Here is a 109,355-nt window from a genome sequence, read left to right as displayed (position 1 = left end):
TATTTAAAAAGGTTTAAAATTATTTGCGATTGTTGGTTGCGGCTTCCGGTGGGGGGAGCTGGCTAGGAGCAGAGCACGCCGAGTTCAGGCGCGCAGCATAGTCAGCCAGAGAACCATCTCGTCTCCCCTACTATCTTTCTCCCGTTGCTGGTGCGGGTCTGCATCCTAGGGAGGTGGGCAAGTTACATCAAGCGCCCAAGTGTGGAAGCCTGTAAGAGCTAAGTACAGGCTCAGTTGCTAGAGCCGCAAGCGGCGCTGCCGCAAGAGACTGCCCACTATCAAACCAAGTCCCCGTATTCACTGACTACGATAGAGACCGGCACTTTCCCATCTTTTGCCGACTGGTCTTTAAGCAACGGCTTATATTGCATCTTTGGAGTCCCGCATGTGTGGGAAAAGAAATAACCGCTAACCGGCTGTAAAGAAAAAAGAAAGGTCTTCTTGTATTGGACCCGTTGTGGGATGAGTACTGTCCCCTAGGGTCTGACATTTTCTCAAACTACAGAATAACATGAAGCTGCAGGTTGCCTGAACTTGATGGATTACCCAGGCGTAGTACGATGCCAGCAGCTCCAATATCCAGCTCAGCTGATGTAGAGGCGTTCCCTGGTCTGAGCTACGAGGCTGCTTTTGTTTCCTGCTATCGCATGTCTGCAAGTGATGGCTGTTCCAGCTCCTGACAAGGACTAGAGATAATCTTTTTTCAACTGATACTCTGTATGGAGCAGGTCAAGTCTATTCCAGCTGAGGTCCCCACAACCCAGGAAGCATGAGAGCGCAAGTATTGTGCCCTTGCAAAAGGGACTGGTATATGACTGTCTACAAATTCTATCTTTCCACTTAAGAGAACTCTGCTTAAGCTATCATTATTACCTGTCTGGTAACCTGAACTTAATTCATTATAGGTCAATTGCCATAATCTGTGGGACATAAAATAATTGCTTCTGCACTGCTATTTCATGTAGCCTAGCATACTGTTTATAAACATCTTTTATATCTGCTTAAAGTGTTCAGTAGAATAAGTTGTATAAACAGGGGCAAAGAGGGTAACATAAGACCAAGACAGTCTGAGTTAAAGATATTGGGTCAAATGTATTTGTGCAGTATACAGTGAGTCTAAACCTGCATAAAAAGTGCTGACTACGCAGTAAAAGATTCTCACATTAAATCTGGAACCCTTCTCCTTTCTACTGGTGCTTAGGAAGTGAAAAAGAGGGGAAAAGAGGAGGAAGGGGGAAGGAGGAGGAAAAGATAGTAAAAAATAGTCTTATTATCTCCCAGTTTATAAGCAGATTTTAACCAGCAACTTTATTTCTTCCATCAAAATAGTCTCTCTTGTAGGTATTATCTGTATCACTGTGTATATATTCTTTGCTGTTAACTAGAAAACTAGACACTATTTATAAACCTAGGAGCTGCTACTCTAGGGATCGTTACTCACATTGGCTACACAGTTTTGCTGCTTATGTGCTTGTTGCTAGTAATTAGCTAAGTTTGTGTCTATATCTCAAACTAATACGTACTTGTTACATCCAGTTTTGTGGGAAATGTATACTAGGTTATAAACCGGTTTAAGGGATTTTGGAAACCATGGCCTAGATTTGGAGTTTGGCGGTAGTCGTGAAAACCAGCATTAGAGGCTCTTAACGCTGGTTTTGGGCTACCGCGGTATTTGGAGTCAGTCAAAAAAGGGTCTAACGCTCACTTTTCAGCCGCGACTTTTCCATACCGCAGATCCCCTTACGTCAATTGCGTATCCTATCTTTTCAATGGGATCTTTCTAACTCCGGTATTTAGAGTCGTGACTGAAGTGAGCGTTAGAAATCTAACGACAAAACTCCAGCCCCAGAAAAAAGTCAGTAGTTAAGAGCTTTCTGGGCTAACGCTGGTTCATAAAGCTCTTAACTACTGTGCCCTAAAGTACACTAACACCCATAAACTACCTATGTACCCCATAACCGAGGTCCCCCCACACCGCCGCCACTCGATTAAATTTTTTTAACCCCTAATCTGCCGACCGCCACCTACGTTATCCTTATATACCCCTAATCTGCTGCCCCTAACACCGCCGACCCCTATATTATATTTATTAACCCCTAACCTGCCCCCCACAACATCGCCGCCAGCTACCTACACTTATTAACCCCTAATCTGCCATCCGCACGCCGCCGCCAGCTACATTATAGCTATGTACCCCTAATCTGCTGCCCCTAACACCGCCGACCCCTATATTATATTTATTAACCCCTAACCTGCCCCCACAACGTCTCCGCCACCTACCTACAATAATTAACCCCTAATCTGCCAACCGCAAAGAGCCGCCACCTACATTATAGCTATGTACCCCTAATCTGCTGCCCCTAACACCGCCGACCCCTATATTATATTTATTAACCCCTAATATGCCCTCCCTAACATTGCCGACACCTAACTTCAATTATTAACCCCTAATCTGCCGACCGAATCTCGCCGCTATTCTAATAAATGTATTAACCCCTAAAGCTAAGTCTAACCCTAACACTAACACCCCCCTAAGTTAAATATAATTTAAATCTAACGAAATAAATTAACTCTTATTAAATAAATTATTCCTATTTAAAGCTAAATACTTACCTGTAAAATAAACCCTAATATAGCTACAATATAAATTATATTATAGCTATTTTAGGATTTATATTTATTTTACAGGTAACTTTGTATTAATTTTAACCAGGTACAATAGCTATTAAATAGTTAAGAACTATTTAATAGCTAAAATAGTTAAAATAATTACAAAATTACCTGTAAAATAAATCCTAACCTAAGTTACAATTAAACCTAACACTACACTATCAATAAATACATTAAATAAAATACCTACAATTACCTACAATTAAACCTAACACTACACTATCAATAAATTAATTAAATACAATACCTACAAATAACTACAATGAAATAAACTAACTAAAGTACAAAAAATAAAAAAGAACTAAGTTACAAAAAATAAAAAAATATTTACAAACATAAGAAAAATATTACAACAATTTTAAACTAATTACACCTACTCTAAGCCCCCTAATAAAATAACAAAGCCCCCCAAAATAAAAAATGCCCTACCCTATTCTAAATTACAAAAGTTCAAAGCTCTTTTACCTTACCAGCCCTGAACAGGGCCCTTTGCGGGGCATGCCCCAAGAAATTCAGCTCTTTTTCCTGTAAAAAAAACACTTACAATACCCCCCCCCCCAATATTACAACCCACCACCCACATACCCCTAATCTAACCCAAACCCCCCTTAAATAAACCTAACACTAAGCCCCTGAAGATCTTCCTACCTTATCTTCACCATACCAGGTATCACCGATCCGTCCTGGCTCCGATATCTTCATCTAAGCCCAAGCGGGGGCTAGACATCCATCATCCGACGGCTGAAGAAGTCCAGAAGAGGCTCCAAAGTCTTCATCCTATCCGGGAAGAAGAGTAGATCCGGACCGGCAACCATCTTCTTCCAAGCGGCATCTTCTATCTTCATCCGATGAGGACCGGCTCCATCTTGAAGACCTCCACCGCGGACCCATCTTCCGACGACGACTTCCCGACGAATGACGGTTCCTTTAAGGGACGTCATCCAAGATGGCGTCCCTTGAATTCCGATTGGCTGATAGGATTCTATCAGCCAATCGGAATTAAGGTAGGAAAATTCTGATTGGCTGATGGAATCAGCCAATCAGAATCAAGTTCAATCCGATTGGCTGATCCGATCAGCCAATCAGATTTAGCTCGCATTCTATAGGCTGATCGGAACAGCCAATAGAATGCAAGCTCAATCTGATTGGCTGATTGATGGAGCCGGTCCTCATCGGATGAAGATAGAAGATGCCGCTTGGAAGAAGATGTTTGCTGGTCCGGATCTACTCTTCTTCCCAGATAGGATGAAGACTTTGGAGCCTCTTCTGGACTTCTTCAGCCGTCGGATGATGGATGTCTAGCCCCCGCTTGGGCTTAGATGAAGATATCGGAGCCAGGACGGATCGGTGATACCCGGTGAGGTGAAGACAAGGTAGGAAGATCTTCAGGGGCTTAGTGTTAGGTTTCTTTAAGGGGGGTTTGGGTTAGATTAGGGGTATGTGGGTGGTGGGTTGTAATGTTGGGGGGGTATTGTATGTGTTTTTTTACAGGAAAAAGAGCTGAATTTCTTGGCGCATGCCCCGCAAAGGGCCCTGTTCAGGGCTGGTAAGGTAAAAGAGCTTTGAACTTTAGTAATTTAGAATAGGGTAGGGCATTTTTTTATTTTGGGGGGCTTTGTTATTTTATTAAGGGGCTTAGAGTAGGTGTAATTAGTTTAAAATTGTTGTAATATTTTTCTTATGTTTGTAAATATTTTTTTATTTTTTGTAACTTAGTTCTTTTTTATTTTTTGTACTTTAGTTAGTTTATTTCATTGTAGTTATTTGTAGGAATTGTATTTAATTAATTTATTGATAGTGTAGTGTTAGGTTTAATTGTAACTTAGGTTATGATTTATTTTACAGGTAATTTTGTAATTATTTTAACTATTTTAGCTATTAAATAGTTATTAACTATTTAATAGCTATTGTACCTGGTTAAAATAAATACAAAGTTACCTGTAAAATAAATATAAATCCTAAAATAGCTATAATATAATTATAATTTATATTGTAGCTATATTAGGGTTTATTTTACAGGTAAGTATTTAGCTTTAAATAGGAATAATTTATTTAATAAGAGTTAATTAATTTCGTTAGATTTAAATTATATTTAAGTTAGGGGGTGTTAGTGTTAGGGTTAGACTTAGCTTTAGGGGTTAATACATTTATTAGAATAGCGGTGAGCTCCAGTCGGCAGATTAGGGGTTAATGTTTGAAGTTAGGTGTCGGCGATGTTAGGGAGGGCAGATTAGGGGTTAATACTATTTATTATAGGGTTAGTGAGGCGGATTAGGGGTTAATAAGTGTAGGCAGGTGGAGGCGGCGTTGTGGGCGGTAGATTAGGGGTTAATAAATATAATATAGCGGTCGGCAGTGTTAGGGACAGCAGATTAGGGGTACATAGGGATAATGTAAGTAGCGGCGGTTTACGGAGCGGCAGATTAGGGGTTAATAATAATATGCAGGGGTCAGCGATAGCGGGGGCGGCAGAATAGGGGTTAATAAGTGTAAGGTTAGGGGTGTTTAGACTCGGGGTACATGTTCGAGTGTTAGGTGCAGACGTAGGAAGTGTTTCCCCATAGGAAACAATGGGGCTGCGTTAGGAGCTGAACGCGGCTTTTTTGCAGGTGTTAGGTTTTTTTTCAGCTCAAACAGCCCCATTGTTTTCTATGGGGGAATCGTGCACGAGCACGTTTTTGAAGCTGGCCGCTTCCGTAAGCAACTCTGGTATCGAGAGTTGCAGTGGCGTTAAATATGCTCTACGCTCCTTATTTGGAGCCTAACGCAGCCATTCTGTGGACTCTCAATACCAGAGATATTTAAAAGGTGCGGCCAGAAAAAAGCCAGCGTTAGCTACGCGGGTCGTTACCGACAAAACTCTAAATCTAGCCGTTTGATAGTAATTTTATAGTAATTTCACTCTTACCGCAGAAATTACAAGCTATAAGTCATTCTATATCTGTATTACATAGTGGTTCTTGTTTTAGAATATAAATACCTGAAATACTACTACCCTAGGCGTGGTGGTGCTGCAATATAGTTTTCATAGCGCCACAACCAATCCATGCTCTAAGGAAAGAAAAAAAAAGAAAAAAAAAAGTGTATCTATAAAGACTGTTTTTTTTCCCCTCCATATCATAATCACGATATTTTTCACTGAATTAAGTTATTCACTTTTTTTATCAAGTGTTTTTTTTTCTCACCTATATGTGTGTATATATATATATATATATATATATATATATATATGTTTGTGTGGGTAGGCATATTCCTATTCACTCTTGTAGCCACTTGGCTCGCTAGCCATTTTTTGATTCACACTCTCTGTTTTTTGACTATCCTAATTTAGGAATTCAGCGGCACTAGCTGATCTTTCACATATACACTTCACCATTCTATCATAAAAAAAGTTTTCCTTTTTTTTTTTTTTTTTCACTTGGTGGAACACTCTCCACTCAGTAGAGTGCACACTTAGGGGAAAAGACAGTACGATTTATGGACAGATATATTACGGCTTCCAAGTTTACTTCTCCAACCATGCCAGTTAAACAAAAAGATAGGAGGAACCGTATTTCAGATATCTTACCTGAACCAGTAAAAGAGACGTTAGCATCTAAAGCTGACATTCAGCCATTAGTAAATCAATTGTCAGAAATTTTTCTACCTCAATTTGAGCTGTTACAGTCTCAGATGGCTAATCTCATGGCTGAGATTAGACAATTCTCAAACAGACTTAATGAGGTTGAAAACAGGGTGTCCGAAACAGAAGATGCTATAAACGGACAAGCAAGTCAATTGTCTACCCACACCAAAGATATCAAAAATATACAAGATCGTTTAACAGATCTTGAAGATCGGTCCCGCCGCAATAATTTAAAGATAGTGGGGCTTCCAGAATCCAGTGAGTTTGCTGATCTCTTACATTTTGCTTCTACATCTCTCCCTCAAATATTAGGTATGCAACAACAAAATACACCTTTATTGATTGAAAGAACACACAGGATAGGCCCTCAGAGGAGATCAATTAAGGGAACAAGTCAACACAGGCCGGTTATGATTAAACTCCAAAATTACCAAGATAAAATGACACTTTTACGACTCTATAGGAAAATTGGCTCAGTGCAGGTGGGGGATGCCAAAATCCTGATTTTTCAGGACTACTCCAGTGAAACCTCCCAGAGAAGGAAAGTTATGGCCCCCTACTGCACTAAGCTAATTGAGGCAGGACATAAGGCTAGGTTAATCTACTCAGCCAAAATAATAGTAGAAGACAAAGACATTATGCACACCCTGATAAATGAAGAAGAAGCAAGACAATTCTGTAGTGATTTAAAAGTTAGGCTATAAATAGGAAACTGGTTAAAACCTGTAATAGAATATTGGGTCTTTTGCGATGTCGTCACTTGATAGGTTACTCTTTTTAATTTTTAAATTTTTCTCTTTTCTTTCTTTTTTTCTTTTATTCTCTCTCCTTTTCCTCATTCCTTTCTTTCCCCTGTGCTCCTTCAAGGTGTCTTCCTCCATCTGATTTTTATTTTAAAAAGCAGGAGACATTCTTAGGTGTGTTTCATGGAACATTGGGGGTATAACTTCCCCTATTAAAAGAAAGTTGATTATTAAACAATTAGGCAAGCATAAACCTGATCTTGCCTTTTTGCAAGAAACCCATCTTAAAGTTGCAGAAGTAAACTAGTTAAAAGCAAAATGGGTTGGTCATGTAATTGCTACTCCATGCAATAAGAGGAAAAGAGGGGTAGCCATTCTGTTTAACAAGAATTTGACATATAAAGTGTTAAAGCAAACTTTAGACAATGAAGACAGATGGCTTGTGGCTGAGATTGAGATAGGGAATATTAAATATATCTTTTGTAACATATACGGACCAAATCAGGTTGATACGGATTTTTGGAACAAGCTCATAATGCAATTATCTCAGTATATTGGGCAAAATCTGATTCTGGTAGGAGACTTTAATTTAATCCCAACGCCATTATTAGACAGATGTACTACAAATACGGCTCATTTTTCTAATACAAAGGCTAAAATATTCTACCAGATCTGTAGGAATTTAAAAGTCCGTGATATTTGGCGTATTAAATATCCAGATGCGCAAAGATTCTCTTGTGAATCTAAATCTTATAGAGCATTCTCTAGAATAGATTTTTTTTTTTATCTCAAGCCCAATGTTAGCAATGAATACTGATGTTCAAATAGCTGATATAGTTATCACGGATCATGCTATTATTTCTCTAAATATATATACGAATAACCTAACTATTAACTCAGTAAATAATTTTTATTTTCCTAATTATTTATCTCAAGATAAGAAGTTTGCGGATTGGCTTGCTCAAAAATGGCATGAGTATCAAGGTTTCAATAAGGAATATCTTTAAAAAACTGAGATTTATTGGGAAGCCGCGAAAGCATATCTGAAAGGCGTAATGAAGGCATATATGGTAAAAAAGAAAAAACAAGCCAGTGCATGGGAAGTACAATTGGCTAATCAACTTAGTAACGCCTATAAGAAATATATTAATAACCCTGTCAGAATGCTCTGGAATAAATATCAGGCGGCAAAACAGGATCTTTTTTTTTAAAGAGAAGATAATACGAGAAGATATTAGAATTAGCGCAAAATACAAGGGACAATTTGGTAGATCAGCCAAATTTCTGGCTAGACTGAACAAAACAAGGAAAAAAAATAATACAATTGAAACCATTAGGGACAGCCAAGTAAACTACACAGATCCATTAGATATCAAAGAATTTTTTTTTAAGTACTATCAAAATATCTATGCAGCGAGCGAGATAAACATCGAAAATAAAAATAGTTTTTGGAGTAGAGTAAGAGTCCCCAAAATCACAACATCCTTTTTGGAGACTTTAAATAGCCCCATTACTACTAGAGAAGTGGCAGAGGCTATTGATCAGGCTAAGAACAATAAAGCACCTGGCCCAGATCAATTACCAGCAGAATTTTATAAGGTTATTTGAAATGATGTGCTCCCTACTCTAGTTAAACTGTTTAATACATACTTTGTATTGGGGAATCCCATGTCTGAGTATTTCTCGGCGTCGGCTGTTACGCTAATACTTAAGAAAGATAAAGACCCTCTTAACCCTGCCTCGTATAGACCTATATCACTTCTAAACGTAGATTATAAATTACTTACGTCCATAATGGCTAATAGACTCAAGACAGGAATAGGTCAAATAATACATGAGGATCAATCTGGTTTTATACCGGGGAGATCTTCCATTAGAAACCTACGACGTGTTATTACCATCATAGAATATTTCTGGGCTAACAATCAAAAAATGGCCACCAAACAAGATCAGGCAATAGTAGCGGCCGACACCGAGAAGGCTTTTGACTCAGTAACCTGGGACCATTTATATACTGCTCTGGACAGGTTTGGCTTCAGGGGGGAATTTTTATCTTTGATTAAATCTATCTATAACCTACCCACTTCGTACATTTTGGTTAATGGTACGCCAACCACCAGATTCCAGATTCATAAAGGGACAAGACAGGGGTGTCCCCTGTCGTCCCTTTTATTCAATATTGCCATAGAACCTCTTGCAATCCTATTAAGACATACCCTACAGGGCATTGAAATCGGTGACCAAAGAATTATTCTATCGCTTTATGCGGATGATTTGTTATTATTTTTGCAAAACACTAAACTTAGTATCCCCCTGGTCCTTGAAATCGTTGGACAATTTAGCTCCTTCTCTGGGTATAAGCTAAATCTTAGCAAATCTGAAATTCTATGGATAAATCAAAATACAGACAGCTGTAAAGACCATCTGTTTAAGGTTACAGAAACTATAAAATATTTGGGTATCAATTTAAATAGAAACCCTAACTATTGGTATAACAATAATTTCTCTATGTTTTTTGCCACTGCTGAGGAGAAACTGAGTAGATGGACTTTGTTCCCTATCTCGCTCTCAGCCATGATGATAAAATCGGTCCTTCTTCCGCAACTAATATACCTTTTCCAAAATCTTCCTCTCTTTGTATCAAATAAAGACCTAAGACGCTTTAATAGAAACTGCGCTTCTTTTCTATGGAATAGGAAAAGGCACTGTCTCTCCCGAGCTAAATTATACTGTCTACCAGAATTTGGAGGATTTGCTCTCCCTGACATAAAATTGTATAATAATTGTATTCTGGCACGTTTTGCTTTAGACTGGATTACAGAAACCAGTTATTTCTCAAACCTTTTAATAGAAAAACAATTGGTCGCCCCTCTTTCTCTTAAAGCTATAATTCATTGTCCAGTCACACAATTATCAATGGATATTAAAAAGTTGTTAGTAATCCGTAATGTGATTTTAGCATGGCAAAAGCTCTGTGCTGCCCTTGATGTAGATTATCGAATATCCGCATATCTCCCTATCACAGGAAATAATTTATTTCCCCCTGGTTTGTCATCGGATATATTTACAAAATGGGAAGGGAAAGGATTAATATATGTTTCACAACTATTAGACAATGACTACAAAGTAAGAACATTTGAATCTATTTTTCAAGAATATAATATACCGAACAAAAATTTTTATGCGTACTTACAACTAAGGCATTTTATAGATGGATTCCATAATATTAGACAAGGCTATAAAGATTTTGGTGTACATAAAGACTATATTACTCTACATAAAAATAGTATTCATACCATTTCATTAACCTACAACATCTTAATGTCCAAACAAGGGCAGTTAGGTTTAGAAACTTTAACAGATGTCTGGAGGCCTCATTTTCAAGAAATAACGCTAGAAAAGATTAAACTAAGCATTAAGCGAGTAAAAGAGGCCAAAATCCCTACATTCTGGAAGGAATCCCATATAAAACTAATTAATAGGGTATATATTACACCAAAAATGTTAGCTAAATGGACAAGTAGTAATGCAGGAGACTGTTTTAAGTGTAGGAAGGCGGATGCTGACCTCCTACACTGTCTATGGTTTTGCCCTAAGATTAGGCAATTTTGGCTTAAAGTATTTTACTGGTGGTCTAAAATCTCTCAGGAAAATTTTATAATAGATGCATTTCAAGTTTTCTTTCTAGCTAAGGAACCCACTACAAAATTTTCTAAGACGATCGATACATTAATTTTACTGGGTCGTAATCTAATTTTTCGATTCTGGAAAAATAAGAATGTCCCTTCATTTAATTTATTTAAGCAAGAGGTTTATTCACAGATTATGCTTGAACAATTAAACAGTGATACCTTATCTTCAAGTCAGACTCAATGCTTTTTTGATAAATGGCTTACTGCAATTCTGGATCTACCATATAATTTACAATATTCATTAACAAAGTGCTTTCATAAGTCAGACTTTTTTGGTATGCTGATTCTTAAGAATATATTTCCAGTATCTTGGTATTAATAAAATATCTATGTTCGGATATTGAACATGATGTGGAGGTGGAGATCCGGCGCACCCTTTCTTTCTTTTCCCTCCCCCTCCCCCCTCCCCCCATTTTTTTTTTTTTTTTTTTTTTTTTTTTCTTCTTTCTTTCTTTTTCTTAGGTACACAAAAAACATTAGCACAACTGCATGACATCGGAAGGTTAGGATTCTAGAACCTAATATTAAGCTAAGAATGTCAGGATATTTCTAGTAGTCACTGTACAGTAATTATGACTAGCGCAGGATTTAATTATTGTCTCTGTTTCTCCTAGTTAGGAGAAGTTCTTTTATAATTTTACAAATAAGATACAAATGAGTAATATGCTTTTTTGTGTTACCTGTGCTATGTATAAGAAACTTTGTGTATTTGTGACAAATATTTGTTCAACTGAAATGTATTTTGTGCTTGAAGATAAATAAAAAATATAAAAAAAAAAGAAAAAAAATTATTTGCGACACTCATTTCTGTGTGGATATATGTTCTAAGCCTGAACCAACACTTTATATGGCAAACAAACTTGTGCCAAACTGGAGCTCCACTCAAGATAGGAAACATTTGACCTCCACTCAATATTTTTTTTTTAAATGGACTTTAACGTAACAATCAATAGACACAATAATTCAGAGAACTAAATATTTTGCTTTCCTGTTCTTAATGTTCATTCACAGTGGTTTATGCTGAGTGTTATTAATAAGTTATTAATAAGCAAATGGCGCAAGGTTGTCACCAATTTGTTTGCAATAAAGGGCGCTGGGCCAGGCTGATAACATGCCTATCCTATGATGGGTTCATGCCTTGTATGTTCCACACATAAATGAGTGGCCCAAAGGATTTTAACCCTTTTAAAATACCCGTTATTTATTCAGAAAAGGTAAAATGTATGACGTGGCAAGGATGGCATAAGATTGTTTGCCTTAAAAAGCATTGGGTCAGGCTTATAAATGGGGTTAAAGCCATTTATATATCTACACAGAAATGAGTGACCCAAATAATTTTAACCCTTTTAAAATACCAATTACTTATTCAGAAATGGTAAAATATATGAAGTGGCAAGGTTGGCACCAATTTGTTTGCAATAAAGGGCGCTGGGCCAGGCTGATAACATGTGTATCATATGATGGGTTTATGCCTTGTATGTTCAACACATAAATGAGTGGCCCAAAGGATTTTAACCTTTTTTAAATGCCAATTACTTATTTAGCAAAGGTAAAATATATAAAGTGGCAAGGTTGGCACCAATTAGTTTGCCATAAAGAACGTTGGACAAGGCTAATAACATGTCTGTCCCATGAAGAGGCTCAAGCCTTGTATCTTCCACACATAAATGGCGCAAATTATTTTAACCCTTTTATATCAGTTACTAGTTATTAGAAACAATCAAAATTATGCCATGTTTGCAATCTGATTATTGCAATATAAGTTTTTTTTTTTTTATAAAATGTAAGTTTGTTTAGTTTTTGGAAACTGTATTATTTTATTTAAACTAAAAATAATGCTAGATATCTTTATTTTGCACATTGCAATCAGTTGTAGAATAAGAAGCTGACTGAATATGAATCCAACTTCAGCCTTGTACATTTTGCAGCTTTCTTGTTCTTAAGGTTTAAACCATCTATTCCTTCCTTCTTACTGTCTAATACCTTATCTAGTAAATAAGACACCACACCACTTGTTTGGGAGAAAGAACCGGTCACGGTTCACGTTTATTAAATAAACGCTTTAACTTGTGCCTAAGCGTCATTCAAATTACCCTTAGGCACTTGATCAACCTATCAACGAAACTTGGCAACAAGTTCGTGATCCTAAACGTTGGCGGCATCTCACCCTAACCTAGCCCCTACTAGCAGATGGTCAAGGCGCCTTTCGATACCTGCAGCGTGACACCCGGCTGTCACGCCCCATGGCACTCAGAGAGAGCTGTGATGTTCAGAGGTCTTCTGTCCCATTGCGAGGGAGAGGACCCCAGGCCGGCACCTGGCAGGCATAACCCCTCCCTTTTCCAGGACCGTCACTCTTCTCTCCTTGTGCCCGCTCCCCAGGGCATTGACCACCCGCCAGCTGAGGCATGTCCAACCAGCCTGGTAAGGCACCCCCTGCCAGCCGAATCGTGCAACTCAACCGCAGGGGTGGATGGCTACATTAAAGGCTCGGTCTTACTGCGGGCTAGCTCAATTAAACCCACCCCTGCCGAGCCAACTCACCCTACACAGCCGCATCGTAGCCGCCAATCTCATCCAGGGACGGGTGGGCGGGGAAACCTTCTCCTTGAAGTCTGGAAACCGAAAGAGGCTGATCTCACTGTTGCAGGACCCTATAAAGGTAAGAAACAGACACCTCCTCTCCACTTTGCAACATTGTAACAACACCATTTAGCATTACTCCAGACTTCAAGTTGGTAAACCCTTAATTTTGTTCCAGGCCCACTAGAGGGCCCTCCACTACCATAAGGTTTAAACCATCTATTCCGTCCTTCTTACTGTCTAATACCTTATCTAGTAAATAAGACACCACACCACTTGTTTGGGAGAAAGAACCGTTCACGGTTCACGTTTATTAAATAAACGCTTTAACTTGTGCCTAAGCGTCATTCAAATTACCCTTAAGCACTTGATCAACCTATCAACGAAACTTGGCAACAAGTTCGTGATCCTAAACGTTGGCGTCATCTCACCCTAACCTAGCCCCTACTAGCAGATGGTCAAGGCCCCTTTCGATACCTGCAGCGTGACACCCGGCTGTCACGCCCCATGGCACTCAGAGAGAGCTGTGATGTTCAGAGGTCTTCGGTCCCATTGCGAGGGAGAGGACCCCCAGGCCGGCGCCTGGCAGGCATAACCCCTCCCTTTTCCAGGACCGTCACTCTTCTCTCCTTGTGCCCGCTCCCCAGGGCATTGACCACCCGCCACAAGAGCCAGGCGAACTCTTGCCGCCAAACAAAACCAACAGGAACCCAGTAATTAACCATAATTTAACTAACATAACAATAACAATATAACGATTTAACAGATTGCAACACCAACCATTTCAGCACTTATATTAATGAATAACCCCTAACAATGCTCCCCTGACGTCCCTTAGGAACATATCCAACCCTACGTCCGTAAGGTGTACTCCATCTGGCCTAAATAGGTCCCTTTTGTCGGCCGTTATCATTTCGTGCCTAACCACGAAACCCTTAATGCCCGTGACCGCTCTTCCCATCTCCCTGTTCACCTTCTTGCGCACATTATATGCAGCCCTCTGTGTGACAATGTGCCGCCAGTGCAGTCGAGCAACTACATTTGACCACCCCAAAGTCACACCCTGCAGCCAAGTGTGCATCCATTGCACATCCGCTGTCATTCTCTTGATCAAATCCAGCGCAGGCAATGCCCCCAAGTCATTTCCCCCGAGGTGCAGCACTAAAATGTTAGGCCGCCCCCACCTTTTGTGCGCCTCCTGTAAGAGTGCCGGCAAATCGTCCCACGACAATCCCCTGCGCCCTAACCACCGAAAGCTTGCCTTGGACGTTGGGAATCCAAGTTGCTGTCCCTCCGGCGATCGCAACGCCCTGAGATGAGCCCAGTGGATGTATGAATGGCCTACTATCCATACACGAACCGGAGGCACTTTCACATTCTCAACACCTGATGAAACAGAGTACACCACCATGAACAAACTGCCCCTGCACAGCCTGGGTCCCCCAAGAAAAAACCCCCTCCTTGGAATATTGACCCTCAACATGCCTGCGCTCTAGCAGTGCCCTTTTGCCGGTCTAATATACGTTTTGTACTGGGAGGATTTCCATCTACCCAAGCGCTTAATCTCCGCCACCGCAACTCCTTTTTGAGCTGCGTTGGTCGCTGCGCCTATTCTAAAAGATTGCGGGGCGATCCTGCTCAGATCCAGCCCTGCATGTTTAGCCGTCTTTGCCAGTACCTGGCGGAATTGAAAGACCGACAGGGCCAAACCGTCCTCATGTATCAGGAGCAGTTGCCCTCCCTCTGGCTTCACCTTAAGGTATTGCTCCACACAAAACACCGGGCAGCAATCCTCAAACTCCTGTCGTTCTAGGGGTAACCATGCCCCCACCCCCCTCCTGGTCCGTCTTGGACCTGGGTACAAACAGCAGGAGCCCCCCGTCCGTCAAACGGACGTGCTCTAACTGTATTCCACCGCGGCCCTTATCTTTGGCCGACGCCACAAGTTCCCCCACCCTGAGCGCTCCTGCAAACGCCAATGCAAATGCCGTTCTAAAAAGAAGCTGCTCGTAATCTGAGGTGCAAACCTTTGTCACGCCCTTTGCCAATGCCCTCAGCCTCTCCTGGGTAATGGGTTCCCTCCAATCTTTTTGACGGGGGCCAACCTGCCCCACCCTTTCAACACCTTCCTTACTAGGAATGTTCCAGAGTGGTCCTCAAAGCCAAGCGCCTTGTTAAAGAAAGCCAACGCCGATAGCCTACCGCTCGCGCCAGCCTTACTGACCCCTTCTGACCATAATAAAGCCAACCAATCTAACACCAGTACTCTAGAAGCCCTTTGTACCTGCACACCTCTGCATTGACAGAACGCCTCCCAGCAGTCCCAGTGAGTCTTATAAGCTGACCATGTCCTTGGCGCCAAGGATGCCTTAACCAAAGCCAGTATGCTCATCCAACCTTCACCAGCTGCCAAAGAGAAGAAGGGCATGTTAACCCCTCCTCTGCCGCCATGGGTGCCGCTGCTCTAAACTGCTCCCATTTAAATCGAGAGAGTGCATCCGCAATAATGTTCTGCACTCCCGGGACGTGTTTGGCGGTAAATTGTATATTGCACTGCAAGCATCGTAACACCAGATGCCGCAGGCAGCACACAACCGCTGGCGATGACGCAGACAGCCTGTTAATGGCGTACACCACACTCCGTCCAGAACACCACCTCTCTATTAGCCAATCTATCCCCCCAAATTTCCACAGCCACCACTATCGGGAATAATTCCAAAAGCGTCAGGTTTTTGGTGTATCCCGCCGCTATCCATTCCCTCGGCCATGGAGCAGCGCTCCATTCACCATCCAGGTATGCTCCATACCCGAAACCCCCCGCTGCATCCGTGTACAAGTTTATTGCCTTGTTAGGTACTTTCCTACCCCTCCATAGGCACACCCCGTTAAAATTCACCAAGAATTTTTCCCATATCTCCAGGTCCTCCCTGACGTTTGCCGAAACGCTTGCCCATTTCGCCAGACCGGTAGGGCCTTTCAGAAGGCCCTCCAATCTGCGGTTAAATGCTCTACCCATCGGGATCACCCTACCCGCAAAATTCAGGAGGCCCAGCAGTGACTGCACCTCTTTTATTGCCACCCTGCTTGCCCCTTTCAGCCTTCGGACCGCATCCAACATCCGGATAACCTTGTCCATGGGCAGCCTGCATTCCGACTGCACTGTGTCTATTTCTATCCCCAGAAATGTGAGACAGGTGCAAGGCCCCTGCATTTTGTCGTCTGCGAGCGGCACTCCAAAGCGTGACATCATGTCCTGCATGACTTCCATAAGCCGTTCACACTCCGTGGAACCGGCCCTCCCAACCAACAAGAAATCGTCCAAGTAGTGTGCCACTGCTCCCCCACTGGACGCCTTGTACACTACCCAATGCAGGAACGAGCTAAAACACTTGAAGAGGGAACAGGACAATGAGCAGCCCATCGGCAAACACCTGTCCACATAATATTCCCCCTCAAACTTCATGCCCATGAGTCTGAATGCCGAGGGGTGCAGCGGCAGTAGGCAGAAGGCCGACTCAATGTCTAGCTTCGCCAACAGCGCCCCCGGCCCGCACGCCCTGACCACGTTCAGCGCACAATCAAATAATTGATAGTGCACAGAACTCAATACTGGGTCAATTGCGTCGTTAACTGACTTCCCTTTCGGGAAAGAAAGGTGATGTATTAACCTGAATTTCCCTTCCTCTTTCTTGGGCACCACTCCCAATGGGGAGATCACCAGATCTTCCATCGGGCAGGTGGAGAATGGCCCTGACACCCTGCCCAGCGCCACCTCCTTTGCCACTTTTTCCCGAACTACGTGTGGGAATTCGTAGGTCGTTTTCAAATTTCTGTGCACTGGAGAACCCACCACCCGTCCCATGACCGGTATCCGAAAACCCCATTCCAACCCCGACCTCAGCAGCTCAGCTGCCTCTATGTCGGGGTAGTTCGCCAGCCATATCAACATGGCCTTCAACCTAAGCGGGGTTGGTGCCCTTGACTGTAACTCCCGACTTAGGCGTGAGTTTGGGCTGTCCCTGGTCCTTTCGTTTTCCGCAATCAGCTCCTGGGTGGGGCCCTGCACAGAACTTGCAGATGAGACGAAAGGAGCAACTGCTCCCCCTATCACACTGCCTATCCTGGAATTTCCAGCATTCCCTCCCCTTCCTGCCCAGCCGCGGCCCTTGGCGCGGCGGAGCTTGACGTGACGCCACGGGGGAGGGGGAACCGCCCTCCACTCCCAGTTTGGACCACAAGTGCATATCCTGCGTCCCAAAATGCAGTAAGGGGTTCCCTACCATCTTTCTCCTGAAGGCCATGTCGTATTCACGCCATGCATCTTCCTTAAATCTCGTACGGATATCCTCTATGGTATCCTGGTACTTAAACAGGTTGTGCCCCTGCAATGGCCATCTGTCAACATAGCACGCAGCCAGCACACGGAAGCATTTAAGCCATTCCTCGTACGTCTCCGGCCTACGCACTTTCTTTGGGCCTGAGCCGTCCGCCGCTCTTTCTTTGGCCCTAAACGCGTCTAGAGAGAGCTCAAATACATTAACGTATCTTCCCTCCTGTATCTTTTTAACGACCTTCGCTTTCATATGGCCGTAAAGCGAGTGGACCAAACAGGGGTACGTATCCCCTTGTGCCGCCACTTTACGTGGCACTGGTCCCACTTGCGTTATAGCGCCCCCTAAAGATTGCGACCCCTGCAGCTCAAGTGCCTGATCTCTAGCGCCTGCCTTGTCTTTAGCTTGCGCCGACGCCATCTTCTTTATCCACCTAAACATCCTGCGCTGACCCTTTCTCACTAATCCGAGATCCTCCCCGCTATCTGATCCTGACTCGCTAGAGGATGACCCCGTGTCAGTGTGCATGATGTCTGGTGCATTGCACTCACCCTCGCCTTGAGTCCCTGCTCCAGAATGGGTTGCTTGACTTGCAGCACTCTGGATTCCGCTGGGCCCTGCCACTGCCAGGGCGCTGCTTGGGCTTGATGCCATCTCTGCTGTGCTTGCCTGGACCTGTTGAGACAAAACAACTTGGGGGGTACTCTGGTCTGCGAGAGGGACAACAGGTGATACTCCCTCTCTCCCCTCCCCCGGCCTCCCCCCAACTGACATACCCAGCACATTAGCCACAGCATTCCTAATAATTGCCTCCTGCGCAGCCCCCCTCCCGGGCGAAACCACTAAACCCAGGCTGGGGCCTCGCAGTATCCCTTGCATGTAGCGCTGCCTCAACAGCTCTCCTGATCATATCCTCATCCACCCCACTATGTGTCTGACCACCTCTAGGGATCTGCCCCCTGTCATACTGTGTCTCATTCGGCACATCACTCGGTCTCACAACTCCCCCAGACCTAAACTGAGAAGTTCCCTCATATACATGCGTTATACCCGCATGTCCCCAACCCCTATGTGGTTCATAACTCATTCCAGTCTCCAATCGACCATATGCCCCATAGGCCCACCGGCCTCTGATACTGCATCTGCGCCTGCATACCTCAGGTTCATACCCCCCCTCATGCAAGCTTGTCCCGATGCGACCCCTCTACCAGCGCTCCGTAATGTGCCTCCACTCTCTCTCACAGCAATCGCGGGCCTTTGCCCTTCATTGCCTCTATCTGTAACCACCACCTGTGCACTCGTGCTAGGCCGCTCTGAAGGCCTTTCCCCTGAACACACTGATCTGCCTGACACACCTGATGGGCCCGCATGAGGACCGCGATCTACTGCAATGTGCGCATGCGCACTATCAACTGGCATACCCACGTGGGGACCAACTGCGCCACTCGTTCTCCTCCCGGCACCCGGACCATCAGCCATACTCCTGCCTGGTAAATGACCCCCACTGCTACCTGCCTGCCCCCCTGGTGACCCGCTCGCGACCCGGAGTCCCCCCAAGTTACCTTCGGGGCTCCGGTCACGCGAGCCGGTCCATTCTCCTCCATGTCCTCCCTCAAAATGGCGGCCGCGATCTCCCTCCTCAGAACTCTCGGAGGAGGAGATCTCACGGGAACCGCCATCCGAAGGGCCAGACTCCGCTGCGCACTCTGCAATGTGGCTGTGCTCTGGGCCTGGTCCCATACCACCGCCGGCCCCCGCGCCAGCCACGCCAAGGCCCTGATCCCCCTGAGGAGAGCCCCCAGTGAAAGACTGGGCCAAGGCCAAGACTGCCACCAAGGCCGCCGGCGGCAAGGCCGCAATCTGCCCTGCTAGGCTGGCCCCTGCATCCGCTGGGGCCACCAGATTTGACCCCCTCTTAGTTCCCACCATAGAACCTCTCACCGTAGAGATAACCCTGCCGGGCTGCGGCCCAGGGCTGGATGCTACCTCCTTAACCCCACTAGTCTGGGCCTTCCCCTTAGGGCCTGTACCCCCTACGGTTCCCCCAGCTTTCCCCTTCCCTTATTAAAACTCCTGGCTGGTGGGGATTTTTGGGGAGTGGGGGGTACCACATCTTCTGACTCAGGCTCCTGTCTTTGCTTTGCAGGTCCTTTTTTCCTCGCAGCCATCTCCACCACCTCCCTGTAACGCTTGGGAGGTACAGATCTTCTCTTGGATCTCTCCATGCTTCACTTCAAGAACCTTCAGCCAACTTCAGAAACCTTCTCCTTGAAGTCTGGAAACCGAAAGAGGCTGATCTCACTGTTGCAGGACCCTATAAAGGTAAGAAACAGACACCTCCTCTCCACTTTGCAACATTGTAACAACGCCATTTAGCATTACTCCAGACTTCAAGTTGGTAAACCCTTAATTTTGTTCCAGGCCCACTAGAGGGCCCTCCACTACCATAATGTTCATTCAAAGTGGTTACCTTATAAATGACAGTCACAGTGATTACCTTATAAATGACAGTCACAGTGGTTACCTTATAAATAACAGTCACAGTGGTTACCTTATAAATAACAGTCACAGTGGTTACCTTATAAATGACAGTCACAGTTGTTATCTTATAAATGACAGTCACAGTGATTACCTTATAAATGACAATCACAGTGGTTACCTTATAAATGACAATCAGCATAATCCACTGTGAATGAACATTAAGAACAAGAAAGCTGCAAAATGATTAGTTTTCAGAATGATTGTCTATAGGTTGTTTGTTACATTAAAGTTGATTTAAAGGGGGGCGGAGCTAACCCCCAGAGTGATCGATGTATACTACAAGAGCTCCGGAGCATAATCTCAATTTTAGGGGTAAAATTGTTAGGTTACGCTACTGACTAGAAGCCCCGATAAAGACCATAATAAGCTATATCCCTCAGCGATGCTACTGACTTAAAATAATGGCTTTAGCAGAACCTATACTTTTGATTCCGGTCTTGTGTATCCTAGAGCAGTGATTTGCAACCTTTGCCGTGGCACACTTTTTTACATTAAAAAATCCTGTGGCACACCACCATCCCAAAATTTTACAAAATCACACATTGTAGCCTAATACAATATATATATAAAGTGTATATATATATATATATATATATATATATATATATATATATATACACACACTGTACTGTGGTGTCATGCCATGCCTCCTACAAACTATACATGACATATTGACATTCATTTACAAACAATCATAATCATTGTCTGTGAATGAATGTCAATGTCATGGTTGTAAATGATGCCTGATGAGCCTGTCACATACCTCCCAATATTTCAAAATTTGAAAGAGGGACACCCCCGCACTGTTGTCAGTCTGCTGAGGCACACCTGAGGATCTCTCACGGCACACTGGTTGAAAAACACTGTCCTAGAGACTTCCCTTCAGCATATGGAGCAACAACTGCTAAGTGTTATAGCAGAGATGTCTCAAAGCTGACAACCAACTGCGAGCTCTATGCAGGGACACGGAATAGCAAGCACCAGAAATGATCTGCTAGTTCCGACCATGAACGTCCATAACCCTACAATCAAGAATCCGTCATACCTCACAGAGGGATGCCTGCAGAAACAGGAGCAAAGATCGCTAGGGATAAGTTCTCAGAATCCTGATCTGCTCTACCCAATGCTTGATCTGCTAGGAGACCTACCGCAGGATGCTTTGTGCACACTAGAAAGGGATCCATATATGCTTGGAGACGCTCTCAAAGGAAAGATAGGCCGACACCCAGCTACAGGTTGTGATGCGACCATATCATTATTAATACTGGAGCAGCCCTTAACTGGCCTTGACCGGGAGACAGAGATGAAGTTTGAAAATCCTTGTACTTCAGATCGGATGAACTCTGAACAAGCCTTGCTACTAGAGACGAATTCTAGAACTGGTATTGGATGACGTTTATAATGACCTGCTCTATCTTTAAGTAATGCTCTGAAGATGTGGGGACATATGTACTTTTTACTTTCCATTTTGAGACTTTTACTGTCACTCTTGACACCTTACCTGCAAGACATATGGATCTAAAAATCCAGGTCTATTTATGGGTTGCTAGTTGCAAGCTAAATGTTTATATTGCCGTATTTCCAGTCTCCATGCTGGGTTGAATTGTGCTGTTCTTTGTGTCCCTGCTATTGTGCTATAATGTGTTTAATATGTTAGGTCCTCCTACCTCTCTAATGTTTCAGCATAACGTAAAAAACAATTGAATGATACTTATGGAGACCCTCTCCAGAGTCTGCTACTCTTTGCATAAACTTAAGGTAAAGCTATTTTCCCTAACTTCTGCATAAAAGTATATACACTGCGGTCAATTAATTGACTCTGAACAGGGTAATAGAGGTGCTGAGGAGAAGTTGCTGCTTATTTTTGTGCTTTTATTTTGGTTTGTTTTTTAATTAGACAGAGGTTGATTATCCCCCCTCCCTCCAAGCCGGTCTAACTAGAATATGACATCTGCTAGATATTATCCGAAATCGATACCCATATTTAACAGCAAGCTAGCTTATAAATAAAGTATCTAGTTATAAGATGTAGATACCAACTGTGACCACTAGAGGGGAGTAAAGGATTAGTTATAATGTGCTATATGTTGTGGAGGTCCGTAATTTGTAGCTTGATTTACTCCATTGCCCCCGTCTGTCTAAAGATTCCCAGCCCTCTGATTTTAGCTCTGCTATGCACAAATACATTGTATGTCTATACATTTAGGTCTAAGGGAAGTATATGATCAGCATTTCTTAAGTACCCTGAACCAGCAAATCACATATAATATATTGTTTATCATATTTAGTCGGGAACATTACCCCCCACTATAATAATCTAAATAAGTTAACTTCTACCCTACAAAACTGGTTCACCTGATTAATGTTCTGATCCTTAAAGCTACTAGCTGTATTTTCTATGTGGACAAATGGACGCTAATCAAGGATCAGGATAGTACTATATAAGACTGTAATTCATAAAAGAGACACTTTGGTTAATATCTTGGATATCCACTGTTTCAGTGTTATGTTTATAACTGTTATTCTATGCATAATTGAAAACCTGCAACGCAGCACAGTTAGTGTTTATAGTTCAGAGGGCTAGATATAAATTTAGGGTGAAATAACCTATATAACTACTGCCTACACTAATATTTGGTTTGTAATAGATATCTTATGTATTACCTAGAGTAATTGGCTCACCTGATATGCTCTGCTGACTCCTACCAATGTATTGCTGTTCCTTCAACAAATGATCCCAAAAATATGAAGCAAATTTTCCTCTTACTCATTTACTGTACCCACATATTATGTACCATTTTTCTCGCCATTAAATGGACTTTCTAAAGATACCATTATTTTCATCATCCTATTATATAAAAGACCAAGTGTGTTTGTCCGAAGCTGTCATGCGCAGTAGAGACAGCACAAGGACAAACACACCTGGCCTTTGCGATCCCTACCTCATCTGCGGCAGTGGTGGGCGTGGCCGGGCGTGATTGGGGGCGTGGTCGGACGTGAAGGGCCACGAAGGGGGCGTGGTCGGACATAAAGGGGGCATGGCTGGGCGTAAATGGGGCGTGGCCGGGCAGGTCGCTCGCAAAATAAAGGGGAGAGAGATAGAGAGGGGGGAGAGATAAAAAACAGAATTTATGTTTACCTGATAAATTTCTTTCTCCTACGGTGTGTCCGGTCCACGGCTTCATCCTTACTTGTGGGATATTCTCATTCCCTACAGGAAATGGCAAAGAGAGCACACAGCAAAGCTGTCCATATAGCCCCCCTCTGGCTCCGCAACCCAGTCATTCGACCAACGGTTAGGAGAAAAAGGAGAAACCATAAGGTGCCATGGTGACTGTAGTGTACATAAAAATAAAAATTTTAAACCTGACTAAAAGCCAGGGCGGGCCGTGGACCGGACACACCGTAGGAGAAAGAAATTTATCAGGTAAGCATAAATTCTGTTTTCTCCTACATTGGTGTGTCCGGTCCATGGCTTCATCCTTACTTGTGGGAACCAATACCAAAGCTTTAGGACACGGATGAAGGGAGGGAACAAGTCAGGTAACCTAAACGGAAGGCACCACTGCTTGCAAAACCTTTCTCCCAAAAATAGCCTCCGAAGAAGCATAAGTATCGAATTTGTAAAATTTGGCAAAAGTATGCAGAGAAGACCAAGTCGCTGCCTTACAGATCTGTTCAACAGAAGCCTCATTCTTGAAGGCCCATGTGGAAGCCACAGCTCTAGTAGAGTGAGCTGTAATTCGTTCAGGAGGCTGCCGGCCGACAGTCTCATAAGCCAAACGGATGATGCTTTTTAGCCAAAAGGAAAGAGAGGTAGCAGTAGCTTTCTGACCTCTCCTCTTACCAGAATAGACGACAAACAAAGAAGATGTCTGTCTGAAATCCTTTGTTGCTTCTAAATAGAATTTTAAAGCACGAACTACATCTAAGTTATGTAACAAACGTTCCTTCTTCGAAACTGGATTCGGACACAGAGAAGGAACAACTATTTCCTGGTTAATATTCCTATTGGAAACCACCTTTGGAAGAAAACCAGGCTTAGTACGTAAAACTACCTTATCTGTATGGAAGACCAGATAGGGTGAAGAACACTGCAAAGCAGACAATTCGGAAACTCTTCTAGCAGAAGAAATAGCAACCAAAAACAGAACTTTCCAAGATAGTAATTTAATATCTATGGAATGCAAAGGTTCAAACGGAACCCTTTGAAGAACTGAAAGAACTACATTTAGACTCCATGGAGGAGTCATAGGTCTGTAGACAGGCTTGATTCTAACTAATGCCTGTACAAACGCCTGTACATCTGGCACGGCTGCCAGACGTTTGTGCAACAAGACAGACAGAGCAGATATCTGTCCTTTTAGAGAACTAGCTGACAAACCTTTATCCAAACCCTCTTGGAGAAAGGAAAGTATCCTAGGAATTCTAATTTTACTCCAAGAGTAACCCTTGGATTCGCACCAACAGATATATTTTTGCCATATCTTATTGTAAATTTTCCTAGTCACAGGTTTTCTGGCCTGAACCAGAGTATCTATAACCGAATCCAAAAACCCACGCTTAGATAGAATCAAGCGTTCAATTTCCAAGCAGTCAGTTGCAGAGAAACTAGATTTGGATGTTCGAATGGACCTTGTACTAGAAGGTCCTGCCTCAAAGGTAGCTTCCATGGTGGAGCCGATGACATATTCACCAGGTCTGCATACCAAGTCCTGCGTGGCCATGCAGGAGCTATTAGAATCACAGAGGCCTTCTCCTGTTTGATCCTGGCTACAAGCCTGGGAAGGAGAGGGAACGGTGGAAACACATAAGCTAGATTGAACGACCAAGGCGCCACTAATGCATCTACAAGTGTCGCCTTGGGATCCCTAGATCTGGACCCGTAGCGAAGAACCTTGGAGTTCTAACGAGACGCCATCAGATCCATATCTGGAATGCCCCATAGTTGAGTTAACTGGGCAAAGACCTCCGGGTGAAGTTCCCACTCCCCCGGATGGAAAGTCTGACGACTCAAATAATCGGCCTCCCAGTTGTCCACTCCTGGGATGTGAATTGCAGATAGATGGCAGGAGTGATCCTCCACCCATTTGATGATCTTGGATACCTCTCTCATCGCCAGGGAACTCTTTGTTCCTCCCTGATGATTGATGTACGCTACAGTCGTCATGTTGTCCGACTGAAATCTTATGAACCTGGCCTTCGCTAGTTGAGGCCAAGCCAGGAGCGCATTGAATATCGCTCTCAGTTCCAAAATGTTTATCGGGAGAAGAGACTCTTCCCGAGACCATAGACCCTGAGCTTTCAGGGAGCCCCAGACTGCGCCCCAGCCTAAGAGACTGGCGTCGGTCATGACAATGATCCACTCTGGTCTGCGGAAACTCATTCCCTGAGACAGGTGATCCTGAGCCAACCACCAGAGGAGTGAGTCTCTGGTTATCTGGTCCACTTGAATCTGGGGAGACAAGTCTGCATAATCCCCATTCCACTGTTTGAGCATGCACAGTTGCAATGGTCTTAAATGAATTCGAGCAAAAGGAACCACGTCCATTGCCGCAACCATTAGTCCTATTACCTCCATGCACTGAGCTATGGAGGGCTGAGGAATAGATTGAAGAACTCAACAAGCGTTTAGAAGCTTTAACTTTCTGACCTCTGTCAGAAAAATCTTCATTTCCACAGAGTCTATTATTGTTCCCAGAAAGGGAACCCTTGTGGACGGGGACAGGGAACTCTTTTCTATGTTCACCTTCCACCCGTGACATCTGAGAAAGGTTAAAACAATGTCTGTATGAGCCCTTGCTATGGGAAGGGACGACGCTTGAATTAGAATGTCGTCTAGGTAAGGTGCTACTGCAATGCCCCTCGGCCTTAGGACTGCTAGAAGGGACCCTAGCACCTTTGTGAAAATTCTGGGAGCAGTGGCTAAACCGAACGGAAGAGCCACGAACTGGTAATGTTTGTCCAGAAAGGCGAACCTCAGGAACTGATGATGATCTTTGTGGATAGGAATATGAAGGTACGCATCCTTTAGGTCCACGGTAGTCATATATTGACCCTCCTGGATCGTTGGTAAAATCGTCCGAATGGTTTCCATTTTGAATGATGGAACTCTGAGGAATTTGTTTAGAATTTTTAAGTCCAGAATTGGCCTGAAAGTTCCTTCTTTTTTGGGAACTACAAACAGGTTTGAGTAAAAACCCAGACCTTGTTCCGCTGTTGGAACTGGGTGTATCACTCCCATCTTTAATAGGTCTCCTACGCAACGTAAGAATGCCTGTCTCTTTATCTGGTCTAAAGATAAGCGAGACATGTGGAACCTTCCCCTTGGAGGAAGTTCCTTGAACTCTAGAAGATACCCCTGAGAGACAATTTCTAGTGCCCAGGGGTCCGGAACATCTCTTGCCCAAGCCTGAGCAAAGAGAGAAAGTCTGCCCCCTTATAGATCCGGTCCCGGATCGGGGGCTACCCCTTCATGCTGTCTTGGTAGCAGCAGCAGGCTTTTTAGCCTGTTTTCCCTTGTTCCAGCCTTGCAATGGTTTCCATGCTGGTTTAGGCTGGGAAGTGTTACCCTCTTGTCTAGAGGCTGCAGAGTTAGAAGCCGGTCCGTTCCTGAAATTGCGAAAGGAACGAAAATTAGACTTATTCTTAGCCTTGAAAGGCCTATCCTGTGGGAGGGCATGGCCCTTTCCCCCAGTGATGTCTGAAATAATCTCCTTCAATTCTGGCCCGAAAAGGGTCTTACCTTTGAAAGGAATATTAAGCAATTTTGTTTTGGACGACACATCCGCCGACCAAGATTTTAGCCAAAGCGCCCTGCGCGCCACTATTGCAAAACCTGAATTTTTCGCCGCTAATTTAGCTAATTGAAAAGCGGCATCCAAAATAAAGGAATTAGCCAACTTTAGTGCGTGAATTCTGTCCATGACCTCATCATATGGAGTCTCCTTTTGGAGCAAATTTTCTAGTTCATCGAACCAAAAAGACACCGCCGTGGTGACAGGAATAATGCACGAAATTGGTTGAAGAAGGAAACCTTGCTGAACAAAAATCTTCTTAAGCAATCCTTCCAATTTTTTATCCATAGGATCTTTGAAAGCGCAACTGTCCTCTATAGGAATAGTTGTGCGCTTAGCTAACATTGAAACTGCCCCCTCTACCTTAGGGACCGTTTGCCATGCATCCCTTCTGGGGTCGACAATGGGGAACATTTTCTTAAATATAGGAGGGGGAACAAAAGGTACACCTGGCTTCTCCCACTCCTTAGTCACTATGTCCGCCACCCTCTTGGGTATCGGAAAAGCATCAGCGTGCACTGGGACCTCTAAGAATTTGTCCATTTTGCACAACTTCTCTGTAATCACCAAAGTATCACAATCATCAAGGGTAGCTAGCACCTCTTTAAGCAGAGCACGGAGATGTTCTAACTTAAATTTAAATGCCACGATGTCAGGTTCTGCCTGCTGAGAAATTTTTCCTGAGTCAGAAATTTCTCCCTCAGACAGACCCTCCCTCACTGCCAACTCAGATTGATGTGAGGGCATAACAGATAAATTATCGTCAGCGCCTACTTGCTCATCCTCTGTATTTAAAACTGAGCAATCACGCTTTCTAGGAAATGCTGGCAGTTTGGATAAAAGAGCTGCTAGAGAATTATCCATTACTGCTGTTAATTGCTGCATAGTAACAAGCATTGGCGCGCTAGATGTACTAGGTATCGCCTGCGCGGGCAAAACTGGTATTGACACAGAAGGAGAGGATGATGAACTATCCCCACTACCTTCATTTAAAGAATCATCTTGGGCAACATTATTAAATGTGACAGAACTGTCCTTACTCTGTTTGGACGCCATGGCACAATTCGCACATACATTTAATGGGGGAACCACCTTGGCCTCCATACACACAGAACATAAGCTATCTGAAGGTACAGACATGTTAAACAGACTTAGGCATTCTTTTAATGCAATAAAAACAATTTTAAACAAAACCGTTACTGTCTCTTTAAATAATAAAAGGGGCACACTTTATTTCTGAATGATCGAAAAAACATCAAAGAAATATCCGATCTTTATGAAATTTATACCCCAGTGTCTTAATGCTTTAAAAGTATTGGACACCAAATTTCAAGTCCCTTAACCCCTAAATGACCAAACCGGAGCTAATAATCACAATTGACCGGTTTAAACACACTACAGTCCCTGCCACAGACTTTGCTGCGGCTTTTACCTTCCTTAGGGGTTATTCACAATAGTAATAAGCCTCTCTGAGTCCTTTTCTAAGCCACTGGACCTTCTCACGTGAAGCTGCATGCACTGCCTAGAGAAAGTAACTGCGCAACTGAGGCGCGAAAATGAGGCCTCCTCCCTCTGCATTCCAGAGTGAAGGGGCCTTTCTGACAAGATTAGGTGTCTAAACGACTGCCAGGCGCAAATAAACGTCCCCAAAAGTGTTTCAAAGTTTGCAAAACACTCCAAATGACATATAAATATGATAAAAGTCAATCGATTTAGCCCACAATAGTGTCAACCAGCATAGAGCCCAAGCTATAAGCCTTAATTCTGTAACTGAGTCTAAGAAAATGGCTTACCTATCCCATAAGGGAAAACTGACAGTCTTCTAGCATTACTAGGTCTTGTTAGAAAAGTAACTGATCATACCTGAAGCAGATAAGCCTGCAAACTGTTACCCCCAACTGAAATTCTCTGGTTTCAACAGTCCTGCGTGGGAACAGCAATGGATTTTAGTTACTGGTGCTAAAATCATACTCCTCTTTTAACAGAAATCTTCATCACTTTCTGTTGTAGAGTAAATAGTACAAACCGGCACTATTTTAAAATAACAAACTCTTGATAGAAGAAATAAAACTACAACTAACACCACATACTCTTTACCATCCCCGTGAAGATGCTACTTGTTCAGGGCGGCAAAGAGAATGACTTGGGGGCGGAGCCAGAGGGGGGGCTATATGGACAGCTTTGCTGTGTGCTCTCTTTGCCATTTCCTGTAGGGAATGAGAATATCCCACAAGTAAGGATGAAGCCGTGGACCGGACACACCAATGTAGGAGAAAAAGAGGGGGGAGAGGGGGAGGGAGAGAGAGAGAGGGGGGAGAGGGGGAGGGAGAGAGAGAGACGGGCGAGAGGAGGAGGGAGAGAGAGAGAGGGGGGAGAGGGGGAGGAAGAGAGAGAGAAGGGGGGAGAGAGAGAGAAGGGGGGAGAGAGAGAGAAGGGGGGGAGAGAGAGAGGGGGGGGAGAGAGAGAGGAGGGAGAGAGCAAAAGAGAGGGGGGGAGAGAGAGAGTGCAAAAGAGGGTGGGAGAGAGCGCAAAACAGAGGGGAGAGAGAGAGCGCAAAAGAGGGGGGAGAGAGAGCGCAAAAGAGGGGGGAGAGAGCGCAAAAGAGGGGGGAGAGAGAGAGCGCAAAAGAGGGGGGGAGAGAGAGCGCAAAAAAGAGGGGAGAGAGAGAGCGCAAAAAAGAGGGGAGAGAGCGCAAAAAAGAGGGGGGAGAGAGAGCGCAAAAGAAAGGGGGGAGAGAGTGCAAAAGAAAGGAAGAAAGGGGGGAGAGAGCGCAAAACAAAGGGGGGAGAGAGCGCCAAAGAGAGGGGGAGAGAGAGCGCAAAAGAGGGAGAGCGCAAAAGAGAGGGGGAGAGCGCAAAAGAGATGGGGGAGAGATCGCAAAAGAGAGGGGGGAGAGAGAGAGCGCAAAAGAGGGGGGGAGAAAGAGAGCGCAAAAGAGAGGGGAGAGAGCGCAAAAGGAGGGGGGAGAGAGCGCAAAAGAGAGGGGGAGAGCACAAAAGAGAGGGGAGAGAGAGAGAACACAAAAGAGAGGGGGAGAGAGTGCAAAAGAGAGGGGGAGAGAGAGCGCAAAAGAAAGGGGAGAGAGCGTAAAATAGAGGGGGAGAGAGCGCAAAAAGAGATGGGGAGAGAGAGAGCACAAAAGAGAGGGGGGAGAGAGAGAGCGCAAAAGAGAGGGGGAGAGAGAGAGCACAAAAGAGAGGGGGGAGAGAGAGAGCGCAAAAGAGAGGGGGAGAGAGAGAGAGCGCAAAAGAGAGGGGGGAGAGAGAGCTCAAAAGAGAGGGAAGAGAGAGAGCAAAAGAGAGGGGGGAGAGAGCGCGTGAGAGGGGGGAGAGAGCGTAAAATAGAGGGGGAGAGAGAGAGCGCAAAAGATAGGGAGAGAGAGAGAGTGCAAAAGAGAGGGGGAGAGAGAGAGTGCAAAAGAGAGGGGGAGAGAGAGAGCGCAAAAGAGAGGGGGAGAGAGAGAGCACAAAAGAGAGGGGAAGAGAGAGAGAGTGCAAAAGAGAGGGGGGAGAGAGCGCGCGAAAGAGAGGGGGGAGAGAGCATAAAATAGAGGGGGAGAGAGCGCAAAACAGAGGGGGAGAGAGAGAGTGCAAAAGAGAGGGGGGAGAGAGAGTGCAAAAGAGAGGGGGAGAGAGAGAGCGCAAAAGAGAGGGGGGAAAGAGCCCAAAAGAGAGGGGGAGAGAGCGCAAAAGAGAGGGGGGGGATAGAGAGCAAAAGAGAAGGGGAGAGCGCAAGGGGTGGGACCGCACTTTGCTATTTCCAAGCCACTTTTTTTCAAAATTAGCAATAGTTACATTGGAAATCTGATATCTTTCAGGAATCCCTAAATATACCTTGACATGTATATATATTTTTTGAAGACATCCCAAAGTATTGATCTAGGCCCATTTTGGTATATTTCATGCCACCATTTCACCGCCAAATGCGATCAAATAAAAAAAATCGTTCACTTTTTCACAAATTTAGGTTTCTCAGTTCTCACTAAAATTATTTAGGCTTTGGCGTTGCTTTTTGGTAATTAGAAGGCCGCTAAATGCCACTGCGCACCACACGTGTATTATGCCCAGCCGTGAAGGGGTTAATTAGGGAGCTTCTAGGGTTAATTTTAGCTGTAGTGTAGTGTAGTATATAACCTCAAGTATTGATCTAGGCCCATTTTGGTATATTTCATGCCACCATTTCACCTCCAAATGCGATCAAATAAAAAAACTAAATTTATGTTAAATAAATATTTGTGATGTGTCAGGTGGGAGGCTGATCTCTACATTAAAGCTAAAATTAACCCTGCAAGCTCCTTACAAGCTACCTAATTAACCCCTTCACTGCTAGACATAATACACGTGTTTAGCACAGCAGCATTTAGTGGCCTTATAATTACCAAAAAAGCAACGCCAAAGCCATATATTTCTGCTATTTCTGAACAAAGGAGATCCCAGAGAAGCATTTACAACCATTTGTGTCATAATTGCACAAGCTGTTTGTAAATAATTTCAGTGAAAAACCTAAAGTTTGTGAAAAAGTGAACAATTTTCTCTTGTAAGGTGTATCCAGTCCACGGATTCATCCATTACTTGTGGGATATTCTCCTTCCCAACAGGAAGCTGCAAGAGGACACCCACAGCAGAGCTGTCAATATAGCTCCTCCCCTAACTGCCACTCCCAGTCATTCGACCGAAGACAAGCAAGAGAAAGGAGAAACTATAGTTTAAAAATAAAAAACACCTGCCTTAAAATGACAGGGCGGGCCGTGGACTGGATACTCCACAAGAGAAATAAATTTATCAGGTAAGCATAAATTTTGTTTTCTCTTGTAAGGTGTATCCAGTCCACGGATTCATCCATTACTTGTGGGATACCAATACCAAAGCTATAGGACACGGATGAAGGGAGGGACAAGGCAGGCGCTTAAACGGAAGGCACCACTGCCTGTAAGACCTTTCTCCCAAAAATAGCCTCCGAAGAAGTATCAAATTTGTAGAATTTAGAAAAAGTATGAAGCAAAGACCAAGTCGCCGCCTTACAAATCTGTTCAACAGAAGCCTCATTCTTAAAAGCCCATGTGGAAGCTACCGCTCTAGTGGAATGAGCTGTAATTCTTTCAGGAGGCTGCTGGCCAGCAGTCTCATAAGCTAAACGGATTATACTTCTTACCCAAAAGGAAAGAGAAGTTGCCGAAGCCTTTTGGCCTCTCCACTGTCCAGAGTAGACCACAAACAAAGCAGATGTTTGACGAAAATCCTTCGTAGCTTGTAAATAAAATTTTAAAGCACGAACCACATCAAGATTGTGTAAAAGACGTTCCTTTTTTGAAGAAGGATTAGGACATAGTGAAGGAACAACAATCTCCTGATTGATATTTTTATTAGATACCACCTTAGGAAGAAAACCCAGTTTTGTACGTAACACTACCTTATCTGCATGGAAAATTAGATAAGGGGAATCACATTGTAAAGCAGATAACTCCGAAACTCTTCGAGCCGAGGAGATAGCTACTAAAAACAGAACTTTCCAAGATAAAAGTTTAATATCTATGGAATGCAAAGGTTCAAACGGAACCCCTTGCAGAACCTTAAGAACCAAATTTAAACTCCATGGCGGAGCAACAGGTTTAAACACAGGCTTGATTCTAACTAAAGCCTGACAAAAACGCCTGAACATCTGGAGAATCAGCCAGACGCTTGTGCAAAAGAATAGACAGAGCAGAAATCTGTCCCTGTAAGGAACTAGCTGACAATCCATTCTCCAATCCTTCTTGGAGAAAAGATAATATCCTAGGAATCCTGACCTTACTCCATGAGTAACCTTTGGATTCACACCAATGAAGATATCTACACCATATCTTATGATAGATTTTCCTGGTGACCGGCTTTCAAGCCTGAATTAAGGTATCAATGACCGACTCAGAGAAACCACGCTTTGATAAAATCAAGCGTTCAATCTCCAAGCAGTCAGACGCAGAGAAATTAGATTTGGATGGTTGAAAGGACCCTGAAGTAGAAGGTCCTGCCTCAGCGGCAGAGTCCACGGTGGAAGGGATGACATGTCCACCAGATCTGCATACCAAGTCCTGCGTGGCCACGCAGGTGCTATCAAAATCACCGAAGCTCTCTCCTGCTTGATCTTGGCAATCAGACGAGGGAGCAGAGGAAACGGTGGAAACACATAAGCCAGGTTGAAGGACCAAGGCGCTGCTAGAGCATCTATCAGTGCTGCCTTGGGATTGCTGGACCTTCATCCGTAACAAGGAAGCTTGGTGTTCTGACGAGACGCCATGAGATCCAGTTCTGGTTTGCCCCAAAGTTGAATCAACTGTGCAAATACCTCCAGATGGAGTTCCCACTCCCCCGGATGAAAAGTCTGCTGACTTAGAAAATTCGCCTTCCAGCTTTCTACTCCTGGGATATGGATAGCTGTTAGATGGCAAGAGTAAACCTCTGCCCATATAATTATTTTTGAAACCTCCAACATTGCTAGGGAACTCCTTGTTCCCCCTTGATGGTTGATGTAGGTTACAGTCGTGATATTGTCCGACTGAATCTGATGAACCTGACCGCAGCAAGCTGAGGCCAAGCCTGAAGAGCATTGAATATCGCTCTTAGTTCCAGAATGTTTATCGGAAGGAGTGCCTCCTCCTGAGTCCACGAGCCCTGAGCCTTCAGGGAGTTCCAGACTGCACCCCAGCCCAGAAGGCTGGCATCTGTCGTTACTATTGTCCAATCTGGCCTGCGGAAGGTCATACCCTTGGACAGATGGACCCGAGATAGCCACCAGAGAAGAGAATCCCTGGTCTCTTGATCCAGATTTAGTAGAGGGGACAAATCTGTGTAATCCCCATTCCACTGACTGAGCATGCAGAGTTGCAGCGGTCTGAGATGTAGGCGGGCAAACGGCACTATGTCCATTGCCACTACCATTAAGCCGATTACTTCCATACACTGAGCCACTGAAGGGCGAGAAGTAGAATAAAAAACACGGCAGGAATTTAGAAGTTTTGACAACCTGGTCTCTGTCAGGTAAATCTTCATTTCTACAGAATCTATCAGAGTTCCTAGGAAGGAAACTCTTGTGAGAGGGGATAGAGGACTCTTTTCTTCGTTCACCTTCCACCCATGAGACCTCAGGCATGCCAGAACAATGTCCGTATGGGACCTGGCGATTTGAAAATTCGATGCCTGTATCAGAATGTCGTCTAGGTAAGGCGAACCTGAGAAACCGATGATGATCTCTGTTATCGGAATGTGAAGATAAGCATCCTTTAAGTCCACGGTAGTCATATATTGACCCTCCTGGATCATAGGTAGGATGGTTCGAATAGTCTCCATCTTGAAGGATGGGACCTTGAGAATTTTGTTTAAGATCTTGAGATTTAAGATTAGTCTGAATGTTCCCTCTTTCTTGGGAACTACAAACAGATTTGAATAGAAGCCTTGCTCCTGTTACTCATTTAGAACTGGGTGGATCACTCCCATAACTAGGAGGACTTGAACACATTGTAAGAATGCCTCTCTCTTTATCTGGTTTGCAGATAATTGTGAGAGATGAAATCTCCCTTTTGGTGAAGAAGCTTTGAAATCCAGAAGATATCCCTGGGACACAATTTCCAATGCCCAGGGATCCTGGACATCTCTTGCCCAAGTCTGGGCGAAGAGAGAAAGTCTGCCCCCTACTAGATCAGTTTCCGGATCGGGGGCTGATCCTTCATGCTGTCTTAGAGGCAGCAGCAGGTTTTTTGGCCTGCTTTCCCTTGTTCCAAGCCTGGTTATGTCTCCAGACCAGTTTGGACTGGGCCACATTTTCCTCTTGTTTTGTATTAGAGGAAGTTGAAGCTGTGCCACTCTTGAAGTTTCGAAAGGAACGAAAATTAGTCTGTTTGGTCCTTAATTTGTTGGACCTATCCTGAGGAAGGGCGTGACCTTTTCCTCCAGTAATATCAGAAATTATCTCCTTCAGTCCAGGCCCGAATAGGGTCTGCCCCTTGAAGGGAATGTTAAGAAGCTTAGACTTTGAAGTAACGTCAGCTGACCAGGATTTAAGCCATAGCGCCCTACGTGCCTGAATAGCAAAACCTGAATTCTTAGCCGTTAGCTTAGTTAAATGAACAACGGCATCAGAAAAAAATTAATTGGCTAGCTTAAGGGCTTTAAGCTTGTCAAGGATATCATCCAACGGGGTTTCTACCTGTAGAGCCTTTTCTAGAGACTCAAACCAGAAGGCCACAGCAGCAGTGACTGGGGCAATGCATGCAAGGGGCTGGAGAATAAAACCTTGTTGAATAAAAGTTTTCTTAAGGTAACCCTCTAATTTTTTGTCCATTGGATCTAGAAAAGCACAACTGTCCTCGACAGGGATAGTTGTACGCTTCGCTAGGGTAGAGACTGTTCCCTCCACCTTAGGGACCGTTTGCCACAAGTCCCGTGTAGCGGCTTCTATAGGAAACATATTTTTAAAAACAGGAGGGGGAGAGAATGGTACACCTGGTCTATCCCATTCCTTAGTAATAATTTCTGAAAACCTCTTAGGGATTGGAAAAACATCAGTGTAAACAGGCACTGCATAGTATTTATCCAATTTACACAATTTCTCTGGGACTACAATGGCGTCACAGTCATCCAGAGTTGCTAAAACCTCCCTGAGCAACACTCGGAGGTGCTCAAGCTTAAATTTAAATGTAGACATATCAGAATCAAGTTGAAGTGCCTTCCCTGAATCATAAAAATCACCCACAGATAGAAGCTCTCCTGCTTCGGCTTCTGCACATTGTGAGGGTATATCAGACATAGCTACTAAAGCGTCAGAGAGCTCTGTATTTGTTATAGCCCCAGAGCTGTCTCGCTTTCCTTGTAACCCTGCCAGTTTGGACAATACCTCTGTAAGGGTATGATTCATAACTGCCGCCATGTCTTGTAAGGTATACGCAATGGGTGCGCTAGATGTACTTGGCGTCCCTTGAGCGGGAGTTATAGGTTCTGACACGTGGGGAGAGTTAGTCGGCATAACTTCCCCCTTGTCAATTTCCTCTAGTGATAAATCTTTTAAAGCCAGAATATGGTCCTTATAATTTATAGTAAGATCAGTGCATTTGGTACACATTCTAAGAGGGGGTTCCACAATGGCTTCTAAACATAATGAACAAGGAGTTTCCTCTATGTCAGACATGTTTAACAGACTAGTAATGAGACCAGCAAGCTTGAAAAACACTTTAATAAATGTGAAAAAGCAGAATATAAAAAACTGTACTGTGCTTTTAAGGGAAAAAAACAATCACATAAACTGCAAAACAGTGAAAAAAAGCTGTAAACTCTACAATTTTTTTACAGTGTGTATAATAGACTAAAATAGCATTGCACTCACTTGCAAATGGATGATTAACCCCTCAGGCTCAAAAACGAATCAGAAAAACGGTAAAACCGTTATAAACAGTCACAAGCAAACTGTTCCTCCTACCTGCCCATAAAACGACTTTTGTAGGCACAAAAACCCTTTACAGAAGTCCTATATGTCAGGGGACTCCTTCAGGGAAGCTGGATGTCTCAGACTGTAAAAACGACTGCGCAATTAGAGCGTGAAAATAGGCCCCTCCCACCATGCACTCAAAGTGAAAGGGCCTAAATAACTACTCCTAGGAGAAATCTAGTCAGCCATGTGGAAAACTAGGCCCCAAATAAAGATTTATCACCCTCAGTAAAAAACGTTTTTTTATATATCATGCAAACGTTTTACATACTAAGTAATAAGAGCAAGTAACATGAATATTACCCTTTACTGCAAGCATGATCCCAGTCGTTTGTTAAATCACTGTAATCAGGCTTACCTTAAATATATCAGGCACTGTCAGCATTTTCTAGACCCTATCATCTCTCTAGAAAAAAATATACTGAACATACCTCAGAGCAGTTAATTCTGCAGGCCATTCCCCCAGCTGAAGTTTTCCCATACTCTTCAGTTATGTGTGAGAACAGCAATGGACCTTAGTTACAACCTGCTAAGATAATCAAAAACCTCAGGCAGAACTCTTCTTCTAATTTCTGCCTGAGGTAAAAACAGTACAACGCTGGTACCGTTTAAAAATAACAAACCTTTGATTGAAGATAAACTACACTAATTCACCACATATCTCTTGATACTTCCTTTCTTGTCAAGAGCTGCAAGAGAATGACTGGGAGTGGCAGTTAGGGGAGGAGCTATATAGACAGTTCTGCTGTGGGTGTCCTCTTGCAGCTTCCTGTTGGGAAGGAGAATATCCCACAAGTAATGGATGAATCCGTGGACTGGATACACCTTACAAGAGAAAATTGTTCACTTTTTCACAAACTTTAGGTTTTTCACTGAAATTATTTACAAACAGCTTGTGCAATTATGGCACAAATGGTTGTAAATGCTTCTCTGGGATCTCCTTTGTTCAGAAATAGCAGACATATATGGCTTTGGCGTTGCTTTTTGGTAATTATAAGGCCACTAAATGCCACTGTGCTTCACACGTGTATTATGTCTAGCAGTGAAGGGGTTAATTAGGTAGCTTGTAAGGAGCTTGCAGGGTTAATTTTAGCTTTAATGTAGAGATCAGCCTCCCACCTGACACATCACACCCCCTTATCCCTCCAAAACAGCTCTCTTCCCTCCCCCACCCCACAATTGTCCCTGCCATCTTAAGTACTGGCAGAAAGTCTGCCAGTACTAAAATAAGTTTTTTTATTTTTTTATTATTCTGCTGTTAAGGATCCCCTCTTAGCCGCCAACCTCCCTGATCCCACCCCAAGCAGCTCTCTAACCCTCCCCCTCTACCTTATTGGGAGCCATCTTGGGTACTGGCAGCTGTCTGCCAGTACCCAGTTTACAATAAAATTGTTTTCTCTTGTAAGGTGTATCCAGTCCACGGATTCATCCATTACTTGTGGGATATTCTCCTTCCCAACAGGAAGCTGCAAGAGGATCACCCACAGCAGAGCTGTCTATATAGCTCCTCCCCTAACTGCCACTACCAGTCATTCTCTTGCAGCTCTCGACAAGAAAGGAAGTATCAAGAGAGATGTGGTGAATTAGTGTAGTTTATCTTCAATCAAAGGTTTGTTATTTTTAAACGGTACCGGCGTTGTACTGTTTTTACCTCAGGCAGAAATTAGAAGAAGAGTTTTGCCTGAGGTTTTTGAGGATCTTAGCAGGCTGTAACTAAGGTCAACTGCTGTTCTCACACATAACTGAAGACTATGGGAAAACTTCAGCTGGGGGAACGGCCTGCAGAATTAACTGCTCCGAGGTATGTTCAGTATATTTTTTTCTAGAGAGATGATAAGGTCTAGAAAATGCTGACAGTGCCTGATATATTTAAAGGGACACTGTACCCAAAATTTTTCTTTCGTGATTCAGATTGAGCATGAAATTTTAAGCAACTTTCTAATTTACTCCTATTATCAAATTTTTTTCATTCTCTTAGTATCTTTATTTGAAATGCAAGATTGTAAGTTTAGATGCCGGCCCATTTTTGGTGAACAACCTGGGTTGTCCTTGCTGATTGGTGGAATTCATCCACCAATAAAAAAGTGCTGTCCAGAGTACTGAAACCAAAAAAAAGCTTAGATGCCTTCTTTTTCAAATAATGATAGCAAGAGAACAAAGAAAAATTGATAATAGGAGTAAATTAGAATGTTGCTTAAAATTGCATGCTCTTTCTGAATTACAAAAGAAAAAATTTGGGTTCAGTGTCCCTTTAAGGTAAGCCTGATTACAGTGATTTAACAAACGACTGGCATCATGCTTGCAGTAAAGGGTAATATTCATGTTACTTGCTCTTTTTACTTAGTATGTAAAACATTTGCATGATATATAAAAAACGTTTTTTACTGAGGGTGATAAATCTTTATTTGGGGCCTAGTTTTCCTCATGGCTGACTAGATTTCTCCTAGGAGTAGTTATTTAGGCCCTTTCACTTTGAGTGCATGGTGGGAGGGGCCTATTTTCACACTCTAATTGTTAAGTAGTTTTTACATTCTGAGACATCCAGCTTCCATAAAGGAGTCCCCTGACATATTGGACCTCTGTAAAGGGTTTTTGTGCCTACAAAAGTTGTTTTATGGGCAGGTAGGAGCCACAGTAGAGCTGTGGCAGTTTGCTTGTGATTGTTATAACGGTTTTACCGTTTTCTCTACTTCGTTTTTGAGCCTGAGGGGTTAATCATCCATTTGCAAGTGGGTGCAATGCTATTTTAGTCTATTATACACACTGTAAAAATTTCATAGAGTTAACTGCTTTTTTTCCCTTAAAGGCACAGTACCGTTTTTTATATTCTGCTTTCTCACATTAATTAAAGTGTTTTCCAAGCTTGCTGGTCTCATTACTAGTCTGTTAAACATGTCTGACATAGAGGAAACTCCTTGTTCATTATGTTTAGAAGCCATTGTGGAACCCCCTCTTAGAATGTGTACCAAATGCACTGATCTTATTATAAATTTTAATGACCATATTCTGGCTTTAAAAGATTTATCACCAGAGGAAATTGACAAGGGGGAAGATATGCCGACTAACTCTCCCCACGTGTCAGAGCCTATAACTCCCGCTCAAGGGACGCCAAGTACATCTAGCGCGCCCATTACGTATACTTTACAAGACATGTCGGCAGTTATGAATCATACCCTTACAGAGGTATTGTCCAAACTGCCAGGGTTACAAGGAAAGCGAGACAGCTCTGGGGCTAGAACAAATACAGAGCTCTCTGACGCTTTAGTAGCTATGTCTGATATACCCTCACAATGTGCAGGAGAGCTTCTATCTGTGGGTGATTTTTCTGACTCAGGGAAGACACTTCAACCTGATTCTGATATGTCTACATTTAAATTTAAGCTTGAACACCTCCGCGTGTTGCTCAGGGAGGTTTTAGCAACGCTGGATGACTGTGACGCCATTGTAGTCCCAGAGAAATTGTGTAAATTGGATAAATACTATGCAGTGCCTGTTTACACTGATGTTTTTCCAATACCTAAGAGGTTTTCAGAAATTATTACTAAGGAATGGGATAGACCAGGTGTACCGTTCTCTCCCCTTCCTGTTTTTAAAAAGATGTTTCCTATAGATGCCGCTACACGGGACTTGTGGCAAACGGTCCCTAAGGTGGAGGGAGCAGTCTCTACCCTAGCTCAGGTTTTGCTATTCAGGCGCGTAGGGCGCTATGGTTCAAATCCTGGTCAGCTGACGTTTCTTCAAAGTCTAAGCTTCTCAACATTCCCTTCAAGGGGCAGACCCTATTAGGGCCTGGACTGAAGGAGATCATTTCTGATATTAACGGAGGAAAAGGTCACGCCCTTCCTCAGGATAGGTCCAACAAATTAAGGACCAAACAGACTAATTTTCGTTCCTTTCGAAACTTCAAGAGTGGCGCAGCTTCAACTTCCTCTAATACAAAACAAGAGGGAAATTTTGCCAATCCAAGCCGGTCTGGAGACCTAACCAGGCTTGGAACAAAGGAAAGCAGGCCAAAAAACCTGCTGCTGCCTCTAAAACAGCATGAAGGGTCAGCCCCCGATCCGGAAACTGATCTAGTAGGGGCAGATTTTCTCTCTTCGCCCAGGCTTGGGCAAGAGATGTCCAGGATCCTTGGGCGTTGGAAATTGTGTCCCAGGCATATCTTCTGGAGTTCAAAGCTTCTTCCCCAAAAGGGAGATTTCATCTCTCACAATTATCTGCAAACCAGATAAAGAGAGAGGCATTCTTACATTGTGTTCAAGACCTCCTAGTTATGGGAGTGATCCACCCAGTTCCAAAGGAGGAACAGGGGCAAGGCTTCTATTCAAATCTGTTTGTAGTTCCCAAGAAAGAGGGAACTTTCAGACCAATCTTAGATCTCAAGATCCTAAACAAATTTCTCAGAGTCCCATCTTTCAAGATGGAGACTATTCGAACCATCCTACCTATGATCCAGGAGGGTCAATATATGACTACTGTGGAACTAAAGGATGCTTATCTTCACATTCCGATACACAGAGATCATCATCGGTTTCTCAGGTTCGCCTTCCTAGACAGGCATTACCAGTTTGTGGCTCTTCCCTTTAGCTACGGCACCAAGAATCTTTACAAAGGTTCTAGGGTCACTCCTAGCGGCCCTAAGGCCGCGGGGTATAGCAGTAGCCCCTTACCTAGACGACATTCTGATACAGGCGTCGAATTTTCAAATCGCCAGATTCCATTCGAACATTGTTCTGGCATTCCTGAGGTCTCATGGGTGGAAAGTGAACGAAGAAAAGAGTTCTCTATCCCCTCTCACAAGAGTTTCCTTCCTAGGAACTCTGATAGATTCTGTAGAAATGAAGATTTACCTGACAGAGACCAGGTTGTCAAAACTTCTAAATTCCTGCCGTGTTCTTTATTCTACTTCTCGCCCTTCAGTGGCTCAGTGTATGGAAGTAATCGGCTTAATGGTAGCGGCAATGGACATAGTGCCGTTTGCCCGCCTACATCTCAGACCGCTGCAACTCTGCATGCTCAGTCAGTGGAATGGGGATTACACAGATTTGTCCCCTCTACTAAATCTGGATCAAGAGACCAGGGATTCTCTTCTCTGGTGGCTATCTCGGTTCCATCTGTCCAAGGGTATGACCTTCCGCAGGCCAGATTGGACAATAGTAACGACAGATGCCAGCCTTCTGGGCTGGGGTGCAGTCTGGAACTCCCTGAAGGCTCAGGGCTCGTGGACTCAGGAGGAGGCACTCCTTCCGATAAACATTCTGGAACTAAGAGCGATATTCAATGCTCTTCAGGCTTGGCCTCAGCTTGCGGCGGTCAGGTTCATCAGATTTCAGTCGGACAATATTACGACTGTAGCCTACATCAACCATCAAGGGGGAACAAGGAGTTCCCTAGCAATGTTGGAGGTTTCAATGATAATTCTATGGGCAGAGGTTCACTCTTGCCATCTATCAGCTATCCATATCCCAGGAGTAGAGAACTGGGAGGCGGATTTTCTAAGTCGGCAGACTTTTCATCTGGGGGAGTGGGAACTCCATCCGGAGGTGTTTGCACAGTTGATTCAACTTTGGGGCAAACCAGAACTGGATCTCATGGCGTCTCGTCAGAACGCCAAGCTTCCTTGTTACGGATCCAGGTCCAGGGATCCCAAGGCAACGCTGATAGATGCTCTAGCAGCGCCTTGGTCCTTCAACCTGGCTTATGTGTTTCCATTGTTTCCTCTGCTCCCTCGTCTGATTGCCAAGATCAAGCAGGAGAGAGCTTCAGTGATTTTGATAGCAACTGTGTGGCCACGCAGGACTTGGTATGCAGATCTGGTGGACATGTCATCCCTTCCACCATGGACTCTGCAGCTGAGGCAGGACCTTTTACTTCAGGGTTCTTTCAACCATCTAAATCGATCATAAGATATGGTGTAAATATCTTCATTGGTGTGAATCCAAGGGTTACTCATGGAGTAAAGTCAGGATTCCTAGGATATTATCTTTTCTCCAAAAAGGATTGGAGAAGGGATTGTCAGCTAGTTCCTTAAAGGGACAGATTTCTGCTCTGTCTATTCTTTTGCACAAGCATCTGGCGGATGTTCCAGACGTTCAGGCGTTTTGTCAGGCTTTAGTTAGAATCAAGCCTGTGTTTAAACCTGTTGCTCCGCCATGGAGTTTAAATTTAGTTCTTAAAGTTTTTCAAGGGGTTCCGTTTGAACCTCTGCATTCCATAGATATCAAGCTTTTATCTTGGAAAGTTCTGTTTTGGTAGCTATCTCTTCGGCTCGAAGTTTCAGAGTTATCTGCCTTACAGTGTGATTCCCCTTATCTGATCTTCCATGCAGATAAGGTAGTTTTGCGTACCAAACCTGGGTTTCTTCCTAAGGTGGTATCTAATAAGAATATCAATCAGGAGATCGTTGTTCCGTCACTGTGTCCTAATCCTTCTTCAAAGAAGGAACGTCTATTACACAATCTTGACGTGGTTCGTGCTTTAAAGTTTTATTTACAAGCTACTAAAGATTTTTGTCAAACATCTGCATTGTTTGTTGTCTACTCTGGACAGAGGAGATGCCAAAAGGCTTCAGCAACTTCTCTTTCTTTTTGGCTAAGAAGTATAATCCACTTAGCTTGTGAGACTGCTGGCCAGCAGCCTCCTGAAAGAATTACAGCTCATTCCACTAGAGCGGTGGCTTCCACATGGGCTTTTAAAAATGAGGCTTCTGTTGAACAGATTTGTAAGGCGGCGACTTGGTCTTCGCTTCATACTTTTTCTAAATTCTACAAATTTGATACTTTTGCTTCTTCGGAGGCTATTTTTGGGAGAAAGGTCTTACAGGCAGTGGTGCCTTCCGTTTAAGCGCCTGCCTTGTCCCTCCCTTCATCCGTGTCCTATAGCTTTGGTATTGGTATCCCACAAGTAATTGATGAATCTGTGGACTGGATACACCTTACAAGAGAAAACAAAATTTATGCTTACCTGATAAATTTATTTCTCTTGTGGTGTATCCAGTCCACGGCCCGCCCTGTCATTTTAAGGCAGGTGTTTTTTATTTTTAAACTACAGTCACCACTGCACCCTATAGTTTCTCCTTTCTCTTGCTTGTCTTCGGTCGAATGACTGGTAGTGGCAGTTAGGGAAGGAGCTATATAGACAGCTCTGCTGTGGGTGATCCTCTTGCAGCTTCCTGTTGGGAAGAATATCTCACAAGTAATGGATGAATCCGTGGACTGGATACACCACAAGAGAAATAAATTTATCAGGTAAGCATAAATTTTGTTTTTTTTATATTTTTTTACCTTTTTTCTGTAGTGTAGATTCCCCCCCCAAAGACCCACCCCCACCACCTCCCAGATCCCTTATATCTTTTAGATTCCCAATTCCCATCCCCTTTCTCCCACTTAATATAACATTTTCCATAGTGTAGTGGTTCCCACCGCTCCCGCCTGTGCACGCACCCACCCGTTGCCCCCGGTGCGGGCCCCTGGCGATCCCGCCCCCTTCTTCATGCTAGATCCCATAGATGTCCGATGCAGAGGGGGCCACAGAGTGTCTCTCTCTGCATCGGATGGCTAAGTATTGTTATTGCAGGATGCCTCAATATCGAGGCATCACTGCAATAACAGGAAATATCGCTTCCACCGCTTTCAAAGACCGACGACGTACGGTCGTTAACTGTATGTTTTTGGAGGACGTACCCCATACGTCATCGGTTGTTAAGGGGTTAAATATCAATATTTTAATGTGATAGTTAAAGGGACGTGAAACCCCCCAAAAAAATCAGGATTCCGATAGAGAATACAATTTTAAATAACTTTCTAATTTACTTCTTTTATCTAATCTGTTTTATTCTCTTGATATCATTTATTGAAGGAGCAGCAATGCACTAATGGTTTCTAACTGAACACATGGGTGAGACAATCACAATCGGTATATATATATGCAGCGACCAATCAACAGCTAGAACCTAGGTTCTTTGCTGCTCCTAAACTTGCCTAGATAAACCATTCAGCAAAGGATAACAAGAGAAGGAAGCAAATTAAATAATAGAAGTAAATTGGAAAGTTGTTTGAAATTGTATTCTCTATCTGAATCATAAAATAAATATTTTGGGTTTTATGTCCCTTTAAGGATGATCCTTTTAAATATGGCTTCATTTTACATTGCCCTTACCAAATCCTGTGCAACATTTTTAGAATTTATTTGTTCTTTTGGTATCTTTATTTGAAAAGCAAGAATGTAAGCTTAATATTCGTACCATTTGTGATAGAGCACCTGGGTAGCGCTTGCTGATTAAAAATGTTTAAAATTGCATGCTCTATCTTAATCATGAAAATTTAATTTTGACTAGACTGTAACTTTAAATAGGCATAATAAAAAATAAAAAAAACCTTTGCAATGATATTTTATTATTTGTTTTGCCTCCTTTATCAGTAATTTAAAAACAGAGAAAGGCCAGAGTGTATTCCATGGAATGCAGAACCCGGACATGCTGCACATTTATTGGTTTATCACTGGCTTCAGCCAAGAAAGTAAAATAAATATTAAAGTGTTTTTTTCAAAGGATGCCTGGAAATCAATGCATATTATAAATGCTTTTAAAACATTTATAATGTAGTGAATCCTTTGGAATTCATAACTAAAAAAAATTTTTTTTTATTCTGAACACATAAAATAGTGCAATACATTCTTATCTTCTATACACAATTTGCCAGTTTAGTATATAATTCTTAGGTAACTATACAAGATAAATAGTTGTATCATCCTTGCTGCTCAGATTTATGGGGGGGGTTACTGAAATAAGTGTATATCTATAGGAAACAAGATGAACTTATTCACTAAAGGCAAATTAAACACGGGTTGGCACAATTCTTGCCATTTCCATTAAACAAATCTCTAGCTTGCGCTGCTGTTGTGACACATTTTTCTGCACGTGGCATCACATGCTCATGAAACTGGTAATGCTGGGATGTTCATTATGAATTATTTAGACACCATAGTTGTCTACAAGCTGAAGCACAGCAGAGTTTATTAAACACGAGACCGTGTGCCTAGGTGTTGGTAACATAGCGGTCTCAGACTTGCACTGCACCAATCTGTCTCAGTTGAGGGAGTTCATCATTTCTAGAGCCTGCTTTAACTCTGTAATGAGAAGAAAAAATGTTACTTAGCTTATTAGAAACAGTACCTAAGTTCTCTTTAATGTACAAGCAAAACACAGTTTAGTTTAACCCCTACACAGTGATTGTCCTCCTTAAAGTGATAGTAAACACAGTATTGGTAAAATAGTGCAATACAATCTGTGTAATGTGCAAATTCCAATAAGTATTTTAAAACCCAGCATTATAAAGTTATTTAATTGCAAAACTCACATCAATAATGGTGAAGCAGGTGGTACAGCCAATTCCAAGCGGCACCACACATTACATACTGTAGCTCCCTAATGAAGCGCACTCCAAAGCCTTTGCAGGAAGGAGCTAAATGAGGCTTTTACACAGGCTTAGGAGAGCTGCAACAGAGCTAAGGAGAGGGTGGTACAGCTCCCGATTTGCTGTACTGCCACAGAGAGAAAAGCTGGCAGCTGCAATTTTTATTTGAGTTTTCCAATTATATTAAAGGACCAGTCAACACTGTAGATTTGCATAATCAACAAATGCAAGATAACAAGACAATGCAATAGCACTTAGTCTGAACTTCAAATGAGTAGTAGATTTTTTCCTGACAATTTTAAAAGTTATGTCTTTTTCCACTCCCCCTGTACCATGTGACAGCCATCAGCCAATCACAAATGCATACATGTACCATGTGACAGCAATCAGCCATTCACAAATGCATACACACTTATTCTTGCACATGCTCAGTATTTGCTGGTTACTCAAAAAGTTTAAATATAAAAAGACAATGCATGTTTTGTTAATGGAAGTAAATTAGAAAGTTGTTTAAAATTGCATGCTCTATCTGAATAATGAAATTTTAATTTTGATTGAGTGTCCCTTTAACTTCTTTTATAATGTGACCTTTTAAAACACACTAAGCTTATTGTGCACATTACATACATTTAATTGCACTATTTATCTAGTACTGTGTTTACTATCACTTTACTCTATAATACACACCTATATGCCCTTGTATAAAACACTGACTTCCCTCACCTGTCAGCAATACTCTTAGTTTGGTGGCAGACAAAGTAACAGCGAGAGGCCTTGAACTGTTGGGATCAGTCATGTTCAGATTGAGATGCACGAGAGGCTCGTTCACATGTTGAATAATACTGGAACTCAGTGTTTGGTCTATACGCCAGCTCAGCGAGGATACACGGTTTACTGTATGGATAGAAAAATACACAAATGGACATCAGTTCAAAAAACAAACTCTAAAGAAAAGAGGAAGCCCTGTTTAAATAATATTTTGTACATATGACATTATGTATAAATGATCATAAATAAACCATTAATAATTATTTTCAGAAGAAATGTCAATATACAGTTAAAAGATAACAACTGTACAAAATACAGAGCTGTGTTTATCCTCTTGGTTACATTTCCTTGCAATAAATCAATATGAATATGTATATTTTTTATGTGAATAACAAGTTAAACCATGGGAGGAGAAGAAATATATAGGGGGCGCCCTTGGCAAACTACAAAATGTTAACAATGCTAAACACAGCGATGTATATATTAAAACTTAAATAGAAAATATGGTTGGTGTGAACAGATCAAATCAAAACATACATATAAAAAAAGAGTTAGACATAAAATAATAATATAATAAAAAATGTATAATAATGTAAAGTCCCAAGTGACCAGACACGATGATGTCACACAGGTATGGATGATAATGAGGGTCAAGGCAGCTTTCTGTAAAAGGATCAATCTCCAGATCCTGGATCATATATCTGTAGACAAAATAAGAGGACAGAAGTGCCACATGGCCCAATATTGTATGATAAGGTATGTAAGATAATAGCAGTGTAATAACACACTCACATTTGGTGAGACACCCCTAATGGTGTAGAAGATACGGCCTGGGATCAATACAGTCACCCAGCAGTCTAATCTCCAATGACTGGTCAGCAATCTGTAGATGGTAAAACAGATACAGCGCCAATATGGCCTAGTATTGTCAGAACAATGTTGCAGTATATGGTGATAAATATACTCACATTTGGTGAAGCACCTCCCTTGGTGCACTAGAGGCAAGCTGGGATCAAACAGTATAATTGGTTTGGCTAGAAAAGCAAGTGTTTTTTACTCATTGTTTTAAGCCTGATGAAACATCCACTAGTTGGATGAGAAACGCGTAGCTAGCATTTTATATTTTAATAGAGTAAGTTGTTATACTTACCACTTGCTGCCAGACCTCTTTATTAGCCACTGAATTATTTTTGGATTGCTGGCAGTTCCTGCCTAACCCGGTATCAGTCTATTGAGTGTTTGATCTCAGCTTGCCTCTAGTGCACCAAGGGAGGTGCTTCACCAAATGTGAGTATATTTATCACTATATACTGCAACATTGTTCTGACAATACTAGGCCATATTGGCGCTGTATCTGTTTTACCATCTACAGATTGCTGACCAGTCATTGGAGATTAGTCTGCTGGGTGACTGTATTGATCCCAGGCCGTATCTTCTACACCATTAGGGGTGTCTCACCAAATGTGAGTGTGTTATTACACTGCTATTATCTTACATACCTTATCATACAATATTGGGCCATGTGGCGCTTCTGTCCTCTTATTTTGTCTACAGATATATGATCCAGGATCTGGACCTTGATCCTTTTACAGAAAGCTGCCTTGCTTCATTAAGCTTAACATATAAGTGACTCAAATAATCTTCTCTCCACTCCTCTCTACTTGCTGGTGGGGTCAGGCCATCCAAGTGTTCTCTGTCAGGAAGCTGTAGAGGTTTAGAATACATTTTGCCCAACTCATTTTTTATACAAGAGAAATGCCTCCTTATCACAGTGCTATTTACAAACCTGAATTCTATCCAATTACTGCTGCTCCATAAATAACTCCACAGAATTGAGCACAATGTTATCTATATGGCACTGCCAGGCTGTGAAAATCTGACAGACTGCACTGAGATAAGAGGAGGCCAGCAGAGGGTTAGAAACAGTCAGAAATTTAGAGGTTTATAGGTTATAAAGTATATTGATATAACAATGTTGGTTGAAAGCTGTGGAATGGGTAGTAAAGGCGTTATCTATCTTTTTAAACAATAAAAAAAAAATCAAGTAGACTGTGCCTTTAAATAGTAATAATAGTAATTCTATTATCTAATTTGTTTATTCTCTTGGTATCCTTTGTTGAATATGATACCTAAGTAGGGTCAGGAGCTGATGTTTGTTGGCTGCACATAAATGCTGCATGTCACTGGCTCATCCAAAGCGTTCAGCCAGCTCCCAGTAGTGCATTGCTGCTTCTTCAACAAAGTATACCAGAAGAATGAAACAAATTTGATAATAGAAATAAATTAAAAAGTTGTTTAACCCCTTAGTGACCAGACCATTTTTCAATTTTCTTACCGTTAAAGACCAGGGCTGTTTTTACATTTCTGCTGTGTTTGTGTTTAGCTGTAATTTTCAGCTTACTCATTTACTATTATTTTCCCACCATTAAATGGACTTTCTAAAGATACCATTATTTTCATCATATCATATAATTTACTATATTTTTTTTAATAAAATATGATGAAAAAAACAACACACATTTTTTCTAAATTTGACCCCAAAATCCACATCTACAACCACCAAAAGACACCCATGCTAAATAGTTTCTAAATTTTGTACTGAGTTTAGAAATACCCAATGTTTACTTGTTCTTTGCAAGTTATAGGGCAATAAATACAAGTAGCACTTTTCTATTTCCAAAACTTTTTTTTTCTCAAAATTATAGAGTTACATTGGGACACTGATATCTGTCAGGAATCCCTGAATACCCTTCATATGTGTGTATATATATATATATATATATATATATATATATATATATATATATATATATATATATATATATATATATATATAGAGAGAGAGAGAGAGAGAGAGAGAGAGAGAGAGAGACTTCGATTTAGTGCACTCTCACTGGCCAACCCAGACACAGACCAGGGTGCTTAACGGAATGAACAATCTGAATAGGAATAAGCACTCACTGGATTTCAAAACAACAAATATTTATTCGGCAGTGACGTTTCGGGGAAGGGGTGAATGCCCCGAAACGTCACTGCCGAATAAATATTTGTTGTTTTGAAATCCAGTGAGTGCTTATTCCTATTCAGATTATATATATATATATATATATTTTAAACAGCTTTATTGTATATAAGTCAATTTTTACATAAGCAATGAGACGCAGCTCCCAAGATACAGATTACAACAATAGCTGTTAAGTTTTGTGGATAACAGTGGTTGTGCGCGAAGCACTTCAAAATTAAACAACAGTGTTCGTCCCCTGGGCAATGTCTAGGTTAATCTGAAATGGGTCCGATTGAAAGTTGTGTTGCCTAAAGGGGAAGCCCACTGAAACACTTTCATTAAATATCCAATAGTTTATATGAAATAACAAAGAGTAGATAACGGATATCAAAGAAACTATATGTCCCGGTCCGCCGGCGCCCCGATCATCAACATCCAGCCTGATTATAAAAATATTAATTCCCTTAATCAGTCATAAGTGGTTCCTGAACTGCGAATACACCTATTATTTATTTATGTTGAATGTAGTTGGACCAAAGTTGCGAGAACTCTGCATAATAATCTATTTTATCTTGTTTAAGGTAATAGTATTCTTCTAGCTCAATAGTGTCTGTTACTTTTTGCTTCCACATACCTATAGTTGGTGTTTCCCTATTCCTCCAATTAGAATTTTTGCACTATTAGTCAGAATGCTGAATAGGTGTAAGTATGGTTTGTATTTTATGGACGAGGGGGGTTTGTGTAAGAGCCATATCAAGGGGTCGAGTGGTAGCAATATATCTAAAATGGATTCCACCTCCGAAATCACGTATCTCCAGAAAGTCTGGACGCTGTTGCACCACCACCACATATGCGCTGTATCGCTATTTACATGGCCGCAACGCCAACATTTATTACTTTGAGTGCAAAATAAACGGTGCAGTTTTTTCGGGGTGAGGTACCATCTATGAAGTAACTTAAAGTTAACCTCTAGAATAGAGGATGAAATTGAGGATCTCATTGTGGCTTGAAATATTGTTTTACTCGTATGAGGCAGTATTATGACATCCAAGAAAGCTGCCGCTCCAGTTCGACGCTGGCTGAAGACGCCACCGGCAGTTACAGGGGGAAGGCAATAGGTGTGAAGCCACAGAGGGTGCGAGCCGAAAATGCGGCCGGTTCCGCCGCAGGGAAAACAACTGAAAAAAGGCAATCAGCTGCACTAGCGGTGCGATAAGTATATAAAAAAAACCTAAATTTATTGATATGCTTTAAAAACAAGGTACAGGCAGGCTAAGCAGACTGGACATCCTAACATGTTTCGTGCCAATCACGGCACTTAATCATAGGACTAATGTTCATGGTATGGCCACTTCCTTTTAAAGGAGCCATACCCAATAGCAGGCTAAGTACAAATTTAAAAAGACAGTACACCAAAACCAATACACTAAAGGTAAGAGAAGGAAAGAGTGAGGGAAAGAAAACATTGGATATGAGACCACACCAGCACAGCATCCAAAAAAACATTTTTATATTTGTAGCAGGACAATCCATTTAGAATTATTAATCCTGCATTATCAATGAATAATTAAATTTATCCAAGTGCATTTAAAACAATTGGTTCTCTTTTAGATTGCTAAAAGAGCTCTCCGCTATATATATATATTTACCCCAGGTAATACTTGCATTAGCATGCATCTAATTAATTGCATGAATACACTCCTATTTGTATCCTGACTAATGTGTTACTGATCTAAAACCGTAGGGAAGCGAAGGACAACACGGTCAGGGCCTTAAACTTAATACACTACGCCAAGCTTGAAAATATTCCATCAGACCTTTTATCTACGGACGCAGAAAAGGCCTTTGACCGTGTTGCCTGGGACTATACACAAGCCACACTAGTCATATCGGCCTAGGGACAAAGATCCTCACTAGGATCTTCGCACTGTATTCCTATCCTGCAGCAAGAATTTTAGTAAATGGTACACTCTCCTCCCCTTTCGCCATCTCCAACGGAACACGTCAGGGATGCCCACTGTCCCCACTCCTCTTCGCATGTGTTATCGAAACACTAGCAGTAAAAATTAGGTAGAACCCCAAATAACTGGACTCAATATAGGAAACCAGAAATATGTCCTGTCATTGTTCGCAGATGACATCCTTTTCTCACTCACTAATCCCGAGAACTCAATCCCCTCACTTATTGGACGAATTTAACACTTTTCAAATCCTATCCAACTTTGTCGTTAATATGTCCAAATCTGAAATACTAAATATAAACATGACCGGCCCATCATTACTTTCCACACAAAATGTAACTCCATTCACTTGGTGCTCCTCCTCTTTAAAATATTTAGGACTGTACCTCACCCCTTCATTAGATGACATATTCCGACTAAACTATATTCCCATCAAGCACACAATCATACGAGATTTGTCATCATGGGGATCTAAAAAACTATCATGGTTGGGACGTATCGACACCATCAAAATGAATGTTTTCCCACGTATACTATATCTCCTACAAACTTTGCCAATTCCCCTACCTAAGGCGTTTATCCCTTCAATGCAAAAAGCATTTAGCGATTTTATCTGGCGCAGGAAACCACCCAGAATAAGTAAACAAATAATGCAAACATCCAAAATACAAGGTGGACTGGGGGTACCGAACCTTGCAGCCTATCGCCAAGCCATCTTACTACAGAGGCTAGTAGACTGGAACATTCACCATGGTCATAAAAGATGGGTCACATTAGAACATTCTATAATGGGAAAACCACATCTGGAAAGGTTGAGCTGGGGTAACCCGACATTAATCAAAACCTCTAGAACGAATAACCCAATGATTCAAGAGAACTATCAGAACTGGGAGTACACCATTAACACGACACACAACATCTCATCAATCCCCTCACCCCTGACTGAAAACGGAGACTTCACAGTGAGACCCTTCTTCACCCATATGACAGTAGATACCCCTAATAGGGATTTCACGGTACATACGCTAACAGACAACGAGTCTCTGCTCTCTCAAGTGGACTTGGTTTCTAAGGGACACGACTGTTTCACTAACTGGTTCACCTACAAACGATACATTTCATCACTAAACACTCAGGCTATGAAAATATGGTCAGGCCCCTGACCAATTTTGAATTTCTCTGCACCCAGAGCCCCCGTCTAAGACCCACTTTATCCACAATATACAAGATTCTAACCCATACCCCCCGAAAGCTACATTCCCCCATATATAGAGAGCTGGGAAAGGGATCTGGGTGTCATAATACTGCTGAAAAAGGCAATCAGCTGCACTAGCGGTGCGATAAGTGTTAAATTCGTCCAATAAGTGGGGGGATTGAGTTCTCGGGATTAGTGAGTGAGAAAAGGATGTCATCTGCGAACAATGACAGGACATATTTCTGGTTTCCTATATTGAGTCCAGTTATTTGGGGGTTCTACCTAATTTTTACTGCTAGTGTTTCGATAACACATGCGAAGAGGAGTGGGGACAGTGGGCATCCCTGACGTGTTCCGTTGGAGATGGCGAAAGGGGAGGAGAGTGTACCATTTACTAAAATTCTTGCTGTAGGATAGGAATACAGTGAGAAGATCCTAGTGAGGATCTTTGTCCCTAGGCCCATATGGACTAGTGTGGCTCGCATATAGTTCCAGGCAACACGGTCAAAGGCCTTTTCTGCGTCCGTAGATAAAAGGACTGATGGAATATTTTCAAGCTTGGCGTAGTGTATTAAGTTTAAGGCCCTGACCGTGTTGTCCTTCGCTTCCCTACCCGGTACAAAACCAACTTGGTCAAGGTGAATTATGTCCGGGAGAATTGCATTTAGTCTGTGGGCTAAGATTCTTGCGTATAGTTTAATGTCGGGATTTAGTAACGAAATGGGTCGGTAATTATTGGGGAGGTCTTGCGATTTATTGGGTTTAGGGATTAATATTATATGGGCTTCTAATGCTCTGGCAGGAAAAGATTCATATTCATCTATAGATTGAAAGTAGCATAACGTGTGGGCTTAAAATGTCTTGGAATGTGGTATAATACTTATGGGTGTAGCCGTCGGGTCCCGGTGCTTTCCCGGTGGGTAGGTTTTTTAGAGCCAGTTTTAGTTCAGGTAGCGAAATAGGGTTTTCTAGTTGCTCTTTCTGTAATTCAGTGATAGATGGTAAGTTAAGTTTTCCCAAGTATTCCTCTATTAATTGTGTTCTAAGTGTGGCGTGATGGGGAGCGCCATCGTCCAAATTACGGATATTGTATAGTTTTTGAAAGAAAGATTTAAAGGTATGTGCTATATCTTTTGTGGAGGACTGAAGGTGGCCTCTGCAATTTCTGATGTTCATAATATATTTTTTGTGCACTTTCTGCTTAAGATATCTAGCCAGGAGTCTACCTGACTTGTTTCTGCCTTCGTAATATTTTTGTTGAGCACTTAGGGCTTGTCTTTTGTGCGTCTTGTCGAGATGCGAAGCTAGGGTTTGTTTTAGTGATGTAATTTCGTCAAACAGGTGTTTATCTGTTGGTGAAGCCTTGTGTTGGGTTTCTAATCGCTGTATGTCTGAGATTAGTGAAATAGTTAGTTCTCTTTTAATTTTATTTTGTTGAGCCTTAATGACTATCAGTTCTCCTCTTAAAAACTTTTGTGGGCTTCCCATAGTATGTGTGCTTCAGTGTCGGATTGTACATTGTGTTCGAAGTATTCTGTTTCCCTGTGTATATCTTGTGGGGGTAAGAATAAAAGGTGTAATCCCTTAATTGGGGGTGTAAAGTTCTCCATACATCCTTCGCCACAATATTTTTAAGTGAAGATTTAATTTTAGAGATTCGGGATGTCGGGGTGGAGGAGTGCTGAGAAGAGCAATCCAGTTCGGGTTCTAGTGCTATGTTCAGGTCCCCACACATAATAAGTGTTCCCTTCTGGTGTTCTAGGATTAAGTTAGAGATTTTTTTCACAAAGGAGTGTTGTGCTGTGTTTGGGGCGTATAATGATACCAGGGTTACTGGTCTCCCATAGAGAAGGCCTACTAAGATTAAATATCTCCCCTCTCTATCTCTAATAGTTTGAAGTGCGGTGAAGGGTATTGTTTTTTTGATTAGGATCCCCACTCCGTTTTTTTTGTTTTGATGGGGCGAGGCCCAATAGCAAGTACCGTATGTGCATGTAAATGTGTTAGGTTCTCTTCCTTTGCGGAAGTGGGTCTCCTGCAAAAATACAAGATCTGCTCTATGTTTATGTAAATCTTTTGAGGCAGTGGTTCTCTTACTAGGTATGTTCAGTCCTTTTGTGTTAACGGAATAGATGCTAATGTCGTTACTGATTTGGGAATACAATCTTTGGTTAACCATTATCTTTATGGTGGATGTGAAAACTATATTGTGTGTGAGTTAACAGTTCTATGAGGGTTCTAGTATAAATATGAATCGTGGCGCAGGACGGACCAGGAGCAATCTTACTTAACACTATCCTAAAATCACAGTGTGTTTCTAACAATATTAAACATGTGAAATACTGTAACATAAAGAACAATAACCAGAAAAAATGATATTGCAGACATTTACAATCTGCTAACAATGGAGGGGTAGCATATCTCGTTACCCACTCATACTCCTATAATTAAAACGTGGGGGGCGACGGATTATCTTTACTAGGTTCTAAGCCCAGTCTATCCAGTGATATGAGGGTGGAGGTCCTGTGTTGGGAATGAAGAAGGTTATGCTCTAGTTGTAGTCCACTAGCGCTATTTTAAGGACTGTTTACTGTAGTCTATATATTAGTCCGCTGTAAAATCTATACTTTAATTCTATTTGGCGAACATATAAACTGTGTTTTTATTGTGGGTTCTACAAATGCGGCCATGTTCTATTCATTTTCTCACAATAGGCGGGTAAGAAGGTTAGGTAGACATGAGTCAGCAAAGTGGTGTCATGAGTTTTGATTTAATAAGACAGCTGGGAGCACCCAACATTTTCTCCTGTCTGTCATTTTGTGTATGGATAGGGGCTGCAGCACTGGGGTGCGTGGTAGAGTGATGTGCCCTCCACAACCTATCATGGAGGTGTGAAGTTACATTGAAGACAAGAGGGGGGTATTAGGAGACATGGGAAAGCAGAATCAATGCAACACACACACAACAATACAACAGCTTTGCTATCCTCCGCTCCCCAACACCATCCCGCCCACCAGGCAATCCAAAGCGGCTGCCCAGCTTTCTAAATAACATTGTTATGGTGTGCTCGGCTGTGTCAGGGAGAGGGGAACGAGCCCCCAACTCCATTGCGAATGTGTAACAGCGAAAAGTCTAAAAGAAAGCAAAAACACAACAACAACAACAACACTGTACTCGGTTTCCTAGAGAATTAAACATTGGTGCACTCTATTAACAGTTTAACTGACGTTTTGCATATCAATTAACAGACATATTTAATACTTATCAGGCTCCAGAAGTGAGAGTTCTCTTTTCTTTTTATATTCGTCCTGGTAGCCATGCAACACCAGGTCGCCTTGTTGAAGGTGCTGAGATACCAGTTCAAGGTGGTGGTGACTTGGCATCAGTAGGTTAACTGACATCTCGTGTCTCAACTGACAGTCATTTGGTGTGCTTATCAAGTTATAGGGATGGAAAGTTTCTGTTCTTTTCATACTCTTCCCAATAGTTGTGCAGCACCAAATCTTTCTGTAGAAGGTACTAAGGTGTCAGGTCAAGGCGGGGGAGTGCCCGGTTTTTTCCTTTTGTTGACTAGTGTCCATTGTGATGTTTGAGGTTTGGGTGCAATATCTTCGCCGTGGGTGGGCTGTTCTTTTGGTCCTGGTGTCGGCTGTGGGAAAGGGATATTGAGACCCCTTGAAAACTGTTCCAGATCATCCGGTTCCTTATAGATGTGAGTTTTACCGTCTTGTTGGACTATAAGGCTGAAGGGGAAGCCCCAACGGTATCTCACCTTCCTCTCCTGTAGGACCTGTGTAATGAATCAGATTTCTCTGCGGTCTCTCAATTGTGGTAGGCGAAAGGTCAGGATAGATTTGAATGCTATAGGTCTGGAATCTGATCTCACGCTGCATTCTAACCTGCTTCCAATATTGCTTCCTTGTCCAAATAGCTTGCAAACTTGATAATAATATCCCTAGGTGGTTTGGGAGGTGCTGGGATAGGTCTCAGCGCTCTGTGCGCTCGTTCCATGGAAGATTCTGTCAGCTTCAGAGAAGGGATAATGTATTCAAATAGTTGAAGCAAATAGGATATCAGGGAGTCTTAAGTTGCCTCTTCCGGAACCCCTCTTATTCTCAAGTTACTCCTTCGGCTCCTATTGTCAAGGTCCTCAATTTTAAGTTGAAGTGACTGAATCATAGTTTCCTGTAGCACCATTTGGTGGTTGGAGTCTGATACCATGGTGTTCAAAGTGTCCTGTCCCTCTTCCAGACATTCAATCCTTGATCCCAATTCGTTAATATTTTTCTTAAGTGAGGACATCTCTGTTTTGATAAACAATTTCAAATCTGCCAGGTCTGACTTAGATGGCAGTTGAGACATGGTTGTCTGGATTTGTTTAAATTGTTGAGCATACAGGGAGTCTGGTTGTTCCTGTGTGTGCTGCACATCTGGTAGTAATAAGTCTTTTACGTTGTCAGTCACCTCACTGTCCTGTTTTTGGAAAAAGGAATTCATGGTGGCATTAGATGCAGCGGTCGCCTTCTTGTCCGTTTTAGGTTTCTGCCTAGATGCCATTATGTTCGTTGTGCAGTCAGTGTAATAAAGCAGGTTGTGGGTATACTGGATCACTGAGATGCATGAGTGCGTGATGTGCAGTGTGATCACTTCCCTTCACAATATGCAATTGTTTTCTGAGCAGTTCTTCTGCTAAGTAACCCGGTTTACACAGTTTAAGCCACTTATAGATTAAATAAAAAGTTCCCAGGCTAGTTCGTCAGCCGCTTATTTCACAGGTTATCGTTTGGGGTATCACTTACTATTAATTAGATGACAGGTCTTTCTCCCAGCCGTAACCGATCATAATTGCGACTGCCATGTATCCACTTTTATTTGCAACTGCGTATGCCACGTGGAGGCCGCAATGGCGATATGTGCCGCTCCTATATAATGTTCCAGTAGCCTCCGGGAGCCCTATCTGGATCGCCTCAGTCTCCGAGAGCCAAGATCAGGTTACCTCAGTGTTTAAGAGATGCAGCTGTGAAGCCGCGGTCACCCAACTGACTATGATCGGCTCTGCGTTAAGCACATGGGTAGCGTGTGGAGCTGCTCTGAAATCACCGCATTTCTGGGTCTGTCAGTGCGGTCTGTTAGTGTTCGTCCTCTCTCTGCGATTAACGGATGATCAGCTGTACATCCTGGGGGTCTGTAAGGTATTTTGCCCCTGATTTATATCCTTGTGGAGTTGATGGTAGGAGATATGCCACGGAGCAACTCTAAAGTGCGGCCATGTTCCTGCGCGGCTACGCTCCGCCCCCCCCCCACATGTGTATATATATTTTTTTAATAGACAACCCAAAGTATTGATCTGGGCCCATTTTGGTATATTTCATGCTACCATTTCACCGTCAAATGCGATCAAATAAAAAAAAAACATAATTTATGCTTACCTGATAAATTTATTTCTCTTGTGATGTATCGAGTCCACGGATTCATCCATACTTGTGGGATATTCTCCTTCCCTACAGGAAGTGGCAAAGAGAGCACCCACAGCAGAGCTGTCTATATAGCTCCTCCCTTAGCTCCACCCCCCAGTCATTCGACCGAAGGCTAGGAAGAAAAAAATAGAAACTATAGGGTGCAGTGGTGGCTGAAGTTTTTTAAATAAAAATATACTGCCTGTCTTAAATAAACAGGGCGGGCCGTGGACTCGATACATCACAAGAGAAATAAATTTATCAGGTAAGCATAAATTATGTTTTCTCTTGTAAGATGTATCGAGTCCCCGGATTCATCCATACTTGTGGGATACCAATAGCAAAGCTTTAGGACACGGATGAAGGGAGGGACAAGACAGGTACCTTAAACGGAAGGCACCACTGCTTGTAGAACCTTTTCTCCCAAAAATAGCCTCCGAAGAAGCAAAAGTATCGAATTTGTAAAATTTGGAAAAAGTATGAAGCGAAGACCAAGTTGCCGCCTTACAAATCTGTTCAACAGAAGCCTCATTTTTAAAAGCCCATGTGGAAGCCACTGCTCTAGTAGAATAAGCAGTAATTCTTTCAGGAGGCTGCTGGCCAGCAGTTTCATAAGCCAAACGGATGATGCTTTTCAGCCAAAAGGAAAGAGAGGTAGCCGTAGCCTTTTGACCTTTCCGTTTACCAGAATAAACAACAAACAATGAAGATGTTTGACGGAAATCTTTAGTTGCTTGTAAGTAGAACTTTAAAGCACGAACCACATCAAGATTGTGCAACAGACGTTCCTTCTTTGATGAAGGATTAGGACACAGTGAAGGAACAACAAGCTCCTGATTGATATTCCTATTAGAAACAACCTTAGGAAGAAACCCAGGTTTGGTACGCAAAACCACCTTATCTGCATGGAAAACAAGGTAAGGTGAATCACACTGTAAAGCAGATAACTCAGAAACTCTTCGAGCCGAAGAGATAGCTACTAAAAACAAAACTTTCCAAGATAGAAGCTTAATATCTATGGAATGCATAGGTTCAAACGGAACCCCTTGAAGAACTTTAAGAACTAAGTTTAGGCTCCATGGCGGAGCAACAGGTTTAAATACAGGCTTCACCACACTCACTCTGCCCTTCCTAGTACTTAGAGTAGGCAAAGAGAATGACTGGGGGGTGGAGCTAAGGGAGGAGCTATATAGACAGCTCTGCTGTGGGTGCTCTCTTTGCCACTTTCTGTAGGGAAGGAGAATATCCCACAAGTATGGATGAATCCGTGGACTTGATACATCTTACAAGAGAAAATTGTTTAATTGTTTACAAACTTTAGGTTTCTCACTGAAATGATTTACAAACAGCTTGTGCAATTATGGCACAAATAGTTGTAAATGCTTCTCTGGGATCCCCTTTGTTCAGAAATAGACATACAGTATATGGCTTTGGCATTGCTTTTTGGTAATTAGAAGGCCGCTAAATGATGCTGCACACCACACTGCCCAGCAGTGAAGGGGTTAATTAGGTAGCTTGTAGGGTTAATTTTAGCTTTAGTGTAGAGATCAGCCTCCCACCTGACACATCCTGATCCCTTTTAAACAGTTTTTTCTTGAATATTTTTTTTATATTTATTTTCTGCAATATAGAATCCCCCCTTACCCCACAACTTCCCTGATCTCCCCCAAACAGCTCTCTAACCCTCCCCCCTCTACCTATTAGCCACCATGTTAGGTACTGGCAGCTGTCTGCCAGTACCCAGTTTCTTATATATTTATTTAGCAGTTTCTTTATATTTTTTTGTATATATATATATATATATATATATATATATATATATATATATATATATATATATATATATATATATATATAAAAATTCTGTAGATGCCCCCCTCATTCCCCTCCCCCCTCCCAGATACCTTTCCTGAAACACATATCCCCCCTCTCTCTCCTTTCAACTCACTAAAACAATTAGAAATGCAGTAGCTTACTACTTACTGTTGTCTAGTCTCAAGACTTAAATAGCATTAGAAATGTGGAGGACATACAGAGAGTGGCCCTCTTTGCATCGGTTGCTTAGCAGGGGGTATTGCACGATGCCTCAATATCGAGGCATCGCTGCAATACCCTGAAAGCGTCTGGAAGCGATCACAATAGTTTCCAACACTTAAAACCCCTGAGGACGTGCCAGGCACGTCCTTGATCGTTAACAACCGTTTTTTGTAGGACGTGCCTGTAACACTGTTTCATAACCCTTTGACATACATTAAAAAGATATAGATTTTGACAGCAGATGCATGGACCGAAGAATAAAGGCTCATTAAATATACCCATATTAGGAATACACAACATACATCTACTCTAAAAACTAATCTAAAGGGTGGTAAATATGATCATGAGTAAGGCACACAAAGTTGTAACAAACAAGACAGAGGGATTTCTTAAAGGGACATTATACACCAAAATTATTATAGGCTATTTAAATAAAGCATTAGGTGTAGGTAACATTTGCATTTGACATGCATTACCTATTTTGCAGCTAACTCTCCTAAAAATGGGATAAACCATGCAGGGTGTTTCACAGAATATGTATACCTAAGTACTATACTCTAATCACTGAGCTATAGTTTTCTCTTCACTCCCTAACTAACTGCCTACAGCAGGATGTCACTAACTGACATGCCTGGCTCACTAAAGCTGCTTTAAAAGGGACATGAAACCCAAACATTTTCTTTCATGATTCAGATAGAGAATACAATTTTAAACATATTTCTAATTTACTTCTATTATCTAATTTATTTCATTCTCTTGGTATCATTTGTTGAAAAAGCAGCAATGCACTAATGGTTTCTAACTGAACACATGGGTGAGCCAATCACAATTTATATATATATATATATGCAGCTACCAATCAACAGCTAGAACCTAGGTTCTCTGCTGCTCCTGAGCTTGCCTATATAAACCTTTCAGCAGAGTTTAAAGGATAACAAGAGAAGGAAGCAAATTAAATAATAGAAGTAAATTGGAAAATTGTTTAAAATTGTATTAACTATCTGAATCATGAAAAAAATGTTGGGTTTCATGTCCCTTTAAGTTATGAGGTCTGCTGAGAAATTGTTTTATTTGTAAAGGAACCTATTTCACTGAGAAGTGTACTTAGGTATGCATGATCAGTGAAACACCCTGCATGGTTTATCCCATTTTTAGGAGAGTTTGCTGCAAAATAGGTAATGCATGTCAATTGCAAATTTTATCCACACCAAATGTTTTATTTAAATAGCCTATAATAATTTTGGTGTATAATGCCCCTTTAAGGAACTCCCGGAAACTTCTGTATGTCCTCCACATTTCTAATGCTATTCAAGTCTTGAGACTAGAAAACAGTAAGTAGTAAGCTACTGTCTCTAAACTGCATTTCTAATCGTTTTAGTAAAACTAATCAGAAAATGTTCCCCACTTCAGACCCAAATATGTGTCATTATAATACAAATAAGTATAAGGTTGTTTTCCACAATAAAGTTGGAAATACCACAATCTTAGTTCCTACTATCAGTCTCCAAGGGGAGGAGCGTTTTGCATTCCTACACAGTTACACAAACAACACTAGGCTAAGGAGGGGGAAGCAGGGGCGGGGGGTCTCAGCTGACAGCTTTCCTGAAAGCAGATTTCGCACACAGAAAAAGGCAATTCACATTAACCTTTTCCAGGCTGAGAACACAATACCACATCTGCCGGGTAGCCAATCCAGGTATCAACTACTCCACATGATTGTATCATGACACCTCCCCTTTTAAAATGGTGGAAATAGGGGGTCAGCCCACGCTGATCCCCTATGTCAACCTAAATCCTAGTCTTTCCTCGTTCATAAGACCAGATCTGCCCTTTCTGCACACTTTCTGCATTCATTTGCCCACTGTAACAGTTAGCATTAGCTGACACAATTTCCCTCGTGGAGGACATTTCCTTGCAAGATATCACACACTCGCTCTCACTCATAAAGGGATCTAGCACCCCCTCAGGGTAACTCACTAGGGGACTAAGAGAAATTCTTGCTATGCTTAGGCCAGATACTCCACTGTTCACACCTACCCCAATATGTTCTGTAGGAGTAGCAGGTTCATGAATCACTGCAGCTACATCTCCCTCCCCCTCTTCTTCACATCTGCCATCCCTGTAGGGGAGGTTCACAGACACACCCAGGGTCCCATCTTGTCTTACTCTCTGTAACAGGGCAAGGGGTACTCTGGTCCCTACATCATCCATGCTATAAAATCTTTGTATATGCAAACTGGTTTCAGGGACAGACTGACACATACCTGTCACCTGTTCTCCTTTGCAGCTGTATAACTGACGTCCCTCACTACGGGTGCATTTTACCTCAGGGGAAAACAGAGAATAAGCCTCTTCTCCTGCCCCCTGCTCACTCCACTCATGTGGCACACCACACTCAGGCACCTGACCTGTCACACTGGCCACTTTACCCCACTCCACACATCCTACCTTTTCCTGGGGTACCTAACATGGCGGCTAATAGGTAGGCTCTCCCTCCCAGTAACCAGGTTCAGTAGAAGCAACATTGTCACAATCAATGGCAGTATAATCCTGTTCACTGGCACAATACAGTACTGGTACAGGTTCAGGTAAATCTTCATTAACCCTACAGGGAGTGCAGAATTATTAGGCAAGTTGTATTTTTGAGGATTAATTTTATTATTGAACAACAACCATGTTCTCAATGAACCCAAAAAACTCATTAATATCAAAGCTGAATAGTTTTGGAAGTAGTTTTTAGTTTGTTTTTAGTTATAGCTATTTTAGGGGGATATCTGTGTGTGCAGGTGACTATTACTGTGCATAATTATTAGGCAACTTAACAAAAAACAAATATATACCCATTTCAATTATTTATTTTTACCAGTGAAACCATTATAACATCTCAACATTCACAAATATACATTTCTGACATTCAAAAACAAATCAGTGACCAATATAGCCACCTTTCTTTGCAAGGACACTCAAAAGCCTGCCATCCATGGATTCTGTCAGTGTTTTGATCTGTTCACCATCAACATTGCGTGCAGCAGCAACCACAGCCTCCCAGACACTGTTCAGAGAGGTGTACTGTTTTCCCTCCTTGTAAATCTCACATTTGATGATGGACCACAGGTTCTCAATGGGGTTCAGATCAGGTGAACAAGGAGGCCATGTCATTAGATTTTCTTCTTTTATACCCTTTCATGCCAGCCACGCTGTGGAGTACTTGGACGCGTGTGATGGAGCATTGTCCTGCATGAAAATCATGTTTTTCTTGAAGGATGCAGACTTCTTCCTGTACCACTGCTTGAAGAAGGTGTCTTCCAGAAACTGGCAGTAGGACTGGGAGTTGAGCTTGACTCCATCCTCAACCCGAAAAGGCCCCACAAGCTCATCTTTGATGATACCAGCCCAAACCAGTACTCCACCTCCACCTTGCTGGCGTCTGAGTCGGACTGGAGCTCTCTGCCCTTTACCAATCCAGCCACGGGCCCATCCATCTGGCCCATCAAGGCTCACTCTCATTTCATCAGTCCATAAAACCTTAGAAAAATCAGTCTTGAGATATTTCTTGGCCCAGTCTTGACGTTTCAGCTTGTTTGTCTTGTTCAGTGGTGGTCGTCTTTCAGCCTTTCTTACCTTGGCCATGTCTCTGAGTATTGCACACCTTGTGCTTTTGGGCACTCCAGTGATGTTGCAGCTCTGAAATATGGCCAAACTGGTGGCAAGTGGCATCTTGGCAGCTGCACGCTTGACTTTTCTCAGTTCATGGGCAGTTATTTTGCGCCTTGGTTTTTCCACACGCTTCTTGCGACCCTGTTGACTATTTTGAATGAAACACTTGATTGTTCGATGATCACGCTTCAGAAGCTTTGCAATTTTAAGAGTGCTGCATCCCTCTGCAAGATATCTCACTATTTTTGACTTTTCTGAGCCTGTCAAGTCCTTCTTTTGACCCATTTTGCCAAAGGAAAGGAAGTTGCCTAATAATTATGCACACCTGATATAGGGTGTTGATGTCATTAGACCACACCACTTCTCATTACAGAGATGCACATCACCTAATATGCTTAATTGGTAGTAGGCTTTCGAGCCTATACAGCTTGGAGTAAGACAACATGCATAAAGAGGATGATGTGGTCAAAATACTCATTTGCCTAATAATTCTGCACTCCCTGTAGGCTCTCCCTCACAGCGCCCAGGTTCAATAGAACAGTGTTCAGTGTCACAAACATTTTCAATACATCCTTCTTCATTAGAACAATACATTACTGGTGTACACAAAGGCAGAGCTGCATTAACCCTCAGCCCCCCTCCCAGCAATCATGTTCAAGGGAATCATCCTTTATCCTTTGGTGGGATACCTCCAGCTCTGGTGCAGCTAGCAATGTGTCCATCCCTAGCTTCCCCTCTGAGTCCCCCAAAGTTTCACACAGTACTTCAGTTGGTGCAGGGTCCTCTACTGGCCCTTCCAGGTTGCAGGTGTTGTCTTCTGGGGCGTACTGACAAAGCATCCGGCCCAAATCATCGCCCAGCAAAACACCAACAGGGATATCCGCAGAGATCCCCACCTCCCGCAAACCTTATCCCACATCCCATTCAAGGTACGATATCTGCAGGCAACTACACTCCTCTAGGAGATTGAGAGGAACCACGGGGCACTGCATGTGATGCCATAGAGGCTTGGGACGTTTAAGGAGAAAGCTGTGGTATAGCCTGAACAGCATCAGCCTGAGAGACATGAGGCTAGCACAACATATTTGCTATAATTTAAAAAATAAATTATTTAAAAATGAATATTGTCACTTTAAAAATAAAGACATTCATACCATTTAACAGGAGAAACCCAAATATAAATATAAATAGGAACAGGCCCCTATTCCACTCTTATACTGGATAAATAAAAATCTCCAAAACTTTCTAATAGTAGAAAAGGTTTTAATGGAATCTTAAGCAAATAAATGCACAATTAGCTTTATGCATAAACAAATATATGATCAGACCCCTGTTCCAATCTTTCCTGTAATATCTAACCATAGAAGTTATGAATGCAAAGTAAAAAATGTATCATGCTTCTAAATTAGCACATTGTTAAACAGTGGGTCTTTTCTCATTTCTGGTGTCTTTTAATTGATTTCTTTTCTGCAATATCAAATAACAGTGACATTTATAAAGTGCGATAGCCCCCCCTAAGATACCGTCTCTAAAACGAACAGAGAGCATCTCAACGCAACAGATTGGGGCTTAGGCTGATAGCCGGAGACAAACTCTACATCTAAACCCGCCGCTCAGATCTCAGTCAGAGAAGTACGCGGGTCACATGATCGCATCAAGAGAGACACAGAAATGGCGCCGCTCTTTTCTTCATTAACAAAGAAGAAGGCTGAGCCATTGTCCGGCGCACAAACTAACTACCAGGGAAAACAGAGCCCAAATGAATTCTGTCTTTCAGCCCAGGGGATACCTGAAAACCCCATAACATGTACACTCAAGGCAGACACTTTTTCACACTGTCTGTTGACCTCATCAAACGATAACATAAGTGCTCCCAAGTCAAGACACAAACACCCGTTCTGCAATGCAGCAGAAAGACCCAATCTCAGATGAAATCTGCAAACAAGCCCAGCACCATCAAAAATGAATAGTACAGAAATTAACTCTCTAAAACATACAGAGTGTATCTCCTATGTCAAATAAAAATTCTAGCCTCATGAAGCTGATAAACCCCTTCATAACCAACAAAGGGAAACCAGTCTCTCACCAACCTATCACATGAAGTGCCTGCACACCGCCATCAATAATATCCTACTAGGATATATTTTGTCCCATTAACGTTTGCAGAGTCTCTTAAAGTGCATAATATCCCATACTTAGAAGACCCCACAGCACTTACCTGCATCTAGCTGTCTGGCAGGAGGACAGCTTACCCTGTATGAGAGGACACATTCTCCTCACAGAGACCTGTAGAAAAGGAACGAACAGAGTAAACCCACTCTGGCTTTCTGTACTTGGGTAGCAAAAAAACTTAGGAAAACGCAGCAAGGCCCACCTTACAAGTTCCTAACTGCTTTAAAGCCACCACTGCCCTACTGAAGAGACTAACGTGGAGTACGGCTAGACCCAATCCTTGAAAAATGGGGAAGAACAGAGTAACCTACTCTGACTTTCTAAAATAATAAAATCTTGATTGAAGTGAAATAAATCCAATTTTATTCAGACACCAAAACTTCACCTCGTCCATGCACCAAGGCAAAGAGAATGACTGGGGTTTGTGGGAAGGGAAGTGATACTTAACAGTATAACTGTGGAGCTCTTTGCTTCCTCCTGCTGGCCAGGAGTGATATTCCCAACAGTAATTGATGACGTTGTGGACTCACCATATCTAAGGAAAGAAATAGTATTTAGTGTGCCTGGTTGATTTCAGTCATTCTAAGTTTGGTATTCTTATTGTTATATATATATATATATATATATATATATATATATATATATATATATATATGTGTGTACACACACACACACACATATACACACACACAGTATCTCACAAAAGTGAGTACACCCCTCACATTTTTGTAAATATTTTATTATATCTGTTCATGTGACCACACTGAAGAAATTACACTTTGCTACAATATAAAGTAGTGAGTGTACAGCCTGTATAACAGTGTAAATTTGCTGTCCCCTCATTAATGTCCAAACCATTGGCAACAAAAAGGAGTACACCCCTAAGTGGAAATGTCCAAATTGGGCCCAAAGTGTCAATAGTTTATGTGGCCACCATAATTTTCCAGCTCTTTCTTAACCCTCTTGGGCATGGGGTTCACCAAAGCTTCACAGGTTGCCACTGGAGTCCTCTTCCACTCCTCCATGACGACATCACGGAGCTGGTGGATGTTAGAGATCTTGCGCTCCCCCACCTTCCGTTTGAGGATGCCCCACAGATGCTCAATAGGGTTTAGGTCTGGACACATGCCCTCAGCTTCTTTAGCAAGGCAGTGGTCGTCTTCTAGGACAACAGCCATGCAGACCAATTTAATGCAGTGTGCGGCGTATGATCTGAGCACTGACAGGCTGACCCCCCCCCCTCCAACCTCTGCAGCAATGCTGGCAGCACTCATACGTCTGAGTTAAACCTGTCCTGTGAACCCGCTGTATGGTCTTGCCCACCGTGCTGCAGCTCAGTTTCAGGGTCTTGGCAATCTTCTTATAGCTTAGGCCATCTTTTTGTAGAACAATAATTCTTTTTTTCAGATCCTCAGAATTCTTTGCCATGAGGTGCCATGTTGAACTTCCAGTGACCAGTATGAGAGAGTGTAAGAGCGATAACACCAAATTTACACACCTGCTCCCCATTCACGCCTGAGACCTTGTAACACAAACGAGTCACATGACACCGGGGAGGGAAAATGGCTAATTGGGCCCTATTTGGACATTTTCACTTAGGGGTGTACTCACTTTTGTTGCCAATGGTTTAGACATTAATGGATGTGTGTTGAGTTATTTTGAGGGGACAGCAAATTTACACTGTTATACAGGCTGTACACTCACTACTTTACATTGTAGCAAAGTATCATTTCTTCAGTGTACATACATACATACATACACACATACATACATATACACACACACACTTTCATTCCATGTTTAACACTACACTGATCTGTTAGATTATTAAAGTATAAGGAATCAGATAGAGGAGCTTTAAAGGGACATGAAACCCAAAGTTTTTTTTCACAATTCAGATGGAGTTTACAATTTTAAACAACTTTCCAATTTACTTCTATTATCTAATTTGCATTATTCTCTTGGTATGCTTTGTTGAAAAGAATACCTAGATAGGCTTAGGAGCAGCAATGCACTACTGGGAACTATCTGCCGATTGATGGCCGCACATATATACCTCTTGTTATTAGTTCACCGAATATGTTCAACCAGCTTCTTGTATTGCAATGCTTCTCCTTCAATAAAGAACACCAAAGGAATTATGCAAATTTGCTAACTGATGTAAATTAAAGTTGCTCTATCTCAGGGGTGTCCAAACTTTTTTGGAAGAGTGCCAGATTTCATGAAGTGAACATGTGCGAGGGCCGACCATTTTGCCTGACATTCTTTGAACCATTTTAAAATAAATGCAAATTAACAATTTTATGCAAAGTTTATTGAAAACGGCATACTTTTACATTTTGTGACTTGGATGACAAATCTAAACAGGTATTAAATCAGAATTTCAATATGCACCCTATGTAGCATCCATCTTCCTATCTATTCATAACCCATAGCATATGACTAAAACAGGCTATTTCTTGTGCAGTTTCAGCCTTTCCATTAGTGTTCTTTCAATGCTATGGGCAATAGAACAAAATAATGAACTGGACAGCAGGTAAATTAAATTTTCTTTAAAAGCATGTATTTAAGACAGTTATTTAGCCTATGTGAGAATTTCAATATGCACCCTATGTAGCATCCATCTTCCTATCTATTCATAACCCACAGCATATGGCTCAAACAGGCCGCTATTTCTTGTGTATTGTATGCCAAAACTGAGCAAGTTCTTTAGATTTTAAAACATTTGATTAACTTACTACACAAGAAGCCAAAAAATACTCCGTAGAGATCAGCAAGATGGTGGAGGAGTACTACTGTGGCTCAGTACGGCTGAGCTTCCTGTGGCGTGTGGACGGATAACGGCCGATTGCCGTGCACAGAAATAAAACTAGTTACTAGTCAATGCAGTTTGGGACTAAACTGAGCGGCGGTCGGGGACTCACTGGGTGTGAGCGGCAGTCGGGGGACTCACTGGGGGGCCGGGGGGCCGTATAATGTATATTTTGAAAATTATCTGTGGGGCCATATCAGTCCAGTACTCGTGCCGCAATTGGCCCGCGGGCCTGACTTTGGACATGCCTGCTCTATCTGAACCATGAAAGAAAAAAATTGGGTTTAGTATCCCTTTATCTAAAACAATAACATATTAAATTTTTAATGCTTGCCCCTCCCTAATCACACTTAGATCCTTGTGCAGATCAATTCCACTATAAACAATCTTCTACTCAGTGAGCTTCTTAAAACATAGTATGGGTTGATTATGTATACATAGATTTGCAGCGGAGAAATAATATTAAAGGAACAGTAACATAAATTAAACCTTCATAATTCAGAAAGAACATGCAATTTTTAACATATTTCCAATTGACTTATCTAGTTTGATTAGTTTTCTTGGTATCCATTGTAGAAAGGCATACATAGGTAGGCTCAGAAGCAATGCACTTCTGTGAGGTAGCTGCTTGTCACTGTCTCACCCAATGTGTTCAGCTAGGCCCCAGTAGAGCATTGCTCTCTTTCACCAAAAGGATTCCAAGGGAATGAAGCAAATCTGAAAATTGTATGCTCTATGTCCATTTAAAGTAATGGTAAACTTCAGACTATAAGAATGCTGCAATAAAAAATATATTAGATTGCAAGTAAAACCACATCATTTTTGTTAAAGTGTATATATATATATATATATATATATATATATATATATTTTATAATTAAAGGTTTATAATCCTAATTGGTATTGTCTGTTCCTCCGCCCCCCTTCATTTCCTCTCTTGGCTGGGCTGTGATGTATAGAGCAGTCCCACCCACTCTCTACCTAGGCTTTCTATGGGCTTTAAATGGGCTGGTAGAGCAAATCAGTTGGCAGCACTCCAGTAATCTTAAAAAATGTATTATTTCTGCACATCAACTCCAAAAAAGACAATAAAACGACGTTTCGGGTGTTACCCCTTAATCATGTTGCATTCATATTCTATATTTTTATTGTCATTTTTGTATATATTTATTGTACACTCAAATCTTGTTGAAGATATATACACATGCCTCAAATTTTGATGTTGCTTAAACATATATCTCTCTCTTTTTAGTCTACAACCAGATCTGTATGTATCTGTGATATAGCTAAAATCAGAAGTGGCATCATGTAGTCTAGTATTTCCGGTATAGCGAAACCGGAAGTGATGCCACTACCCAAATGTCTGATGACTCGATATAGCTAGATAGTCTATCACTCATATTACAGAAAGCTATTCATTCGTATAGACATGTTACCAATCTGGTGTGTGATACACTCATCATTCTGGGTTCACCTTTCACATACAGCCGATACCGGAAATGACATCACATGTTCCGGCACTTCCGGTATAGCCGAAACCAGAAGTGATGTCACTATCTCAGGGAAACTGGATATATTGATATAGGTTTATAGCCTATGAAACTATTAAAGCCAGAAACAACTTACAATCCCTTATACTTCTACAGATAAGCTATCCCTTCACTTGGTGTGAAACATATTCATTGTTCTTCGACACTTCCGGTATCGCTGAAACCGGAAGTGATGTCATTACCCCAGAAATTGAATGTATTAATACAGTTCTATAGTTTATGAAACCACTAAAGCTAAAAACAATTTCCAATATCATACATCTTTATAGATAAGCTACCTTTTAACCTGATGTGAAATATAATCATTGTTTTTAGTCTGTTTTTACCTATACCCACAATGCATTAATCAGGAAGTGGGCGTTTCAGAATGTAAGATTTGGCGCCCAAACAATCATTATTGCTTACCCTATATAAGGCCACCATTGCCACACAAATTTATTGTCTTGAAAAAGGCCTTGTAAGGGCCGAAACGCGTCGACATAGCTGGTAAGCATATTTTTAATATTCCCTACTTTTTATGTACGTTCTATACCATGATTTTTATTTTTTATAGGACATTCAGAACCAGAACCAGATAAAAGGACACACAGATGAAAGCAGAAGAGTTCCTCCTCTCCGTGTGTGGAAAGATTGAAGTGCCTCTCTTTCAACCCACCTCAATAGGCAAAAATACAGTTCAGCAGTAACTAGCACAAAAATGCGAAAGGACACACAGCACTACTAGGATCCTATTGGAGGAGCACCGCATATTCTTTTGTGTAAACACACAAACTTTCAATTTTTTTATTTTTTTTCAAATATATTTTTCACTTTATTCTTTTATATTTTTTCATTTTTTCACACTTTTTCATATTTATTTTTCACAACAATTTTGGAGTTTGGATTGATTAATTGACTTACTTGATATTTGGACACATTCATTATCACTCACTTTGGACACCATTCGCTACTTTAATCGGATATTAACATTGGATTTTCATTTGGACACCATTTGATCCTAGCCACTCATTTCATTCATCATCATATATATCAACTTATGTTTACCCATTTTTTGTTTTAGACATTATCCATAATTTATATTTTTGTATTTGTATTTTTATCATGTTGATTTGATTTTTGGATTGTTTTAACTGCATCGTTTGATCTTATTGCATTTATTGTGCACTTGTATTGTATTCAATTTCATTTAACTACATCTCACTAGTCTCAAGGACCACTTTATCCTGTTTAGGGACAGACATCACTCCAGTTACCTCAGCCTTTTCAGGCGCTTTGCACATCACACTATTATTTATTCCCTTTTCATCTGGCCGGCTAGGAGGCCTTTGTACAAAGCTAGAGGTCATATCCCGGGCGCTTGGTCTAAACCCTCACTTATCAATCTCTCCTAAACTCGGACGTGAAGATCTATGCGAAAATACTGGTGAATCGTTTGAACCATATATTACCCGACCTGATCCACCAAGACCAGGTGGGCGTCATACCCAAACGAGAGGCCAAAGACAACATGGTCAGGGCCTTAAACCTCATTCATTATGCACAAGACAGAGGTGTCCGTGGAATCCTTCTGTCTATTGATGCGGAAAAGGCCTTTGACCGTGTTGACTGGGATTTTCTGCGCTCTACACTAATGCATATGGGCCTCAGCCAACATATATTGAATAGGATATTCTCTTTGTATTCCCACCCCAATGCCAGATTGCTTATTAATGGCACCCTGTCTCGCAACTTTTTAATATCAAATGGTACTAGACAGGGTTGTCCTCTCTCCCCCTTCTGTTCGCATGCTTCATAGAAACCATAGCGACCAAAATTCAGCATAATCCATCTATCAAAGGCTTCCAAATTGGATCACAAAAATATGTAATGTCTTTGCAGATGACATACTCTTCACCCTCACTGAACCAGAAACCTCAATTCCCCCATTATTACAAGAATTCAAAAAACATTCCACACGCTCTCAAACTTTAAAATGAACACATCTAAATCTGAAGTATTAAACATAAATCTGGATGACCACACCCTACATAAGGTTCGACTACTGACCCCCTTTACCTGGTGTCCCCACTCTCTCCACTACCTAGGGATTAACTTAGCAAGGACAATAGAGGAAACATACATTAGAAACTACGAACCGATCAAGAAAACCATTATTAGGGACCTCTCCTCTTGGGTCTCCAAAAAATTGTCGTGGATGGGTAGGATTAATGTCCTCAAAATGAACATTTTCCCCAGATTATTATATATTATGTTACCCCTACCGATACCATTCAGCGACTTTGTGTGGCACAGGAAACCCCATAGGATTAACAGTAAAGTGATGCAAACCCCTAAAATCCAAGGGGGGCTAGGTTTACCCAACATAACCCTATATAGACAGGCCATTTTTCTGCAACTTATAGTTAACTGGCATATCCATCTCAGTCATAAACGCTGGGTACAATTAGAACACTCTTTAGCCAATTCACCGCACTTAATGAGACTCTGTTGGACTTTGGAGAAACCAATGAAAACTTTGACATACACCTCACCTTTGATAGACGAAACATACAATGTGTGGGAATTGGCCGTGTCCAGAAATACTAACTTAACATCTAAACCATCCCCCTTAACATCTCTTCTAGAGAATAAGCAATTCTCTTTAGACCCTAAAGCTATCTTAGATATACTAGACAGATCCATAAGAGATATTACAATACACATGATCACCTCTGGTGAAAAGATCCTCCCCCAATCAGCACTTATTGAAAAGGGTCTCACATGCTTCAGAAGTTGGTTCTGTGTTGGGGTTCAAATGAACATCTTTTTGATGTTTTGATTAGTTTGACCATATTATGAGGTGTTTATACAAGCCCATGGAGGTGATATAAACATAATGTGCCGGTAGATTTATTTTGTATAACAGCCACAGCGGGAGGTCTCTCTCAATTTTTATTCAATTTTTATTCTTTTGATCGCGGTATTGTGAGCATGAGCACCTGTAGGTTTAATCTAATTTATACTATGTGACAGCACTGTTAGACTATCTTACTGACATAATGAACCATGATCAGGTATTGAGTCTCTGAAGGCGGTACTATGGAACGATCAGTTTTGCCGGGATGGCTATTACTGACAGGTTGTGTATCAGTTTATTGTAATGAAGGTGAGTTGCACCGTTACGGTCTTTGAGGAATGGTCTGCTAGGTTCACCCAGTAAGAGCTCATTACGTTCTGTTAAATCGCTTTTTTCAGACTCTGTTTTGGTTCTATAGTGTTGGCCAATCGCATGGAGGGGTGCTGTCCGCGACAGCCTATCAACTGCTTGTGATCGCGGTGATGTAATGCATTGGTACCGGTAATTTTGTTTTATTTTGTGTTGCAGCTCTGTTGGACTAGATGATTAACATAGCGAGCTGTGATTGGATATTGAGGTTGATGAGGTATCTTTGAGGGCAGTGCTATGTTGCGATTACGATCGCCGGGATGAATATTATTGTAAGGGTGAATGTTAGTTTATTGAAGTAGTGGTGATACACATCATGATTTGTTTAGGGGACGTCTCTGGTAGGTTCATCCAGTATGAACTTGTGACTATCTGTTAGATCGCGTTTTTTTTGGTCTTTGTTTTGGGTTATGGTGTTAGCCAATCATACTGAGGGGTGTTGTCCGTGACATCCTAACAGCTCAGAATGATCACTCAGCTGGCTTTATTATTATTCTGGTTCAGTATGGGCGTGTATTGACCCTACACCCCCCCCACCACGGCGTCACTTTTGTTGTGATTTCCTGAATCTACACAGATCACATCACTTTTAACTTAACACATATCACTATGAAATAATTAATCACTATGCAATAATTAATCACTATTTACCTTGTTATAGGCTATTTGTATATGACACGCAGTATGTATATATGTAATTGATTATTATAATGAGCACATCATTGACACCAATAATTGGTAGTCCTGAGTGGAAGGGGAGGGGGCTCAGGCTTTATAAGGCACGTTTTTTGCACATGTTGTTTGTCAGAGAAGGGAAGCTGCCAGTCCCGAAACGTCACAAGTTTTTGCAATAAAGAATTGTCACTGTTGACTGAAGACCAGTGAGTGCTTATTTCTTTTGAACTTATATATACATACATACATACATACATACATATACACACACACACACATACAAGCACACGGACACTTAAGTAGATAAATGGCATAAGTTGTGTTGCACGTCTAGTACCCTTTAATGTCAAATTTCTTCCCAGTTTTGGGATAGTAGAATGTAGACCCCTTGATCATGTTATTGCAATTCGAGCAATTTAAACAAGGGAAGCAGCCTGTATTCTTCTTACCAATAAAGGATTGTCTACTCATTTTGTTTGACCCAATGTCTGCTTTGATTAGAGTATCCCTTAGGTTATGTACCCTTCTATATGATGGCATAGGGGCTGTTAAAATTCTATTACCTCTGGATTACAAATGCGAAGTATAGACCAATGTTTGCAAAGAATATTATGTATTTTCTTACTTAATATATGATAATGACTAGCGAAAATCATCCTCTTTGTTTTTACAGATTTATCTTTCTTTTTCTCCGTTTTATTATTTTGTAATAATTCTCGCCTAGTGATCATCATGACTTCAGAAATTTATTTTATTAATAAAATTGGGATCATATCCCCTTTTAATAAATGCTTGACCCATTTCTTTTAGTCTACTTTTTGCAATCTTATTATCTGATACTATTCGTCTTACTCACATTAATTTTCTTCTATGCAGTGACTTTTTCAAATGGAGGGGGGGGGTGCGCACTTTGTCCATGTAACAGACTATTCCTATCTGTACTTTTTTTTTTCAAAAAAAAAAGGTCAATAACCAAGTGTCCCTTATGTTTGATAACAGTAGTATCCAGAAAATCAATCTGCTCTTTACTGTGTACTAAATTCAAAATAATGTGTCTAGTGGCTGTATTTAAAGAATTTACAAAAGCAAATAGGGACCCAATGTCGCCCAGTCATAGTCCAAATATATCGTCGATATAGCGCCACCACTTTAAAAGGGCTGGACTTGAAGATTGTCAAAATGACACACGATTGTATTTTCACTTGATTTGTCATTAAAAAAAAAAGTTCATCCAAGTGGGCCGGCATAACATTACAATAGAAGTATTATTATATGAACTAATTTAACCCCTTCACAGATGGATTAAAAACAAAAAAGATACACATACTTTTTTTAATGGCAAAGATTACATTTATGACATTTCATTATTTTATGTTTACCATCACTTTAAGGTCTATTTCTCAACTCTGTTTGTTTATTTTATAACATTTTTGCTGTGAAGAAGGGGCATGTTACTTCTGCAGACACCAATTTACAGTTTTGAAATTACAAACCAATAATATGTGACAATATCTTCAACATAGAAACATTGCCCAAAGTAATCTGTCAGAAACCTCTGGGAGATCATAAATGGATTAATGGAATTAATTTACCAAAAAATAAAACATTACAGCCATGAATTATTACAGTTTCTTGCTATATAATGAAAAACCATCTATATTTTAGGTTGAATAACCTTTAGATTATAATATATATCAGGTACAAGATGGTTTTTGAGGCTGTCTGGATTTCTTGAGCCCTGATATTTATAAAAAGAAATATTTGATATATAAAATAAATACACTAAAAGTTTGCTCTCATTGATACTATAAATCATCTGCCAGAATATTTGGTGGCAAGTATTACTCTAACAGGTGTCACCCCCCAGTCGCTAGCATAGAATTGTCTCAGTATAGACACTTATATAAGGTACATTATAGAAAGCCATCAAGTCTCATTCTATTTTAACGAGAGAAGCTGAAGTGCTTCAGCCCACAAGGCAGATCTGTTTTAGCGTTAGGACCAGTCTATACTAAAACACATTTTAAGTAGAGCATTTTAATTTCATTATAAAAGCACAGGTGACTTTATTTATTTTTTTATGTAGGATTTTTATTTTTTTTGCCGCACTTTAATTTGTGTGTGTGTGTGTGTACACTAATACCTCCTGTTTTCTGTGTATGTATTTATGTATCTATAGTAGACAAACAGGTAAAAGGTATAGCATGGTACAACAAATCAGTATACTCACAGCGTAGGCTGTTTTCCCTTAAGGTCTCCTGCAAAGAATTCTGTTTTTCTTCATAAGACCGGCACAGAGAAACTGCATGTTCTAGAAAATGGGGGGGGGGGAAATAGCAATATAAACATATAGTAAAAAAGTACAATACCACGTTAGTGTGCATGAGAATTAGATTTTTGTTGCTGTACCGCAGTCTATAAAAAGGACACATCCCCAAAACAAACTGGTGAATTGTAATTAAAATTAAACTAGCTAAACCTTTAAATGAGTGCAGATAAATAAAATATAATCACAGATACATTTGGATAAAAAACTGTGCTATTATATCAATCGTATTTAATGGCAAATGTCCTTTAGTTTCAATATTGCTTTCAGTTGCAACAATGTTGTTTTTCTCTAAACGATGGCACCCAGAATTATAAGAAAACAAATATAGCCAAATACTGTTTGGATTTTAGAAATTTCAAGATGTGCATGTTCCACTCACACTCCCAGGGCCTGTGCTAGGGGTTTTTACACAGGCACATTTAGCCCCTGCACTAAACCACCCCCCCAAAAAAAAAAACCCCAGTATGTTCTAGTGATGTGTTAGGCAGCTATAGATAACTATTTTCTCTATAACGATAGATAAAATAGATTTATGTTATCGCATCAAGTTCTTGCCGGTTAATCTGATTTATTTTATAACTATAATAGCTAAAATGTTTCATTTCTGCATGACATACCATACCAAAGTAGTGGCACTGCAAAACATAGCAAATCAGTGGTGGCTCTGCTAAATGGTTCAAACAGGGGTGACGATATATAAAACACACAAACCTGAAGGCAGGACGACTTCTTTATTAAGACTGAAACTAGCGTGTCTAACAGGAAATGTTATTATGCTGCAGGTGGTCCTCAAGCAGAGAGCCACCTGTCCACCTGCAATTGCCACTGCCAAAATTTAAAAGGAATATAAAACAGCAATTTTTTCTTTCACGATTCCTATAGAGCATACAATTTTAAATAACTTTCCACTTTACTTATATTATCAAATTTGCTAAATTATCTTGGTATCCTTTAGTTGCAGGAGCAGTAATGCACTAATGGGAACTAGCTGAACACATTGAGTGAACCAATCACAAGAGGCATATATGTGTAGCCACCAATCACCATTACTGCTCCTGGGCCTACCTAGGTAGGCTTTTTAACATAGGACATCAAGAGAAAAAAAGCAAATTAGATAATAGAGGTAAATTGAATAGTTGTTTAAAACTGCATGCTCTGACTCAGAGAGAGAGAGATAATATGCCACCACATATGGTCCCTACTATGAAGAACTAGTTATGCAACAAATAAAATGTACACATTAAATAAAATAAAAAAATAAAAAAAAAATATATATATATATATATATATATATATATATATATATATATATATATATAGATAGAGTAAAGCAGTTATGGATCCCACGAACGGACTCCGTGTTGCAGCAAGGACCCAAATGAAGCAGGCACACAGGTTTTTTCAAAAACACTCCGGTTTATTGGCACAGTTGTTTACCAACAGGTGAGGGCGAGAAAAACACCTGCTACCTCCCCACATGCCTTGATACCATGAGTATAGAGGGCTGTGTTATTAGTCTTTTATACTTTGGGTTTTGGTAGCGCTATTTACCTTATAAGCTACATATTAGGTTTGTCTCAATGTTGCATATAGATAGATACCTATTCCATTATTGTATTTGTATACAGGGGTATTTAGATCACTGTTTGATTAATTGATATATTGTTTCCCATCAGAGTCTTACCCGCCAGCGCACCCGCACAGTACATTTGTGTATGTTTTGTCTCCATGGTTACGCATGTTTCCTTGGTTACACACAGGACGGCGGTAACGTGATGACGTCACGTGACGCCCACATTGAGCCCGGCAAAATGCTGTTTAGGTCTGTGTGAGTGGGTGTGCCGCGGTTACACTCTCTGATTGGTCTATCACTTGGGCTGGGTGGGTATTTAAGGTGAGTTTGTGTTTAAGTTTTCACATTTGGTTTTGTACACCATTGACAAAGGCTTGTGTGTGAGCCGAAACGTTTGGTAAACAACTTTGCCAATAAACCGGAGTGTTTTTGAAAAAACCTGTGTGCCTGCTTCATTTGGGTCCTTGCTGCAACACGGAGTCCGTCCGTGGGATCCATAACTGCTTTACTGTTTGTTTCTCCCCAGTGAGAGCACCAGGTAGCTGACATACTCGTGAGTGCCGTTCACCTCTGCAACTTTATATATATATATATATATATATTTGTCATGCACACTTAGGCAGTCAACTAGTCTGCCTTCATTGTAGTACTGGTCCCGCACACTCCCTAGAGATATAAACAGGCTCAGCTATCACTATATAAAGGAACTTAGGGCTACTGACATACAACACCCCAGACTAAATAAATATATATAAATATACGCAAAATCATGTCTCAGGGTGCCAACAAATTATGAAGAGATCTGACCACTTAATTGTAAGCGGGCTCTACTCCGACAAAAGCCACATCCTGCTAGTTTATGTTTCACTGTTATTACTTGCTTTGAACAGGATAAGCTGGAAATTAAGTTAATACTGGAAAAAGGACACATTTTAATTTGTCAATTAATATATCCCCTCTGATAAAACTTCAGTTTTGGCACTTTGCATCATAAGTATTTGTGTATTATATTTTTATCAACTTTATATAAAAAAAATTTAATAAGTTGTGATCTGTTTTTTTGGACAACTTATTTAAAAAGGTAGGTAATTATATAATCTTACTTAAAGGGACAAAATACATATATGCTAAATCACTTGAAAGGGATGCACCATAACTGTAAAAAAGCTGACAGGAAAATATCACCTGAGCATCTCTATGTAAAAAAGGAAGATATTTATTTCCTATGTCATGGAGAGTCCACAACGTCATTCCAATTACTAGTGGGATATTCAACTCCTGGCCAGCAGGAGGAGACAAAAAGCACCCCAGCAAAGCTGTTAAGGGTCACTTCCCTTACCCATAACCCACAGTCATTCTCTTTGCCCCAGTCAATGAAGGATGTGTGAAGTTGGTGTCTAAAGATATTTAATCCTTTTATGGGTACTTTTCCCTGCAAGCAAGGATTGGGGTCTAGCTGTGTCCACGTCAATCTCTTTAGTAACCTCACAATTTTCTCAGCACACCAGAGTAAGTGCTGTGTACAGTTATACCTAAGCTGCTATCCAGCTGCAGGTTAAAAAAAAAAAAAAAAAAAGGAAGGAAGGAAGGAAGGAAGGAAGAAATGTACAGCAGCCAATCAGCAGTGCTAAGTTCATGAACTGTGATCTTGTGATATTTAATTGTAAACTTCTTTAAACTGAATAGGGAAATGATAGTCTGCATGAGGCATTTATCAACCCCTACGGCAGGCTTTGCCTGCCTACGACTGCAGGGTCTCATAAGAGAGCCATCACTCCGCTGCTTCCTCGTGATTGGCTTGCGCGGGAAGGGGGCGCTGTTGCACATGAGTGCAAAATAGCGCTTGTGTGCAATGCTGAATTCCAGCAGCGGAATTCAGCCCGCCAGAGGCAATCTGTGGCAGACAGAGGCGCGCATGTGCACCCCTGTCCACCTCAGCTTGATAAATCAACCCCTTAGGATATTTTAAGGTACAATACCTTACTTTTTTACATAGAGATGTTCAGGTGATATTTTCTAGTCAGCTTTTTTTACAGCTATGTTGCTTTACTTTCAAGTATTTCAACATTTGGGTATCATGTCCCTTTAAAGCCTATCTCCCTAAAATCTTTATTAGTGCTGGAAATACAAAGAAACACAAATGTCAGGGAATGTCTAAAGCTTAATAAATTTACATTTATATCAATGAACTTCACTACAAGGAGATTATTTTATCAGGTATAGGGGAATCTAATCTCTTGATTTGGTAGGGGCATAATCAATCCCTTTTTTTACTATTTTAACATTTCAGATTATGATGCTCGACAGCCCTGGGACGATGCTAAACTCCAACCTGCGTACCTCTGGGCAGCCCCAGCTGCTGTAGCTCACTGGAGAGACTTTCACTGCTCACATTATGTTTTGCTGCACTTGATAAGATGAAGCATAAAACAGCAACAGTGGCTTTTATATCACCAGTCTCTGTAAATAAAAGATTCACTAGTAAGAAACAGAATACAAAATATTATTGGAAACAAACAAACACCAAAAAGTGAAACCGAAACTTTTTGAATCGGGGGAGCATAAGTAGGACTATAATGTAAAGAGAATGCCTTAAAATAAAGTCAAATTGTATTCACATTTAATTTAGAAATTAAATATGGAACTGGTCACTATAAATTTGATTTAAAGAAATATATATATATATGTTAAATCAAAATAAGCATAAAAAGTAGATTGTGTTAAAAAGCAAACAACTTGCTGCTTTTCCTGCAAAATGTAGCCACTGCCTGTAGGAAGGGAAGGAAGCTTCCATGATAAAACTTAAGTTCTAATTAGGGATCCTGTCACATGATTTAACAGCAAAAGTCCTCTACTGAGCATGGGCAGGACACGGATTTCCTGTTGCTGGAGCACAATGAAAGAGAGTGCACATGTCTCCTAGCTACCACTTAAAAGGGGAAGTTCCTCATTTGCCTTACTGTAGAGACCAAAGCCCCCTTGTCGGGTTGGAACAGTAATAGACACTGCACAAATAAATTAAAAAAAAAAAAAATTTAAATGGTAAAATCCTTTTAAAATGATGAATAACACACATTGCAATTATTTATATTTAGTATAACCCTCTACTTAGTTCTTTATTACAACTATGAAACAGACTGTTTTATATCCCTTTAACTGTATATAGTACTCAAATTTACAAAATCTGGTACAAATACACATGCTTTTAATTTATTAGATGTACAAACAGGGGCCAAACACACAACTCTTGTGAGCCATTCTTTGGGCAGCCCTGTTCTAGAATATAGAGAAGTTGCTTATAGGGACAACAAGTAGAAATGTAGGTAATTTAACAAGAAAAAAAAAAGGAGGAATGCTAAAGAAGGTGGGTTGTACTATGGGAAGCGAGTCTCACCAAAGCGAGCATCTGATGTCAACTTCAAGATCTTTTCATACTGTTTAAAATAGTAAAGATAAATAAAACATCAGTTGCAATTACCAACATGCTTATCTCTACCGAAGACGCACCTCATGCAATTTACTTACATCAATCTTCTCCCCCAGCTGCTCCTTCAGAACTTGAGCACAGATCAACTTCAGCTTAACAGAGGACTAAGAAGGTAAAATTACAATAATTAGAGCAGACAGCTAAAGATACAGAGTAAGAAGTTATAAAATTGTAATAAAAATGTTAACCCCTTCACTATCAGGACTTTCAGAGAGGAACTTGCCCAAAATACCGGAGAATTTTTAGCATTTTTGCGATCACTCCATTTAAACAGAAACAACCCAAGGTAATAATCTAGGCCCATTTTGGTATATTTCATCATATAAAAACATTTTTTTAACTAAATCACTGAAATTATTTACATAGCGCTTGTGCAATCATGGCACCAAAGTTTGTGATGATGGCAAGTGAAGACGCCGCTTGACCTACCATCGCAATCTCACATACAGGAGTTGTTTTGAAAACCGCCTACACAGTGGACGATACTCACAGAGAGCATCCGTAGCAAGACTTTTGAACACTAGCGGGCTGTTTGAATCGGCTAAACTGAACGCCAGAGGCACGCTGTTTTACCTAAACCACCTCTGAATCGTCTAAACACGCTATCACGCTACTGTGTATACTGCTAGGTGGACTTCATCATCTAAAGACTTTTTATGTGCTTACTAAGTACATACTTCTTGTAAGTATGTTTCTATATGTGCGTGTGATTTTATAATAAAATTATTTTACGCTTGAATCTTGGGTTGCGCTGTGTTTTTCCTCTGTTCGCAGTCACAAATGTTTGTAAAAGCTTCTCTGGGATCCCCTTTGTTCAGAAATAGCAGACATCTATGGCTTTGCCATTGCTTTCTGGTAATTAGAAGGCCGCTAACCACACCTCTATTATTCCCGGCAGTGAAGGGTTTAATCACGTAGCTTGTAAAGTTCATTTTAGCATTAGTGTAGAGATTACCCTCCCACCTGACATTTCCCACCCCCTTATCCCTCCTAAACAGCTCTCTTCCCTTCCTCACCCCCCCACACTGGTCACCACCATCTTAGGTACTGGCAGACAGTCTGCCAATATGAAGATTTAAGGCAATTTTTATTTTCTGCAGTGTAGGATCACCCTTACCCTCCAACCTCCCTGATCCCTCCCAAATAGCTCTCTAACCCTCCCCCATCTAACTATTGTCCGCCATCTTAGGTACTGGCAGCTGTCTGCCAGTACCTATAAAACACACACACATTTTATATATATATATATATATATATATATATATATATATATATATATATTTATTTATTTATATTTTTGTTTTACATTTTCTGTAGTGTAGTGGTCCCCCACCTCCCCCTTCTGGCGATCATTAGTTATGGACCCTCCACCCCACATTTGTTTTGTATCAAAGTACCGCACAACAATATACTGTATGTCATTATGGCTAAATTGGTTAAAGGGGCATGTAATTAATATTCACCCCTTCTTAATAGCTTTATTTCAAAGGAAATTAAAATAATCAAATCAGACCTCCCAACTGTCCCTATTTGAGAAGGACAGTGCCTGATTATGAGCTCTGTCCGGCTGTCTCTCTGAAAAAGCCATATGTCCCTATTTGCAGAATTTTCCTTAGCCCCACCCATGGAGCACCTAGACACGACCACAAACACCAACCAACCAGTCAGATACACACACCGACTGCCCACACACACCCATAATCCCATCCACTATCCTACCCCCTCCCAACAGCTCCTCCCACAAAACAGCGACCTCCTGAATTCCTGATACTCAGCCACAAATGTTGGGAGGTGTGCAACTATTATTATTATTAATTTTATTTATATAAAATTGCATTCCAAATGACAATGTTAATTTAAAAAAAAAAAGTTTACTCAACAATTCTAGCCAAGGTGCTGATTTCAGCCAAAACCCAATCAGGGCAGTCCAAGTCTCCACAAAACCGGAACCTCTGAAATAGATAAGAATAAGAAAGATCTGGTGAGAAAAAAAAAGGATAGAAATTGGAGTCTAAGAACAAAATGAAAAATGGTGTTAGAATTTTAGAAGTGAATTAAAAGGATATTCCAGCCAAAATTTAAATGCACATAGATGAATTACATCTTTGAAAAGAAACATATTTGCAATATACATGCATTGGCAAAAATGCTTCTAGTAAAAGTTATCACTGTTTTTTTGTTAACATTTTTCTCTGCACGTGCATGTGAGGCATAGCTAGATATTCTCAGTGCACCAGCATTTTAAATACTGCAGTTGCTCAGAGCACCAGTGGGGATTGCAGCATGTCAGCAAATAACAAATTGAGTCATTACCAGATGGTACAAGCATACCTAAATACACATTTGGAACAGATATAGCTTTTATTAGAAACATTTTTGCTAAAACATGTATATTACAAAAATGCTTCTATTCAAAACTGATTCCAGTTTTGGCTGGAATGTCCCTTTTAAACATCATAAATCAATGTTAATGGTCTGCAAACTTATCTAAAACTCCAACTTTCCCCATCATAGTATGTAATTTTCCACCAACAGAACTCTAGACTGTTCTTATCTACCAGTGGGCAACAAATGCAAAAGTGAAGACAAGCAATACATAACCTTCTGTCATGGGAACATTTTTGTGAAGTTTAATCAAAGCTTTTACATTTTTGCTATATCCTAGTGTCAAGAATTGTTTTAGCATACTACAGTATTTTTATACTTTCATTGGAAAAGTAACATTAAAAACACAATAACCAGTTCCATATTGATTATGTAGGTTCTGTTACATTTGTTATAATTTTCCTAAGTGATGAATATACAAATTGTTGAATGCCATTAAGTAATAATACATCTTTGTCACTTATAAACAAACATTGATGGGTTTGCACAAACGCCTAGATGATGTGCAGCTCACTAACTGATAGTGAAATCAGTTGTATGATAGCGGAATAAAATATGCAGCCCAAGATGTGACACCTACAGCCACAAACGGACACACATTTATATGAAATAAAGTGGTATGTTTAGTGCAGTATCTCACACATTGCTTCACAATGACGTGTATGTCTCCATATATAGGTTTGTAACAGTTTCTATGCTGAGCTATCAATTTATACCTGAGCAAGCACCTGGCACTATTTACTGAAGCGAGTGACTCCTCTATGTAAAGACGGAGCAGACTCACTCATTTTTAGCTAGGCATTGATTCTATACGCGTAAAGAACCAACCAATGCATAATAATGTCCACTTACCATTCTAGTAGCAGCAACCTCTTCCTTGTCAGATGATCAAACCACACCTATTCCGATAGTATGCTATTTTTAATGTATCTAATCAACTCATACGGATTTCACGCAACAACAGTCTGACAGAACACCGGTTACATATTACAATAGGATTTTAAACTGTATTTTCATATATATTAAAATATCCCATCTATGCGTGCAATTGTGCAGGCCAAGATCTCACGTGATCTTTTAACTGCGGCGCATAGCAAGCAGGGAAATGTAGTCTTTTATTGGTTACATGTAACCACTTATATTCCGCGATAGTAATAGTATTTTTAAAACACGTCTTATGACCAAAAATATATATATAGATTATATATATGAAGCATTATTCTTGAAATATGTTAGAATATGTACCGAATGTCCATGGCTGTAAAAGCTAGTAAAAGTTAATGTGTTATGCAAAAGAGGGGTTCTGAGAGAGTGAGGAGGGGGCTGTGTGTGTGGAAGAGGGGTCTGAGAAAGTGAGGAGGGGGCTGTGTGTGTGGAAGAGGGCGGCTGAGAGGCAGATCATGCATTTTTAGAAAATAAATTTAGTTTGCAAAAATATAATATGAAAAAAAGAAACCATATGAATTGCAAATGTATAATTACGTTTGTATGTAATATCAGGGTGTGCAGGGAGGAACATGTATTGTGTTTCTGGACAGCACCATTCATATTCCTCCCTGCACACCCTGCAGCATGTGTAACTTATAAGTGTTCTGTAAGGGACGGGTGGCAACCCTAGAATCAGACATCCCAACCTGCAAAAACTCATTTCAGGGAGATGGCTTCACCCGCTACTGCGCCGCTACCCCCCCCCTCCCTCCCAGTTATATATTGGACACCTTGAAACCCTAAATAAGATAGAGACTTATCATTATAGTAGCTTCACACTAATGTCACATAAAAAAGTAGCTTTATTGCACAACCACATACAACAAACTTATTTTCTAGTGATCGTACACTTGTTGAATGCTCAAATATTTTATTATACAAAGTTTAATTACGTGCAGTAAATAAAGGTAGTATTTGTGTTTTATTTTATTAAAATCAGTGAGGGCTTTTTGGTTACTGATGCATGATTTGAGGGTTCTATAACGTCCCAGCAACTAAAGGCATTCCTTAAAGAAACACTTTTGGGCCACATTGGATCATGGTGCTTGGAGTTTCAGGGAGATTGCACTCCATTTACTGGCATCAGGAAGTCGCTATTACAATTAGGGAGACTCCCTGAACTTCAGGGAGAGTTGGGATGTCTGTATACACATAGTAAATAGTAGTACAGGTGTCATTATTTCCTAAATATTTCAAACACATATTTTATTGTCTCACATTTAGCATCAGTTCACTTTCCCAAAACAGCAAAATTCATGATTTCATTTAAAATTAACAATTAAAAATCAAAAAAAGAGAACAATTATTATTGGTGTCGCTATTCACCATCTTGCAATTTATGCAGAAAATGAGTAGGTATAAAATATCTAACCATACAAATACTACATGCATATAAAATTACGTAAAATTCTGATTTCCAAGAGGGGTAGCTTAACCTATTTTGACAATGTATTCATGTTCCAACCCCTGTCGGAAATCACTCACTATAGCAAAAAAAAAAAAATAGTCATCCTATGTAATATTTGACAACATATCATTCATTTTATCATTCTTTTTTATCATATTTTTTTAAGTTTAGACAAACATTGATATATGAGCCCTAACATCAACAAGTTATTAGTCTTACTTTGGCAATCACTTCATAGCTAAAATGAAAATGATTAGTAGTCAGCGCCAGGAGAGCAAAGCACACAAACGCACTATAAAAAACGGCCACCTAACAGGGTTGTACAGATGAATTAATAAATAAATAGTGGGGACATAGGAGCGCCACCCAAAGGGGGCTTAAGTGTGTTGGTGGAAAAGCTGGCCCCAAAGAGATTATCAATATGGGTGTGTAATGGCCAAAAAACAACACATAGTACTGTATTACTAAAGAGCGTAGAAATAGTACTGTATTAATAACACATAATACTGTATTAGTCAGGAGCGTAGAAATAGGGTGAAAATACAGACAATAAAGATCATATAAAAACATATGTTATATATAAAAACGGTTTTATTCCAAGGAATATATGGAACAAGATTGCTAGAACTATGTAGTAATCTAGCAGAGTTAGTCACAATCTAAAGTAAAATATTTAAAAAGCAACAGTGAAAAAGATATGTCAAACATTAGACAAAATAAGGGTATAAAAAAAAGGAACAATAAGAAAAAATAATGAATGATATTAATGAATCTGAGCTCAGATAAAGCGACGTCCCATATATAAAGCAACAATCTAGTCCCAAAGTCTATACAGTCACAAAGAGTAAAAAATCCAGTGGAGGTCCAGTGTGAAAGAATCTAGAGAAGAGAGAGAAAAGTACTATTATCCAGGGGAGGAAAATCTTTTATCCAAAACTTCTGGTTCAGAGTATGAACATCTAAAAGGTACCTGTGAAAGAAAAAACAAACAGATGCACAAAAACAGAAAAAGCTAGCTAAACTAAAAGGAAAAGTGCTCACCATATACAAATAGGAACTCGGGCTGGTATGTCACAGGAGGTCAACTCGTTTTGGCCGACTGAGAGGCCTTTATCAAGACTTTTTTACTCTTTGTGACTGTATAGTCTTTGGGACTAGATCATTGCTTTATATATGGGACGTTCCTTTATCTGAGCTCAGATTCATTAATATCATTCATTAATTTTTCTTTTTATACCCTTATTTTGTCATATGTTTGACATATCTTTTTCACTGTTGCTTTTTAAATATTTTACTTTAGATTGTGACTAACTCTGTTAGATTACTACATAGTTCTAGCAATCTTGTTCCATATATTCCTTGGAATAAAACCATTTTTATATATAACATATGTTTTTATATAATCTTTATTGTCTGTATTTCTCTTGTTAAGTGTATCCAGTCCACGGATCATCCATTACTTATGGGATATTAACTCCTCCCCAACAGGAAGTGCAAGAGGATTCACCCAGCAGAGCTGCTATATAGCTCCTCCCCTAACTGCCATTACCAGTCATTCTCTTGCACCCAACGAATAGATAGGATGTGTGAGAGGACTGTGGTGATTATACTTAGTTTCATACCTTCAATCAAAAGTTTGTTATTTTATAATAGCACCGGAGTGTGTTATTCCTTCTCTGGTAGAATTTGAAGAAGAATCTACCTGAGTTTTTCTATGATTTTAGCCGGAGTAGTTAAGATCATATTGCTGTTTCTCGGCCATCTGAGGAGAGGTAAACTTCAGATCAGGGGACAGCGGGCAGATTAATCTGCAAAGAGGTATGTAGCAGCTTATTATTTTCTGACAATGGAATTGATGAGAAAATTCTGCCATACCGATATAATGTAAACTCAGCCTTAAATGCAGTAGCAGCAACTGGTATCAGGCTGTCATGTATGTATATTTTACACTTCAGTATTCTGGGGAATGGCACTTCACTGGAATTATACTGTATGCATAAAACTTTAGCCTAATTTGCAGGGACTAGCAATAGGCTTTTTAATAACACTCAATTTATTAATGTTAAACGTTTTTTGCTGGCATGTAAAATCGTTTAATTTTCTGAGGTACTGGGTGAAAAAATGTTTTGGGCACTATTTTTTTCCACTTGGCAGTCGTTTTATTTAATTTATGACAGTTTACTGATCTCTCTCACTGTTATGTGTGAGGGGGAGGGGCCTTTTTTGGCGCTTTTGCTACGCATCAAAAAATTCAGTCAGAAGTTTATTGTCTTCCTTGCATGATCCGGTTCATCTCTACAGAACTCAGGGGTCTTCAAAACTTGTTTTGAGGGAGGTAATCACTCACAGCAGAGCTGTGAGATTGTAGTTGACTGTGATAAAAAAACGTTTATTTCTGTATTTTTTTTTTTTCTGCTATCAGGGTTAGTTATCCTTTGCTAATGGGAGCAATCCTTTGCTAAAATTGTGTTTTTTTACAAAGATTTGATGCTATAACTTTTCAGTTTATTAATTTTCAACTGTCATAACTTTTTCTGTGCTTCTTATAGGCACAGTACGTTTTCATATTATAGTAAATTACTTGAAAAGTATTTCCAAGTTGCTAGTTTATTTGCTAGTGTGTTAAACATGTCTGATTCAGAGGAAGATATCTGTGCTATATGTGCTAAAGCCAAAGTGGAGCCCAATAGAAATTTATGTACTAACTGTATTGATGCTACTTTAAATAAAAGTCAATCTGTACAAATTGAACATATTTCACCAAACAACGAGGGGAGAGTTATGCCGACTAACTCGCCTCACGTGTCAGTACCTGCATCTCCCGCTCGGGAGGTGCGTGATATTGTAGCGCCGAGTACATCTGGGCGGCCATTACAAATCACATTACAGGATATGGCTACTGTTATGACTGAAGTTTTGGCTAAATTACCAGAACTAAGAGGTAAGCGTGATCACTCTGGGGTGAGAACAGAGTGCGCTGATAATATTAGGGCCATGTCAGACACTGCGTCACAATTTGCAGAACATGAGGACGGAGAGCTTCATTCTGCGGGTGACGGTTCTGATCCAAACAAACTGGATTCAGATATTTCAAATTTTAAATTTAAGCTGGAAAGCCTCCGTGTATTACTAGGGGAGGTGTTAGCGGCTCTGAATGATTGTAACACAGTTGCAATACCAGAGAAAATGTGTAGGTTGGATAAATATTTTGCGGTACCGGCGAGTACTGACGTTTTTCCTATACCTAAGAGACTTACTGAAATTGTTACTAAGGAGTGGGATAGACCCGGTGTGCCGTTCTCACCCCCTCCGATATTTAGAAAGATGTTACCAATAGACGCCACCACACGGGACTTATGGCAAACGGTCCCTAAGGTGGAGGGAGCAGTTTCTACTTTAGCTAAGCGTACCACTATCCCGGTGGAGGATAGCTGTGCCTTTTCAGATCCAATGGATAAAAAGTTAGAGGGTTACCTTAAGAAAATGTTTGTTCAACAAGGTTTTATATTGCAACCTCTTGCATGCATTGCGCCTGTCACGGCTGCAGCAGTATTTTGGTTTGAGTCTCTGGAAGAGACACTTGAATCAGCTCCATTAGATGAGATTACACACAAGCTTAAAGCCCTTAAGTTAGCTAACTCATTTATTTCAGATGCCGTAGTACATTTAACTAAACTTACGGCTAAGAATTCCGGATTTGCCATTCAGGCACGCAGAGCACTGTGGCTAAAATCCTGGTCAGCTGACGTTACTTCTAAATCTAAATTGCTTAATATACCTTTCAAAGGGCAGACCTTATTCGGGCCCGGGTTGAAAGAAATTATCGCTGACATTACAGGAGGTAAAGGCCATGCCCTGCCTCAAGACAGAGCCAAACCTAAGGCTAGACAGTCTAATTTTCGTTCCTTTCGTAATTTCAAAGCAGGAGCAGCATCAACTTCCTCTGCACCAAAACAGGAAGGAGCTGTTGCTCGCTACAGACAAGGCTGGAGACCTAACCAGTCCTGGAACAAGGGCAAGCAGGCCAGGAAACCTGCTGCTGCCCCTAAGACAGCATGAATCGAGGGCCCCCGATCCGGGAACGGATCTAGTGGGGGGCAGACTTTCTCTCTTCGCCCAGGCTTGGGCAAGAGATGTCCAGGATCCCTGGGCGTTAGAGATCATATCTCAGGGATACCGTCTAGACTTCAAATTCTCTCCCCCAAGAGGGAGATTTCATCTGTCAAGGTTGTCAACAAACCAAATAAAGAAAGAGGCGTTTCTACGCTGCGTACAAGATCTTTTATTAATGGGAGTGATCCATCCGGTTCCGCGGTCGGAACAAGGACAAGGGTTTTACTCAAATCTGTTTGTGGTTCCCAAAAAAGAGGGAACTTTCAGGCCAATCTTGGATTTAAAGATCCTAAACAAATTCCTAAGAGTTCCATCGTTCAAAATGGAAACTATTCGGACAATTTTACCCATGATCCAAAAGGGTCAGTACATGACCACAGTGGATTTAAAGGATGCTTACCTTCACATACCGATTCACAAAGATCATTACCGGTATCTAAGGTTTGCCTTTCTAGACAGGCATTACCAGTTTGTAGCTCTTCCATTTGGATTGGCTACGGCTCCGAGAATCTTCACAAAGGTTCTGGGTGCTCTTCTGGCGGTACTAAGACCGCGAGGAATTGCGGTAGCTCCGTACCTAGACGACATTCTGATACAAGCTTCAAGCTTTCAAACTGCCAAGTCTCATACAGAGTTAGTACTGGCATTTCTAAGGTCGCATGGATGGAAGGTGAACGAAAAGAAGAGTTCTCTCTTTCCACTCACAAGAGTTCCCTTCTTGGGGACTCTTATAGATTCTGTAGAAATGAAGATTTACCTGACAGAAGACAGGTTAACAAAGCTTCAAAATGCATGCCGTGTCCTTCATTCCATTCAACACCCGTCAGTAGCTCAATGCATGGAGGTGATCGGCTTAATGGTAGCAGCAATGGACATAGTACCCTTTGCACGCCTACATCTCAGACCGCTGCAATTGTGCATGCTAAGTCAGTGGAATGGGGATTACTCAGACTTGTCCCCTACTCTGAATCTGGATCAAGAGACCAGAAATTCTCTTCTATGGTGGCTTTCTCGGCCACATCTGTCCAGGGGGATGCCATTCAGCAGGCCGGACTGGACAATTGTAACAACAGACGCCAGCCTACTAGGTTGGGGCGCTGTCTGGAATTCTCTGAAGGCTCAGGGACAATGGAATCAGGAGGAGAGTCTCCTACCAATAAACATTCTGGAATTGAGAGCAGTTCTCAATGCCCTTCTGGCTTGGCCCCAGTTAACAACTCGGGGGTTCATCAGGTTTCAGTCGGACAACATCACGACTGTAGCTTACATCAACCATCAGGGAGGGACAAGAAGCTCCCTAGCAATGATGGAAGTATCAAAGATAATTCGCTGGGCAGAGTCTCACTCTTGCCACCTGTCAGCAATCCACATCCCGGGAGTGGAGAACTGGGAGGCGGATTTCTTAAGTCGTCAGACTTTTCATCCGGGGGAGTGGGAACTTCATCCGGAGGTCTTTGCCCAAATACTTCGACGTTGGGGCAAACCAGAGATAGATCTCATGGCGTCTCGACAGAACGCCAAGCTTCCTCGTTACGGGTCCAGATCCAGGGATCCGGGAGCGGTTCTGATAGATGCTTTGACAGCACCTTGGACCTTCGGGATGGCTTATGTGTTTCCACCCTTCCCGATGCTTCCTCGATTGATTGCCAGAATCAAACAGGAGAGAGCATCAGTGATTCTAATAGCGCCTGCATGGCCACGCAGGACTTGGTATGCAGATCTAGTGGACATGTCATCCTGTCCACCTTGGTCGCTACCTCTGAAGCCTGTTACCAGAAAGATTTACCATAAGATATGGCGCAAATACTTATATTGGTGCGAATCCAAGAGTTACTCATGGAGTAAGGTTAGGATTCCGAGGATATTGTCTTTTCTTCAAGAAGGTTTAGAAAAGGGTTTATCCACTAGTTCCTTAAAGGGACAGATTTCAGCTCTGTCCATTCTTTTACACAAACGTCTGTCAGAAGTTCCGGACGTTCAAGCTTTTTGTCAGGCTTTAGCTAGGATCAAGCCTGTGTTTAAAACTGTTGCTCCACCATGGAGTTTGAACTTAGTTCTTAATGTTTTACAGGGGGTTCCGTTTGTACCCCTTCATTCCATTGATATCAAGTTGTTATCTTGGAAAGTTCTGTTTTTAATGGCGATTTCCTCGGCTCGAAGAGTCTCTGAGTTATCTGCCTTACATTGTGATTCTCCTTATCTGATTTTTCATTCAGACAAGGTAGTTCTGCGTACTAAACCTGGGTTCCTACCTAAGGTGGTCACTAACAGGAATATCAATCAAGAGATTGTGGTTCCATCTTTGTGTCCTAATCCTTCTTCGAAAAAGGAACGTCTGCTACACAATCTAGATGTAGTCCGTGCCCTGAAATTTTATCTACAGGCAACTAAGGATTTTCGACAAACGTCTTCCCTGTTTGTCGTTTATTCTGGTCAGAGGAGAGGTCAAAAAGCTTCGGCTACCTCTCTCTCCTTTTGGCTTCGTAGCATAATACGGTTAGCCTATGAGACTGCTGGACAGCAGCCTCCTGAAAGAATTACAGCACATTCTACTAGAGCTGTGGCTTCCACTTGGGCCTTTAAGAATGAGGCTTCTGTTGAACAGATTTGCAAGGCTGCAACTTGGTCTTCTCTTCATACTTTTTCCAAATTTTACAAATTTGACACTTTTGCTTCTTCGGAGGCTGTTTTTGGGAGAAAGGTTCTTCAGGCAGTGGTTCCTTCCGTATAAAGAGCCTGCCTGTCCCTCCCGTCATCCGTGTACTTTAGCTTTGGTATTGGTATCCCATAAGTAATGGATGATCCGTGGACTGGATACACTTAACAAGAGAAAACATAATTTATGCTTACCTGATAATTTTATTTCTCTTGTAGTGTATCCAGTCCACGGCCCGCCCTGTCACTTTAAGGCAGGTAATTTTTCCATTAAACTACAGTCACCACTGCACCCTATGGTTTTCCTTTCTCTGCATGTTTTCGGTCGAATGACTGGTAATGGCAGTTAGGGGAGGAGCTATATAGCAGCTCTGCTGGGTGAATCCTCTTGCACTTCCTGTTGGGGAGGAGTTAATATCCCATAAGTAATGGATGATCCGTGGACTGGATACACTACAAGAGAAATAAATTTATCAGGTAAGCATAAATTATGTTTTTTCACCCTTTTTCTACGCTCCTTACCAATACAGTATTATGTGTTATTAATACAGTACTATTTCTACACTCTTTAGTAATACAGTACTATGTGTTGTTTGTTGGCCATTACACACCCATATTGATAATCTCTTTGGGCCCAGCTTTTCCACCAGCACACTTAAGCCCCCTTTGGGTGGCGCTCCTATGTCCCTACTATTTATTTATTTAATCACTTCATAGCTATAAGGACATGAAACCCCTTATTTGTATCATGCATCAAGGTATTATGACATATTATTATGGTGTGGGGGTCATAAGGGCCTGTTAAAATGCATTAGAGCCCCAAAAATAGAAACAACTTGAGAAATATTTGTCATTGTTATAACAATCAGCTGGAAGTGGGCATGGTGATCACCTAAAATAAATTAGGAGTTGTGACCCCTCACTTGAAAGAGTGGAATTCTGTCTTTCACACAAGGGGTCTCATAGCCCTCTATTTAAATCAAATGGGGAGATAGGAGCCCTGTAGAATATCCTTTCCGCACAACTAGGGCCACCACTAAAAATCTTGGGGCCCCTTACAAAACCATTGATCACCCCCCACCCCCCTTGACCTGCGTAAATTTGGGCTATATGACTAAAATGTGTGCACATTTTTTTTATGAGTGTAGTCAAACTTGAAAATGTTGTAAAGGTAATAACACACATATCAATGAAACACACAGAGAGACACAGATTCACATAACGCAGAAAAACACTCAGACATGCAGAGGCACTAGCACACACAGACACACTCACAAATACACAAACCACTCAGTCACACACATACACCTACAGAATCACACACATAAACATACTCACAGACACTCACACACTCAGAACCTACAGAAATACACACACACCGAAACACACTAACACACACACAAAGATATTCACAGTGACACACACACTCAGACACACAAACACAGACCCCTACAGAATTACGCACAGAAATATACATGCAGATACACAAGAAAACTCACACACACACTCAAACACAGATATATAAAGTCCAAAAGACAGCATCACTCATCAATATCTTCCAAATTTACTCATCAATATCTTTCCAAGTTTACATCTTTATTAGAATATCCCAAAGGTGTTTATACAAAACAACGTTTTAGGCATGCTGCCAGATAACACTGAATAGCGCACATAAAACATCTTTATAGTTAGGCTCAATTATCCCCGCCCCATGCATATTAACTCTAAAATCACTCAAATATTTATCAACAATCCCACAAAGTGAGTAAAAAACAATACATAAATGTGTTTTTATATGTACGCACACATCTGCAGTCATTTATTGTACTTCATTAAAGGGACACTAAACCCAATTTTTTTCTTTCGTGATTCAGATAGAGCATTATATTTTAAGCAACTTTCTAATTTACTCCAATTATCAAATTTTCTTCATTCTCTTGGCTTAGGTTCAAAGGCGTTTACAAGTGTAGCAATTCCACTTGCAAAGCATGCGAACATTTGATAGTGGGAGAGGGCTTCAGTAGTGAAGCCACCCACAGGACATAGAGTCATACTAAGTGTATGAACTGTAGGAACATATATACTATTTACTTGGCAAGTTGTATAGACTGCCATTTACAGTATTATGGCATGACTTTAAGGGAGACACGTTCTCGGATAAGAGAACACCTCATGAATATCAGGGCTGGTACTCTGACCACTCCCCTGGTCCAGCACATCAATAGGGTCCACAACAAAAATGCTAAAAGCTTTAAGTGGACTATAATCGAGACAGTAAGTGCTGGAGTGAGGGAAGGGTACAGAGACCATGCCTTGGCAAAGAGGGAGGTGTTCTGGATATTCCAACTACAAACAAGGTTTCCGTCAGATTTAAACTCTTCATATAACTTGATAAATTTTTGGAATTAATGGAAGTGAAGATATATGCTAATACAATATTCAATACCAAGTAATAATTAGTCTAAACAAATCACCACCAATGTTGCAATAATCAATAAAGAATAATAAATAAATAAGAATAAAATTAACACTATAGGTTTTGGCTACTCAATTTTTCTGGAGACAACCAGATGTAATAATTATATGTTGATTAGCTACATACTATCTGTATGGTTAGTGAGTAAGATTAGACAGAGGTATGGAAAAACCCTTTAATGTCAAACTATAAAATGTGCATTACATCTGTAGAGTCTGAGTGAGGGTATTATATCTTTCAGCTAAGGGTTTTGTGCTTAAGTTTATATCATAACAAAAGTTGTAAAAGGTTTAGAGCCTGAGTTTATACCATGATGCACTAATGGTTGTGCATTAAGAATAGCACGTTTAACCTTAGCTTCATATACCATTACTATATACTATGGGAAAGTTTAAGTTTGAACTTCAATGTATTTTAGTTATTTGAGAAATGGTAATAAAGAATATACTGTACCTAACCATTATTGAGAGCCGCTTACGAATCAAACAAGTCAATTTAAGTCAAAGAATTGGAGAAATAGCTTTTTACAGACCATACTGTCATAGCGTATAACGCTCTCTTGAATTTACATCTGTAACACATAAAGGTTAAATACTATGGAACTGCTATTTGTATGTACCTTTAAGAGCAATTTGTAATTAGGTTGTTAATTAATGAATGACTCGCAGCTTGTGAAATAATTTGTATTCCCTTTAAACAGCCCATAAGCACTAGAGGAGGCATAGAGCTATGAGTACGGCACCACTGTCGAAACGTGTAAGCTTTGTCTAGAGCTGAAGGGCACATGTAATGTTGCTATGTGTTTACGTTGTTTTATCAAGATTTTGAATAAACTTTTGTGCTTTTAAGTTGCTGCCGCTCCGAACTTTTTGTGCATTCCCTTTAAGTGTTATCTGACATGACTAAGGGCAGCATGCCCGAAACATCATCATGCATATACATCTTTGGGATATTTTTATAAAGATGTAAACTTTGGAAGATACTGGTGAGTGCTGCTGTCTTTTGGACTTTATGGGCAAGATTACAAGTTTGCGCGTTATGATTTTTCCGCATGCGATGTGGTCTTTTCGCAATCAATTTCCATTGCGCAGGTATTACAAGTCTTGAAAAATCGTTATTGCGTGCATGCATACGCCTTTTACGCAACAATCCTTTCTGCTCTCGAAGAGCTGTATTAATGGTTTTGCGCAACATAAAAGTTTCACGACACACTTCAAAAATACACTAAAAAGTACAGTTACACTCAAATTGACACCAAAAAACCCTTTGAACAGCTTAGAACCCAGGTGGGAAAGTGCTTAGCACTCAAAGGGTTAAACAATATCTCTAACAAAAAAGAAGTAAAGATGGACGAAAATAATGAGCACTCAAAGAAGAATAGAATCAATTATCAACATGCCCATGCATAAATAAGCAAGGAGACCCAACTAGATATAAAATATAACATTTATTAGGTATATATTAAAAATAAAGAGTATGTGAGATATGTAAATGCATTAAAACTTAGATTAATATTGGAAATGAGCTGGTAACCACACCGTGGTAGGGAAAATAAAGTATTATCAAGTGATTACAACATCTATGATAAGCTAATGGTTGCTACACGCAAAGAGGCTGCAAGTAAATGTACCACCATGGAAAGCACCACAACAAATTAGCTATAGGGCAAAGAGAGCCCCACAACAAAGACCACTAATAAAGGTGCAAGTCCAATGGGCACAAAAGAAACCTGAATATTATACTTAAGTAAGGATGGCTAATTAGCAAGCTATAGCGGATAAGCACCGTAGCCATTAGTCTGAAAAGTGAGATGCAATATGAGTTGATTCTCGCAGTGTTATTAACTATTAACCCCTTAATGACCGGACCATTTTTCAATTTTCTTACCCTTAATGACAATGGCTATTTTTACATTTCTGCAGTGTTTGTGTTTAGCTGTAATTTTCCTCTTACTCATTTACTGTACCCACACATATTATATACCGTTTTTCTAGACATTAAATGGACTTTCTAAAGATACCATTATTTTCATCATATCTTATAATTTACTATAAAAAAAAATATAAAATATGAGGAAAAAATTGAAAAAAAAACACACTTTTTCTAACTTTTACCCCCAAAAGCTGTTACACATCTACAACCACCAAAAAACACCCATGCTAAATAGTTTCTAAATTTTGTCCCGAGTTTAGAAATACCCAATGTTTACATGTTCTTTGCTTTTTTTGCAAGTTATAGGGCCATAAATACAAGTAGCACTTTGCTATTTCCAAACCACTTTTTTTCAAAATTAGCGCTAGTTACATTGGAACACTGATATCTTTCAGGAATCCCTGAATATCCCTTGACATGTATATATTTATATTTAGAAGACATCCCAAAGCATTTATCTAGGCCCATTTTGGTATATTTCATGCCACCTTTTCACCGCCAAATGCGATCAAATAAAAAAAATTGTTGACTTTTTCACAATTTTTTTCACAAACTTTAGGTTTCTCGCTGAATTTATTTACAAACAACTTGTGCAATTATGGCATAAATGGTTGTAAATACTTCTCTGAGATCCCCTTTGTTCAGAAATAGCAGACCTATATGGATTTGGCGTTGCTTTTTGGTAATTAGAAGGCTGCTAAATGCCGCTGCACACCACACGTGTATTATGCCCAGCAGTGAAGGGGTTAATTAGGGAGCTTGTAGGGAGCTTTTAGGTTTAATTTTAGCTTTAGTGTAGTGTAGTAGACAACCCAAATTATTGATCTAGGCCCATTTTGGTATATTTCATGCCACCATTTAACCGCCAAATACGATCAAATTAAAAAAAAAACTTAAATTTTTCACAATTTTAGGTTTCTCACTGAAATTATTTACAAACAGCTTGTGCAATTATGACACAAATGGTTGTAAATGCTTCTCTGAGATCCCCTTTGTTCAGAAATAGCAGACATATATGGCTTTGGTGTTGCTTTTTGGTAATAATAAGGCCGTTAAATACTGCTGCGCACCACACTTGTAATATGCCCAGCAGTTAAGGGGTTAATTAGGTATCTTGTGGGGTTAATTTTAAGCTTTAGTGTAGAGATCAGCCTCCCACCTGACACATCCCACCCCCTGATCCCCCCTGACCCCCCTCAAACAGCTCTCTTCCCTCCCCACCTCACAATTGTCACCGCCATCTTAAGTACTGGCAGAAAGTCTGCCAGTACTGAAATAAAAATATTTTTTTTATTTTTTTTTATTTTATTGTCATACAGTCTGCAGTGATGGATCCCCCCTTACCCCACAATATCCCTGATCCCCCCATACATCTTTCTAACCCTCCCCCTCTATCTATTTGCCGCCATCTTGGGTACTGGCAGCTGTCTGCCAGTACCCAATTTGCTCCCCAAAATAGTTTTGTTTACTTTTTTATTATAAAATATTTGTTTTCTGTAGTGTAGCTGGCCCCCCTAAATAATCTACATCCCTCCCCCTCCCAGATCCCTTACTAAAAAAACAGAGATGCCCCTGCATCTACATCGATCTTGTTTTTTTTACAAGTTGCCGGTATATTTTGCGTGCGCGCGCACCCGCCACCCCGTCGCAACAGCCGCACCGGGTAACAGAAGCAGGATATTATCCGATCGGTTGGGGAATCAATGCCTAGGGGTATAACTATTAAAAGCAGCTCCCATCCACCAACTAAGTTATGCACATAAATAGCCGATGCAGATGGGGCCACAGAGTGGCCCTTTCTGCATCGGTATGTGAAATGGGGGATTGTAGTGATGCCTCAATATTGAGGCATCACTATAATCCCTTGTAAGCAGCTGGAAGCGATCATGATCGCTTCCAGCACTTCAGACAACAGAGGACGTACCAGGTACGTCAACTGTCATTAAGGGAAGTTTTTTCTATGACGTACCTGGTACGTCCTCTGTCATTAAGGGGTTAAAGGTGCAAGTCCAGGGCTAGCGAACTATTAAGCATATACTAAGTACAATTAGACTGGAAGCTAGTTGCGATAAGTAAGTAGCTAGGATATCCTACTACCAAGAAGAAGCGCCAAACTGATTAAACTAGAAGCAAGACTAGTTCTCGCCACAAATTAACACTAACAAAAGCGCTAGTCCAAAGTAGGGATACATCTAACAATAATGGAGTAACTCCAAGTTAAATCATAATTATCAACATGAATAGAGATTATTAGGCTAATACAGTGGTTGCCAGCTCAGGGAAACACCTGATGCGCATTTCACCGACAATGGCTTTGTCAAAGGCTAACCTGAGCTGGGTCAACCCTCTGCTTATTATTCAAGTTTAGAACCAATCAAAAAAGGGGGTGTGAACACACACCCCTCTGTATAGAGCCTATCACAAAAATGGCTACAGGATTGGTAGTTCTGTAGTGACGTGTACTGACACGGATCGTGGGAATAACTATAGCAACTACATGTTAGTACCGTCTTCGAGTATATTAGAAGTACAAGGACTATGTACAAAACCAAACTATATAATTGATTTGTGGGTAAACACACATTGGCATATTGAAATATTCCCTGTGTTAAAACTACATAGATGACAAAACAAAGAAGACAGAGCGCAACCTCCTCTGAACATAAAAGCAAATTGAAGCAATTTATTCCAGGGATATATGGACAAAGAGACACATAAAAAGTGCATAAACTGCACGTACATAAAACAATTGAATTGCAGGCACAAAAAAGTCACCAGTGAGATGAATCCTCCTCTCGGGGCGTGATAATGTTCTTTTTCGTTCCTCTATGCGTCCACTATTCAGGAGCTATTGCCGGAAATCTTTAGGACGCCACCGGAACTAGATGGAATAAACACAGCGTCACGGGTTCTCTGACTGGAGCCGCTATATGCTGTTCCTGTTCCTCTCTGGTTAACACTTGCAAGGCACTCTACGCGTTTCGTCGGGTTACGACCCGACTTTGTCAAGAGATAGTTTCAACAAACAAGATGCATCCTTTTGAAGCGTGTAGGACACGCCTCCAGTTTAAAGAGTTCTGATTGGCTGGTAGTCCAAGCCTAGCATACGGGTACACACCTCGATAGAGTTTTTCACTGAGCCCTATTAAAAACAATAATAAAAGAAGCATGCTGGGCTATGAATAATAACATGATAAAAAGCCATAATGGCGTTAAACAAGCCTAACATGCATAAATACATATCGTTCTTTAAAAACAAATAACAATATATCAAGTAAACCAAAGTTTTATTGTATGGTTTGTATTATTCCTTAGACTATGTTGTAGGGCAACATCAACAACCCTCAATGTACATGTAAAGAATAATACTACCTCAAAAATTTGAATACATGTTAACCAGTATACAGTGTATACTTAACAATTGAAAAAAAATAAGAGCTAGAAAATAGTGAATACAAATTAAGAAGAAAGAAAATAACAAAAGAATGTCATTTAGGGTACACACGTTAATGTGTGGAAAGCTTGATGTTAGCTTTACAACAACCGTGTACCTAATATGTGTAATGTTATAAATAGAGACTAGAATATTAAAAAAATCACGGAGTCCTAAATAACATGCCCTAGAAATATTAGAATTAGGGAATAAATCCTAGAAGGCATACCTACACTAACGTGAGCTCACATAAAAGCCTGTAGGTCCAAATCAATGTTAAGACCCCTTGGATTCTCAGTATTAAGAGATCTTAATTCGTGAATCCAGAAAGTCTCACGTTGTCTTAGACTCATCAACCTATTTTTAGAGCACTCAGGCGGAATCCAATCCAATACCATCATTTTTAAACCCTCATTATTGGCATTATGGAAGTGTTTGAAATGACACGGGAAACTGTGGTTCTCTACTCCATTTTTTATGTTGCCTAGATGTTCATTGAACCTACTCCTAACCAATCTTTTTGTGCGACCTACATAGTAACAGTTACAATCACACCTCAGAAGGTACACTACATAATTTGATTTACAAGAAAACTTCTCTTTAATTTTATAGGACTTGGTTTTGTCCATATTATCAAAAGTGTCACCTCTGATTATGTTTTTGCACATGTTACAATTTTTCAAACCGCAAGGCCATGTTCCATTCTTTCTACTAAGCCAGTGGTCCTTTGGACTTTTAGCTGGAGCTTTAACTGAAATAAATTTAGATGGAGCCAAAGTGTTCTTTAAATCTTTGTTTTTCTTATAAGTGATGGTTGGATGATCAGGTAACACTGCCCCCAAAATGGGATCTGATGTCAAGATCTTCCAATGTTTTTTTAAAATTAAACTAATATCTTTGCTCCCTTGGCTGTAAGTAGTAATAAAACAAATTTCCTCTTTTCCCGAGGGTATCCGTTTTTTTGTTTTTATTTTTATTTTGCTCCAGCATAGTACTCCTATCCAAATTCTATATTCTTTCTTTGACAAAGGATAAGTGGGAGTTGTCATAGCCCTTTTCGACAAATCTAGAGTCTAAGGACCTAGCTTCAATCAGATAGTCTTCATGATGTGTGCAATTCCTGCGTATCCTCTGATATTGTCCAAGGGGAATGTTCTTTTTCCACCTCGGGAGGTGTCCGCTACTGGCACTAAGGAATCACTAAGCAACATCAAAAATGGAGTAGAGAACCACAGTATCCCGTGTCATTTCAAACACTTCCATAATGCCAATAATGAGGGTTTTAAAAATTATGGTATTGGATTGGATTCCCCCGGAGTGCTCTAAAAATAGGTTGATGAGTCTAAGACAACGTGAGACTTTCTGGATTCACAAATTAAGATCTCTTAATACTGAGAATCCAAGGGGTCTTAACATTGATTTGGACCTACAGGCTTTTATGTGAGCTCACGTTAGTGTAGGTATGCCTTCTAGGATTTATTCCCTAATTCTAATATTTCTAGGGCATGTTATTTAGGACTCCCTGATTTTTTAATATTCTAGTCTCTATTTATAACATTACACGTATTAGGTACACGGTTGTTGTAAAGCTAACATCAAGCTTTCCACACATTAACGTGTGTACCCTAAATGACATTCTTTTGTTATTTTCGTTCTTCTTAATTTTTATTCACTATTTTCTAGCTCTTATATTTTTTTCAATTGTTAAGTATACACTGTATACTGGTTAACATGTATTCAAATTTTTGAGGTAGTATTATTCTTTACATGTACATTGAGGGTTGTTGATGTTGCCCTACAACATAGTCTAAGGAATAATACAAACCATACAATAAAACTTTGGTTTACTTGATATATTGTTATTTGTTTTTAAAGAACAATATGTATTTATGCATGTTAGGCTTGTTTAACGCCATTATGGCTTTTTTATCATGTTATTATTCATAGCCCAGCACGCTTCTTTTATTATTGTTTTTAATAGGGCTCAGTGAAAAACTCTATCGAGGTGTGTACCCGTATGCTAGGCTTGGACTACCAGCCAATCAGAACTCTTTAAACTGGAGGCGTCTCCTACCCGGCACGCTTCAAAAGGATGCATCTTGTTTGTTGAAACTATCTCTTGACAAAGTCGGGTCGTAACCCGACGAAACGCGTAGAGTGCCTTGCAAGTGTTAACCAGAGAGGAACAGGAACAGCGTATAGCGGCTCCAGTCAGGGAACCCGTGACGCTGTGTTTATTCCATCTAGTTCCGGTGGCGTCCTAAAGATTTCCGGCAATAGCTCCTGAATAGTGGACGCATAGAGGAACGAAAAAGAACATTATCACGCCCCGAGAGGAGGATTCATCTCACTGGTGACTTTTTTGTGCCTGCAATTCAATTGTTTTATGTACGTGCAGTTTATGCACTTTTTATGTGTCTCTTTGTCCATATATCCCTGGAATAAATTGCTTCGATTTGCTTTTATGTTCAGAGGAGGTTGCGCTCTGTCTTCTTTGTTTTGTCATTAGTGGTTCTTTCGGGAGCAGCAGCACAGTTTTCTGCATCTTCGGACAGAGCGGCATCCCATCTACTATATCACAACATCCTCACTTGGACTTGGGAAGTATTATTCATATTGTTACATGTTATTTCCATTATACTATACTCGGTTGATATATTGTGATATATCCCACTTTGATACTAATTTTTTTTTGTATTTAAGCAGTTATAAGACATGTATGTCTAAATATGGATTAGTATAACGCCATTTTACATACGGGTTTATATGGTCTAAACATCATTTATGCTACTACACTTAGGTATAGAACTGATGTATGTATTACCTTTGTGTTGTACTTATAAGGGCAGCAAACAGGTTATATTTCAAAACTGAAGCTGATTGGGTTTATAAATTAGATCTTGGTTTAAATTGGAGAAGCGCAGTCTGTATATTTGTTTTGTTTTGTATTAAAACTACATAGAGTTAATAATATAGAGTGGAATACACTGATATTCGCTAATTGTGTTGTTTGAACTAAGCCTCATTCCTAAACAAATTTGTGCAGTATAAACAAACCTACGGTATATTGTAAATCAATGTATGTATGGATTTTGGTTATATTTGTGTCGGAATGCAAATTACATATTGATACGTCAATACTTAATAAAACAATATAATTTATTTTAACTGGCAAGCTACTATGTACTGATACGGTAAGTCAGAATATGCTATATAGACATACCTTTTATTAATTAATGCGATTGATAAATACACCCACAAGCCAATATGTCGTTATCTATTCTGTTAAGACACATGTCAAATATGAATATAACGGTGTAATAATAGTGGGGGATGCTCAGCTGGTGTCAGGGTGCCAGGAATCAGACTGAGACGAGAAGTACAAAAATAATCACACCTTTATTAATAACAAAAAAAATAATAAAAAGTCCACAAGTCAAATAACAAGCCAGGAGTCAAAACCAGAGCTGGTAGTCAGACGAGCCGAGTCAGGAGCCAAAGCAAATAGTCAGACAAGCCAGAATCAGGAACAAGGAAAACAGCAGAGTCAGGAACAAGCCAGGGATCAGGAACCAGGAAGGACATCAGACAGCCAGGTAATACACAGGAACTCTCACAAACAGGTCTGAGACAACGCAAAGGCAAAGCATACTGAACAGAGGCCCTTTAAATAATAAGTTATGACATCACAATTCTGAGACTGCATTCTGTCTCACACAGATGATGCACACCAGTCTGACCATAAAAGGAAGTGCAGTAAATGAGCAGCATCCCCCACAATGCACCATAGTCAGCAAGAGAGGTGAGTAAAATGTCTGCCAGCAGCACATGGCAAACAAAACAGGGAAAAAACCCTGACAGTACCCTCCCCTCAACGACCCCTCCCCCGCGGGAGGACAACAGACTTATTGGGGAAACGGGCATGGAAGGCACGGAGGAGGGCGGGAGCATGAACATCAGAGGAGGGAACCCAAGAACGCTCCTCCGGACCGTAGCCCCTCCAGTGAACCAAATACTATACACGGCCCCTGGACATACGAGAGTCAATAATGCTGCTGACCTCATACTCCTCATGGTTGTCAACAAAGATAGGACGGGGATGAGGCAACACAGTGGTAAACCGATTACAAACCAATGGTTTCAAGAGGGAGACATGAAAAACATTAGAGATGCGCATTGCAGGAGGTAGGTCAAGAGCGTAGGCCACAGGATTGACCCGTCGGAGTATTCGAAAAGGACCAACATAACGGGGAGCCAATTTATTGGAAGGCACACGAAGGTTCAAGTTGCGGGAGGACAGCCAAACTCTCTCACCAACCTGGTAGGAAGGTGCGGGCAGACGCCTACGATCAGCCTGGAACTTTTGGCGCTGCATAGAACGATGAAGGCAATCCTGAATCTGCACCCACGTGGAACGAAGTTGCCGGAGATGCTCCTCCAAAGCCGGAATACCCTGAGACATGAATGAATCGGGCAACAAGGATGGTTGAAACCCATAATTTGCCATGAACGGGGATAACTTGGAGGAAGCATTAATAGCACTATTACGAGCAAACTCTGCCCAAGGTAACAGTTCAGACCAATTATTGTGGTGATCTGAGACATAGCAATGGAGGAACTGTTCCAGAGCTTGATTAGACCGTTCCGCAGCCCTATTGGATTGAGGGTGATATGCCGAGGAGAAGGAAAGCTGGATCCTCATTTGAGCACAAAAGGAAAGCCAAAATCTGGAGACAAACTGGCTACCCCGGTCCGACACTATCTCCTTGGGTAACCCATGTAAACTGAAGACCTCCCGGGCAAAAATTGAAGCAAGCTCCTGAGCGGTAGGCAACTTCATCAAGGGAATGCAATGTGACATTTTAGAAAAACGGTCAACCACTATAAGGATAACAGTATTGCCAATGGAAACAGGGAGCTCGACAATGAAGTCCATGGAAAGATGTGTCCAAGAACGCTCACCATTAGCAATAGGTTGAAGAAGACCCACAGGAAGACGTAAATGAGTCTTATTCTGTGCACAAACTGAGCAGGAGGCAACATACGCAGCAACATCAGAACGAAGACCTGGCCAACAGAATTGTCGAGTGACAGACCAAATCATTTGGTTCTTGCCTGGGTGACCTGCGGCTTTAGAATAGTGGTAAGTGTGCAAAAGTTTAGTTTGAAGATTCTCAGGAACAAAACACTTACCACTAGGTTTCTCAGGAGGTGCATTGGTTTGTGCAGCCAGGATCTCCTCCCCCAAGAGAGAAGTCAAATTAGTACGTATGGTAGCTAAAATATGGTCAGGAGGTATAACAGGAGTAGGTACAGACTCCTCCTTGGACAGAGGCGAAAATTGTCGAGAGAGGGCATCAGCCCTAACATTCTTACTACCAGGCAGGTAGGAGACCACATAATTAAACCAAGACAAAAATAGCGCCCATCTGGCCTGTCGGGGTGAAAAAACGTTTTGCTTCAGATAGATAAGTTAAATTCTTGTGGTCAGTAAGAATGAGCAATGGCACGCTAGTACCCTCGAGAAGATGCCTCCATTCCTTGAGTGCCAAAATTATGGCCAGTAATTCCCTGTCACCAATTTCATAATTGCACTCTGCTGGAGACAATTTCTTAGAGAAGAAACCACACAGATGCAAGGAACTGTCAGGCGTAGGACGTTGAGACAAGAGGACACCTACTCCAGTCTCAGACGCATCGACCTCAAGAACAAAAGGCAGGACAGGGTTAGGAGGAGCCAGAACTGGAGCGGCAGCAAAGGCAGTCTTAAGACTATCAAAGGCCTTAATGGCAGTAGGTGACCAATGGAGTGGATCATTCTCTTTACGGGTCATGTCTGTGATAGGTTTGACCAAGGAAGAAAAGTTTTTAATAAACTTTCGATAGTAATTGGCGAACCCCAAAAAATGTTGAATAGACCGAAGACCAACTGGGCGAGGCCACTGCAGAACTGCAGATAACTTGTCAGGATCCATGGAGAACCTTGCAACAGAGATAACATAACCTAGGAAGGTTACTTGAGTCTGATGGAACTCACATTTCTCGAGTTTACAAAAAAGGCCGTTCTCACGTAGTCTCTGAAGAACCTGTGTAACATCAGAATGATGAGCCTCAAGTATGGGTGAGTGTATGAGGATGTCGTCTAAGTATACCACAACACACTGTTGCAACATATCTCATAGGACATCATTATTAAATTCCTGGAAAACAGCAGGAGCATTACATAGGCCAAAGGGCATTAAAAGATACTCATAATGCCCGCTCCTGTTGTTAAACGCTGTTTTCCATTCGTGGCCCTCTTTGATACTAACGAAATTATACGCTCCTCTCAAATCAAGTTTAGTAAAGACCGTAGCTCCCTTGAGGCGGTCAAAGAGTTCCGTAATGAGTGGAATAGGGTAAGCATTCTTAATGGTAAGACGATTAAGACCCCTATAATCGATGCATGGTCTTAACTCGCCACCCTGTTTCTTCACAAAGAAGAAGCCAGCCCCTGCAGGAGAGCAGGATTTACGGATGATCCCCACGTGACAGAGCATCGGCAACATACTCCTCCATAGCACCATTCTCTGCAACAGACAGAGGGTACACCCGGCCCGAGGAGGAATTGCTATGGGTTGCAGGTCTATGGCACAATCGTAAGACCGGTAAGGAGGCAACGTACTGGCACGCACCTTGTCAAAAACGTCTAGGAACTCTCGGTACACCTCTGGCAATTGAGATACTGAAGAAGTGCATAAGACTTTAACTGGTTTCTGAAGACAAGTGGAAATACATTGCGGGACCACGACAAAATTTTGGACCTGCGCCAGTCGAGACTGGGATTGTGCTTTTGGAGCCAGGGATAACCCAGAACAACCGGAAAATGCGGAGAGTTTATCACCTGGAACTGGAGGGTTTCAAAATGGATAGCCCCAACAGCCATGGACAATGGAGCAGTTTTGTGAGTAACGAGTGCGGGCTGAAGGGGCCTGCCATCAATGGCCTCAATAGCAAGCGGAACGGACCGAGGCAAAACAGGAATGGAGGGCTTTGATACAAAAGCACTGTCAATGAAATAGCCGCAGCAGCAGAGTCAACAAGAGCCTGGGTGACTATGGAGGAGTCCACCCAGGAAAGGACAATCATGACCAAAGGTTTCTCCTTAAGCGGTTCCGGGGACGAAAATAAACCACCCAAGGTCTGCCCCCGACAGGTGGCCCTGTAACCCACAATAGAGGCAGAGCCCCTCCCTCCTCCTAAAGGCCCTCTCTGCCACGGAGAGATGCATGAATCACAACTGCATCGGCTTAGCAGTACCTGGTGACTCAGGACCAGGAGGCATGGGAGGAGAGGGAGACATGGGTGGGAATGAACACGTAGGAGACAACGGAACAGGAGGCTTCTGCAAGCGCTCCTTTAAAAAGGGCCTCTCTCTGAGTCTGATGTCAGTTAGGATCAAAAAAGACACCAATGCCTCGAGATCCTCTGGTAAATCTCTGGCAGCAACTTCGTCTTTAATCGAATCAGAGAGCCCATGAAAGAAGGCGGCAACAAGGGCTTCTGTGGCAAGCGTATGGAACTCAATAGCATACTGAGCAACAGATCTTGTACTTTGCTGAATCAACATGAGTCGTTTAGCAGCAGAGGAGGAGTGAGCCAGAACATCAAATACCCTTCGAAATGAGGCCACTTATTCAGGGTAATTTGAAATCACAGGTTTATTAGTCTCCCACAAGGGATTAGCCCAGGCAAGAGCTGTGTCAGAAAGTAACGAGATGAGAAATCCCACCTTAGCTCTGTCAGAGGGAAACGCCTGAGGTAACATCTCAAAGTAAATGTCCACCTGGTTCAAAAACCCTCTGCACTGAATAAGATCGCCTCCATATCGCTGAGATAGAGGTGCAGAACCGGACATGCTCCTGGTAGGACTAGGTGCAGCAGCGGAAACAGGAGCAGCCATAACTTGTGGGACAAATGTGCAGTGTGAGTCAGCAGGGTTTGCAGGCTAGTGCAAATTTATCCAAGCGGTGATCCTGTTCATCCATCCTGGAAATTATGGCAGGTAAAGGTGGATTATTAGCACCATCAGGATTCATGACCTTTGTGTAATGTCAGGGTGCCAGGAATCAGACTGAGACGAGTCAAAACCAGAGCTGGTAGTCAGACGAGCCGAGTCAGGAGCCAAAGCGAATAGTCAGACGAGCCAGAATCAGGAACAAGGAAAACAGCAGAGTCAGGAACAAGCCAGGGATAAG

At 41.2% G+C, this 109,355-nt stretch overlaps 1 protein-coding gene across 1 annotated transcript; it reads right to left on the bottom strand.

The window, feature by feature from the left end:
* Nucleotides 1-44,808: 44,808 nt before the first annotated feature.
* Nucleotides 44,809-85,216, bottom strand: COMMD4 (COMM domain containing 4). Its single transcript, XM_053717400.1, has 8 exons — nucleotides 84,967-85,216; nucleotides 83,610-83,681; nucleotides 81,768-81,833; nucleotides 81,637-81,676; nucleotides 80,583-80,702; nucleotides 76,571-76,651; nucleotides 46,572-46,742; nucleotides 44,809-45,561 (listed from the first exon to the last, which is right to left on the bottom strand). The coding sequence occupies exons 1-8, from the start codon at nucleotides 84,967-84,969 to the stop codon at nucleotides 45,521-45,523; spliced, it is 594 nt and encodes a 197-aa protein (XP_053573375.1). The 5' UTR covers nucleotides 84,970-85,216; the 3' UTR covers nucleotides 44,809-45,520.
* Between the last annotated feature and the right edge of the window lie 24,139 nt (nucleotides 85,217-109,355).

Source organism: Bombina bombina, chromosome 6 (assembly GCF_027579735.1).
Source record: "Bombina bombina isolate aBomBom1 chromosome 6, aBomBom1.pri, whole genome shotgun sequence".
NCBI lineage: Eukaryota > Metazoa > Chordata > Amphibia > Anura > Bombinatoridae > Bombina > Bombina bombina.
This window is presented reverse-complemented; position numbering and strand designations above follow the sequence as displayed.

What these genes read in the sequence shown, in the direction of transcription:
- COMMD4 (XM_053717400.1), bottom strand. An exon ending in AGCTGGGGGAGAAGATTGAT is followed by an intron (nt 81,677 to 81,767) that starts GTAAGTAAATTG and finishes TATTTTAAACAG; the next exon opens with TATGAAAAGATCTTGAAGTT. An exon ending in GCAGCTGGGGCTGCCCAGAG is followed by an intron (nt 76,652 to 80,582) that starts GTACGCAGGTTG and finishes CCCATTTTCTAG; the next exon opens with AACATGCAGTTTCTCTGTGC.